The sequence below is a fragment of the Sceloporus occidentalis genome, unplaced genomic scaffold (assembly GCF_023333645.1).
Source record: "Sceloporus occidentalis isolate IW3139 unplaced genomic scaffold, rSceOcc1.0.p SCAF_10, whole genome shotgun sequence".
NCBI classification, from domain to species: Eukaryota; Metazoa; Chordata; class Lepidosauria; order Squamata; family Phrynosomatidae; genus Sceloporus; species Sceloporus occidentalis.
In genome coordinates this window covers 4,730,279-4,874,457 of record NW_028316990.1, presented here as the reverse complement: position 1 = coordinate 4,874,457, position 144,179 = coordinate 4,730,279, and the positions used below count along the sequence as shown (strand labels likewise).

At 41.4% G+C, this 144,179-nt stretch overlaps 3 protein-coding genes across 3 annotated transcripts; all 3 read right to left on the bottom strand.

Annotated features, from left to right (window-relative positions):
* Positions 1 to 30,524: 30,524 nt before the first annotated feature.
* LOC149305758 (sodium-dependent noradrenaline transporter-like) lies at positions 30,525 to 105,075 on the bottom strand. The gene is made up of 15 exons (XM_089540780.1): positions 104,877 to 105,075; positions 83,080 to 83,415; positions 67,213 to 67,344; positions 64,351 to 64,585; positions 60,350 to 60,488; positions 57,032 to 57,166; positions 53,212 to 53,315; positions 50,917 to 51,041; positions 48,917 to 49,029; positions 45,598 to 45,726; positions 43,188 to 43,287; positions 35,827 to 35,927; positions 33,363 to 33,530; positions 31,593 to 31,664; positions 30,525 to 30,584 (listed from the first exon to the last, which is right to left on the bottom strand). Exons 1-15 carry the CDS (start codon positions 105,073 to 105,075, stop codon positions 30,561 to 30,563), a joined length of 2,112 nt encoding a protein of 703 aa, XP_089396906.1. The 3' UTR covers positions 30,525 to 30,560.
* LOC149305756 (lysophosphatidylcholine acyltransferase 2-like) lies at positions 102,284 to 141,871 on the bottom strand. Its single transcript, XM_089539690.1, has 15 exons — positions 141,757 to 141,871; positions 130,750 to 130,889; positions 128,607 to 128,824; positions 127,597 to 127,709; positions 126,035 to 126,095; positions 124,583 to 124,641; positions 123,470 to 123,504; positions 118,886 to 118,940; positions 116,538 to 116,620; positions 116,049 to 116,174; positions 114,898 to 115,051; positions 108,751 to 108,849; positions 107,014 to 107,155; positions 106,083 to 106,343; positions 102,284 to 105,261 (listed from the first exon to the last, which is right to left on the bottom strand). Exons 1-14 carry the CDS (start codon positions 141,859 to 141,861, stop codon positions 106,123 to 106,125), a joined length of 1,611 nt encoding a protein of 536 aa, XP_089395816.1. The 5' UTR covers positions 141,862 to 141,871; the 3' UTR covers positions 102,284 to 105,261; positions 106,083 to 106,122.
* Positions 111,056 to 114,484, bottom strand: LOC149305757 (calpain small subunit 2-like). The gene has a single exon (XM_089539691.1). The coding sequence runs from the start codon at positions 114,434 to 114,436 to the stop codon at positions 113,531 to 113,533; it is 906 nt and encodes a 301-aa protein (XP_089395817.1). The 5' UTR covers positions 114,437 to 114,484; the 3' UTR covers positions 111,056 to 113,530.
* Positions 141,872 to 144,179: the final 2,308 nt, after the last annotated feature.

Sequence of the window (144,179 nt, the reverse complement as noted above, 5' to 3'; positions counted from 1 at the left end):
ATGAGCATTCTTGAGTTTCTATTCTACTAGATTTGTATCACTCCTATGTTGCAGCTGACGTATCTCCCTTTTCTCTGTCTCCACAGATACGCACCTTCAGGGATACTGGCGCAGCAATGTGTTCCTAAATGGAAGGGGAAAAGCCATAAATAATGAAGAAAGGCTAACTGGCCAAAAAGAAGCCTTGTTTGAGAACAATTTGATTAGCTGCTTTTGAGCAGGGCTTCCTGATGGACACTGCGATACCTGCAGGCTCTGTCAGTAACTTATGTAGCTCTCCTTTTTCTGTGAAAAGATTAGGAGAATCATCATTGGGATGGTGATCTGATCTCAGGTGACTGGAGAAGATTCGGCCTTGCAGAACAATATTCTGGGATTTGGGCATCTGTTCCCTTCGCTTCCTAGAAAACCATGCCTGGCACCATGATACATTTACAATTAGTTGTAGGGCACTGTTTCGGCCCACTGCAAGAGTTTTGCAAAGCTGACCTTTCCAATCAAATTTTTGGGGCCATAATAATATTCGCAGGTGGCTTGGCAAAGTGCTGATGCAAAGCAAGAAAAAATAAAGAGCTGTGTTCCAAGGTCAGGATAAAGACAAGCAGAGGAAAGCAGGGTGGCGGAGAAGGGGGAGAGATAAGAATAGAGGAAGAACCTTGTTGGATCCATTCTTGTCCAACATTCAGTTCACAACTTGGTCGGACATTTACCTCTGGGAAGTCAACCAGGAGGATATGAATGAAATTCAAGGGTGTAGCTATGTGGGGGGTGGAAAAGTGAAGGCATTTCCTCCTCCCAATAAGAAGTTGTTGTTGTTATTGTTGTTGCAGTTGTTGTGTGCCTTCAAGTCATTTCCAACTTATGGCAACCCTAAGGCAACCCTATTATGAGTTTTTCTAGACAAGAGTTGTTCAGAGGAGGTTTGCTATTGCTTTCCCCTGAAGCTAAGAGCGCATGACATGCCCAAGCTCACCCAGCGGGTTTCCATGGCCAGAGAGGAGAATAATAATAATAATAATAATAATAATAATAATAATAATAATAATAAATTTATTTGTATCCCACCTCTTTGTGCAGCAAAACTGGGGTGGCTTACACGTTAAAACAATACAGACCCATATTCCAATATCCCACCCCTGCTAAAATACAATTAAATAATTAGCAATTTAAAACATACCCTAAAATAACAGACAAGTAAAAAAACAAAACAAATAAGACAATGGCTGTGGTGGAAGTCAGGGATATAGTAGGTTCAAATTCTTGGTGGCAGGTTATCTATTCAGGAACTGAATCCTGGTCTCCAGAATAGTAGTCCAAATTCATTTCCTCTAATATTCCCTTCCCCTTGCATCTCAGTACAACATGGAGACTGCATTACAAGGACTCACTTCCCTCCTTCCTCAAGTTTTTGTAACAACTTGTTTGATGAAGGAACTTGAAGATCTTGAAAGTCTACATGGATTTCTATGTGCTTGGACCTGGCCTAGTAAAGGTATTACCACAATATGGATTTTGGAAGTGGTCTGCTGCCCAACACATTTGCCCTTGCAGTTTAAAAGACTATTATGGCATCATCCTAAAGAGAAGGTTTAGAGGTGATATGATAGCCCTGTTTAAATATTTGTAGGGATATCATATTGAGGAGGGAGCAAGCTTGTTTTCTGCTGCTCCAGAGATTAGGACCCAGAGCAATGGATGCAAACTGCAGGAAAAGAGATTCCAGCTCAACATTAGGAGGAACTTCCTGAGAGTAAGGGCTGTTCAACAGTGGAACAAACTCCCTTGGAGTGTAGTGGTGTCTCCTTCTTTGGAGGTCTTTAAGCAGAGGCTGGATGGCCATCTGTCGGGGATGCTTTGATTTGGATTTCCTGCATGGCAGAATGGGGTTGGACTGGATGGCCCTTCCAACTCTATGATTCTATGAATAAGACCTGAATCCTGTTGGTTCATCCCAGTTGGAATAGATCTATTAAATCAATTATTTAATGGTCAATTAACATGTAAGTAAATTTCATTAACTGAGTGAGTCTACTCTTGTAAGGAATAATAATAGGCTTCATCCTAAAAAGTGAATTACATTTCTGTTAAGTACATTCTATCAAGTTGTACTTAACCTTCTGTTAAACTGCATAGAAATTAAGCTTTAAATATGTTTTCAGTGTTTTAAACTGCTTGAATCATGTTTTTAAAATAACATTGTTTAGTTATTTTTTTAACTTCTGTAAACTAATGTTTTTTGTTAAAATTGTTGTAAGCCACCTTGAATCCCATCTTGGGAGAAAGGCGGGGTAGAAATTAAATCAATCAATCAATCAAAAAACCAATCGAACAATCAATCTCTGCTACACCACACAGTCCTATCTAGTGAGAGTGGCTATTGGCTCTGCTATTGTTGTTGCAATTGCCCATAAATTAAGAGCTGGCTCATCTAATAACATTAAGAGGAACTGTTTCATTGAGGAGCAAACCAAAGATCTGGTGTGTATCACAGCAGCATCATTCACTTTCCCAGCAATCTAGCTCCACACAGCAGTACAGGCCTCTTGTAAACCTTATAATACCCCTTTATTATATTTGGTAATACAGTTTTAAGATTTCAGCTTTTTAAAATAAGGATCCTAATTAGATTTTGGGGGAAAGCATCTATTTCTTCTGCCTGAGAGTAAAGCCAAAAGAAAAAGAAAAAGAAAAAAGGTTTGTTCGTTTTTTGTAAGTGCACCTTAAAGAAGTCTTATCTACTAACAAGAGTGCTGCGCATCACAGTAGTGCATAAATGGAAGGTTAGCTGAAGTTTACAAAAAACTGGGCTTTAGGTTTAAATCTGATTCCAGATTTGGCTAAGACTTAGGTAATGGAGACAAGACTTAGGTAATAGATTCAAGGCCTTCTCCAAACAAGGCTACGGAGTCCCTCAAATGAAATAAAAATACACTGGGGCTATGCAAAGGGATCACATAGCACCATTGAGACTAACTGTGCAAAAGGAGTTATAGCATAAGCTTTCATAGACTTGGTCTACTGCATCTGAAGAAGAAGACCAAGGGCCCGAACAGACAGGCCAAAATAAAGCTGCTTTGGGTCACTTTAGAGGTATGCTGTTTAAATGACACACACATCAAAAGAGGCTATCTTAAGACTTGGGCCCATCAAGAACATGATGGAAGCCGCTAGCATTCCATATGGAAAGCCAACTAAGGCCCTCTTCTTATCTGCTTTCTTCACTGTCCAGCTCCTACATTTGTACATGATGATGGGGAATACAGTGGCTTGGATGAGTCTAACTTTAGTGCTCAGTTTTATATCTTTACTCTTTAGGATCTTGTCTAGTCCTTTCATCGCTGCCCTTCGCATTCCTAGTCTTCTTATTCCTTGACTGAAGTCCCCATTCTGATCCATGTTTGATCCAAGGTAGAGAAACTCTTTGACTGTTTCGATTACCTCATTATTTATGTTGAACTTACATAGATCCCCTGTGGTCATTATTTTTGTTTTCTTTGTGTTCAGCAATGAGCCTGCCTTTGCAATTTCTTCATTGATCTTCCTGATAGCTCCTCTAAAATGCTCTTCTAATACCCAAAATGGCTCCCATAAAACTGAGCTATGTTCAGTGAACTGAGTTCACTGTCCCAAAATAATAGGGCCACTGACCATCACTGGACCATTCTGAGCCCAAGAACTTCCCTGTATTTGTACATCAAATTGGTTTAATGTAATTTTATAGTTCTCTCTCTCTCTTTCTCTCTCTGTTTGTTTTTGAAAAGGGGACATCTGCTGGTCAGTTGTGACTATTATGGAGTTAATGTCCTTGCAGAATGGTGTGATTTGAGGGGGTGTCTGAATAATGAATTCAACAGCAGGAAAGAGCTGATAAGATGAAAGCATGCTCTCTCTGTGTAAACAGCCAGTTTAGTGAGCCATAGCACTGGCAAACAAAAAAGCACCACTGAGGTCGGAAAAGTTGGATTGGTCTTGGGTTAGTAAAATAGTCCATATTTTAACATTTATCTGCAGGGCTGCAAGAGGCTTTTGAAGGCTTGTTTTGGAGAGGTTGTGGGAACATTTCGCTCTCCCAAGTCCCGTTTGGCCTAACCGAGTGGCTGCTACAACTTTGTTGGAAGTCAGCTTCTTATTGACCCAAACACCCCTGTTCAGCCCAAACACAAAAGATAAGCTTATCGGACTGAGAGAGCGCGGCAAAAACTCAGGAAAGCAAATTCAGCGCTGTTAAGTTCTGTGGATTCAACAATGGGCCTTGACAATGTTGGTGCCAAATCCATCCTTGGTGTTCACTAGCAATTGTTTATCAGTGAGACAGATTGATGGGGAACTTAGTTTCCCCACATCTCATGCCCCATTATGCCATTGTCATCTTGGCTAGGCTTGCTTCAATAGGACCTGCCACTCTGGTCAGCAGTAAGTGACAGGGTCTCTGTGGTGACTTTTCCAGAGATGGGTGATGTATTTCTATGCAAACACATTGCATGTGTCATTCGCAAGTTGAGCGTTCTGCCTAAACTTGTGATATATTTGGATATTTTATTTTTAAAAAATCAATTTCATTCTGTTTACCTCCTTTCATCTCTTTCTTACTAGAACCTGACCAGTTAAGAATATAAGAAAGAACCTTTTTCTATGTTGCACTTAGTAGAGTTTTAGGCTGGGTCCATATAGGCCAGAATACTCCAAAGTGTTAGGGTTAGGGTTGGGGGGGGTTGGGGTTAGGGTTAGGGATTAGGTTTAGGGTTTAGGGTTAGGGTTTGGGTTTGGGTTAGGGTTAGGGCTTGGGTTTGGGTTAGCATTAGGGTTAGAGTTAAGGTTAGGGTTAGGCTGCCTTTATGTGACCTCATTACCTCTACACTTCATTGTAATGCCAGGCAGCCATTTGCATACATATCCAGCTCTGCCACCTGGTGCCACCTCTGCTGCTCTGAGTCATTTGTTCTGAGGTCAGAACAAGGTACTCAACATCATTCATATGGCTGGGCACCTTGTTCTGACCTCAGAAGAAGTTTCTCACACCAGTGATGGTGGCACTGGGTGGTACAGCAAGATGTGTTGTAAACAGCTGCCTAGGATTACAACAGAGGGCTCTGGAAGAATCAGAACAAAAGATAACTTTTTAAAAAATGGTTTGAAGAGGTATATGGTGGGTTTGATACTGAACCAGCCAGACATCATCTGAACAATGCACACCAGAACCAGGGATTGGGTCATGTCTTGTCCAGACTCCTTGCCAAGTGGGCCATGGAAGACTATTTTTTTATCCCATGCAGAACACCTTTTAGTCTGAATTGTGTCAAGATCAACAACCTGCCTGGCTGAATTACAGTGATGATAACGTATGCCATCATTACCAACTGTAGCATAAGAATTTTTAAGACTTGGTCTGCTTCCTCAAATGCAGTAGACCAAGACTATGAAAGCTTCTGCTACAACTTCTTTTGCATAGTTAGGTGCTACGAGATCTCTTTAACCCAAAATAATATGGCTTTGTCTCTGAATTCTAGCCTCAGTGTAGTTTTGTTTCATTTCAGGGACTCCGTAGCCTTGTTTTTAAGAAGGCCTTGAATGCAATGGGACACAGTTGGAGGCTTCTGATGACCGTTAGAAAAGCAAACATGAGGGAGTACTAGCCTTCAAATAGTCTAGCTCAAAATCATTTAGAGTAGGGTGGGCAACTTTGAAACCCATGGTTTCAGCTACTCTAAATGAAATGAAATGGGCCATGTATGGGTTCTTTCCTCACCCAAACATTGCATTAAAATATAGCCAAAAATAGGGCTGTCAAACTTTGATGGAAAAGTAAGAAAAGCCATTAAAGCAACCCAAGATGCCTAGGAATCGAAGGTTACATGGTTAGGAGCTATATGCTCTGTGATATAGGTTTTCATAATATCCTTGTTGTCACAGCACAGGTACTTATGTGAACAAGTAGTGTGACTGAAAATGAGTTATGATAATGTGTGCAGAAAAAGCGATTTGTGTTGGGTTGGTCAGGTCTAACAAGATTGTGCATCGGCAACCCATCAGTTATCCTTTGAAATACCTTTGACTAAACAAGGACAACAAGGCTCTCTTTTTCAAAACTGAAACCAGTAAATGCCACAGAATAAAGTTCAGTGCAAAGTCCAGCTGCAATTATTTATAATCGGGAATGATAATGTTATTTTCATAAGCTGCGAAAGTTATTAGTGGTTGCTAAGTACCTCAATGGCTGAGATGTTGTTGTTTTTTTACTGTTCCTTTAGTTCTGTCATTTTTAAGGTCTCCTTTTTATTTCTGCTATATACTAAATTAAAATATATGTTTCTTAGATTGTGGTGGCCGACTTGAAATGTGCAGGATTTACTCCTTTTACAAAACCTAGAAACTTAAGTTCTATTGACTGAGGCTTTTTCCCACTTCACAATTATACTACTATGGTACTGTACAGACCGGCAAAAGCGCCGGCCTGCATATGTACTAGAGTTGCCTCAGGGCGCAGCTTATATACGCCCTGCAACCGTAGTACGTAATCTGTACGTCAAAATGGCGGCGCCCAGTACACATGGGTGCCACCATTTTGACATGGCAGACGCTTAGCGTCCACACTTCCTGGCACCATTGTGTTGCCGCAAGTGCGCCATTGGCGTATTGCAGTGTCACAAGAACCCAATTTTTAAGGCTTCTTTTTGCTCTGCGGGGAAGCCCTGCAGTCTGGAGGCTGCGGCTTCCCCGCAGAGCAAACTAGGACAGCAGGAGACCACCCGCTTTGGGCGGTCTGTATCCCGCCTATGATTCCACTTTAACTACCATGACAATAGCCTACAGAATCCTGAGATTTACAGACACTAACTTACTGGCTGAGAATTTTAGATACACTTTCCTAAACTGTTAATCCTAGGATTCCATAGGATGTAAATTTCATCAAATTGTATTAAAGTAGTGCAGCCCTAAATAATCTTCAAAATGGGTGATTGAAGCAGGCTTGTGAAAAATTACAAAACCTATTTATTTTTCTATGGAGCATTTTTGTTCTGAAACGTGAACTATAGGGAGACATATTTTTACACCTATAAAATTTCCTGGCATGTCTTGCAAATCCAAACCTCAGAGATGTTGCATTTGAAAAACTTTCCAAAGTTCAAAAGGCATCTCATCTTAATTTGGGAAGCAGAGGTTTCAATGAGAGAACAACTGTGCCATGCTTTGCATGTGTAAATCAGAAGTCATCCTAATTGAATTTAGTGGAAGCAAGACCTTCAATATGCCAAAGAATCAGCAAAATGATTTGGGAAAGAATGATTTGGAGAGGTGCCATTTTGTGAAGACTTTCCACCTACATGCAATTCAGTATCTCTTATCCAAAAGTCCCAAATCCTTAATACTTGAAAATCCACAATTGTCCACACAGGTGGCTGAGATAGTGACACCTTTGCTTTCTGATGGTTCTGTGTACACAAATTTTGTTTCATGCACAAAATTGTTAAAAACATTGTGCATAAAATTACCTTCAGGCTGAGCGTAGAAGGTGTATATGAAACATAAATGAATTTTCGGTTTAGAGCTGGGTCCTGTCTCCAAGATATCCCAGTATGTCTATGCAAATATACATACGCTTGGCTACAAAAACCCACTGAGAGACCTTGGGCAAGTCACACTCTCTCAGCTTCAGAGGATGGCAATGGTAAAAACCCCTCTGAAGAAACCTGCCAAGAAAACCCTGTGGTAGGTTTGCCATAGGGTCACTGTAAGTCAGAAAGGACTTGAGGATACACAACCTATGCAAGCATTCCAAAATATGAAATCCAAAACACTTCTGATCCCAACCATTTTGGATAAGGGAGACTCAATCTGTACATAGACTCAGTCTGAGAATAGATTGCATATAGAGTTTGACTGGCTTCCCAATGAGTCTGACTTTAGCAATGGCAATGGGATAGATAACACCTCCTTGCTGCACATTTCATGGCAGCAAGCTAGATTTTAGGCAACGTTGAGAATAGAGTTGCCAGAACGAAAACTGGAGAGGGATCCTATAACTTTAAAGGCTGGTAGGAGAGGAAATTTCAAGCAGGCATGTTTCCTACCTGGTTGCAAACAAACAGCACCTGCTGAAATGCCGTCTTCTAGGTAACCTTTAAAGGAAAAGGTTCTCTTTCCAGTTTTCAGCAGGGCAACTTTAAGTCTAGGGCAGTTCAGAAAGGTTTTTTGCGTGTTCACAAATTCTACACTTCTCTATATATAGGCAAAATTTCAGGAGAATCTATCTTTAACACAAGCAAACAAGTAAGCAAACTGGGAAATGCCAGCCATTTCAATGAGAAGGGTGTGTGTGTGTGGCAGGAGAGTTTCTATATTAAATACTAAATATTATGTGTAAATAAATAAGAATTTATTTTTAAAAAGAGGGGAGTTTCTGAGAAACTAGTCTTGGATGCCATCCACTGAGAGCCTCTCCTGTTCGAGTACATTAAAAATAAATCACTACAAAAGTCTGAATCAAAGAACATTTCCTCCCTTCACATTCCAAAACCATGTCCATCTTTTCGGATTCATTATATTAATGTTACTGACTTTGGGTTTTGTTCAGTTTTGGTTGGTTATTTTTTTTCTATTTGCTTCCCTTGAAATTCTTAATATGATTCACTCTGAGCAAAAATTGTAATTAGGGTTAGAAAAATGTATTTGAGGGAGGGACTCTACTTTTGTAGTTCTTTACAATGTGGGTTTTATTACAGTCCCAAACGTCTTGCATAAGTTGCTGTAAATATAATAAACGTATCCAAAGGGAGCTGTGTTGGCCATATAGCAAAGCACAGTAACGTTCAAAATACACAAAATAGTGAGACCTTTATTGGACCGACAAAAATGCACAAAATACATGTTGCAAGCTTTCGAAGCCACACTGGCTGCTGCTTCTTTGCCTAATGGAGCCAGTGGAGCATCTTGCAACATATATTGTGCATTTTGCTTGGTCCAATACAGGTATTAGAGTGTAGTGGTTTGAGTGTTGGATTCTGACTCTGGAGACCAGGGTTCAAATCTCCGCTCGGCCGTGAAACCCACTGGGTGACATTGGGCAAGTCACACACTCTCAGCCTCAGGGGAAGGCAATGGCAAACCTCCTCTGAACAAATCTTGCCAAGAAAACCTCCCAATAGGTTCGCTTTAGGGTTGCCATAAGTCAGAAATGACTTGAAGTCACCGCCAACAGCAACAATAAAGATATCACTGTTTCGTGGAATTTGGATGTTATTGTGCTTTGTACATCAAATATTACCTTCCCTTTGAAGATCTCAAAAGATTGGCCCTTGGTTTTAATCAAACTCCCAAAGTACATAAGAAACTTGTTTCTTGAAAGTGCACATTTGAGGCAAGGGCCATCTTCTCCGCAAAGGTGCCCTTTGCCGACTTGTTTTTTTATATACTCTTAAAATATTCAGATTGGATTATATTGCAGGGTTCTCTTTGACAATGGTAGCTTTTAGCCCAGGAACCAGACGGATTAACATCTTGCCAATTAGATTAGCCTCGGTATTGTCTGAATGAGTTAGTGATACAAGCTGGTGCTCCAAACACTCCTTTCTCCGCTCCAATTGGATTAAGTTCTTTCAAAGCCACAACAATTATGCTGAGGTTTGCGATCACTTTGCTGACTTTTATTGTTTAACCAAATTTGAAAGAATTTCATGAGCTTGACCTTTCTTAGCATCTGATAACAACAGGAGGGGATGGGGAAAGCTGAACTGGATGGAGAGAGCAAAATGCCAGGTCTTCTCATGCCTCTTTTTCTTTTTTGTCATCTGTAAAGACAAATTATTTTCAAATTCCAGAAAGTCTAAGCAAACTGTTGCGTTATCTTTGTTATTGGCTTTTCTTCCCTGGTTGTTTAACGACAATGTTAAGCAGAAGAAAACAAGTTTCCCTCCTTTCCTTGTTTGAACAGCCATGGATATAAGCACTGAGCTTCGAAATTATTTTTCAGTGATTCATAAAATGTGTTGGGATGGAATGAAACAGCCTACAAAAGAATGTCCTGGAGGGATGGATTTTCTTCCTTCATTCTTTGCCTATTATTATTATTATTATTATTATTATTATTATTATTATTATTATTATCCATCATCATCATCACCACCACGACCATCTTCATTATCATTATCATTATCTTGTTTTTTTCTTGTTTTCTTTTGCAAAACTGGGACTCAAAGCGGCTCACAATTTAAAAGAACAACGCAATTAAAACATACAAAAAGTGAATATTAAAGTAGAACCACACTATTTGCAGTATGTAAATATTCACAATATGTATGTATCGTCAGTACAGGGTTATTTCACATTATGTGGCAGTCTGTTCTCCAACATTTCACAGGGGAAAAGTGTGGCCAAACACAATATCAGAGTGTCGTCGAAGTGGAAAAGGAACAAACAAGCAAAGAGAGGCTGCAGCAGTTTGCTTTTGCCTGATCCTACTGGGAAAGGCGACACACTTTCTCCTCTTCTTCTCCCTGCCGCCTCTGATTTAATTGAAAGCAAACTACTTTTCCACTTTGAATTCAGTTTGCAGAAGCTGTAATAAGATGAGGACAAAGGGGGAAAGTGGGAGGAGGAGGAGATTTTAAAATCCACCCTTTAAAATTTACAGTTTAACAATCATCTGGATAGACCTCTTGGAAAAGACTAGTCTTTATGCTGTAATATCACTGTCTTAGGTCAAGTAGGTATCCAGTCTGAAGGTTATAATTCAATAACCAAAAAGCCTAAATTGTATTCACATTTGGAGGGACGCTGCCATGATGCCACCATTCATATGGACTAGGGTTGTGGAGCATGCAGTTGCTCTGTGGTCTGGAACCCTAGTTTCAGTGCTGGCACGACTCTTTTGGCCGGTGTGTCTTGGGCCTAAAGTTGCTTCCACACTGCAGGATTAATCCAGTTTGACACTGCTTTAACTGTCATGGCTCCATCCTATGGATTTGTAGTTTGTTGTGGCACCATTGCTCTCTGACAGAGAAGGCTAAATAGCTCAGAAAAACTGCTTGGGATCCATCTCCAAGATATCTCATTATGTATATGAAGATATTCCAATAGCCAAAAAACTCTGAAATCCGAAACACTTCTGGTCCCAAGCATTTCAGATAAGGGAAACTCAACAGAGAAAAGCAGTGGAGAGGGAGAGCTCAATCTCAGCAAACAAGAGTCTTCAATTGTTCTAGAAGAGAAGTTCCATAAAAGAGAGGAAGAATAAGTAATGGGTAATTCATATTGCAAGAACACTTGCTGGTGATCCGACAGGGCTCTCCCTCCCTAGCAACTCTTTCCCTGGTGCTCAGCTGCTACTAAAGGTAATGCCAACGTGTTTTGTTTGTGTCCTTTATTATTATTAAACCTCGCCTGACATTCACCTCCTTTGAAGCCACAGAGGCCACGTAATAAAACCAACATTTACATTGTATCCATAATGCCTGGTTAAATAAGAGAAATAAACCGGTGGAGGGAAAGGTTGCATGTTTCGCGGGAGCAGCTGGCTGAAATGTGCAGCCCTTGTTCGACGGTGCAGACTTGCATGTTGAGAGGCCAAAAAACATGATGGATTGGGCCCCCTCTGGAGGTTGTGGGATTGCAACTTGCATCAGCCCCAGGCAGCATAGAAATGGTGAGATGTGGTGATAAGTCCAGCAGGACCTGGAGGACTAGGGGCTCATTCCCACCATGATTTAATGCAGTGAGGCAAGTATTTGCAAAACCACTGAATCAAATCTTCTATCATTATATATATATATATATATCCCAAGCCAGGCTACTCGGACTTCCGCTTATGTCACTGATGACGCATAGATGATTGACATGCATTTTGAAGTGGCGCAAGCTGGTAGGGATGACAATCATGCCAAAAAAGAAGCGATTACAAGGTGATAATGAAAAGATCCGCTTTCACAGTGGGAATGACAGACCTTTTGGAATCGATTTACCAACACAGAGCGAAGGCGAATTGGAAACTGGTTTAAATGTAAGTGGGAATGAGCCCTAAGAGTGTCCCTCTGTTATTATTGTTTCTGATTTATGACAACCCTAACACAAACCCATTTCAGGGTTTTCTTAGAAATTTTTTTCTGAGAGGATTTTTCATTGCCATCCTTTGAAGCTGAGAGAGTGTGACTTGCCTGCGGTCACCCAGTGAATTGCCATGGCTGGATTTAAATCCTAGTCTCCCAGTCCTAATCCAACGCTCAAACCATGCTGGCTCTCTAGTGTTATAAACTACTGATATTATTTATGAGTTATTTTTATCTGCATGCATTGAATAGTGCTATATTTGACATTTACTGACTCGGTGCTTGTCAATAGACAAAGGCTGGAAAGGTTACTTTTTGGACTGCAGTACCCAGAATCCCGAGGCACCATGGCCACTGATCATGCTGGATGGGGAATCCTGGGAGCTGAAATCCTCCACCTCCTCTCTCCACAAAAAAACATGTTTCAACTTCTGCTAATAAGTCTAATTCCAAAGGTATAGCTTGAGAAGATAAGATCTGACTTTATATCAAGCAAGCAGGATGTAACAGTTTACTACATAGTTCCATGTTAATATATTATTATTATTATTATTATTATTATTATTATTATTATTATTTGGGTTTCAAGGGGTGTCCTCTAGTTCTCTGCAACCTGCCCCAAGTCAGACCAGCTTTCCCAACCATACGTTGTTGTTGTTGTTGTTGTTCAAGTTATTTCCAACTTATGGCAACTCTAAGGTGAACCTATCATGGAGTTTTCTTGGAAAGATTTGTTCAGAGGATATTGATACAATGATGTGGGCAACCCTAACTTTAGTATTCAATGATATATCTTTACACTTGAGGATCTTGTCTAGTTCCTTCATAGCTGCCCTTCCAAGTCTTAGTTTTAGCAAGGCCCTTTTGACTGTTGAAGATTTTATAGCAACCTTTTTATGAAATCTTTAATTGTGGCTCAGACAACTTAACCGCAGATGCTTTGCAAGCCTGAGTTCATGGAAAACATGTTTCCAGCTTAAGATTTAGCCTGGGACAAGACCCATTAAAAAGTTATAAATTTCCTGTTAGCAAAAGCTAGCTACTGTGACCTGCTTACAGTCTGGTCACAGCGCTTGGCCAGAATCGTCTATTAGTCTACATTACATAACTGTAAAGTTAGTTAGCTACATAGCAGATAAGCTAAGAATCCCTGTTAGCGAATCACAAAGGTGCATAACATTATTCCAGCAAGAATATTCTAATGCACATTGGGCTGTACTGATGTGCATCAATAGTCCCTTGACAGTGTCTCGATGCACAATGGAACCAATGAGCATTGATCTGCTTGTGCACCAATCTTTTTGTTGTGTAGTAATGTGACAGTAGGCCCTCGCTGGATACAGACATTACAGTGTAGTTGTGTGGCTATCATAGGGTTGTCTTGGCAAATTTCTTCAAAGGGGCTTTGCCATTGTCATCCATTGAGGCTGAGAAAATGTGACCCAGTGAGTTTTTTATGCTGCAGCAGGGAATCGAACCCTGATCTCTAGAGTCATAATGCAGTGCTCAAACTTCCCAATTCTAGTTCCTGCAGATAAATCCTACTTAGGAAGATATAATTATTCAACAGAATTCCAACCCTTATTTTAAAACTGTTGAATTCTGATAATTTCAAACCACTTTCACATTGTGAAGAATGCTCTTTCTGGGTTTTGCTTCTATGGTGTTTATTTTAATGTTTTAAGCTGCCATAAGTCCCAGCTCTGGAGTATAAATGCATACATATATGCATACATACATACATTTAGCTCCTTATTTATAGCTAATTATTTCCAAACTCTGAAAGGAATCTTGCATATCTGGTGGATGCTCACAAAGGAAATTGCAATTAGGAAACATATGTTTATGCCTTTCCCATCCCGCAGTCATAAAAAGTATGTGTGCACACAGTCAAAGCATCCAAGTATGTGTTACAGATACTGTAACGTATCATTAGATTTTGAAACCACAGACAAAATTCTGGCAGAAATCCATGCTGTTACTCAATCAAAGCAACTTGATTTTCAAGCTATAAAATTGTGAAAAGCATGTGCTGTGATAGTCAGATGTCTTTCAGCATTGATGGAAGAGTATGCAATCTGAAACAGGAATCTTTAACCACAGAAAGAAGTTTCTGAGCACCTCATTTCATAGCTTTTCTCCACCTCTGCTCAGTGTAACACAGTTATTTTCAAACTAGACAAAATGAGGTTGTGTTTCCCTTGGCTGAACCACCGAGGATAAGCAACTTCATGTACAGCTGAGCTAAATGCCAAGCCATTCTTGGGCATCAGTGTACTAAATTGGAGTATGAGGTGAATGTCAAAGCACACAAGGAAAATTAACATGGAGTGGAGGCTGGGCGTTCAAGTATAAAGTGATCACGTTGCAAGAAAGTTGAGCCCAAACTCCACCAGAGGAAGACACGATCAAGATGAAACACGCAGAAGACAAAGAAATGGTTTACAACATTGCTATTCAAATTGGTGGTCCCTGAAATGGTATTGGTCCTGCTGGTCCCTGGCAAGTTTCTAGGAAAAGAAAGAAAGAAATGTACCCAATGGATACAAATATGGTGCCAGTCTCTTAATGGCTTTGGTTGGGGATTGTCAAGTTGTGGATTTCTTGCATCAAACAGGAATTTGGAGCAGACAGCCTACAAGTATCCCTCTGACCCTCTGTTTCTAGAACCCTTTGAATGGAGTATATAGCCCCATATGTTCACTCTTGTCTCATCCTGTAGATTAAAAAGATATCTCCATACATTGCACTGTGAAAAAAATTCTTCCATAGGCTACGTTGGGTCCTTTCCAGTTGTACACTTTTATTTAGAAAATTGCCGTTTACAAACTCCACGCATTCTGCAAAGTGCTAACTGGAAGCACATGTGCAGAAACAGCCTCAACTTTGGGATTTTTGGAAATGAACCCTGGCAGGGAGTCAATGGCATGACAGCCTGCTAGCCATGCATGAAACTTCTGTTCAGTGTGTTCTATTGCTCTTGCCTGAAGACTTTTTCTCATTAAAATGCCAAATGGTTCACATTAACATTACCAAAAGTAACAACGCATACCAGACATGCAACAGGGAGGATAAAAGCATGGCTCTTTGAGATTTTGCAGGTTTATTTGATACTAGCAAACAAGAATGTCTAAAGCAGCATAGTTTTTTTAAATAATAATAATAATAAAAAGATTTGCCACTACAACTAACATCATCATCATGTAGAATTTGTGTCCTGGTTTGGCTGGGAAAGTTTATTAGAGTGGCTTACAATGATATGTAATTAGACAGTCACTGTGCTCATGTGCATGTATGTGTGCATGTGCCTGCAAGTCTCCTGTGGGCTTATGGCAACCCCATGGATTTCAAAGTGTTTTCTTAAGCAAGAAATACTTTTTTTGCCAGTTCCTTCCTGTGGAAATACAGCCTACAGCACTTGGTATTCATTGGCAGCCTCCCATCAAAGTACAAACCAAGGCTGACCCTTCTTAGTTTCCAAAAACAGCCAGGATCTGGTACCTTTAGAACAGTGGTTCTCAACCTTTCTAATGCTGCAACCCTTTAATACAGTTCTTCATGTTGTGGTGACCCCTCCATCGATGATCTCGGTTCCTAAGACCATTGGAAATATGGTTTTAGGCAACCCCTGTGAAAGGGTCATTTGACCCCTCCCAAAGGGGTCACGACCCACAGGTTGAGAACCGCTGCTTTAGATTATTTAAGGGAGCCCTGGTGGCACAGTGGTTAAATGCCTATACTGCAGCCACTCACTCACAAACCACAAGGTTGTGAGTTCAGTACCAACCAGGGGCTCAGGGTCAACCCAGCCTGGCATCCTTTGGTTGGTCGCTAAAATGAGTACCAAGCTTGTTGGGGGCAATTAGCTTACACATTGTTAACCCCTTAGGGAGTCCCTAAGTGTACTGATAAGTGGTATAGAAATGTACTTGCTATTGTTATTGTTATTTATACCTCTAATTTAAAGGACATCTAGGGGTAGCCGTGTTGGCCATATAGCAAATCCAATAACATCCAAACAATGATACCTTTATTGGGCCAGCCAAAATGCACAATTATATGTTGCAAGCTTTCAGAATCACACTGGCTTCTTCATCAGGCAAACAGGAGAAAAAACATTACAGGCTGGCACCTCCCACTTTGGCCATTTTCTGTTTCTGCTCTTAGTTCAGATGGTAGGGGGGGGGGCTATCTACAGGCTGGCACCAGTCACTAGTAGATTTTCAACGTCAAGGAAATGTAATGTCCATTTGCAGTTCAAGGAAGATGTTTCCTTGGATTCCAGCATGTCTCCTTCTTTTGTGAAGCCACAGGCTCCTATGTAGGTAGAGAACACTGAATGTCTCAAGAAGTCTTCATGTTTTGCATCAGGAAACCTTTAGGTGGTGCAGAGGCAAAGCATGCCAGTCAGTCCCAATATAAGAGATCATTGTTTTACCTTTGTTGGAGACAGAAGCCTCAGATGACAAGATCCCAGTACACTGGCTCTCTCTTTAGGATTGGCAGGGAGGGAAGTGGGAAAAGCTTTGGTGCTTGCCAGTAGCATCACTAGGGGTTGTGGAGGTGTGGACCATACTGGATGACACCTCAGAGGAGGGTGTCACCCAGTAGGGTAGTACACCGCAGGGGGGAGGCGAGCAGCTGCCTTCTGGGTCTCATGCGCCCATGGCCACACGAGACTCAGAAGGCTGTGGGAAGGTTGCTGAGAGGGCATGGTCCAAATCTTGCTGCCGCAGCACCATTCTAAGCACCACAGCAGCGAAGTGGGGGGAGTGCCCCTACCTGGCTTCTCCCTTAGCTCTCTGTAGCTATTCATCTTCTAGAAGTCAAGAAATAACTGGCTCCCCATCAAGACTTTCATTAGACGGCTAATAAGAAGGTCCCACATATGCTATTAAACTATTAAACCACACTAAAATGATTTATGATTGCAGCACATTTGCTACAAAGCTATTTATTATGTCATGGTGGAACAGATGGGTTGGTTTATCAAATATTTCCCACTGGGTCAATTGGTAGTTGCATTTCAGAATATGGCCTAATTTTTAACTCACTTTTTTTGGTAACGACAGTATTATCAAGCAGTGCCTTCACTGAAATGTGGATATTTGCAAATGTGTGTTTGTAAATGGTTTTTCATAATTTAATTGTCATAAAAGTGAATGCTGCTCTTTCCCTTTGTACCCGATAGTTGCTGTAGGCAACCAGTAGATATTTGATCCTGTCAACCAAAGTGAAATACATTCATCCCTCCATATTTGTGGCTTTGATATTTGCAGATTTGATTATTCACAGATTGGGTTAATATGTTCTCTCTAGGAATATCCATGTCCTCCAGCACAACTCTATGGTCAACTTTAACTAAAAGTTGCATTGAAAGACCTAGAGATTCCTATAGAAAAAGACCTAAAGATTCCTAGAGAGAATATTCTACTAGGCATTTGTAGTTCTATGGTCAGTGTCTGTCGGATGTTGAGTTGCACTGGAGGACCTAGAGATTCCGAGAAAGGTGTCCTCTCAGGTAAAAATATGGTGTTTTTGTTATTTGCAGTTTTTCCATATTCACAGGGGTCTTGTGCCCTGATCCAAGTGAATATGGAGGGACAAGTGTACACTACTAAAGGTAACAGTGGCACTTTGCAGACCGCCCAAAAGGGTGGTCTGCCAGTGTGCTCATTTGCTGCGCGGAGGAGCCTCAGCGGCCAAACCGCGTGAATCCTTGGTGCAGCAAAACGAAGCCACAAAAGTGGCTTCTTTTTGCGGCACCATTATGATGCCCCAAAGTGCCAAGACGTGCGGACGTTAAGCGTCCACTACATCAAAATGACAGCGCCCATGTAGAATGGGCGCCACCATTTTGTACGTGCTCTAGTACATGCCAAGCACGTACTTTTGGCACATGTAGAACGCGCCAGTGTCGATTAAACTGCATGTTCATCAAAACTGGTAGGACACAGGGCAATGGATTCAGACTTCAGGAAAAGATATTCCACCTCAGTATTAGGAAGATCTGCAAGTTGATTCCATGTTGATGTCAATCTTCTTGGCTAGATTTATTCAGAGGTTTGCCATTGTCTCTTTGAAAGGCCAAGAGAGTGACTTTCTCAAAGTCACCCGGTTTGTTTCATTGGCTGAGCAGGGATCTGAGTTCTGCCAGGGTACTGATCCAGCACTCCAACCACTATACCAGGTTGGCTGTCAGGTAAATGCATATATTACGGAGAATTAGTACAAATCCCATGTAGGAATGTGGGGAAAAATGAAGTTGTATAAATTTACATGAAGGAAGGGTGCAATGGAAATGCAGGTTAGATTCAGAGAAAAGCCATGAAGTTGAGCCCCCCCCCCCCCCCCCACATGGTATAGTGGCTGTTGGACTCTGAAAACTAGGGTCTGATTCTCAGCTTGGGCATGAAACCCACTGAATGGGTAAGTCACATTTTCTCAGCCTCAGAGGAAGGCAAACCTCCACTGAACAAATCTTGCCAAGAAAACCCCATGATAGGTTTGACTTGGGTCGCCATAAGTCAGAAATGACTTGAAGGTGCACAATAACAATTATAAAATAGAACATTCCCTATTCCCAAATGGTCCATACCACAGATCCTGATTAATCTCTGCATTGAAAGCACAGGCAACTCAGCTGGTATCCTAGAGCTCACACGGATTTTTGAATTAGGCCAATATTGGAATTCATCTACTGGCTTTGATTAGTCCTTGGAATAAACATAAGCCAAGGGCTTGATCTAGGGAGGAAACATGTGTGAAGAAAGCACAATCTTTACCATAAACAGGGAGGGATGAGAAACAGCCGCCCGCCCTTGAAATGTGTAAATTGAGAAAGAAAACACATCTGCTATGGACACGATACAAAACAAAACAAAACCTGGCACTGACGAATGGTACCCCAAAGCACTTGTTCCTATCACACGTTTGGTGCATGCATCTGCTTCCAGTTGGTCTTCTCCGGTATTCACTAAAACCAGCTGTGAAGATATTGCTTGGACTTGGAATAAATATTTGTTGATTTCATGCAATGCTTGCCACAACAATGCGATTTCTCCTTTTTGTTTTTTCAGCTGCCATTTCCCTTCTTAGTAGTGTTTTCCTTCCATATCATTTTATACGGAGGGTTGTTCTCAAGCCAGCAGTCTTGGCTGCTTGCTACAGCACTGGAATAAAAGATCCCCATGACTTATGCTGATGGAAAACACAGTTGTGGTATGCAAGAGCCTTGGGGGTGATGAGAATAAGGAGAACCCTTGGTACAAATGGGCCTTGAAATGATTTGGGTATTTCCTTACACCTTCCTCTGGGTTGGACCTCGCATCTGCCTTCCAATGAGACAAGGATTTCATTGCAGAAGGTACACTCACCTGCTCATCTTGGAACAATAGACTTCATGTGGTCGCAGTGCTCAAAAGAGGTTGATTTTTGGAATAAGGTAACTGATTTTCTGAAGAAAATAACTTTTTAAGAATTATATTGCAGAGGGACTCTATTATTATTATTATTACCTATATGTGACGAAGACATAAAGAAGTTATTGCTATTTTGCTGGGGACTGCATTTTTGGAAATTACAAGGACATGGGAAACCCTAGAACATCTGTCATTTTGGTGTTGGTGTGTGAACACCTGCAGAATTAGAAGGGCCAATGGGAAATTTTGACATTTGCTACAGACCAGGCTTTTTTGTTGCTTTATGAAGTGCTCCACCATCACATAAGTGATTCTGAAGGCTTTCATTGCTGGCACCATTGTGTTTTGGGGTTTTTTTGAGCTATGTGGCCAAGTTCTAGAAGAGTTTATTCCTGATGTTTTACCAGCATCTGTGGCTGGCATCTTCAGAGAATACTGTAAAGCATTACAACACACTGGCTGTCTATGATCCTGTGTGTCTTGACAGAAAAGGAAATCCCACTGTGTTCAGTTATACCCAGGTGTGTGTCAGACTTGAGTAAATTCAGAACCAATGTGCACCAATCAGTCCAGGTTTTTGAAACCAGAAAAACTTTATTGAATACACACAGTCAGTAATTCACCAACCAGCATCTAGATTGAAATGACCCCCAATAGCCAAGCAGTACAGTGGTCCCTTCCCTTACGCAGGGGATCCGTTCCGGACCCACCCACCCACCCACCCCATCTTCTTTATGCCAACTAGCTACCCACTGTCCCATATGCCAGAGCAACTATCAAAGTACCCATCAGCCCCACTAAAACCACGCATATAATTTTATTGTCTGGACACCAAACCTCCTCCCTTCATTACCTCCCTCACATATTCAGAACCCCGACAGAAACCATGATTTCATGGTTCTGACAGTATGTATGCTCAGTAGATTTCTATAACTTGGTGCCCTCGTTTTAAACCATCTTCTCAAGCCAGGACAACAATGCTGGCTGATGGGAGTTGTAGTCTAATGGATCTGGAGGGATGCAGAATGGGCAAGGTTGATGGTGCATAGACTTAGCAGTCTCAGCTACAGGCTACTGAAGTATTATGGCATACAGCTCAAAAGAGCGGAGTAAGAGGAATTGTGTCAAAAAGTGTAGTAAATATGATGCGTATCCTTGGGGAGCATGTAACAAGTAAATCCTTACTCCAGCATAGATATTGGTGTTCTCCTTCACAGATGAACGCAGGAACAGGACAGTCATAATTTATTTAAAAAGAAAAGAGAAAGAGAGCAAAGACGAACTGTGATACAATATATATCGGTACAGAAGATACTCTTTATTGTATATACTTCTTTGTAGTGCATATTTCTATGTCATCGTAAGACTTTGTAACACATTATTCGTATAGACCTCATACATTTACAGTGCACAGCTTTTTTTTTCCTCTTCAAAATGAAAAAAAATTGACTCTTATTTACAATGTTTTACATAAAGGACAGGAAAAGAAGAGGACAGATACTCAACATTCAATGATCTGACCAACATCTTGAATATAGTCAACCAGTGCATACATCACACTTAAGTCCGTAATTGTACAAAACACAGCTATTCCCGGTTCCATATGTAGGGATGTAGAACTGTTCCCATAGTCATGGGGTTGGGAAATCCATAAGGTGAAACAAAATGTAACTTTCAGATATCTAAACAAGGCCAAATATATTGGCTGAATTTGCCTTTTTTTTAATGGCAAGGAGACTGCCAAGAATGTGTTCTTTGGTGGAGAGTGGGTTCATAGCCACCCTTGAATGAAAACAAGTGTTATTCTGTCTTGCTTGAAGAACCCAAACCAAGTCAAAAATGACCTCTCAACTTCCTTCAGGTGCCACCATCTTGCTTATCCTGATCTTGTCTGTTTTTAACACATTTGAACCCTGCAGGTCCTCCACAGATCTGAGAATAACTTTCATGTTTTATTCTCACAACAATGAGACCGGCTGAGAGTCACAGGATTGATTTCGGATTGACCCAATTTGCTTCATGGATGATCAGAGACTTACAACATGGCCCTATGTCCCATTGTTAGTCCCAACAAGAACAGACCCATTGACCAAATTGGATTTACCTATGGGTTGCCGAATGCATTCAACAACTGATTCAATGGTTCTATTGGTTTATTAAAATATTTGTATCCTGCCCTATATTTGAAGGTGTCCAGGCAGTATACATTCAAATCAGTTTAAAACAATATATAACAATAATTTTAAAGGACTTGTTGTTGTTGTTAACTGTTCTTGAGTAGACCTCGACTCATGGTGGCCCTAATAATGAGACATCTCCCTATGTTCAACTGCTGTGATTAGGTCATGAAGGTTCAGGCTTATGGCCTCCCTTATTGAGTTTACTCATCTGGCACACGGTCCTCCTCTCTTTCTGTTTTGCTCTACCTTGCCTAGCATTATAGTCTTTTCTACTGTCATGGCTTCTCATGATGTCACCAAAGTATGACAGCCTCAATTTTGTCACCCTTGCTTCCAGGGAGAGTTTGGGTTTGATCTGTTCTAGTATCCATTTATTTGTCTTTTGGGTCATGATTTACCACTTCAAACCAGACCATTTAAAACTACCTTAAACCATTTAAAATAATGGCAACTATAGGACACAATCAAATTGGAGAAAATTGGTTCCATAATTTTTTAAAAAGTCATCTTTTGAATTGGTGCTGAAATTACTCTGGCATTAGTGCCACTTGGACCTCTGAGGGGGAGGTTATTCCATAACTGGGGTGCCACAGCACAGAAGACCCTCTTCCATGTCCTTCAACAACATAGGTGTGAAAATGACAAGGGTCCATCTGACAAACTACTCTATTTGGGACTAACCAATAGGATCCCAACCATGGTGTCTCCTAGTTCCATGACCAACATTCTGTATTCATTATGATGATAGTCTTTCGTCAATTCAAGGGTTACTTAAGGTGGCTTCCATGTTAATTTGAATTGAAGGAACTCATCCAATGCAGTACAATAAATGGAAGCCTCAGCCCTACAAGAAATTGGAATGCGTTTTGTCAACGACGGTTACTTGTTGCAAGCTGATGGGTTGTGTTCCTCCATCCATTCCATACCATTTTGGCTACATATAACTTTCCACAACAAACATACACATAAAAATACTCTCTGCTTTCTTGAGAATATAGACTACATACACACAGGACTTCCTCTATCAGGTTAAGGCAGCTTTGGAGAATGTGACACCGCAGAACACAGTTACTGTCAATGCAATTGTGTTATTCTCCTTTCTAAGCACATGACATTTGAGTATCCAAAGGCAAACCATCTTGCCAGACTAGATCAAGTTTGGCTGATCAGACGGACTGCAGGACGGGGTCTGTTGAGAGCTTTCCATGTAAAAGCTTACAAACATTTTCATTTTACAGTATACATTTTTTTTTCATTCTGTGAAAAGTAAAAACAGATAAAATATCGATATACACAGATGTACCCTTATTGAACCTTTTGTTATAAAAAGGCATTACAAGTTAAGCAAAGCAACCAAAACATTGGTTGACATTAACCAAGTAAATCCTAGCTTTAAAGCTCTTCCCAGTAAGGCAGACTTGAAAAAGATGATACTGGATATGGGAAAGGCTGTTAATGAAACAAGCAACTGATAAATTCCCCCAATGAATAAGGTATTCATGGGTAAGGATTCAAAGAACAGCACAGCTAGTCCTCAGTCGGGTAGGATTTTGGATCCTTCCCTTCCAATTCATGGTTGACAGCTCTTGAAACTGGAGCATGAGAGGAGGAGTTTTTAAAAGCAGTTGGGAGCCCATTCACACTAGAGAGTTATAGCACTACTATTCCATCCTATGGAATCCTGGGATTTTGCAGTTCAGTGAGGTACTAGAGCCCTCAGGCTGAAAATACTAAATGCCACTCTAAACTGCAAAACTCAGGAATCCATAGGATAGGACTATGGCAGTTAAAGTGAAATGATACCATTATAATTGCCTAGCATGGATAAACCCCCCCAGTGATAAGCTACAAACACTGGTTTGACCTGAGCTAAGAAAAAGAACAGGGGCACATCTTTGTGAACATTATCGGTGCACAGAAAACCAAGCCCATCTTGAAGGCAATGGTTGGCAACTCTTGTTGACAGCACATATCCATAGAGTCCTGATGGTTCAGACTAAAGGGTTCATCTAACCCCAATATCCTGCCAGCCAGGTACCTTCCGAAAGCACACAAACCAAATTATAGAGCAAATGAGCTTTTCTTCCTTTCTACTTTTCAGAAAATGGTACTCAGTGACATGCTTTTATCTTGGCAGGGGTGGTGGTGTCTTCACTGAACTCTACAGGACCTTCTGTACATTTGCCACTCTTAGAAACTTTGTTTAAAAATGTAAACTTTTCCTCCATTTCCCCCCCAACCAAAAACACCCCTCATATCCCATTTGGGATGTTAGAGACAATTCTGCCATATGTTTGGTCCCCCTTTGCATGTCTTAGGCCAACATAAGACCTTTATACAACCAAGATGTAAGCTAGAAGTAAAGAGACTTCCTAGGTGGAGAGAATATGAGAAGCATGTCCTCTAACCCTTAAGGGTGGCATTTTAAGTAAAAAAAATGTCATTGGGGGACCCTAAATATGGATTTGGACACCACTTGCAGCCTACAGCCTGCACTTTCTTCACCCCAGCTATATCTGAACATGGATGTTTCATACAAGTCCTCATGGCTAATCCTCTTGGGGACTGCATCTCTCAGAATCACCTAGTCAGGGGAGTCATGGTTCCAAAAAGTAACTTTGTTTTTAAGATGAAGCTGGGAGGTGTTGCTGACTTCTTTATTTTGTAGCCCATTTTTGCCCTTGCCAAGGTATCTGACTTTAAAGGGGAGATTCACCTTTCTACGAGCAATACGTAGCAGAAGAAGGACAATGGGATTGGGATGGATGTATTCAGAAAATGGATGAACGAAGAGGTCACCCTCTTCACCCTTTATGTGGGATGGGCATTTGGTTGTACAACTGAGTGGATGCCAGGCACGGCCAACCTGTCACACCAGCAAATGCCCTTTCCCCCCTCCTCTTCCTGCAAATAGAGGTGGATGGCACTGGTGGCACTGGGGCTATGGTGACTACAAACCAGAGCTTTGAAAGATTACTTTTAGGTACTGCAACTCTCAGAATCCCATGGTCGTCGGTTTTGGGTTTCCAAGAATGGTAGCCCAAAGTAGTAATGGTTCACATCTTCAAAGGCACATGTGCAACTTATCCCTAAGTAACACACTTCTTTTTTTAAAATATATGAGAGAGATCAGAATTCTCTATCTACCATAAACAACCCAAGTCTTCTCCCCAAACCCACCATTTAAGCTGCTGTGACCTCCCAATATGTCTGTTTGCTGTCTGGTGGAGACAGCAGAGGTAAGTTAAAGAAGCCTCTAGTTATGTCCTCATGGGTAGGTGGACAGCAATAATATCGGGTCCTGGAGGATGCCTCTTGCTGTGCATTCTGCAATAAGAATAAAGTTATATCCTGCTCCGCTGGAAATCATCATGTTGGGGGGCTGAATCAGCTTAAAAGGTGGATTTGGGGAGTAGTGAGAGTGGTAGAAGTGTCACAATACTGCACCTGCAGAACTGTGCGATATCTCTCTTCATCTAAGAACCCAGCCACCATTTCCAAGGTTTGCTGCAAACAGAATAAAATAACAAATCATTCTTATGTTCTTGGGGGTGGTGGGGGACCATGACTTTCAAATGATAGCATTCATAGTGTGGGTCAACCATTGTGAAATATCTATTTCCTGCTATATAAAGGAATGAAAGCTAAAATAAAAATTCTACTGGATACACAAGCCCTTAGGCATGGCTAAAACAGCCTTTTGGATCCTAGCTGTCAGGTGCTATATACAGATACATGAAATCAGATTGTTTATAATGTTTTAGGTGATCACAGGTCAATAAAATCCTGCCACTTGATGGGCTCCAGCTGTGGTCATGCTTATTTTCCCCTAGTACTAAACTAGCCTTCCACTACATACTCATTCAAAGATTAATTTAGGTATGACATCAAAATCTGTGCTGATGACTTGAGTAACTAGTCCATCCACAGAACAGCAGCAAAACCAAAACAAATACAAAGCAAGCGATTTCATATAGACACTCACAGGGATATCCCTTTATGTCCCTGGGCCATGTAAAGATGTTGGTCCTTATTCTGCTGAAACATTCAAAACTGAATTATTGCCTAGTGCAGACGAAAGGAACCATCTTGAAGAGAGAAGGGAAACAGAACAGATGAGGAATCGTCTGCAGCTCAGTGACAGAGTTGCCCAATCTTTGTCATCTTCAAGTAGGACTGCAGGGAGAAAAATCCTGCCTAGAACTCTGGAGACTTACTGCCATGCTGTGTTGACAATACTGAGCTAGATGGGACAAGAACCAATATGGAAACCTCCATTGTTGCTCTAAATCTCATCATGCATGTTGCAGTTGCAGATGCATATAACTCAATAGATTTGGATCTTTTCCACCTTAAGCCATTGTTTCTTGGCCTCTACACAGCACCATGTCATTGCTAGTTTTCTTTTATGAGGTCAAATCCAGACAAAAGGGCAGCATGTGACCATTATGGAATCAGGGATTATATATGGCACCCTGTATGGGCAGAACCCAACCATAACATCCAGGGGCTAGAAATCCCATTGTGGGAGAAAGGTAGAAGATAAATCCTGGAAATAAATAAAATAAATAAACCAGATTTATGCAGGTACAACTGGGATGGTGGAAGAAGACATCCCCACTCACTCTTTCCTATTGTAGCTCCTCCAGCCCCATGAAAACATTACAGTTAGGGGATTCTAGTGAATAACAGGAGCTGTAGTGGTGATGGGGAATGGAGTTGGGCAGAGGTACTGGGGAACACATTGCTTGCTTAAAGCCTCCTCTGCTATTTTTACACATACACAACTGTGTTTGCTGCCATAGTGACAGCGGAGGTAAAGAGTGTTTCAAACAAGGCTTGCATTTCCCACATGTCATGCTCACAATACAAGAGCCATGCTTTCAGTAGCCTCCTGGAATCTTCTGTTTGTAAAGAAGATGTAAGGTGTGTGTATCTTTTTTCAAAGGAGGAAAACCACTTAAGGCTGTGGCATTGGGGGTTGCACTAGTAGATCTGGGGGGATACCAAGAAGGCCGATATACTTCCTAAAATTGCTCACTACTGCGTTAGTGGAAGAAAGATCATAGATAATATCTCCAGTCAGATTACTGATACATTCTCTTTTCATGCACAGTATTAATAGAAGAATAGATAAAGTGTATTGAGACAGTTAGAAGGATTGATAGTTCTATATGTTAAGCCCATCTAAAGTAATGGTTTTCAACATTCCAGAATTATAGATCCCTGCGGCTGGATTTTTTGGTCTCAGTCGCGGCAATTAATGAAATGTTTCGGCAACACTTAACAGATGTGCTTGGCAATTTTTAATTTTATTATACAGCGTCAGCCTGAAGAGGATAACCTGTAGAATGATGTCCTGCCTAATGGAGAGAGATATGAAGGAGAAGAGAAGCTAAATGTTGAGGTTGGGTGAGGATGTCCTCTTGGGTTCATCCACCGACTGAACCTATTAGAGCAAGTTGGAGCAGAGATATCATGGGGAAAGCCATGATTCCTTACACAAGTCTTGGCAGTAGGAGCTGAAGAGAAAGACTGTGAAGGTGTGCAAAACCAAAACGATAAAGGCGTTTTCCCCCAAAAAGATAGTTCAATTTGAAAAAACAGTTCAATAAAGAGAAAAGAGATCTGTTGAAGCAATAGCAGACACTAGTCCTCCTTTACATATTCTCCCACCCTGAGGCCCTGCCTTCAACAACAGAACAATATACAGATTGACATGGAATTTTCTTCCTACCCAGGTCACACTGTGTGTGTGTGTGTGTGTGTGTGTACAGCTATCTTCTATGCCAGCATTCTCTGAAGATGCCAGCCACAGATGCTGGCGAAACGTCAGGAATAAAGTCTTCTAGAACGTGGCCACATAGCCCAAAAAACCCACAAAAAACTAACAGGAAACACTGTTAAGAAAAAGGAAATTATTCAGAGTAATTTCCTAAGAAAGACCATTGAAAAGATGTATCAAATAGTGGTTCCCTTGTAAACTGTTTCTTAGCTGCTTGACCCAATAGCATGATTCTCCAGGGCACTGGAGAAAAGGAGAGAATAACCTGTCTTCAAGACTTGTTTCAAGCCAAACATGGAAATGGATATTAAAAACTGAATTATCCATGTATAACTTGCACCGTGAAAAAGGTGCTCATGTGAAAATAATAATAATAATAATAATAATAATAATAATAATAATAATGGGGTGGGGGACTCTCCACTGCATATATTTGCAAGAAAAGCTTTAGAGTAAGTGGCTCTGGATTATTTAAAATTGCCCATGCACATGAGAATCAATACTTACTTATACTGGTAGACCACTTAACTCAGTTGACAGGGGGAACATTTGGAAGAATGTATTTCAAAGATGACAGCTAAGCCTTTCTTACACATACACACAAAGACACCTTTAGATAGCAAAAGAAAAAGTCTCTAACAAACAGAATCCCATTTATTGATGGCTCTGTGTCAATTATTTGGAATGAAGAAAGTGCGTGTTACTACCAAGTTACTACCCCCAGGGAACTGGAATGGGTGAAAGAATGAATCAACTGATATTAAGTTTGCTAAGAAGATTAACTGAGAAGGAAAGAAAGCACTGGGCAGAATATCTGTCTAAAATAATGTTTCTTTATAATAATACGATTCAAATTTCCACTGGGTTTCCACCTGCTTATTTGATCTTTGGAAGAAGGAGAAGTTACAAGGCAAGTGATATTATCTCCTTCTGGAAAGAAGGCAATCAATGAGTAAGTTCCTGTTAGTGACTTGGATGAAATCTCATCATAGAAACATGACCAAGTTTTTGTAGACAAAGAACAACAGAAACAGTCATTGAAATACAACGAAGGATAGATGTAGGATAGAGCAAGAGGGACCTATTTTTGGAATGTGTTTCTGAAGTTGTGTTGGGCAACATTCAACCTTTGGCAGAAGAGGAGATGGAAGAAGGTTTGCATTGCTTTTTTCTATGCAGGTATCCAAGGATGGGCTAAAGAAATCAGTGTGTATAACATATGGCATATCGTCTTTCTTTTATGCTTTCATATAACGCAAACAGTTTATTAATTTGTTGCATTGTACGTTCAGTTTAACCGAGAAAAAAAATGCAAGGTAGGAAAGCAGGAAGAGGCTATGGATGGCTTTGGGGAAAAAATGGAAGAATCTGGACACTTGGAGAAGGAAAAGAGAAAGAAGGGAGACAATGAAGTGTAGGAAGCAAAGTTCTGGAGAAAAATGTGTGAAGTGCATCTAAAGGGACATTGATGATAAATTATTAAAGCAAAGCAAAATCTAGAGGCAGGAAGGGACAGATGAGAGAACAGTGAGGAGCAGAAAGGCTGTGAAGATCAATGGAACTATTAATATATTGTCCATGAGGATGTCAGTACAGCAACAGAATTAATACTTTAATTTTTTTAATTAAAATATTTTGTCCAACCATATGTGTTTGTATGGATTTCAAAGACTTTCTTCCCACAATAACACTGGACGTGCCTTTGTATCCGCAACAACCAATCTACGCAAGCAAGTTACCAATTGAATGAATATTAAGAGAAACTTCTTGACAGTAAGAGCAGTTTAGCAGTAGGGCCAATTAACTAGCGCAGGAGTTCCCAACCCTTTTTGACTCAGGGAGCCCTTATTTTTATGGCAGAGCCCCTAAGAGGCCTACACTATGCCTTACAAGTTAATAGTGTTTAGGAGTAGAGTCGCCCCTCCAAGTCTACAGACTTGAAATCAGCAGACTTGACGATCCACGGAGGGGTAACTGTTTCTGTGTCAGGAAAAACACAGTTGGAAAATACTGCTGGGTTCAGGAATGTTTTAAGTGTCAATTAAATGAATGGGGCGCACTCCCATGGCGCATGCTCTATGCTCATGCACAGGAGCGCACCCCATTCATTTAAATGGGGCTTGATTATCTGCGAGTCTCCATATATATATATATATATATATATATATATATATATATATGAATATATTCTTGCTCTTTTATTTCATTCAATTTTTATTTCTTTCCTTTACCTTGAGCTGCTGCAGAGCACCTGGGAAGTGCACATGAAGCCCTAAGGGCTCCTCGGAGCATAGGTTGGGAACCCCTGACCTAGAAGGATGAGTAAACTCTCCTTGGTAGCGGTGAGGATTCAAGTAGGAACCAGGTTGCCCACCTATTGGGGATTGTCTATTTTAGGATTTCCTGTATAGTGTAGGATGGTGGGTTAGATTAGATTGCCTAGAATGCCCCCTGCAGATCAGTTATTATTGGATTCTCTATGACTCTATGACTCCATGATCGCATTGGTGTACAGGGGTTAGGCAGTCATTTATTGGAAAGTGCTGTAGCTTTGGATTTCCAGCATTGGATTAGATGACCTACATGGTCTTCATCAACTCTATGATTTCACAATCAGATATTGACAATGCACATGTGAACCTGCTGATGGGCATCTGACTCTTTCAGAACTAGCTAATGCCTACAGAATTTTCTCCCAGCCAAACCAAGTCTTTATTAAAAGAATATAAAATATTCTCTTCATCGCTTTGCCCTAGATTTAAAAAAAAATTCCTCCAACTAAAAGTTGATTATTATCCTCCCGTCTTTGCTTCTGTCACCAGCAAAGACAACTCTTTTTTGGTCAGGATCAAAGTCAGCACATGCTGATCACCACATTCAAATAAATTAAAAAATAAATAAATAAAAAAGAACAGTACAAGCCATTTGAGAAACTCATTTGAGGAAAATTTAGATGGCCAGGACCCAGAGAGTGGAAGGTGAATTGTCACCTACAGTAATCTGGAGATGATCTTCCTTGCCTGCCAGCCAGCCAGCCAACTAGGACCAGACATGGTTGAGAACGTTGATGGTGATTTCTCAGGTATTCCCAATACAGCTTTATAATATACTGACTTTTCTTTGGATATTTCTGTCATCATATAGATAGCCAGTGTTGGAGCTGCAAGGGAGAAAAAGAATTGGTTGAAAAAAACCATTAAATTATACTGGCGTTCTCAAAATGAATACCTCTGGTATAGTGACAAGCATGCAGGGTACAATTGAAAATGATGGTGATGGTTATGATGTTGGTGGCCAGTATTCTCTATCAGCTACTTAGTAATCTTTCCTGGTCCAATGTCCCCTGAAAACATGAGAGAAATATCATTCACTTGTGCTCTGATCACCAGCAGAACGGACCTCCTTTCTCAGAGCATGGGTGAATGACATTTTCATCAAGTTTGGGGAGGTCTGTTGGATACTGATGTAGAAAACTGGCCCATAACAACAATAACCACCTCTACTCTTACTCCATTTGTAAAAATAGGCACAGAATTTGGACATCAAATGAATGTTGAATACTATGAATAGAGTCACCCCTCCTAACTTGCCGATCTTAGATCCGTGACCTGAAAATCTGCAGAACAGCGACCTCCACTGTTTGTAATGGGGGAACCCCATTCAAGCCTATGGGGCTTGAATATGCACGAGCCTCTGTTTGTTTGGTTTTTTTTGGGGGGGGGGTGTTTCCAGAATGGCTCCCCCACAAAAACGGAGGGCCAATTGTACTATGAATGCTCGTCTTTCAGGCAATGAATAAATCCATTCTTAAATGCCATGATTGTCACTGACCTGGATGGCTTTAAATGGGGATTAGACAAATTCACAGAATGACAAAGCTGTCAACAGTTTTCTTCCATGATAGCTATATATTTCTTCCATTTTTAAAGGGGAGCAGGTTTTTCAGTGCCCACAGCAGGGAGACACAAGCACGGCCTGCCTATGGGCTTCTCATTAGGATGGTCATTTTGAGAACAATATGTTGGGCTAGATAGGTATTTGTTTTGATCCAGTGCAACTCGTTTTCTATGCTTCCTTCAAAATAAAACCCTCACAACATGGCTGAAAACTGAATGGTTACACAAATCTCTTTATAGGTTTGTAAGCAAGGAATGAAAAGAATAATCACCTTAAACTGTCTCACGTTCCCTTGTGCTACAAGATGGTGTTCATTCTCAGGTGTGATGCAGTAGGCTAGTTTCTAAAGACAACATGGGGAGAAGACAAAGTCATTTTTTATGGAAATCTTTATTTGTGCATGAATGAAGGAAGGAACTCTTTGGCCAATATCTGTTTGTGGATCAACTTTATTGCAGTATTTGAAACTTTTGGCATATGTGTAATTCTCCATTGGGTTGAGTTAAATCATTAGGTAAAGCTTATCCTCTGGAATTTCCTTCTTTGAAAGACTCATCCCTTTCCTATAAAGATGGGAAGCAAAAGGCCTCAAAACTAGGCTGCAGATCCATTTTTGGAAAAGATGTTTCAGGAATGAACTCGGGGAAGCTCTGGGCCATTATGAGCAGATGCTGAAACATTATTTTAAAAACAAAAGCCCAAGATGTTGCTGTTAGTCATTGCTGCTGTGTGCTTTCAAGTCTTTTCAGACTTATGGTGACCTTAGGCAACCCTATCACAATCTTTCCTTGGCATGATTTGTTCAGAGGGGGTTTGCCTTTGCTTTCCTCTGCAGCAGGGAAAGTCTGACTTGCCCAAGGTTTCCATAGCCCAGTAGGGATTTGATCACATTGTGATCTTCGAGAGAGTGATACATGCCAGCAAGGGCACAGTGGCTCTACCAAATGGCACAGTGGGATGCATGTATAAACAGCCAACCAATATTGCTTCAAAAATGCATTGCTAATAGTGATTTTTTAAAAACCAATTTAAGGGAGAGATGGCACAGCTTCTATGCATAATCGGCCTTCTTTCATGTAGACCTGTCCACAGTCAAATCAGGGTTTTGGCTCTGTATTGTGTGGATAAAGCAAGGTGAGGGCAGAGGGAAACTGATGTGAATGACCCATGTAGACATGCCCAGAGAGTGACCATTTCATGTCATCATTGCAGCTGCTCTACCAAAGGATGCAATCATGGATAGTCAGTTTGGTGGCAAGTGGCAGCTCATTCTGATCCTGTTTACCAGTGTTAGATGTTCAGTGTGGAAAACCAAAAGCCATGCCTGCATGCTATGTTAGCGAAAGGCTGAGGACACATCGAAAAGGGAGACAATTTTGTCTTAACTCATCATACTGTGGATTTCTTGACAGTGCAGAGAACAAGCCTTCCAATAGCAAGTGACAGGAAAATTAATATGATCACAAAACTTAAACCTGCACAGTTTGGAGATGGTAATTGGAAGGAGAGCACAGCACAATTGTAATGCAGAATAATGGGGTGGGCTTTTTCACCATAGAAACCAAGGTTCTCTAAAATGGGAGAACAGGGTGGCTTCTCTGCGCTTGTCTTTCTGAAAGTATTTCAAAACCCAATATGATAAGCATTTGGCATTGTAATGGCAGATCAGTCAATCTGTGGGGCAGATGATCCCATGCCACTTCTTGAATTCAGAGTAGGATGAAAGCAGCTGCCACAGCTGCTCTGAACTAAAGACAAAGATACTGGAGTGGGAAAACCAATGGTAGGTCTTCTGCTTCTATCTAGGTTGTGCCATAATAGATCAGATTCTGGGGTGCTTTAGCTTCAAATGTCCAGGACAGGAAGCAAAGAAGAGTTCTAAATCCTCCCTGGAAACGGCAAATTACTTAAAAGCTGTTTCCAAAAGGTCACCTCTCCGTAAAGCATTTGTGGAATTAAGGAAAGCAAACTCGTAGCTTAACACCGGCGATTTTCATTTCACAAAGAACATTTCCATGACATTTCATTGTTTTAAACTCACTTGTTTAAAGGTCCCCTGTGCTTTCAGTAATTTATAGAGGATGCATACAGGCACAAGGATCATTGAAGATGATGCTATACCCCATCCAACAGAATTGGCCCAAAGTGGGAAGACATACTCATCGTAGGTCAGAGGTTTGAAAGTTGTAACACTGACTATCACCACAAACTACGGGGGAAAGAAGGAGAAGAAGATACATTTCAGTTTTTGTTGAAATATAAATCTCTTCCAAACTGGAAAGAAAGAAAAAACTTTTCATATCAAAATTGGCTGTTGCATGCAAACCATTTCGAGATGTTTATGGGCCTTACATTTAACTTACCACAAAGTATTTTTGGATCAGTGGTATGAATCATGCATCCCTCCAGATGTTGTTGGACGTAACTCCCGGGATGTCTCATATTGAGTTATGCTGGCTAAGACTGCTGGGAGCTAAAGTCCTACAACATTTGAAGGGCCACATGCTTCCCATCTCTGCTTTAACCAACCTCCAACTTTTAGATTTAGTTTTCAGATTGTTGGCCATGATTCAGAACTCTGCTTGATTTCCATCTACATATTGGAGGAGCAATATGCAGACAACTATGTAAAGAGTTAGACTATTTTTTTGCATTGTATTTTGGGATCTGTATCAAATCCTAAAATTCTGATCAATTCTCTTATTCCAAAATTCGAGTAGCTTCTGTTAACTGCACTGCACATTTGTGCTTTAGCCATGGAATCCTTGGCTATTAAAAAGCAAAGCACGAGCGCAAATAGCTATGTGTCAGACAAGGGATCAAGCTGAATAAGCACCTAGTTGTTTAATACTGAGTGTCAAGTTAAATCTTGCCACAAAGAAAGGCCCCAAACAGTTTTGATTTGCCTATAATGTCAGCTATTACTCCTGCCACTCAGATATTGAATTAAAGGTATTAGATGTTAAAGACAAGGCTTCAGCAAGAAGTGACAGTTTCCCCCCGGCAGCGCTCTGAATTTGGAACAACACCCCTCCCGAGTCTTAGCATGATAAAAAGTGAAGCTAGTGATCAGCTTATACTACAGCAAGTGACTTCATTTGCAGAGGACTGTTCTGAAGGAGACATAAGGATAGCCATTTACACTTTGCCCCCAAACTGAAATGCACCACCAAAATAGGTTAGCATAAAATGTGCATATTCTAATTTAAAACATACCAGTCATGGTGGGCAACTGAAAGGAGCATAGGAACAATGTCTGCCACCAGAAAAAAAGGAAAAACAATGGGCCATACCCAAACATCTGAGTGCACTGGACACTATGTTATGTTGTCATAATTTTCAGCTGATCTTGGCCATTACGCGCACACACGCACGCACACACACACACACACACACACACAAAGAGAGGGACTTCTATATCTCACAACAGCCCCTTTATGAGACCTGGCTAATACATTTTGGACCAAATGCATCTGAGGAAGTAGACTGAAGTCTAGGGAAGCTCCTGCTGCCAATTTCCCTCTTTCAGTTAGTCTCAAAGGTGCTATAAGATCTCTCCACATACATTTTGGAGATGTGAGCTCAGCCATCAACAACATGTTCTTCAGAAACTAACATAAAACATAATTCAGTCACAGAATCATAGATACAGAAGTCCCTCTTTTTGTGCACAACGCCCCCCCCCCCCAAGCAGCGTTACTTTTTGAATGATGCCTTCCTGATTCCATTTACCAGAGACTGTTAAGCATACTTAACTAAGGAGCATCTTCTGGCATAATCTTCCCCAACTCCAGTTCTGACTTACTGGGCAGCAGTCAGTGCTAGTGATGGGGGTTTGTTCTCCTGTAGATATGGGTTTTTGATTTCTTGTGCTGTCAAGAACTTTCATCTAATGTTCCATAAAGACTGTGGCTAAACGAAAACTTCAGCATCTTGACTATTGCAGTGGGGGAGATATCTATTACATATTTTTTTAAAAACGAAATACTCAGGCACTGAATGTATGAAACCCTTTTAAATCTCTTAGTAGCAATTAAACATTTTGACATATGGAAAATGTTTCTGCTTGGAACTGTTTTTTAAAAGCCACTTTACCCCCCCCCCCCACTCAAAATCCAAAGGCATTTCTTGCCAGTTCTAATCATGTGGTATTGTTAGACCATTTAGACCATAGAAAACAAAACCAGCTGTGGTCCACCTTTCTGGATTCCTAGTTCCCATCAGATGTGCCAAAGGAAAACTGGTAAATTGTAGTGATGAACAACACATGAAGTAAAACAATAAAGGAGCAAAACTAAAGTAAAACGTCCTGGTAATTTTCTCCAGACATCCAGTACAGCAAGTATGAGTGCAGAAAAGACTGGAACAGATCTATGTGAACTGAATCCAAAGATGTGGATTAGTTCCATGGCTTTGGGCTGTACCCCAAAAGGCAGGGAAGCATAAGCTACCAGAAACAGATATTCAAGTTCTAACTTTTCTACTGAAACAACAGAAGTGCTTACCAACAAAAAGGCTGGACTCACAAATTTCCAACACAATCTCCAGTAGAGGCCTGGCCTGAAACCCATCATTCGTTGGATATCGTCACTGAATCTGTCCACACCTGAAGATTGACCAGAAATATTTAAAAAGCATATTGCAAAACATGCAGCTCAATTTGACAACATTGGATATTATTATACTTTTGGCATATACCAAGAAATAGTGGTAAATTGGTTGTCAACGGTAGTCACACTTGGTGGAAACATCAGCAAGACGGTTGTTCTTTTTGGAGACATGAAATACTGTCGATGCCCAGTTTGCTACCATCTTAAAACCATTCACAATTGTCTTTTTCACACCAGTTCTCCTAAGTGCAGCTCAATGGTGATTAACAAATATATTTTAGTATAAAGAAATTGTTTTGGTTGATGCTAAAATGTCAAGTGAGCCTTTGAGCTAAACAGTAATTCCCGAGGGTCACTAAAGCAACTGGAGGGAGGGAATGGGAGGCCGGGGAGGGAAAGAGTTAGATTAACTCAGAAGACGATAGGTGCCATGCCAGATTTAACTAGTGATCAGTTGGAACATTACCTGCAGCCATAACAAAATCATGTTTTATAGAGCAATGGGTCACAATGTGGCCATGAAAAGGAACATGGTTAACTGCTGAGACAGGTGAGTTGGAAATCCTCTCTTCTTTTATTCATTCATGGAAAGAGGTAGGAATGTGAGCGCAGAGGGAAAAGAAAAAGAACTGGTGGCAGTTAAGCCAGAGGAAATTCTAAGAAGCAAATAAAACACAGATAACTGCAGAGAGAGTCAGTTATGCGTCCCAAACCCAGAATAAAACTATGCTAAAGAGCCTGTTAAATCCTAGCAGGACAGAATCCCTTGCATTAAGAAATGGACACACACACACACACACACACACACATATATTCCTGGACCTGCAAACTCAAAGAGAAATGGTGTAGTCTCATTTGATACCAATATTTACACTCATGTAATAATATAGATAGAGCCAGCATGGTGTAGTGGCTTGAGCTTTGAGATATAACTCTGGAGACCAGGATTCAAATCCTGGATTGGCCATATAAAACCACTAGGTGACCTTGGGAAAGTCATACTGCCTCAGCCTAAGAAGATGGCAATGGGAAGCACCCTCTGAAGAAACTTGCCAAGGAAATACCATGATAGGTTCACCTTAGGGCCATCATAAGTCCAAAATGACTTGCAGGCACACAACACACACAATGATATAAAACAGGGGTGCAAAAAGTATGACCCATGTGCCACATGTGGCCCTTGAGTCCAACTACTGCTTCTCAAATGTCCCTTCAGATACCTCCAAATCTTCCACCCCCAAATTATTTTTTCAGGCTCTTTGGGGAATTATTTTACCCCCAAATAGCTCAAAACATGCCAAATCTGCCCACAAATTCAGGATAACAGAATCAAAGAACTGTAGCACTAGATGGGGCCTCAAGGGCCACACAACTAAAGCACTCCTGAAGGATGCACATCCAACTTCTGTTTAAAGACCTTCAAAGATGGAAAGTCCACCACTATGAGGCAATTGATTCCTTTGTTGAACAGCTTTTACAGTCAAGCTCTTCCTAATGTTTAGGTGGAATCTCTTTTCTTGTAATTTGAATCCATTGGTTTGCGTTCTGTTACCTGGAGCAGCAGAAAACATGCTCACTCCATCTACAGTGTAGTGGTTGAAGTGTTGGACTAGGATTTTGGAAGGCCAAGGGTCAATCCTGCTTAGCCATGGAAACCTACTGAGTGGCCTTGGGCAAATCTCTTAGCCTCAGAGGAAGGCAACAACACCTGAATAAACCTTGCCAAGAAAACCCTATGTTAGGGTCATCATAAGTCAGAATCAACTTGAATGTACATAACAAGAGGAAGTAAAGATCGCTTTGTGATGTTAGGCTTAAGGTTTTTCCAAGATCGCACAGCACACCCTTGGAATCAGAATGGTCCTCCTTTGGGTAGGGAGGATGAACAAAAATGTGATAACCTGCTGATTAAATGGAAAGTATAAGTTGACCTTATTTTGACTCTGGGGGAAATGCGGCCTTATGTAGCCTAAGCATAGTGATGACAAGAGATGGATGAAGTAAAGGGAAAGAACATCTGGAGAATGCATGAGTAAATGAAAAACGTGAAGAAGAAAAGCAGTTTTTACAAAAGTTATTGATTAATGTTGACTTCCTCAGGGATGCACTAGCCAGTTTGAAATTATGCACTCCAAGCAGAATTAATTTCACGAGTCCAAACAGTTCACAAGCTGCGTGTCTATTCTTTTCTCTGGAGAGGGAAAGAAAGAAAGAGCGTTTCAATTGGCTTCATACTGTTTGCATAATGGTATCCTCAATGTTCCTTCTAAGTTGCCAAAGTACCTAAGAAGTCCTTGGCAATAGAATTGAAAGGTCACTGAAGAAGCCTTGTGACCAAAACAAGGCATGCGATGGAGAAACAGGATTGTAGTATCAAATGGAGAAATGGTCACGTCGAACCATTGAAGAAAAGACCTGACCAAAATTTTGAGAAAGGGGATTTGGAAAAGTTATTTTGGATTAGAACTTGCAGAATCCTCATCAGCATTCTGGCAGGTGTAGTCCCCAAAAAGTAATCTTCCCAAGCTAGGAAGGCCTTCACACTGTAATACTAAGGAACATTTTCACTTTTGATGCTATTGGTTCTACAAGGGCACCAGAAAGCTAGAGAGAATTCTAGTCAGAGCTATGAAGATAAGAGACCAAATAGAAACAGCTGGAATGGCTGTCGTCAAAGTATTTCATGGAGCACCTTCACCAGTAATTCTCTCATGCATTAAAATGATCTGGTTGAAGCCTAGTCTTGGACACCTGAGATTAAGAGATTCGTTAAAAAGAGGCTTTCTCTGTTGCAAAACATTCTTCTCTATGAGTCTTGCTATTTCTTTCCTTGGTTTCATAAAAAGACCCTTTGACTTCAGACTCTTAGAAATTGGGAAATTGGGTTCTCTGCATGGTTATCTTAGAATAGGAGTGGGTAAAGTATGGCCTGTGGACCATGTGTAGCTCCCCAGGACTGTTTTGCTCTGTGTGTGTGTGATATAGTTGTTGTTTGCCTTCCAGTTTCTTCTAACCCAGTGGTTCTCAACCTTCCTAATGCTGCAACCCTATAATACAGTTCCTCATGTTGTGGTGACCCCCAACCATAACATTGCGGTGTCTCGGTTCCTAAGACCATAGGAAATATGTGTTTTCCTATGGTCTTAGGCGGCTCCTGTGAAAGAGTTGTTCAACCCCCAAAGGGGTCATGACCCACAGGTTGAGAACCGCTGTTCTAACCCTATATGGGGTTTTCTTAGAAAGATCTGTTCAGAGATGGTTTGCCATTGCCTTCCCCTGAGGCTGAGAGCTTGTCACTTGCCCAAGTCAAAACTGGTAAAAATGCACCCAAATCTGGGCATTTGGGCACAAAAAAGTACGTGTGTGTGTGTGTGTGTGTGTGTGTGTACACACATACATACATATATATATGGCTACCTTTTTCCAGCAACAAATGTCCTCTAGGAGATTTGGGGACATTTTTGCCAATTTGAACTCTCCTTTGTTGTTGATCCTGATGTTCAAAAAGGCCTATCCTCAGCCTCATGAGAAACATGGCAAAAAATTATGTCCCCATGCTCTGAGAAGATGTTTGGGGGCATTTGGGGAAAAATGATTCCTTCTCGCCCCCAAAAAATAATTAAGTAATTTCCCCCCTTTTGACTTGAACCTGGGCCTTTCATTTTACACAATTATATCACAATGAATCCACTTCAGCTGATGAAATCTGGGTTTTGTAGCTTGGGCAGGCACTAGAGTTCTCTGGCTGTGAATTCTAAATGCCTTTCCCTAAACTGCCAATCCCAGGATTTTATAGGATAGTGCCATGGCAGTTAAAGTGGAATCATAGCCCTATAATTGCAGAATGAGAAAAGACCCCGGGTCATTTGGATCCTTTGCTCCAGCGCAACAGAAAACATATTTTTATGTGACAGGCCCTTCCAATACTTGAAGATGGCAATCCTACATTCTCGTAATGATTTCTTCTCTGGGCCAAGCATGTGGATCTGCTTATATTCCTTTCAAACTTTTTGGCAGCTGTTGTCAGAGCATCAGCCAAAAAGCAACTAACAAGTGTCTTTTAAAACAAGCAAACAAGCAAAATAAATGGACGTCAACATGTTACTCAACAAAAGCGAGTTATTCAGTTTAATGAGAAAATGATGAATGGCTGTGGATCCCGTCATGGAACTTGCTTTTGCTTAAAGAGCTTCTTGGGTTCATGGATGCAGTTCGACTTCAGTGGTTGCTGTCAGAGATGTGGTGGCAAAATCTGAACTTTCAGTGCTGATCATGACAGTCCTCAGAATAGCTAGCCATACTCCAAAAGTCTCGGGAGTTGGATTGATCCACATCAATAAAGCAATTCTTGCTCCCTTTGCTTCTCTCAAGAGCGCCTTTGACAGTGCACAATTATTTTGCTATGATTCCACTTTGACCATCATGGCTGCATCCTACAGCATCCTGGTATTTGTAGGTTGGGGAGGCACTATAACTCTCCAGCTGAGACTTCTAAGTAACCCTCCTAAAACTGAAAATCCCAGGGCACCACAGAGTGGAACTATGCCAGCTAAAGTGGAATCGTAGCATTATAATAGTGTAGTGTGAGAGTGTGCCTCAGGAGCTGGTCATTTCTAAAATAAATGGTTCTTAAATTATTTCATTTCTTTGCCTATTTCTAGCCCCCATTCCTTCCAGCAATGGATCCCCCGAATTATCCACTAGGGATGTAAAGTACACTCAGAGATGTTTTTGCCCTCTGTGAGAAAAGCTATTTCAATACACTGACACTCTCAAGGAAAAGATAGCACCCACTGCAAAACTGGTAAACTGCTAGACCAATTGCATATGGACACCTCTTAAAATGAAAACAAAATTGTTTGCAAGAACTTTGTTATTAATTTTCCTGCCAATAGCTGTTTGTGCAAAATAACATTTTGCACCCCCCCCAAAAAAAAAAACTCTTGCATGTACAAAATACACTTTTCTTGTCTTATGCCTTAGGTGCTTATCTTGAATAGGTTTACAGCCGTAAACTCCAGCACTCTGACCTTGTGGTCTTTAGCCTCACCACAGATCACAGATCTGTGTTGTAGTGCAGATGGCACTTTCAGGTCCCTCTGAAACAGATAAAGCTTATTGTTGCAGTGGTGCGCCTTAAAGTCGTCTCCTAAGGTAGACTCCATCATGGGGCTTTCTTGGCAAGATTTGTTCAGAAGAGGTTTGCCATTGCCTTCTCCTGAGGCTGAGAGCATGGGACTTGCTCAAGGTCACCCCATGGGTTTCATGGTCCAGCAAGGAATTGAAGCCTGGTCTCCAGAGTTGTAGTTCAACACTCAAACCACTATGCAGCACATGCCTATCAGAATAGGAAGGAGGAGGTCATTTGAGCCTCTCTAGAAAGTGAGAAAGTGTGACTTGCTCAAGGTCACCAAGGTTTCATGGTCTAGCAGAGAACTGAACCCTGGTCTTCAGTCATAGTCCAGCACTCAGTCCACTATGCCACGCTGGCTCTCTATTATAAAGCTTATAAAAGTGGGTCGTATAAGGTGCAGAATTCTGGGAGTCGCAATGTATCATGGGGTATTCTTGGCAAGATTTGTTCAGGGGAGGTTTGCTGCTGCCTTCCCTTGAGACTGAGAGTGTGCGACTTGCCCAGTGGGTTTTATGGTCCAGGGGGGAATCCAACCCTACTCTCCAGAGTCGTAGTCCAACATGTCCAACAATCCAAACAGTCCAATGACTAATGTGAAGTCGAAAGCTTTCGTGGCCGGCATCCATAGCTTTTTGTGGGTTTTTTGGGCTATGTGGCCATGTTTCGCCAGCATCTGTGGCTGGCATCTTCAGAGAAATGACTACATTCAAGCCACTATGCCACACTGGCTCTCTGTACAGCTGATAAAAGTGCTCATATAAGCTAGAGAATTCTGGAAATCATCATAACTTTTTCGAATTAGGATTTAGGAAAGCCATCTAGAACGGAAGAGTTAACCTTTTTTTAAAGACTTCATTCTGTTTGTGTCCTGTTTGAAGGATGGCTTCGGCGCAGAGGAGGAGTGGAAATTACCTGCCCCAGCCCAAGCATGCAATGCCCTGCAATCACCAGCATGTATACAAGAAGACGGGAAAACTGTAATTGAGGGCATAATTAATACTATGCGCCCAGCCTTCAAGGGAGCAGGTCGGAAGCTTCCTCGCTCCTTTCTTGGCAGGAGCATGTGTGATTAAGAACCCATTTCCCCCAGGTTGCCCTGCTGTGTTTGGCTCTTATAATAAATACAGCACAAGCTTTTCCAGCCCAGGTTATCTGAGTGCATTTATTTTCATTTGCAAGGAGGAAAAGAGGCACTTGGCTGCCTGCCTAGCAGTGTTATGACTGTGGCGAGGAAGAGGGGGAAAGCAACATTCATCTCACTGTCTCCTTTACATGGCCAGTCTGTGGCTATGTCTGCCGGCTATTGACATATGGAGAGCATGGGGGGCAAAAGGGTGCCTTAAGATGTCGAATCACAACTAATCGCAAGAGCTGAGCTGATTTTTCCAGTTAAGGTGAAGCTTCGTGCTGGTTGCCTAAGGGCAGGAAGGCTTTTGTTTTGCAGGGAAGGAAAAAAAACACATTTGCCTTTACAGGGTGCATCTGCACTACAAAAATAATCCAGGTTGACACCATTTTAATTGCCACAGCAATTAAGTTTAAGTAACCACTGAACACTTGGAAATGTGTCTTCCTTTTTTCCAGTCAGGTACAATTAATATAAAGATAGAAAGGTTACAAGAACGCATATTTTAATTGCATATTTTCCTACATTGTAGCTCATGAGTGGTTCAAAAGAAGAACCAATCTTTTCCCATTCAGAAACCCATATATGTCACCCTGCCTTGGGCAAGTCATACTCTCTCAGCCTCAGAGGATGGTCATGGCAAACCACCTCTGAAGAAACCTGCCAAGAAAACCCCAAGATAGGTTCGCCTTAGGGTCGCCATAAGTCAGAAATGGGCTTCAAGGTACACATCAACAACAATATGCCACATCGATGTTTTTCTTTAATTGCCATGTTGGCATTTGTTCAAGAGAAAAGGAAAACCAGAATAATTAGAAATGCAGGAGGCCAACAGAGTGTCTATTGACAATCCTGGGCACTTATAATTGTAACTTAAACCAGAGATTAAGTTCCTTTCCCGCAGTGCTATTGCAATGTTATTTTCAGTTATGGCTTTGGATCCGTTTCCAATCACAAACCAATGGAGATATTCTTCTTTTCCATCTGCCAACTCACCATAAAACCAAGAAACGCCAATGGCTTCCACTAGGACAGCAAACAAGATGGACGTTCCTGCGGCGAAAGTGTCGAGCAGAGTAAGGACATAGATTCCACTCTAAGCAACAATAAAGAAACATCCAATAAGATGCAGGACCCAACATTTCCAGACTGCCATCAAATACCAAAAGCTCTCAGTAAATGAATGTTAATTTGCGTAATTCCCTATGCACCTAAACGACTAGTTTTTGCACAAGGAGGGCTTGATCCAACACTAAGGAGAACAGTAATACTTTTGGCTAATGACTCTTTTGTTTAATACTTTTGATTGTCCTGGCCTACAATCAAATATCTTGCAATGAGGAGGAAGATATAAATTATACTCATACATAATTCTTTATAATCAACAAATTAAAAAAATGGAAGGTTAAAGAAATGGTATAGTGGTTCAAGCATTGGACTATATCTCTGGAGACTATGGCCTGTTACAGACGGGCATAAAGTATGTCCCTAGGACGTACTAGGGTTAGGAAAGGGCATCCATTCCGGATGCCCTAACCCTAGTACGTCCTGGGGACGTACAAAATGGCGGCGCCCATTCTACATGGACGCCGCCATGGAGACGTCACCACCGCGCTGCCTCCAAATGGGGCGGCGTGGAAGTGACATCCCGGCGCCGCGCAAGGGCGCCTGGGGCGCCCTTTCTGCGTAGCAGGAAGGAGCTCCATTTTGGAGCTCCTTCCAGCTTTGCGTCGCTGGCACAGCCTTCAGACGACTGCGGCAGCGACACAAAGCAGAAAGGGGCCAAGCGGCAGGAGCGTGTGTTCTCAGCATCCCCGCTGCATGAAGCCCCAAGGACAACCCTTTCCTGGCCACGGGGAAGCAGCCTTTTGCCGCTTCCCCGCGGCCTGGAAAGCGGCGGATTGGGGCCTCAGAGGCTGCCGTTGTGGCAGCTGAGGCCCCGATCCGGCGGGGAAAGGGCCGGGTACATGCTGACCCAAAAAGGTGGTCTGTAACGCACCTATATCTCTTCCAGCAGGCCTTTCCTGAATAGATGCCTGGCCACCAAAAGAAAACATAAATCATTGACCCCTTGATTTGTCCACAGTCACTGTTTATTTGTTATTATTGTTATAGAATTAATTATGTTTTAAATTATAAATGGTTTAATTGTATTTAAAGGGGGGGTTGGGTTATGTTACGGAATGTACTTTTAATGTTGTAAGCCGCAACTTGCGTTGCACAGAGGGGCGGAATAATAATAATAATAATAATAATAGTAATAATAATAATAATTGGAGACCAGGGATTGGATCCCTGGTCAGCCATGGAAACCCTCTAGGTGACCTTGAGCAAGTCACACACTCTCAGCCTCACAAACCTCTATGATAGGTTTGTCTTAGGGTTGCCATAAGGCATTAACGACTTGAAGGCACACAACAACAACAACAAAAGAAAGGGACACAAGGCAGCTCCAGATGGCTAAACAGTTTTTACACCTGTCCAGCCTGTTCGATGCCAATAGAAAACATATGACTATTGTGTGGTTATTTTAAAACAAAATAAAATATGGAAATATAAGGCACTGCTTTCTGTTTTGTACATAATTGACGTCAGTTTGTTATGTGTCATCATGCATTTGCAGATGGAGCAAGGATGGAATTGAACAAATCAGTTCAAACAAGAATTAAATACAGGTGTTCTTTCTGTTCAAAAGCTATAGGCTAAAGATCATGACTGGTGAGTGTCAATAAAAAGCCACAGATATTGCAAAGATACTCTTTTCCTGCTAATTTTCTTTGTTTTTAAATATCATAACACTATTTAAATAAACAAAATAGTCTGCAAAACAACAATTAAATATTGTAGGCAAGTGAACTAAGGCCCTGTCTGCACTGGAGCAGGAGAAGTCTGGAATATCCTGCCTCTGGATGAATGAATATTTTCACCATTTTTCTAATCCCTGCAAGAAAGGTGTTGCAAGCTCTACAGTTTTTGAAATCTAATTCTACTTTAGGATTTAACTCTGTGCAGCAGAATGGGTCTGGGGTTGTGTGTGTGTATATGGTCAGTCACGACTTGACAACCTTGTTGTTAGGGACATGGACAAGATATGACTATCACACTGTTTAGAGTGATCTATCTGTTCAGAGTGACCTATTTACCAGACTGATCTTTCCAGAAAAGTTTTTTAAAAGTTGGATGTGGGGAAAGAAATGCTTCTGCTGTTATGACCACTTTACTTTTGGGGTAACTGAGATAGTCCTCCAGCATTTCTGTTTTTTGCTTGCTGCTCTCTCCAAATATTTCAGAAATTTCCTCTCACTTTTTTGTCAACTGCAAAGGGGCCTAAAAACAACAACAGGTGGACATTTCTGCTACAATGCTACTACTGTACATGCAATGTTTTTCCAAAGGTTATACTTACACTTGTGATGCAGAAGAGAGCAAGAAGGAACGTGCCAAAAGAGACACAGAATGTGAAAAGTTTCCGGCGCCTTTTTATGATCTGGAAGTCATCTGCTAAGCCTGTGATGACAGCTTCCATGCCCCCCATCTAAGAAGGAAGAAAAGAAACAAACTCAAAGCCATCCATTACCAACATCAACAACAAGAACTCTTCTGGAATCATTTAAGAATTGGCTGGCTGGAACAGACCAAGGCCCTTCTAGTAGATCATTTTCTCTCCACCTCTGACCATTGCAAGAGCTAAGGTGACTTGGGGAAATTCAAAAGCAAGAAGAGGTGGAGAATGCAGTCTTCTCTTGTAAGACACCTCAGGGTCTGATAGTGAAAGAAATCCTTTCCCTGGAGTTGGGAAGTTCTATTAAAAGCTATAGACAGGGTTATAGCTTCTGGGAAGGGGGACAAAAATGAAGGTATTGCCTCCAAATAAGAATTCTGTCCCCTCACCACTCAATGACATTTGCCTTCAGTTCCCAGATTTCTAGCACTGCAGTAACTGAGGCCATGTCCACATGGACCAAATAAATCATCCTTCCTCCATTTTTACAGCGATGAGACAGGACAATGTGGGGACAAACCCCTGCGTCTGGTGACAACTGTCCAGACAACCTCCAGACAACACAGGGAGACCAGATGTTATAACAGCAAAGGAGGACAAGGCACCGCAAAATGTATGTCATTCAAGAAAAACGTAGGACATTACGAAATAAAAGCTTAAAACACTTACAGAAATATAAATTCATGTTTCTTAGCCATGCCCAAATTGGAGGACATTTTGGAATTCCTCCTGGACAGAAGGGTTAAATGTAGGACATGTCCTGGAAAAGGGGAATGTCTGGTCACCCTAAGACAACATCCACCCAGTTCAGTGCCGAACCCTCCATATACCTCCATTAAAACATTTTTAAAACCTCACTTTTTGATCCAGATCTTCCCAGAAGATCCACAGCCCTCTGTTGTAAAACCAGATGGCTGTTTGCAACATATCCCAGTGTGCCACTGGCAAACCTCTGAGATCCGAATGAGGTACCCAGACTGTGATGGATGCTGGGTCCTTCGTTCTGACCTCAGGGCAAGTGATTCTCCAAACAGCTGCCCAGAGGGCCTTGACAATGGCAGGAATTGGAGCAGCTCTGGTGCCAGAATACTTCAGGCCATTCCTGGAGTATTCTGACCAGTGCAGACACAACCATAAAGTGTCAGTCAGGCATTTACAGATACAGTTTAGGCATTGGAAGCAAAAGGGCAGACAAGTGTAGCTTGGGAATGCAAACACAGCAAGTAGAAGAGTCCTAGGTGTGAACAATTTTCAGTGTCTCACTATCTGCAATGCTAGAAAGAAATCTTTTTAGGGGAGAATTCTTATTTTGAAGGGGCAATGCCCTCATCCTTCACCTACTGATCAGAGTGTGATTAATGTGATTAATACAGAGACTCTTAACCTGGGGCCTGTGGATCAATTTCTGCAAACTTAGATGGGTGAAAAATTAAATCACTTCAGTTCCTTTCCAATGTTATGTATTCTGCTGTATGCATTTAAAAACATTTTTCTGAGAAGGGATCCATACATTTGACTAGACTGCCAAAGGAGTTGGGTTCATGACACTAAAACATCTGAGAACCTCTGGTTTAATACTTAAAGAAAACCATATTAAGCTAATGAACAGAGCCCACATCCTGTTGCAGTGGATTTCATCAGTTTAATTGTGCATTTTGCAAGTTTTTTTAAGTTTCTTTGTCTTGAATTAATTATAAGTGATTTTCATCATGGTTCAAGATGTAGTATTATAAGAACACTCATACACCCACGGAGTCTCTCTATCTACTCTTGCCACAATGTGTATTTAATCAATAACAAACATTTTCCTCCATTGTCTTTAATAAAAGCAAGAAAGCCTGGGAGGGGAGTTTATGCAAAGGGATCCTGTAGCACCTTTGAGACTAAGGAAAAGAAAGAAGTTGGTAGCATGAGCTTTCATAGACTTGAGCCTAGTTCCTCAGATGCATGCATGAGGAAGTAGGCCCAAGTCTACCAGCTTTATCACACTTGTGGGCAAACAGGATTTAAATGAGGGTTAAACTAGAGAAAACCAGGAAATGCCTGATGTTTATCACATGACATTTCCTGGGTTTTCTCTGGTTTAACTCTTGTTTAAATCCCGTTTGCTCGCTAGTGTGATAAAGCTCTATGAAAGTTCATGTGACCAACTTCTTTCTTTCAGTTAGTCTCAAAGGTGCTACAGGATCCCTTTGCATAGTGATTTTCCAAACATGGCTATGCCTTTGATTTGTGAGTGTGCCCCTAGAGCAGCAGTTCTCAACCTGTGGGTCGGGACCCCTTTGGGGGTTGAGTGACCCTTTCACAGGGGTCGCCCAAGACCATCAGAAAACACATATTTCCGATGGTCTTAGGAACTGAAACACCGCAATTTTATGGTTGGGGGTCACCACAACATGAGGAACTGTATTAAAGGGTCACGGCATTAGGAAGGTTGAGAACCACTGGGTTAGAGGAAGTACTTCAACCTCTTGATGAAGTTGGTTTATGGTAACCATGGCTGGAATCCTTTTGATGACAACCAATGTGCACACATAGTTCCAGGTCACATGCAACTGATAAGTGAGAATAGGGATGGAAAGAACGTTCAATGTCCTCATTTCCCCCTATATCTACACTCTTACCCACTGGTCATGGACAGGTTAAAGATGCTGGTATATTAAAGATATTTTGTTTCCACCAAGGGGGAAAAGACTGAGTGCCTTCAAGAGCTTTTCTACTCGTTGAGAATTCTTACTATGGAACAGCAAGAGTGACCCTAAGCATCACAATCACTTGGCATACTTTTGTTTAGAACCTCTCAATGCTTTCCCAAGAATTGAATGGGCTTTTGATTTAAATATAGACAGGATACAAACTTTGGCGCCACTTCAGAGTTGAGATGGAGAGGCTTTGAGTGTTGTTACAGTACTCCATGTTTAGGTCAGGTCTACAGTCGCAGCCAAGTTCTTAATTATCAAATAAATGTGAAAAATACATTCAAAATTTTCCTCATTTTGCTCCCCTGGGATCTTAAAAGAATTGGCTGTGAAATTATGTTTAGGCCAATAATTTATGATATCATCATCATCATCATTATCATCATGTCCTTTGGGATAATGGGACTCAAGGTGGCTTACAAAATTTAACATACTAAGAACAAACACAACGATTGTACCTGTTTCGATCCAAGAACAAAAGAAATGACCAAAACGTAATAGTTCAGAAAAAGAGGAATACTCACAGAACTGTCAATGCCCAGTGTAAGCAACATGATGAAAAACACAATTGCCCAAAAAGTTGATCCTTTCAGTGTTGAAATTGCCTCTGGATAAAGGATGAAAACTAATCCAGGTCCTGATGAAGAAAAAAAGAAAAGACTTGTCTCCTAATTTTATAAATATAAGATAAGTGCTCTTAACTAATCTAGATCTACATTTCTGTCTGTCTGTCTGTCTGTCTGTCTATCTATCTATTATTGGTGGTGGTGGTGTTATTTCTTCAGATTGGATAGATTAGCTATGTTCACTCTAGTTCAGGATATTATCATCCAGTGCACTCTGCATTATTGGATTTACCGTGTTGCAATGCTTGTAATTTGTCAGTAGGTGTCACTGTACTCTACCTGCACACCAATAGCAATACTTGGTGATAAAATAAAACACTTTTGGCTAGTGGGAAAGAAAGAACACGCTTTGGAAATAGTCAATCTATTCTCAGTTCTTCGTGACAACAGGAAAAGAAAACTTAATGGTTCAGGATGACTAGGCGACACACATTTTTCAATGGAAGGGATGACTAAGAAAAGAAACTGGATTAGAAGACAAAGCCAGCGACAGACTTCATGGAGGCCACTTCATGCTCATCTCCTCCACTTTACTCTTTTCATCAAAAAGATTTATATGGCAGGCAATTGTGATTTTGAATCAGAGCCTGTAGCCAGTGTTTGGCTCTGTTTTGTATTTAATGCCCACCATCTTATATTAGCTCAAATGCAGTCCCTAAAATGTATAGCTTTGTTCTCTTTCCATGCTCCAGGGAAACTATACAGAGCAGTGAGTAACTAAATGGATGCTGTGGGGGCAACGGTTTGAGCTGGACTTCAGTTGCTGCTTCATTCCACTTTATATCTACCATCATCCATCATCCATTTTAGAGGCTGACATAGGAATGGACCCATCTTGAACCTATAGAATCTTGTAAACTGAACTGCCATGCTAATCCCTGATGCTTTGAAAGGGGAAAATCTAACATGGGCCTCATTCCCACTACCTTTTAGATCAGATCATGAATTGGTTTGAACCGGTTCAAATAACCCTGGTTCCCACTTAATCCGAATCATTGAAGTGATTCCAAGGGGGGGGGGGCATGTGCTTGATGCATTTAACCTGCGTCTTTTTCACACTGATTTTCCCCGCTTCTTTTTCAATAAATTGAATCTGCACAAATGTGAACCACATGCGGATTGGAATCGATTCAAATTTCCCCTTTGGCCTGCTGGAACTGAATCATTTTGAATCAATTCATTTGTGAATGGGAACCACAAGTGGATTATATTGGAAGGAAAAAATGCAATCAGGGCAAACGTAGTGGGAACCACGCTCCGCTGTCAAATCGATTCATGGATTCGGATCGCACACCGATTTATCTGTAAGTGGGAATGGGGCCATGGATAGCTTGTACCCCACAAATGTTTCAGTACAAATACAAGCCTATATTTTATAAAAGGAGGGAGGAGATTTTCAAGTAGGTCCTGCCAAGTGAAATAAGGGATAAAGCTCCTGCCTCTTTAATGATTGTGTAGAAGAAGGGATTTTTGTAAGTATTGCTTTTAGTGAAAGTAATGCCTGCTGAGTTTTCCTTCTACAAAATTATTAAAGGGACAGGTGACCTGTCTCTTATTCCACCTGATAACCTTTACTTGAAGGGAACAAACAAGTGCAATCCATTCAGTTAGACCTCCAAGTGCAAACAAGGCTTCCCAGATCTTGGAAAAGTTCCTATTTTGGATTGCAATCCCAAGAAGTGTGCCATTTCTGGAATTTATACTCAACCCACCCACCTTTTCCCATGCTCTCTGTGTTCTGCATGTTCCCTATCTATCTGTCTATCCATCCGTAAATGGTGTATTTAACCAGAAACAAAGAATCTGGTACAACTCTTTGCTAAACAAAGGGAGGCAAGTGTCTCATGAGGTTTGAAAGAGATGTTTCCATTCTAACCAGGAGGGAGAAGACATCCTACCTTCAGTGGCCACATCTTGAATGTCAACTTTGTATTCATGTGCCATATAGCCCAAGATAGAAAAAATGGCAAACCCCGAGATGAAGCTGGTGACACAGTTGATAGTACTGGTCATCAGGGCATCCCTAAAGGAGAACAAGAAATAGCAACAGAAAGAAAGAAAGAAAGAAAGAAAGAAAGAAAGAAAGAAAGAGTCACCCATTTGTGCCATGGTAAATATACTCAAATTACAGGATAAGAGCAATTATGCAGGGAATTGTTCCATTTTCCCCCCTTCTTTCTGTCTCCTTTTAAAGGCACGCTTCCAAGTGATTGGTTCTGACTAACAGTAATCTGATTGTGAAAGACAGATGTTTGCCATTTGGAGAGCCAGGGGTGATTACAGGTGTCACTTCTACTACAAACTAATGGTCATTAATTATCACCAAGGAAATCTTGCATGCAGCCCTAAAGCCATTGAATGGCAAATTCAAATCAAAAGCAGACAAAATAGTAAGTTGTTGAAACCAAAGCATGGTTCTCTGACTTCATTACAGAAAGATCTCAAGCTGGTTTGTTGTTATTACATAGGGACCTTCATATTAACGCTAATTTATGGCAATCCTATCATAGAGTTTTCTTGTATAATTGTAGAATCATTAAATCTGAAGAGCTGGAAGGGGTCATAAGCATCTCCTAATCCAATCCCATCATGCAGGAATACACAACCAAAGCAATCCTGAAAGATACCCATCCAACCTCTGGTTGGAGTTCCCCAGAGACAGCTAATCCACTATGCTCCCAGGCAATCTATTCCACTGCTGAACATAGTAAAGAACTTCTTTCTAATGTTTAGGTGGAATCTCTTCTCGTAATTTGAAGACTTGTGTACCAGTTTTTGCAACAGCAGAAAACAAGCTCACTGTCCTCTACATGACATCCCTTCAGATATTTAAAGATAGCAATCCTGTCGCCTCTCAGTCTTCTCCAAGCTAAACACCCCCAGCTCCCTAAATTGTTCTTGGTAGAGCTTGGTTTCCAGAACTTTGATCAACTTGGTCACTCTTTTCTGTACATGTTCCAGCTTGTCAATATCTTTTCTGAATTGTGGTGCCAAGAACTAGAACTATTCCAGAACAAGGTGGCTCTGCTACTTCCCTTGATCTGTACTCATACTTCTGTTGATGCTGCCTATAAACCTAAACATCTCATTGATTTTTTTTGACATTTTGGCAAAATTGATTCAGAATAGGTTCACCATGAAAAGATTATCCAGTGGATTTCCACAGCTGAAATCATGTCTCCCAGGGTCTTAGCCCAATACATGAACTACTACACTACATAAGTTGGTATCCAATTCTGATGGATACAGCTGTGCTGTATTTGTTTCTAGCTTGCAGAAGAGAACTTGCATATGCATTGCCACAGTGCATGGTTACATACTGTATGTGGTTGTGCATTGCACACAATCGCTCATTGTGTACACACCATGACAACTGCACACTGTATATGGTTGTGTCTTGCACATGGCTGTACATGGATATACATGTGCATAGGACATGATGGTGTATAGATGAATACACACATTGTACATGTATATGTGCACACCTTTTCGGTTATGCATTCAGTTGCTCGGTGTCGCAATTCACCATTGAGGGAACCTGGTATAACTGCTTCATAAAACTCATTGAGCATACAGTTATGTTCCATGTCCCTGATGTAGGATCTCGACCACTGTTTTAAGAAGCGTGAAAACCTGAATACTTCTATGCAGGAACACCCTAAAATCATCCAGTTATGGGTAGAGATAGCTTAGCCCAAATAGTTGTGATGCTTCCATTTTGAAATGCTCTTCTCTAGGAAACTCTCCTGATGCCAAATTTAATTACTTTCTGATATCAGTCAAAGATCTTGATATTTACCCAGGACGTCTAATCTTTTTATTTCTTAACTCCAATAACGTGGTTCCGTGCTGTTCTTATTGTTTTCACCTCTCCGGCTGGCTTAGTGCTATTTCAAAATTTTAACTTGATTTAATGCTGCATTTTCCTTTTTGTTGAATTGCAAGAGACTTTGGAAATTATAAAATTAAAAAGTTCTGCGTCTCTTCATATATAAGAGGAGAACAACACCCTTGGGAATGAACGCTGTCTTTCTGGAATAATATTATCCCATTATCCATCCCCCGTCTATATGTAGGAATAGAAACATTTTTAAGAGAATAAAATGTTCTAATTAATTTATCCAAACAAACAAACAAATAAATAAACAAGACAGATTGCAATTGTCTAAGCATTTCAATGGTATCTGTCTTACCTGTAACAATTGTTGTTAAATTCATTGTAGCTGGCAAAAGCAATTAAGACCCCGAACCCAGCTCCTAAAGAGTAAAATATCTGTGTAGCTGCATCAATCCATACCTGCATAAAGGAAACAGAGCACTGTCATCTTAACCATCTTCTCTCTCCTTGTTTTAACGATAACATGAGATAAAAGGAAACAAGCAAACCAAAAACAAAAGAGAAAAAAGATGACCTTCTTAGACGGATGAACAAGAAAACTCAGAATGGCCTCTAGATTTGACTACCGTAGTGGTTTATATATTGGGCTATCCTTGAACAGCTTATCTGGCTGTTAAGCAGGATCACTGAATCATAGAATTGGAACAGACCACAAGGACCATCCAGTCCAACTCTCTGCCATGCAGGAATACACTATCAAAGCATCTATGGAGATAACATTTCATCAATTCTTAAAGTATGCCATTGCTTGTTAGTCCATTTGGACTATAGTGTAGTGTATGTTCCTGGTGCTTCCCTTAAAAACTTTGAACAACTTCAGTCCTGGCAAGGTGAAGGATTGACTTCTTGAGTGTGAAAATGCCCAAATATTATCTTAGCCATTCCCTCAGACTTCCCAGCTTCCAAAATGAGATACTGGTGAACAAACAGAGGGACTCTTCTGTAGTGATATCCCTACATATATCATATTTAATGTCATATTTGATGTTCTTCCAGCCACAGATCTTTACATTTGTCCAGACCATCCAGCTTTGTCAACTGAATTTTCTGAATTCTTTTTTCCCCACTGCCTTTTCATACACTTTATTTACACTGCTGCGGTTGCTTATTTATGAACATAGCTCTGTTTAATGAATTAGATCAGCGGTTCTCAACCTGCGGGACCACTTTCACAGGTATTGCCTAAGACCATCAGAAAGACGATCAGTTGGGGGTCACCACAACATGAGGAACTGTATTAAAGGGTCATGGCATTAGGAAGGCTAAGAACCACTGAGCTAGACTGACACTGATATAGGTGCCTGCAAATAGGTTGGTATAATGACCTTTAGTGAATGAAGATGAGAGGTAGATACATCAAAACATTGGTTGGAGAGGTCTTCCATGAATGGAGAGTCCAACCTTTCAGAACAGTTTTTTTTGGAGAGAGCTAGAGGAGATACAAATCAAGAAAGATCACCTCCTTCCCTTTTAATAGGAAAAGGAATTCTCTGAATGGTAGGCTTACTGAAGATGGAAGGAACCTTTCTATCCATGGAAGGATGAGTGAAACCTTGCCTGTTTGAAGGACTATGTGCCTACAAGGGGCAACAGAATTAGAGACAGATAGTCAGTTCCAAATTTGTCTAGACGAGGTCTTCTTCACTTCTACTCTGAGGCCTCCATCTTTCCCAGACATGTAAGCCAGCACAGCATCCTAACATTATCTACCTATCTGTAGATGGAGTACTCCCCACCTACCCCAGTTAGTCTTTCCAACAGATTTAACCCAAGAACGTTCTCTGAAACTGTTGGATGTTCCTACTGAGTACAGTGATGCTTGTGGGATGGTGGATCCTATGACTAGGTCCCTAAAGATGTCCAACATTGCTAATCTCTGGAATTGGCCTATATCCTCCTGATGTTATCAGAATTGAACAATGAGCAGTGAATCATCTCTAAAATGCTTATAACAGGAAGCTGTAACCTCATTGATTACAAGCAATGAATGAATTGTTGTGAAACACAAGTCTATAGCATTTGAAATTATATATCTGTTCCACAAAAGGAGCCGCAAGAATGACTCAATTAAATCTGAGATGTCAGGAAGAGTGTGTGTCTCTTCTCCATTGTTCTCCATCAGGAGCTTCCTGAACATGTTTCAGTGTCTGTGGATTCCCTCACTGTTTTCTCTTCCCTACACTATAAATCTGCCATTTATTATGTGTAAGCAAGAATTAGACACTAGCAAAATACCATAGTAACATTTGCAGCAATGTCGTCACTAAAGATTAGAGGGAGAGACTGGCTGGCACCTCTTGGAAAAATATTTGGCAAACTAGAAATAGTTTGAGAAAGCAGTACAGCTCAATAATAGTGTTGTTGAAGTCAATACATAGCAGTTCTGCAGAGTCAACATTTCAAGGTCTGTAGCTTGGGCATATTTGATCGCTGACAGCATTTCCTCACAGAGAGACTTTCAGAGAGATAGCTGCATTGGTCTTTTTCAATATATATATAAAAGGTAGGCTTGTAGCACCACAAAGGCTATCTGATTTATTTCAGCAGAAGTCTTCATTTTTCACATGCATCTGAAGGTGGACCAACAACGATAAATTGGTTGTTGTGCAAAGGGACCTTGTAGCACCTCTGGGACTGTAGCATAAGTGTTCATAGACTTTGTCTATGATGCATCTGAGGAAGTAGACTAAAGATGCATCTACATGGTAGAAATAATGCAGTTTGACACTCCTTTAAGTGCTGTAGCTCCATTCTATGGAGTCCTGGGACCTGCAGATTTACAAGGTCTTTAGCCTTCTCTGACAAAGAGTGCTGGTGCCTCAGAAAACTACAATCCCAGGATTTTGTAAGATGGAGTAATGACAGTTAAGTGAAGTCAAACTGCATTATTTCTACATTGTATAGATGCTCTCTAAGTATACGAAAAGGTATATATAATGTCTTTGGCTCCGTAAGCTTTAAAAGTGCTACAAGATCCCTTCGCAGATTGATATTCCAGACGATCATGGTTATATCTCTAAATGAATTGGTTTGTCTTTAAGGTGCCAGAAGGTTCCTTTTTAGACTCAAAGAAGAGAGTTAGCTTTAGTTCAAAGTGCACACGTCATGTATGAAGGATGAGAAAGAAAATGGTAGACTAGAACAGCCAAGAAACTTAAATTGTCAGAAAGGAGGTGGGAGGACAGGGATCCATTATACTAGTGGTGGTGGGGAATTAACTAGAACTGGATATGGACTGGTGGTGGGATCCAAAATATTCACTAGGAGAGGAACTCCAACTTAGAAAGTCTCATCTGTCTGATTCTTGGGTTTCTTCCCCTGCTCCCCCATTCAGCAGGTTTCCCAGACACCTTATGTATCATTTTTAGGAGGCTGAAGAAGATGCTGAGTGAAGGAGGAGATAGGCGAATCTACTTCTGTCATCCCAGTTGCACATATGGTATATACTTGACTATAAGTCAATCTCATGTATAAGTCAAGGGTAGGTTTTGGGGCCAAAATTATGGATTTTGATATGACCCATGGATAAGTCGAGGGTAAAATTTAGGGCCATAAAGGATGAAGCAAAGGAAAACAATGCCAAAGAACGTACAAAATTCCAGGAACCATAACTGTTTATGCCCTTATTAAAAGCTGGATTGATGGGAGAACAGAGAGAAGTCAGTGCCTCCAGGACAGATTGCTCTCTTACTTTTCAACAGGGGATGGTCCATGAGTTAAAGTACAATACTTACATTGACCCAAGGATAAGTCGACTCAGGTTTTTGGGGTCACTTTTTTGACTAAAATTTAAAGTCTTATACATGAGTATATACTGTAATTGGGTTCATTTCGATATTTGCACACTTGAATCATGATCAAACATATTAGCTTTTTCAAAACCAGCCAAGATTACTTCCTAAACATGCACTTTAAAGAAAAACAAGCATCCTATCTCATATTTGTAACAAAAAAATTGAAATAATTGGATGGATAAACTTTTTATTATGATTTCTCTTTAATTGTCTTTTCAATTATAATCTCTCTCTCTCTCTCTCTCTCTCTCTCACACACACACACACACACACACACCATCCACCTATAAACAAAAACTAGTGTCCAAACAGATTACTTACTGTGGCTTCTTTTAATCTTCTCAAATCTATGCTGAGGTATGCTTTGATTCCATCAAATGCACCAGGCAAAGTCAGTCCACGGATTAACAGTACAGATATCACAACGTAAGGCAATGTGGCTGTAATCCATACAACCTGCAAGATGAGACCAACACAATTTTGATCCTTATTTTGGTAGCTATTACTACAATGGGCTTCAATCTGATGGTTGATTCCCTTTGGGGAAGCAATGCTCATCAGTAAGAACATGCTAAGTCTATACCCATGGAAGCCATATTTATGCAACATTTCTACTTGACATGGGAAGAAGAACTAGATTAAGGTCATGTTTTCTTTGGTCCTTTGTTTTAAAAATGCAGATCCAAGATTATATCGTATCTTCCCCTTTCATTATGTGGGCTCTCTAAGGATGTTATCTGGGACACCGATACTAATGGGACTGGAGAAATCATCTAAACAGGACATTTTTCTGTCTTCATTACTGTTCAGTTTCTCATGCTCTTCTTCAAGGAAAGTTGAAGAAGAAGAAGAAACGATCAGTACACACTCTTTCTAAATGCCATTCACAAACTACACTTATTTACACACTACTCTCTTATATAATGACACAACAAACTGGCTTATAGTGATGAGAATAAGAGTGCATAACCTTTGGGCTTTCACACTACCCTCCTCCTCCTTTTCATTCCTTCTCATTCCAGACTAACCAGATTTCCCCATAATTCTAATTTTCCTGTGGCCTTGGGAAATTGGAAAGTTAATATTCTACTATATGCGGATGATATGGTCCTTTTGGCACAAAATTTAATAGGTATGAGTTGAGAAGATTATTAACTGCTCAACTGGTCAGATAAAGTTGTGTTACACTACTTTAATTCTGCAATGCAGATACAGCCAGAGTCATGTTTTGTCTTCACACAGAACTATATCTACTCTAGGATATTTTCATCTGCACAGCTATAAACAGCATCAGGAAACTACAGCCACTTGCTACATACTGCTCCCTCCAACACAAATTGCCTCCTGACACAAAATTTAATCCAAACAAATGCACAGATTTTTGTCGTTGGGGTATTTTTGGTTCCAGCCAATCTAACATACTGGGAGGGAGGAAAATGCCCTGTGCCAATTTTTGTTGAACCACAATGTAGCAAAGCAGTTCATTTGGAGAAAATCATCCCCCCCCCCCCCACTGGGGGAGAACTGAAACTATTGGAGTCAGGAAATATCTTACAATACCTTGCATGTTCTGTTTTAGAATGGTTTCGCTTATTTTATTTTTATGACATGATGTGTTTTCTGGCTTTAGATGTTTGGGTGGAACCTGCTTGATTCTTCTCATACAAATGATCCTTTGGATACGGGGCATTTGTATGCCTCGCAGAATATTGTTATTCTCCTTGGAATCTCTAAAAACATTACCGTTCACACAATGCAAGTTTATTTTCTTTAAAATAAAAACCCTAGAGCAGAAGTGGGCAACTATGGTGGGTCTAGGGGCAGGTTTCCTGTTCCTAAGGCCCTTTGAGAGCTGGGTGGACTTGCAAAAATGCCCTCAGAAGAAAAAAAAGAACAGAAGTGGGCAAAAGCCCAATTGTGCTTTGGGGTAAAAAAAAAATAAGTATTTTTATATTAAAATAATGTTTTTTAAAAGATGAATTCCCACTCTAGAAGGCTTTTAGTGAGTATTTTGGTGGATCATACCAAAAGATCACTCTAAAGATTCTTTAGGGTTGAGGACCACAAAAATAGCCTTGAATGACCACATGTTGCCCCAGGTCTGCACTTTGGCTGTCCCTAGAGGATGAGACATAATCCCAGATCAGTTGCAAGCAAGCCTACAATTGAAAATCCTGGATGCAATTAAAGCTTCTGCAAGAGCACCCAGATCTATCTTGTCCAAAAAAAGGGAGTAGCTGACTCATGAGCTAAACACTTGCAAGCAGACTTCACAATGTGGTCATGAACTGCTATTTCAAGATCCTATCCTGCATTGAGCAGGAGCCCCTTCCAACTCTAATTCTTTGATTCTATGAGTAGAGCATAGTCCAGAAGTCATATTGAGGAGGGAGCAAGCTTGTTTTCTATAGCTCCAGAGAACAGGACCCGGAGCAATGGATGCAAGCTTCAGGAAAAGAGATTCCACCTCAACATTAGGAGGAACTTCCTGACAGTAAGGGCTGTTCGACAGTGGAACAAACTCCTTCCTCAGAGTGTAGTGGAGTCTCCTTCTTTGGAGGTCTTTAAGCAGAGGCTGGATGGCCATCTGTCGGGTATGCTTTGATTGGGATTTCCTGCATGTCAGGGGGTTGGACTGGATGGCCCTTGTGGTTTCTTCCAACTCTACAATTCTATGATTCTATGATTCTAAGTACTCCCAAAATATAATCTTTCCCTATGTAAACAGTAGGGATGCAGAGACAGTAGGGATCCTTGATGAGAAAGGATTTTCTGATATGTTGAGACATCCACTCCTAAAAGTAGTCAGCCTCTGTTTCTGTACAAGAATGGAAGAACAAACAAAAGTGCTTTCCTCCCTTTTATGCTGTTTGTTGCTCAAAATGTATTTTGCACACGCTATGTGTTGTGCAAAATATATTGCACAAAAATATATATGTTTTGTGCAATATATTTTACAAAAAAAAAGGTGTCCTCCTCCCTCCAATCATCCAAATATATACAAATGATATCTCACCATTTCATCCATAGTGGAAGAAACCTTGAAATTTTTCAGTCTCATGTGTAAGAATTAAATAAGTGAAGATATCTGGACTGAGTACAAAAGGGGATGGTTTTGTATATGTGTTCATATACTTGTTAGAACGATATCTGTGCAAAGTTAATATTATTTGACTGCCTACAGGTGTATATAGGAAACCAAGGCAACTTGTCAAACCATAGTTCACAGTTAGACACAAAGCCAGGATGTAAAATTGGGTGCAACCTATAGAGTATGTGCAGCCCCTCAATGCCCCTCAGACCAAAAACTATGCAACCAAATTTTGGGAACAACTGCTGCAACATTTCAGCAAGAAACAGGGGAATTGTCATTAAAGCAAACATTTTGTTAGGTTGAAATGGTATATGCTGAAATTTTGTTTCAAGCAAGGCTTCTGGCTTGAGGCGGGTCCTATGTGGAAACTGGCCTTATACTTGCTGGAGTTGTCCACCCTTGATTTGCAATTGTAGTTTGAAGCTAGTTCATAAACTATAGTCTGGACTTATAGTGCTTGACGCTGCACTTAAGATGACAAACCATGGTTTCCCTGCTCTTCATGATCATTGCACGGGACTCTCAACCAATAAGCAGTGCCATACCTTTCCTGAAGTCTTCACACCTTTCCACAGGCTAAAGAAAAGGACAATCACGACCACAAAGAGGCACAGTACGAGCTGCCATCGCGGCAAGCCAATGTCCTGAATGCCACTGCTTTCATTAAGCTGCAAAACGTGCCGCCTAACCAAGAGAAAGAGAAGATCAATGGAGTGAGGTCATTTTGCTCCAAAGAGCACTTAGTTTGCATGTACACTGCAGAATGAATGCAGTTTGACACTGCTTTAAATGCCATGGATGAAAGCTCTGGAATTCTGGGTTTTGTCATTTTGTGAGACATTTAGCCTTCACTATTAGAGAGCTCTGGTGCCACAACAAACTACAAATTCCAGGATTCCATAGGATTGAACCTAAGTGGTGTCAAACTGCAATATTTCTGCAGTGTGGTAGCAGCCTAAATCATCTCCCCAACACACACACACACACACACACACAGAGTCTGATATGACATAATCCAGTCTTGGCAAAGAATGAATTGTATAGCTAGAAGAGGTCTTGAAAATCATGCAAAAGTCTAAGAAACAGGGAATAAAATAACAGGAAGCAAAACTCAGCTTTGTTGAGCATCTCCCCTTAGGCACATAGAAAGGGCATCAATAAAACAGACATGTATCACTGAAGAGGCATCAGTCAACTTCTAATGTTGGTGTGGAGAACATTTAGTGATCCAGATGTTTTGGCTTAAAACCGTCCTTGATGTCTCACCACTGACCATGATAGATAGGGCAGTTGGGAATGGTCAACTAAAATCTGTAGAAGGCCAAATGCCTCCCAATACTGGTTGAAGAGATCTGGTAGCCTTTAACATTTATGAATCCATCCTACAGAATCCCGGGATTTGTAATTTGATGAGAGGTTTAGCTTTCTGTGCTAAAGAGGGCCCAATCCCTTGAACTACATGCAAACATTTTATTTGTTTGTTTGTTTGTTTTCTATGCTGCCTTTCTCCCAAATAGGGGCCCAAGGCAGCTTACAATATACATACATACATACATACATACATACATATATATACTCTTGTTTGTATTTCTGAGCTGAGAAATTCATCACAAAAAGTGGAGAAGAACACCATCTGAAAAAGACAACCTTGGTAAGACATATCCATGCATTAACCCAGGAAATTCCAACCTAGTTACTTTTCCTTAGAATGAAGACCTAAGTCTTTAAGCCAAGAAGTGACTGAATGGGCCTTGCACCTGCTCTGGGTTTTCATCTGAAAATTTAAGGAGCTAGCCAAAGTACTCAGGCTATTTTAAGGGTAGGATTCAAAAAATCTTCTAAATCGTGACTAAAATCTGAAGTGAGCTCTCTGCCCTACTGACATAGGGTGCATCTACATGGTAGAAATAATGCAGTTCCATCTCACTTTAAGTGCTTCAACTCCATCCTATGGGATTCCTGGGATTTGTAGGTTTACAAGCTCTTTCATCTTCTCTGCCAAAGAATGCTGGTGCCTCACAAAATTAAAGATCTCAGGATTCTGGAGGATGCAGACATGGTTGCTGAAATGCGGTCTAACTGCATAGAAGATCCTCTGATAGGAAGACCCAAATTACTATATCTCATTATAAGCCTCCACCTTGGTACCCTTACAAGACTCTTGGAAGGGCAGTTGAAAACATGTGCACAGAAATATGCTGAGATTAAGATATCTCTGCAATATGATTGTTATTGGGGTTACAAACACACTATAAGAAAGACAGACCCTTAGATTACTCTTCATTGTGTATTCCATTTCTCCTTTGTGAGCGGTACTGAAAGTGTGGCCTTTATGGCGCTGTTAAAAGGATATGAAGCCTAAACAGGAAAGAGAATGTAAAAGAACATGACGTGCCTCTATGAGATGTGCCGGCTTTGTTTTTCAGTCCTGGTCTTTAAGACGGAGCCAGGAAAAACAAACCTAAACCCCCTATTCCCAAATACAAGGCAGAGAAGCCAAAGCTCCATTGAAGTCAGTCATCTAGATGAAAATGGAGCACACTGTAAGACCACTACCTTAAGAATGTTTGCCTTCCAGATGTTTTGGATTACATCTCACATAATTCTTATCTTTATAGGGGAGATGATAGGAGTTGAAGGCCAAAACATCTAGAGATCCAAGAGTTTTCCATTCTTCCCTTAGGGAAACTTAGGAGCTTGACAGATGGGCAGCTAAAAGCTGCCGTCTTTGCCCCTGGTCAGTGGCGCAGCAGCCATACACTGAAGTACCAACCCGCTCCCTCAAAAGAAGCTGCTCTAGGCAGCTTCTTTTTAGAGGCGTCACAGGCGCACTCGTGTGCCATGGTGACGCCCCTTGAGAGGAGTGCCGTTTGGGCGCTCCAATGCCCGTGCATCATGATGGTGCACCCCACATAAATGGGGGCACGCCAATATGGCGCACGGGCACTGATAGTAGGCCTGGGCATATGTGGATGCCCAGCCCTACCAAGCACTATATTCAGGCCCAGGCTGGCACAAAGTGCCCATCTATACTGGCCCTTAGTCATCCAAATGCCACTACAGCCCAAAGGAGATCTTGAAAGAGTTCCACTTCGGACTACAGCTCCAGTGGGCCTCGCTCCCACTACCTTTTAAATTGGATTGTGAATCGGTTTGAATTGGTTCAAACGACTCTGGTTCCCACTTTATCCAAATCACTGAAATGATTCCGAGATGGCGGCCATGCTCTAGACCCATTTAACCCATGTCTTTCTGATGCTGATTTTTTTCTGCTTTTTTTCTGATAAATTGATTCCGTGCAAGTGTGAACCACATGTGGATCAGAATCTATTCAAATTTCTGATGGTCCGAAAACCAGTCCATCTTTCTGTAGTGCTGCCAACTTAAACATGAAGGGCCATTCTTTGGACATCTCTCCTATGTTATCATTTAGTTTCGTAATTATACAGGAAATAAGAGGAAGCACTCCAGTTCTATCTTCACCTCTACTGGCATAATTACTGTGTAGAGAAAATAACAGAGACCTAGTTAGGCTTCTCCTCCCCTTCCCCTTACAGTTAATGGCCATCTATTATTTTTCACTTACAAGCCTGGGCTTGTAAGAATTGCACATCTCTCCACCTGGGAAGGATCCAGACATTATAGCTGAGATGCTACGTCAGCTTAGTAGAGTGTAAAGCTCAGCCAAGGGTAACTCTGCCTCCTCCTCCTCCTCACTCTCTGCATACAAATAGCTTACTAGCAGCTTCTGGTGCTTTTCTTATGTTGGAAGGTGGGGGGGGGGCAGCCAAGGTGTGTCTGGCTATGTTCTGCAGCCAAGTGCACAAAGTTGAAAACATTCTCCTTGACTTCCCAGACGTCCTCCAGATCTCCAGAAGACCTATGTTTTCCCTGTGTGTCCAGCTACAGAAACAAAACTGGACATTGACGGGATATCCCCCTCCCCTGGTCACTAAATGGCGATGAGACACACTGGCAGCTGCCAGATAGGATTCATGCACAGGCCATTGTTGCATGAAGGAGGTACTGGATACCTCCTTCCACAACTACTGTAAAAAAAATGACATACACAGATGTAATGCCAGGATATATAATAAGGATGGAAAGAATATTCAGTAGCAAAATGGGCTTCCCAAGGGTTGGGAAATTCTTATGAGGAGAAGCCTTGAGAGATGAGAATTTTCACAATTTGGGATTCTTTACATGAAAAAATCCCATGATACCGTGACCATAAGTCAAAAATTACTCAAAGGCATACCACCACCACAACATGTGTGTGTGTGTGTGTGTGTGTGTGTGTGTACACACACACATACATACATGGAATTTTTGCACAAAAATGCATTTTCTGAGCAGAAAGCAAGTTTCCATTCCTATATTCTGAAGGTGGAGACATCTTGTATCCATAGTTGAGAAAGGAATTTATACTGTCCTCCTGAAAAAACACAGTTTCCATACTGAAGAAGACACAGGGAAATCCTGGGCCAAGTGCAAAATGTTCAAAGAAGCAGAACCCATGAGGATTGATGCACACTTGTGCACTTACTCATAAAATTCAGCTGCAGGCGTAATCTTGTACTTGGAATAAGAGGTCCCAGGGACAAATGCTGAGGCGTTTCTGGGGTCCGTGCAATTTGGGCTATTCCAAGGATTGCCACATTTCGTCCAAGGCAGCTCCCCCAATGTGAATGATGAAAACAGGTAATATAGAGACCAGGCGATGATAACGTTGTAGTAGAAGCCCACATAGAGCGCTATGAGTATCACTGCATAGCCCACGCCTGGAGGCAAAGGAAAACCAGGTGACACATGCAGTTTTACATTTCATTCCACTCAGTCATTTTCATAGGGAAGGTTAATTCAATGGTTCATGCTTATAGCTCAAGAATATATGGGATTGTTCTGTGCAAAAATGGGGTCAATTTAGTGAAATTAAAGTCAGAGTAAAGAAAAGTTGAAAGGGCACTTTTTTAAAAAAATCATTAAAGCCAAGAAAGATAAAACATGCTATACATAATGGAATATGTCACAACATTTAACAATATGTCACACGTGAAAACTGGGATATAGGTGGCCAAGCAACATCAGAACGCAGTCATGATAGCAAATGGTAAGAACACACAAGTTAGGAAAGGCTGCAGCAGTTTGCTTTTGCCTAAATGCACTGGGAAGAGCAAGATTCTGCCCTCTCTTCTCTTCTCCTGCTGAGTTAACTGAGTGCAAACTACTTTTGCACTTTGAGCTTGGTTTGCTGCAACTAAAGTAAGCGGAGAAGAAAGGAGGAAAGTGGAAGATGGAGAGAAACTGGAACATTTTTAAAGTAGCTGAAAAAGTGGGTTCATGGAGGAGTCATTGGGATTTTCCCTGCCAAATCTAGACAATAGGAGGGCACAATGTGGTCCATTGATCATATTTGACTCCAAAGTTTGGTAATAAAACTTTCTGAATTACACGTATCCCTCCATATTCTCCAGGGTTAGTGGCACAAGACCCCCGTGAATATGGAAAAACCACAAATAACAAAAACATCATGTTTTTACTGGAGAGGACACCTCTCTAGAAATCTCTAGGTCCTCTGGTGCAATTCTATGGTCAACATCTGACAGACACTGACCATAGAACTGCACTGGAGGAGCTACAAAGGGCTAGTAGAGTGTTCTCTCTAGGAATCTCTAGGTCTTTCAGTGCAACCTTTAGTTAAAGTTGACCACAGAGTTGCACTGAAGAACCTAGATATTCCTAGAGAGAACATATTAATCAAATTGGTGAATAATCAAATCCACAAATATCAAATCCACAAATACAGAGGGATGAGTGTGTAATTCACATAATTCCTTAACCAGCATCATGACTGCGAGTGATGAGATTTCTATTCCAAAAAATCCCTCTTCTAAGCTCTTTCTCTTCCCAATTGTTTGACCAGGAGGTCAGTCTAGAAGTATGTGTATATAACTAGCACAAACACAAAGGAAAAATCTAGAATAGTACCCTGGGTGTAAATTATTCAGAGATGTCATTGGAGGTTGTTTCAGAAATAAATTGTGGGCTATTTGCTCAAGACACAAGCTGCTATTAAGAACAGCTGGAAGCTCAAGTGTCTAAACTCAGCCCTTGGATCCTATCATTTGAATGAACACTACCAGGGTGATCACATGATACAAACCCGTGTCAAATATGATGGGACTATGTCATTACTACCATGGCACACATATCACAAAATTTATAACTAATATTAGTCTGATGTGCAGTAGTTAGCTGACTAATAAATGAGACTGAACTGGTGGGAAAATCTCTTTTTTCCTTCTTTCTCTTTTTGGTTTTGCTTAGAGACACACTTTTAATCCTCCTCCTGCAATTGTTAGAGAGAAATGCTCATTTATTGGGGACACACTGAGCCATGGAGATATGAAATCTGGTGCATTATGTTCCATTTCAATTCAACCTAGATTTTGAAGCTAGCTAAACACTGGTCCATCTAGCTAGGAGTAAGCCAAAATTCCCATTGAACTTCCATCTAAAAATTTAAATATATTGGCCATAGTAGGAAATGCTAGTAGACATGGCTCAGTGCTATAGTAATCTGAGAACTGTAGTTTTGTGAGGGATTCAGTTTTCTTTGTCAGAGGCCTCTGGTGCCACAACAAACTACAGTTCCAAAAATTCCATAGCACTGTGTCATGGCAGCTAAAGTGGTATCAAACTGGATTATTTCTACAGTACGGATGCCACCCATTATGCATCAGTAAGCAACGCTACATGCCCAAATGAAAAAACAACAAACCTCTATTTCTAGATTTCTAGAAACATTTTTGGTAGTAAAACAAGCTGGCAGGACTGAACCTCAATTTCAAGGAGAAGCTTCTAGGAGTGACAATGTCTCCCTTTTGAGCTGACTCCTATTTATGTGTTGGTTGGTTGGTGGTAATGGTAGTCTGGACATGGGGTTCAGAAAGTAGAAGAGTGCATGTGACACCAAGCTGCCCTTGTGACGGTTCACAACAATTTTCCCTTCGTTGTTTTACAGGACATATTGTGAAATATAGGTGGAGAAGTAGGGGCCCTCCAAATGTGGTTGGAATGTAACACCACAATCCTGCACCATGATGAAAACTGTAGTCCAAGAATATCTGGAGGTCTGTCTTATCAAACAATCTAATTCCTTAAGCAATTAAACTAATGTGTATATGGGCATGCACAGATAGACATGAAATTAGCGTAAATATTGAGTTTGCTGATCAATACTGATTTGACCAATATTGGATAGAATGCAAGGAAGTTAGTCAAAAGTTATTCTCTAGCATAAGCAAGTTGGTTATCCTTGTAGCTTCCCTTGATGCAAAGCACTGGAAATTTCTATAGTATCAAGGACCACATTGCAAACATCTTCAGCAGAAAACCTAGAATTTACCTTTAAAAAGCGGACAGATTTTCCATACCGTGGCAGCTCCTTCTCTGTTATACTGACCCAGCGCTAGTTCCATATAGAATAAAGGCATCCCGGCAATGACAAGGAAGAGGATATAAGGAATGAGGAAAGCACCTGGAAACAGAACCACCAGACACTAACATTAGTTGCATGCAAGTTTCCTTTTTGGTTCTTATTTGCATCAGTTCACTGATGTATGGGAATTACGGTATACAAGTAACTAGTGCAAAAACATCACCAAGGATCCTGTATGGTGTGATATGGGATGAAATCAATAAGGAGGTGATAGTTTTAGATATTATTTTTACCACACTGGATGACACTAACCCTAGTGACACAGTGAGAAAGAGAGAGAAACCTTTTCCATACCTTGCATAAAGATATGCTCTTCTGCTATGCTCCCCCATTTATTTGCCATTTTTCTAAGCCAAAAAGCCCCTTGTGTTGTAACCTTTCCTCATATTGCAGTTACTCTTCCATGTCAGCTATACTCCAAGGTGGAAGGTTACAAGCTTATGGAACACTGAATAAATCCATTTTTAAAATGTGTTCATTCTTGACTGTGGGAATGAACCAAGTGAGAGGTTGCAACCTTGCTCATGGCACCAAAGCAAAGGGACTTCATTCATCTTCATTGCATTGCCTTTTTAAAAAGGGACTGCATTGCAGCCTCACTACCAAGAGATGTAAGTCAATAACTTATTGCAGGTAACTCAGTTACATGTAACTCATTACCTCCAAGTTCTGCTTTGTTTTCCACAACAGGTATAGAAAATGTGTAGCCTTTTCCTGGGTTGATGCTCTATGTTTCTTGGGCTACTCACAGAAAGAAAGAGGTCAATTAACTGAATGGTATTTTCAGATGCACAATGTCAACATAATGTTCTATAGCATAATGGCTTTGCAAATCTTTCTTTGTGTGAGTGGAGTTGGGAGGAGAGAGGTGGGGAGCAGAATTATACAGCTGGATGGCAGTGATAGCTATTATGTTTGACTGTGTAAATCCACTTCGGTAATACAAGTCTCCCTGGGAAAACAGACACTTGCTCCTATCTGGACATGGCTAATTTCAATATCAAAGCGTAACTAGAGTTAATGGGGGATGTTCAAGTCCAAAGGAAATCAATTCAGGCAGATCCTGTGCATTTATCTGGGAAGTTTATAGGCACCACAGCACCAATACCACTCTAAAGTTGAGATATTCAAAGGACTGGTAGCACAATTTATTTACTTATTTTCAAATGGCTATCTCCCTAAACTGTTTTCTGTTATACTAGTGACATAGAGAGAGCATCCAGAGAGAGGGGATGCACTCCAATTCCAGGGATGTATTCAAGTTTTTTACTCCAGGTATCAAGTTAGGTCTCAAGATTCTGTCTTCAAGTCTCAAAACCTTGCAAGATATTTTCAAGTCAAGTCTCAAGTCTGGGAGCCAACTTTTAATAGGGGGGGGGGGGAAGAGACGATGGTGTGAGGTGGGGAGTGGGATTTTCAACAATTAGAAAATAAAGTAGACATGCACCAAGTTAGGTTTTAAAAAATGCATTTTGGTCCAAGGGGTGCAGACTGTCCTTGTACAATATGTGCAACAGAACTTGTGTTCAACACGTATTTTCATGGAGTACCAACAACCCATTTGGGAACTCAGCAAAACTGCAGGCATACTGAACCCAAACATGAATTCTAAGACAGTTTAGTTCTTTGAGGAGTTGCTACGATGGTGTGTGTGTGTGTGTGTGTGTGTGTGTGTGTGTGTGTGTGAGAGAGAGAGAGAGAGAGAGAGAGAGAGAGAGAGAGAGTGCGCACTCGCGCGTCTTTAAGAGATGAAGGTATTGCACAAACCATTGTATTTCAAGCTTCTGGAGCTTTTGTGGAGGTCTGGGGAAATTATGATGACGAAGGAACAAGGCAATGGCTGTGATCCTTACAAATATTTCGTGCAACCTGGAACTTTCGCCTGGTTGATTCCACTTCCATCAGCTAGTATGGAAAATCATCCAAAATGGTAGGAACTGCAATCTAAAATATCAGTGGGGCAAAAGGCTGAGGAAGGATGATCTATTCTATTCCAAGCAAGGTTTAGGGTCAAACTACATACATCTTTGCATTTTATATTCAAATAGTAACATCTTGTTCTTAGGTTAGAAAACAAAAGTGCTGCTGTTCTTATCACCCCCATAACATGACAATTTGGTTGATATCACAGAAATCCAAAGCTTCTGACAACATCTCCTAGCCCAGTGCATCTCAAGTTATCTGATATAGAGGACCAGCAGTTTCTCTTGTATTAGGGACCAGTACCATATTTGTACCCATTGGCTACAGTTACCCTTCCTTCCTTCCTTCCTTCCTTCCTTCCTTCCTTCCTTCCTTCCTTTAAACTTGGCAGGGTTCAGTTTATGGACCAACTTTTAAAGCAACATTGCTCTAGCCCTCAGATTCTCACAAACTGAGTGAAGTGTTGCCCCTTCCCCAAAAGAAAACAACACACACACAACATTTGAGGCAAATTTGCTCCTGTGATACCAGACTTGACTATCGGTGGCTTAAAACGGCATGGAAGTGATGTTGTGTCACTTTCAAGTTGGCTGAGATGTATCCCTCTGACTCACTGGAGGATGTAGGTACAAAAATTAGACCTCCACCTTGGCATGGTTGCCCACCCTGACATAAAAGATGGGTCCCAATACTTGGCTATCTCACTTTTTAGCTTCAGAGCCAACGCTGAAGGTTGGGTTTCCAAAAGTGTTGTGCTGCTGTTGGGTTTACTTACCCATATCAGCCAGGCCATCTTAATACCTTCTCCCTTTTTCCAACCCCCCCCGCCCCCCCCCCCCCCAAAAAAAAAACCAACAACCAAGAAGCTTGTCTCTATTTGGTTTTCATTATGATGGTGATAAACTAACCACCATACATAAGTTTTAAAAGGAGCATTTCTGGAGAGGGAAAGGGAGCGGGGAAAACATTAGAAAGGAAACACACACACAAGTAGTTGGGATCACTGAGACTCATTGTATGTCAAGGAGGGGGGGGAAGTGCTTAAAAACAGCTAAAATTAGCTCGTTGTGTCTTTCAAGCGGATTAAAGTGCCGGCGATAGGAGGTAGATGAGTGAAAGTTGTACCAGGCGCTGGATCAAATACAAATGAAAACATCTCGAGATAACACTTAAGGCTTGTCTTACTGTGCTATAATCAGCAGCCTTTTTAACTATGCAAGTGGCATTTTTTTCTTTCTTCTTTTACTTGAGCCATTGAAGTGGAAATTTCCTTTCTCTCCTCAAAATGTAACTACAACCATCAAAGATGGCTGGTGGCTTTTACGTTATTGGGGAGGGCTGTGCAAATCCGTTCCACATTTTAGTCTGAATTTTAAAGGAACTATCCAAGAAGATGAACCTATTTTGGGCCTAGAGTTCCACACCTTTAAAGTTTGGATTAAAATCCAGAGTGAGTTCACAGACCTATTAACCTGGAAGCCAATAGTCTCTTTTGGTTAGGAGTGACGCCAGAGATAGACACACCATTATTTTGTTCCTTACTCACACTGGTCGAAATGTTGCCATGCAGATTTCAAAGCAAAAAGTACATATAAACTCAGATTTATTGAGGGGAACTGTCACAAAAAGTGGATGTTTGTCTTGAAAAATGAAACAACGTGAAAATAAATGTTGCAAAACAAAAATTTGTGCATTTGTAAACCAAAATGGGTTAGGGACAAAGGATCCCCATGAAATTGGGAAAACTGCAAATAAAAAAAAAATCACTGCTTGTTTGTTTTATCCTTATCTAGGAATCTCTAGGTCCTCCATCACAACTCCATGGTCAACATCAGCTGGAAGCACAAGTCCTCCAGCAAAACTCTATAGTCAACATCAACTGGAAGCACAGGTCTTCCAGAACTACTCTATGTGGTTCAACATCAACTGGAAGCACAGATCCTCCAGCACAATCTATGGTCAACATCAACTGGAAGTACAGGTCCTCCAGCACAACTCTATGGTCAACATCAACTGGAAGCACAGGTCCTCCAGCACAACTCTATGGTCAACATCAGCTGACCAGAGATTCATGTACAAATGCCTTAGAGCAGTGGTTTTCAGCCTGTGGGTCACGATTCCTTTGGGGTCAAATGACCCTTTCACAGGGGTTGCATAAGACCATTGGAAAACACATATTTCCGATGGTCTTAGGAACCGAGACACCATAATTGTATGGTTGGGGGTCACCACAACATGAGGAACTTTATTAAAGGGTCGTACCTTAGAGAAATGTTTTCTATAGGAATCTCTAAGTCCTCCAATGTGACTCCATGGTCAAATTTCAGTAGAGACACACTGTAACATCTAGAGATTCTTAGAAAGAACATATCAAGTAATTCTGCAAATAAACAAACATGCAAAAGCCAAAGCTGCCAATGTGGAAGGCCAACTGTATCACAGCTCCAAAGTATCTTCCACCTCTGAAACTTTTAATCCAGCTCTTTGGATCAAGCTTTTGATAAACCTCTTCTGACATCCATTTCAACATACCCAGAGGAAGGGTTCTATGGAGGTGCAATTAATGATCAAACTGTCATATTCCAGTGCCATAAACCACCTTTGACCCATGTTCCCCTGTGAAGAGCTGTGATTCTGTGCATCAGCAAAAAGTCCCGCAGAAATGCAAATCACATCCAGCTGCTTGTCTTTGATCCCACAATCTCTTTCTAATGCTTTGCCGGAGCACTTCCTACCCTTGTTATTCCAAACCATGTGACTGTTATTTGACATCAAAGTGTTCATTTATAAGTCTTATCCTGAAAGGCTAAAATGTGCAAAGAGGAGACCATTTAAAGGAGAAAGTAAGTGTGTGTGTGTGTGTGTGTTCGTTCTCACACACACTTTTAATTTCTCTCCACTTTTTACAAGAGTGCTCTGGGACCTCATAAAAGAACAACAAAAATCAGATAGCTTCTTTTGCAAATTAAATACATATTTTCGAGGCAAAAAAGGCAGCTTTCAAGATTTCACAGCCTCTTTTCAAGAGAATAGTCTCTGTGTTGTCATTTTTTCCCCAAGAAATGAAAAACATCAGTAGTTGCCTTAAGCATCGCCACACCGTCATATGATACAAACATTACGTAAATTGAGTTTTCCCAAACTAAAAAGCTTAATAGCCAAACTCTGCATTGCACAAAAATTAGTCATCCAGCAAAAGCTGCATGCTCTTTTTGTAAAAATAAACTAAAATAATGAAGTATTCTGCATAACCTAAAACTTTGCAGATATCTACCTCAAAAAGAATTTAGGGCTGGTATTATTATTATTATTATTATTATTATTATTATTATTATTATTTTACAGAGCAAACATGCTGTAGTGGTTTGAGTGTTGGACCATAACTCTGGAGACCAGGGTTTGAATCCTGGCTCAGCTATGGTAACCCACTGAGTGACACAGGGCAGGTCACACTCTCTCATCCTCAGAGGATGGCAATAGCAATCCCTCTCTGAACAAACCTGCCAAGAAAACTCCATGATAGGGTCACCTTAGGGTTTCCAAAAGTCAGAAATGACTTGAAAGCATGCAACATGTTTTTTTTTTAATCATTTAACTGTACAACAGCCCTTTACTGAAGATGTAAGAAATCTGTGATCCTAACCTCTGTCTGTGGCTAATGGGAATACAGATACATTTGAAACTGCCTGATAATGACCCAGACTATACATCCATCTTCTCCCATATAAAAAAACCATGGCTGTCAACAGGTCTCCAGGGTTTCAGGCAGGATTGTTTTCCTAGACATACCTGAAGACCTACAATATTCCCTGGGAGTCGCTCATCCAAGTATCAACCAGGTCTAGCCCTACGTGGTTTCCAAAATCAGACAAGACGATGTGGACTATTGGAGCTGGAGATAACATTTGAATAGCCATAGATTCCCCAAACTTGCTTACTGTTTGTTGTTGTTGTTGTTATTATTATTGCACCCCCCAAATGCAAACTTTTGTTCAAAGGTCTTTTTGTGCAAAAACAAGGTTTTGGGGGTGCAAACAAGCTTTTTGCAGAAGAACGCAAACTGGAAAAAATCTCATTGCAGTTGATCATTTTATTGATGTCTTGGTGTGTCAAGATAGCCTTCCTTGTTGAAGATGAGAAAGTTGGTATGTGTGCTTTGCATTGTGTGTGTGTGTTTATATGTGTATGTTTTTGTATGTATGTATGCATTCATATACTCTTTACATATTATTGCAAAGTTTCATTGCTCCACCTTGTGGTCTACAAGATAAAAAATTTTCAAATGTACAAAGCTCCCTTGAGTTTCTATAGAATAAAGGGGGACAAAAGCATGAGAAACAGATGATGACCCTTCCCCATTTCATTGTCACATCATTAATGTTTGGCCTTTTCAGCCAAAACACACTTTGCTTTATAGATACCCATTTTCAACTTTTATCACTCAGTTCATTGACATCACATTTCCAGCCACTTATCCTATATATTGTTATAAGTCCACCCAAGCTACTTTGTTCACTGATATTGGACACCTGATACCTTTTCCTCGCTCATCCAAAGGAGGAAGCCAAAATATGAGCAGTAGGAAAGACATTAGGCTGCAGAGGAGGTGGAAAGGACAGCATGGATCCAAAATGCAGGAAATAACTTTTTAAAAGAGAATGATCCTCCATGTAAAACTTCCTACCAGTAGGAAAGTAACATTAGAAAGAAAGGTGCCATGTCACCCACTTCCTGAACACTAGATTTCTGCCTCATAGGAGGTTGATTTTTAAAAATACACACTTGCAACATGTACAATAAATATAGAACAATATTGAAATATAATCCGCCTAGTTAAAAACCTTAAGTGATGCAAGCCAGTGGCAGATGAAAGTGTCCATGTCAGCAGAGTGATAAATCCATCCCAGCTATTTTATCAGATAAATCTCCCTTGAAGCAGAAATCTTGTTGTGTGCCTTCAAGTGGCTTCCAACTTATGGCCACCCTAAAAGGACCCTATTGGCCCCATACAGACAGGCCAAAATAAAGCTGCTTCAGGTCACTTTGGAGGTATGTTGTTTAAATGATGCATGCATACTAAGAGTCCGGAAGCCGCACTAAAGCCACGATCCAGTCCTAAGGCCTTGAGCGTAGCTTTGGCGCAGGTTCCAGACTCTTAAGACGCATGGGGATTTTGCATGTTTTACTCCATAAAAAATAAATCTTCTTCAAGTTCTGCACCTAACAGATGAGATTTGAACTTCGGTAACTTTTTGCAATATCAATCTTTCACTTCAGGGATGGTAGAAATCATTTTGCTACTAGAAGAAAAGGTAAAATGATGCCACCACCATCCCATTCCCCACTCAGAAGCCAATCTGACTGAGAGCTAGAATCCCACCCCCCAAAAAACTCCACTATCAATGGGATACTTTTTTGCACAACATTGGAGCAGGGTAACTTAGAGGACACCAGGGCACACAGTGCTCTGCCTTCCAACATAATATCGAGGTTGGGTCAAGCTTGTTTTCTGCTGCTCCAAAGAATAGGACATGGAGCAATGGATTCACACTCCAGGGAAAGAGATGCCACCTAAACATTAGGAAGAACTTCCTGGTGGCAAGATCTGTCCAGCAGTGGGACATGCTACCTTGGACAGTGGTGGAGTCACCCTTTTTGGAGGTTTTTAAACAGAGGCTGGGTGGCCATCTGTCAGGGGTACTTTGACTGTATATTCTTGCATGGCAGAATGGGTTTAGACTGGATAGCCCTTGGGGTCTCTTCCAACTGTAGGATTCTATTATTCTACTTTGATGGCACTCCTTCACCATCAGGATCTCAGGTAGTCACCTCAGTCTACCTCATGGTAGGACCAGTCATGTTTCAGTCAATACCTCTGTGAAATCCAGATCTTTCAGGTTATTTCCTAGATATTAATGTATGGGCCCCGTAACCATGCTTGTCTGTCCGTGTGTGTGTGTGTGTGTGTGTTGAAGGGAAACAAAGAAGTTGTTAAATTCACAAGGAAATACTTTTGCCCAATGACTCAAAAATCTGTTTGTGCTTCGACAAAGCACATGGCAGGAAGAAAACAAACCTAACAAGGGCAGCCAACCATTCCGTAAAGCAGTGCTACTCAAAGTGGTGATCCTTGGACCAGTGTCGGTTCCTGGCTCATTTCCAGGAAAGAAACAAACAGTTATACCCCATGGAAGTGGTTCTCAACCTATGGGTTGCAACCCCTTTCAGGGTCGAACAACCCTTTCACCTAAGACCATCAGAAAACACGTATTTCATATTATATAAAACAAATAATGTTATGGTAGGGGGGGTCACACAACATGAGGAACTGTATTAAAGGGTCGTGGCATTAGGAAGGTTGAGAACCACTGCTCTATGGGCACAAAGTTAGTCCTGGCACACTGGAAAACAATTAATTGCTAGTCAACCACATCCATTCACTTGAGAAGCCCCACTGGAAACCTTCCATCGCAGAATACTACTGGTCTTTCAAGATAGGCTTTATACCTCTAAGCTCTAGAAGGAGATCCCGCAGTTTTGTGATAGAAACCCAAACTGATTTCAAAGGGTTCATGCTAAACCCAGAGCTTTGAAAAGCTACTTTTGGACTATAGCTCTCAGAATCCACCAACTAGCCTTGGGGAATGATGGGTGTTGTAATCAAAAAGTATCCAACTAAACTTGCATGAATTTCAGAGCAGGAAAGATTCTCTTATCTCTAAGCTCACTGTCTCAGTGAATACTGTAGGCTCTATTTCAGAGGAACCCTATGAAATTCATGGGGTCACTATAAGTCACCAAGCAACATGAAGGTACATAGAAAGCCAGCATTCTTCATGGGAGGCTGAACTGGGCTGCTGGGCTGTATTTTCTGGCTTGATACCACAACTAGGGTTTGCTGGTGACTAAATGCACCCAGATTTATTTTGTACCCAGTAGGAGAGCACTCAGATTTATATTGGCCACCTAATATTTATTTTGGCCTTCTTTCTTCAGTGCCAAAGGTAGACAAATAGAGTCCTGCAGACTGTCAGTGGCAAGAGAGAAAGAGGGATGGGTCTGGCAGTCCACCTAGCTATTATTCTGCCCCAGGATGAGAGGTTTGTGGAAGGAGGTACCAGATACCTTCTTCTTCAAGATCTCAAAAGTATAGCAACACAAGTACCCCTAAATATGTCACCAACAGGATGTGAGCCCATATAATCTGGCCAGCCAGGCTTCAACCACATTCCCCCAATGTGCATTTCAACACTCAGATGGCCAAGAAACAGTTTTGACCCACTCTCAACTGATGCCTTCCTCCTTCTGCCCCATCACATGAACCCACTCCCTTTCTCAGGTTAGAGGCTTAAAATCTCAGGGAATGAGATGCTAATAGCCTGCTGACCTTAAATAGAAAGAGTAAAACTAAGCATCAGGACCAAAGTCTGAAGGTCCTTCAGGGAATACAGTCCCTGTGGTAGGCTTCCCAAATCTCAGAGACTGGATCCTCCTGTTTGGTTCTCAGATCAAGAAGGAGGAATCTCAGGGTGAGAGCAGTGCCAGGCAAAGAATGTGTCATCATGAAACCAGCAGAATATGTCTCCTGCAACAGCATCGCTAGGTTTCAGTTTGAGCCATGAAATCTTAGGGTCTGGGATGTTCCTGAGCTGGCAACCATGTCTTGTGGGTTTCCCTCTCTGAGCTGACCTATCTTCTTGCCTCTATTAACACTACCACCTCATGTTCCTATCTCTTGCTATCTCTGCAAGTCTAACTCTGCTAGGAAAAGGGAGAGGGCAACACAGGTGGTGACTATACATTGCCAGCTCAAGAGCATCCCAGGCATTAGCCCTGAGCAGACCAGACCATGCAAAAGGTTTACCTCTTTCTTTGCCAATAAAGGGCAGTTTCATTTTAACCTATAATGGAGAAGAGGGACAATGTGGTAACTTGCAAGACTGTATTGAGATTAGCACAGTGTGTCCAGCATGCAGGCTTCTTAAGATCTCATCCGTGACCTTAAAAGTGCAAAGGATAAATAAATAACAAAGAACACACACACACAAAAGTAGTACCAATATGTAGGAAATGTTCTATTTTATGGTTTTTAGGTCACTCACGAGGAAAGAAAGCCCAGATCTTTCTAATGCAGTTTTTGAGCGCTGCAAGAGGACCATGTTTTTAAATGTGATATGTAGCAAACCCAGAATGGAAATCAACCAGGATCTGGTTCAGTGTGCTGCTCTTAAAGAGAATTGCGAGAAAATTAAGAGAATAACAGAGCAAAAATCCAGGGTAGTAAAGTTGGACTTTACTTAGAGCCAGGTTCTAATCCTCAGTTTTCCTTGAAACTCAAAAAGACTGTATCTACACTGCAGAACTAATGCAGTTTGACACTGTCATGGCTCAATGCTATAGAATCCTGGGATTTGTCATTTTGTGAGCTTTTTGGCCTGCTCTGACACTGTCTGAGCTGTCCTCTGGTGCCACAACAAACTACAAATCCCAGGACTCCATAGGATAGAGCCATGGCAGTTAAAAAGCTTTATCAAACTGCACTAATTCTACAGTGCAGATGCAACCCCAGATTCATTTGGCATTCATTTTCCATGCTGAATGTGTTCTAGTCTCCCTCATCTCCTTTATCACCAAGAAAGTGAGTGAGCCAGGCACCGATTTCTCGACTTCTTCCACGGTCCTGCCAAGAGCTCTCCATCTGTTAGCCATACCCTCTGTTCCTCCACTATGGGACTGGCTGGGTCCCAGTGAGGATTACAGATGGAATTACTCCAGCAAAACATGCAAAGAAATAGCATGTCTCTTGACAGAAAGAAACTAGGAAGGGAAGGCTTGAGCTGTATGTGTTTTGCGTTAGACAAGAAGGAACTTAGGATTCTGCTTGAAAAAGAATCCTGGACCATCTAGTTCGGGGTTGTCTTTGTGGACTCACAGTGGTTCTTCTGGGTTTCACTGGGGATCAAACCTTGGACTTTTTGCATGCAAAGCATGCACACTACTACTGAACTACAGCCTTAAATTATACACACACACACACACACACACACACACACACACAGAGTATATATCTGTGTCTAAAAGTCTCCTGTTGATTTATGAAGACCCCATGGATTTCATAGGGTTTTCATAGGTAAGGAAAACTCAGCAGTTTTGCCAGCTCCTTCCTCTGAAATATAATAGACTACAACACTTTGTATTTATTGACTTCCTCCCATCCAAGGACTAACCTACATCTAACATCTGATGGGATCAGGTGCCTTTCGGGTATTTAGGCCCTAGTATAAAGCCTTTGCCTTTACCTTTATGAAGCGATGAGGGAAGTCCAAGCATAGTAGGCTCAAGTCCTCATGGTTCTAAGAACTTCTTCAAAAACCAGTTCATAGGAAGTTGTTTTATAGCATCTCAGTACCTAAAGTCAACCAAAGCTCTTTGGGAACATATAGCAAAAAAACCAGCACCATTTCTTCTTTAGTAGTAGAACCAGAAATTTTAAGTAACAGACCATCTACTGTACTCTCATGATATCCATCATTTGCTGTCTCTTTCTGGCCGCATGCAGTCCAAAGTCTGCATTGCAATATCTGATGAACATAGTGCATTTTTGTGAGTAAACACACTGAGAATTGATCCTGGTGCAATACCCCATGCTTAACTGTGCTGCAAAAGAACTCATGGGGCATACATTCTTCTCCTTAACTCTCTCTTCCCCTTAAAAAGCTACAAAGGCGTAAGATTAATGAGTCACTTTTCGTGCAAAATTGAGCACTGAGGTAGAATCTGCACTGCAGAATTAATCCAGTTTGACACTGCTTTAACTGTCATGGTTCCATCCTAGAATAGCTTAGGGGTTTATAGTTTGTTGCAATCAAGAAACAGAGTTATCTGACCAAGAAAGCTAAATATCTCACAAAACTACAAACCTCAAAATTCCATAGCCTTGAACCATGGCAGTTAAAAGTGGTGTCAAACTGCATTATTTCTGCAGTGCAGATTCAGCCTGGGATACAGAAACATTATCGTTTAGATTTATATACCACTTTTCATCCAGTGAGTTCCAGGTGGCACACACAGTTCTCTTATACTTCCCTTTATCCTCAAAAATTTCCTGTGAGATTAAGAGTATGTGACTGTTCCAAGTTGGCTCAGTTTCAAGGAAAACTTAGAACTCGAACCTGGATCTGCCAAGTCCTAATCCAATGCACAAACTGCTCTACAACTCTGATTCTTTGCTCTGTTTTTATTTTAGGTCCTTTCATGAATCTCTTTGAGAACAATACACCTAACCAAATCCTGGCTGATTGCCATACTGAGGTTGCTGAATATCAGGTTTTTAAAATCCTGCAGGGAAAGTCAGGTAGAGAATATGACTGAGGAAATAAAGCAGTTTGACATCACTTTAACTCCATGTGTCAATGCAATGTGTTTAACTCCATGTGTCAATGCAATTTCAATCAATCAATGCAATTCTAGGATCTGTAGTTTTGTGAAATATTTAGTCTTCCCTATTAGGGAGCTCTGATGTCCCACCAAATTACAAATCCCAGAACTTCATAGCATTGAGCCATGGCAGTTAAAGCAGCATCAAACCGCATTAATTCTGCAATGTAGCAGCAGCCTCAGTGTCCCCCAGAGAGTTTCATGGCTTGATAGGGACTAGCACCAAGATTGCATAAATCCCAGTTTGATGCTATCATCCAGGTGTGGGAATCTGGGGCATTTTTGCTCCAACAACCCACTGCTGGCCACATCTTCTCTTCCCAGTGCATCAGAAGTGACTTTGGGCCCCTTCACACTATACAAATATAGTGCTACAATCCACTTTAACTGCCCTGGGGGGTGCATCCTATGGAATTCTGGGACTTGTAGTTTGGTGAGCCACCGGAGCACTCCGCCTCCACAAACTGCTAATCCCATAAACTGCCAATCCATAGAAAGTTGCCAAGGAGGTTAAAGTAAAAAACAGCACTAGAATTGCATGGTGTAAATGGGTCCATTGGGCCACTTCCATTCACCATTTAAGATTGGTTTTCAGTGGGAAAGAGAGGGTTTTTTTGTTTGGTGGTGTGATGCAAAATTGATGATGGCATATTTTGAAATTTTGATCATGCCGTTTTGTTTAAATCGGGGGCTTTGGAGCATCAGGGAGGTGGCAGAAGGTTTGGGGACTGCAAAAATGGAGTTTGGGGTCCCAAATAGGGTTCTGCTCTAACCACTACACCACAACAATGCTCTCTTCTGCCCCCCTAGTCTTCTGATGACCTTCCATTAAGAACTACACATCCAACCAAACTCTGGTTGATATTAATTTCAAAGCCATGAGATACAACATTAAAATGTACTGCTACTCAGCCCAAGAAATAGGTTCTTCATTGCCATGCACAAATAATTTAATTTTACTCAAACAATATTTTTGGTTTTCTTTCTTAGTAGTAGCCTAAGAATCATGAAATAACACCTTTCCTGCATACCGGTGCTTTTTTCATTTTGTGGTTGGTTATTTGGCTATTTATTTATCGCTGCAACAATCCTGCAAGGTAGACCAGACAGAGAGTGTGACCGGTTTACAGTCATCCTAGTTTCATCCAGCTCACTAAGACTAAAACCCAGATCTGCCAAGTCTCAGTCCAATACTCTAACCATAACATCACACTGTCTCTCATATCTAATTCTTCTCTCTATAGAAAATGATTATCTATTTCCTCAGATGCATGGAGTATTCAGATGCATTGATGCACCACCACTCTTTGGCAGAGGAGGCTAACGACGTTGTAAAACTACAAATCCCTGCTTTCCATAGGATGGAGATGCAGCACTTAAAGTGGTATCAAACTGCATTATTTCTACAGTGCAGATGCATCCCCAGTTGGGCTTTTAATGCTGCACAATGGTCAATTGCAATGTTACTGATGCTCTCAAATTTTATTGCATGGTAGCAGCAGGAGAGGCTGGATGGGGAATTATTTATTGCTCCAGTATTTTATTTATTTAATTAACTGTTATCCCGCCTTTCTCTCAGCAAGTGATCTAAGGCACCGTGCAACATTTTAAAAGCACAATGCAATCTGAAAAACCTCTTAGTACAAATGTACTCCTGAATGTCTTCCTGTCTCTTGACTTTTAAATTTCAAAATAATATTTATGCATACAATTCTGTGCCTAGAATATAGACATGTGATTTCATAAATACAGGGCTCGGTTACATGTTTTCCCCCTCTAGGGCAGACCCAGCCAAATCAATGGAATGGAAAGTCATGGTGACCTCTTCATTTCAGTAAACTTGTTACAGACTACTAGATTGAACCCTAATTTATTTATTTAAAATATAATAGAGACTGGAATTTGCACAAGACCACTGAAAGCATAATTTCAGCATTTGAACCCAGAGCCCCTGCCTTTCCAATCAGAAGCCAACACATTCAAAGTCTTCAGATACATTCAAAATCTAACTATGGTATTCCTCTCCTCTGTTCATTTATACCCAGCCATATCTGAACAATATCTGGATGAAGAGATTGAGAAAGGAAAGAAGAGAGTGGGTATCTAGAGACAGAGTGTGCATCTACACTATAATGCTCTTTCAAAGTGGCATCAGTTTGATATCACTTTAACCATCAGGGTTTCCTTCTGTGGAATCCTAGAGTCTTTCCTTAGGTGAACAACTCATAGCTGCTTGCTAGTGCTGTAATTCTGGGGAATAGTCCACCAGAAAAGTGTTCTAAAGAGACAGCCTAGTGCAGTAGTTTGGGCATCGAACTATGAGTCTGAAGACCTGGATTCAAATTCCTTTTAGGGCATGGAAACACACTGGGTGACCTTAGGCAAGTCACACAATGTTGGCCTCAGGAGCAGGCAATGGCAAGCCTCCTCTGAACAAACCTTGCCAAGAAAACCCCATGCTAGGTTTACCCAGGTATCACTATCATAAGTCAAAACTGACTTGAAGGCACACCGCATGCAGATTTAGAAAGACCCAGTGTGTTGTAGTTGTTTGAGCATGGAACTAGAACTCTACAGCCCAGGGTTTGAATCCTTTCTCATGCATGGAAACCCAGTGGGTGACTTTAGGAAAGTCACACTCTCTCTGCCTCAAAGAAAAGCAAAGACAAAGCCTCCTCTGAACAAATCTGCAAAAATGCCCACCAATACAACTAAATGCACCTCAAAGTGTTTGCCAACTGTGGAATGCAGTCACCACAACAGTGAGAAGGAGGGAGATTTCAGGGAAAGGAGGAATGTAGTCACCCAAAGAGTGAGAAAAAAGGAGATGCCAGGGAAAGGAGGAATGATAGATAGATAGATAGATAGATAGATGATAGATAGATAGATAGATAGATAGATAGATATTGTTTATTACAGTCATAGACCAGCAAAATTTGCACCAGAGACATCTAATTATGAGTTACAAATATTTACAAAAATGCAAAAACATAAGTATACAAATATGTAATAGCATAAAAAAAATTGGTCAGAGAAACAATGTTTCTGAGTGATGACAGACTCACAGGGATTACACCTATGTGTATAGCGTTTATTCTCTATCCAGAGACACCTGAATATAAGTTACAAATAGTTGCAAATATACATAAAACACAAATATAAAAGTACTGTATAAAATGGCATATTAAAATTAGCCAGAGCTGCCATGTTTTTAAGCAGGAATGAAGTCACCCCAAGAGTGAGAAAAAAGGAGATGTCAGGGAAAGGAGGAATGTAGTCTCACCTAAAGAGTGATTAAAAAAGGAGAGGTTGGGAAAGGAGGAATGTAGTCACCAGAGTGAGAAAAAAAGGAGATTCCAGGGAAAGGATGAGAGTGAGAAAAGAAAGGATCGGTCAAGGAAAGCTGTGCCTTACCGCCTCCGTTCTTGTAGCAGAGGTAAGGGAACCGCCAGACATTGGCCAGATCCACCGAGAAGCCAATCACCGAAAGCAAGAAGTCGATCTTCTTGGCCCAGGTCTCCCGATCGGGCAGGGCAGCCTCTGGAGAGCTGTAGGGGATGGTGTTGTTGGCAGGGCTGCCCCTCTCCAAGAGGCTGGTGCTGGTGTACTGGACGCCGTTCTGCTCCTTGACCAAGATGAGCTCCACATCCTTCTTGTCCAAAGGGCACGGGGCTGGAGGGATGGCAGGGCCACCGTCCCGGAGGGGCATCCCTGCTGAGCCCCTGGCATCCAAGGGCTTGATCATACTCCCTGGGAGGAGAAAAAGAAGAAAAAAAGAGGCAAAGGAGAAGAAGAGCTGAGGCTGAGAAGGAAAAAAAAGAAAGAAAGAAGCCAGGAGGCGCAGCGCTCCAAAGCTCTCCAAGAGCGCAGCGCAAAAACGCACAGAGGAGAGAGCAAAGGAAGAGGAAGAAGAGGAGGAGGAAGAGTCAGAGGAGGAAGGCCAAGGGAGCAGAGGGGTGAGGAGAGCCCAGAGGCACCGCCCTGGCCCCAACCTAGCAGAAAAGCCTTCCTCTTGGGCTCCTCTTCCTCCTCCTCTTTGGACAGAAAGCCTGCCAACAAAGTGGCACACACCTCTCTTGCGCTCTGTCCTTTTTTCCCTGCTCCTTCTCCTCCTGCTCCTTCTCCTCTTCTTTCCAACACTGGTTAGGGTCTATCTTATCTCTCCTCTTTTCTCTGAGCCATCACACAAACATACAGCAAACACACAAAAACGCTGCAAATGCCAGGGTACCCAACCTGGGTTTGCAATTGCACGTCTCCTTTGAAGAGAGTTTCACTTTGGAGTCTTTTGAGGTTTTTTCCTGTGCCAAATCCCTCTACTTTTCTTCTCGTTGTGTACCTTCAAGTCGTTTTAGGGGAGCATTTCCCCGGACCTGTCCTCCATTTCTGCCCAGGAGGCAATCCAGAAGGTCCTACCTTCTAAGCATGGTGAAGAAGCAAGAGTTTCTATTTCTGCGCGCGTTTTCTGCTTTTACTTCATGCCCTGCACTGGCTTTACTTGCCTTTGGCAGTGCCTTCTCCTCCTTTGTGGTGAAGGTACAAAGTCACCCTGGAAATATGGCAGCCTGAAGGGGAATCTAGTATTTTCTTGGCAAGGTTTGTTCAGAGGGGGGTTGCCCTTGCATTCCTCTGAGGCTGAGAGAGTGTGACTTGCCCAAGGTCACCCAGTGGGTTTTATGGCTAAGTGGAGAATTGAATCCTGGTCTCCAGGGGCAAAATCCAATGTTCAAACTACTATGCCACACTGGCTACTTCTTTAGGTGGGGATTCTATCTATCTATCTATCTATCTATCTATCTATCTATCTATCTATCATCCCCTTCCTTGCCACACTTTTTAGGAGATGGGCAGAAATCCTGAGGTCATTGGTCCAAAACACACTTTAACTGCCCTGGCTCATGCCCAGGAAATTCAGGGAACTGTAGTTTTGGGAGACATTGAGCCTTCTCTATCAGAGAGCTCTAGTACCACAACAGATACAGTTCCCAGGATTCCTTAGCACTGAACCAAGGCAGTTAAAGAGGTCTCAGACACCAATGAAAGCAGTCTCAAACTGGATTATTTCCACAGTGTGTTTTGGACCACTGATTTCATGATGGTCCTCCAAATGTTTTGGACTGCAGCTCCCATTATTCCTGACAGTTGGCCAAGCTGTCTGGGGCTTCTGGGAGATGAAGTCCAAAACACCCGGAGGACCAGTGTTTCGGAATTACCAGTTTAGAGTATACATCCCATCATCCCCAAGCAGCATGGTTGAGGTGGTGGGGAATTGTAGTTTAGTCCATCTGTTGGGATGAGAGTGGCTGCACACATGCCGTTTTTTTAAAAAATACAGCCTACAGAATTTTTTATAAAACAAGTTGTGAAAATCTGTCAATTGTAATTTTTACCATTATCTTAGAAGGAGAAGAAATCATCATCATCATCACATTATTTGAGGTTCTGGATGTGAAGTTAGCAAAGTCTACTATAACTTTTTTTTAAAGGGAAAAACAAGTTCTGGATGTGCAGTTAATAAATCAGGATAAATTCTTTAAAAATGAAGTGACATTTCCTCCAATCTGAATTGGTCAAATTCAACAGGTGAGTCTATTCATAGCATCAAGTGGACGGTGTTGTGCCTGCCAGTCAACCATACTCATGTGAAAGACAAGGAACCTCTCAGAAGGAGAAGTGGCACTGCCAACTCTGAGTACTAAAAACATGGCTGAATAGGTGCACCAATACTATGCAATGAGTTTAATACCTCTTTGACTGCCATAGCTCCAGCCTATGGAGTTTATCACATGGAGGCAAATCCCATGCAGAAACAGGATTTTAAAATCTGCTAAACATCCACAAATGTAGGTTGTTTTCCAGACTCATTTGCGTAAAAGAGAAATAATGCAAAAATAACCCAAATGGAAAACCGACAAAACTACTTCTTTCTACTTTTGGAACAAGTTTTGTCTGCTTTCCGGTTGGGCTATTTTCATGTTATTTCTCTTTCATGCAAATGTCATCTGAAAAACAACCCACATTTGCAGTTTTTTTCTACTTTCTGTTCAGGTTAACCCCAAATGTCATGTGAAAAACAAACCGCAAAAGTGGGTTGTTTTCACTTTAAATCTAGTTTCTGCACAAGATCCGTCCTGTGTGATAAACTCCTATGTAATTTTGGGGTTACACTCCCCATTAAATGAACTGGCATGGTGGTGTGGTTTGAACATTGCATCATGACTCTGGAGACCAAGGTTCGAATCCCCACTCAGCTATGGTTTCCATCTTATGGCGACCCTAAATCACAGGAGTTTCTTGGCAAAATTTCTCCAGAGGAAGTTTGCCCTTGCCTTCCTCTGAGGTTGATAGTGTGATTTGTGCAAGGTCACCCAGTGGGTTTCCATAGCCGAGCGGGAATTTGAACCCAGGTCTCCAGAGTCATAGTCCAACACTCAAAGCACTATGCCATGCTGGCTCTCTAAAGATAAAGAAACATGGTTAATAGTGCAGTGCCAGATATGTCCACTGAGAAGGAGGAAGCCCCACTGAATGAACAGGACTTGTTTCCAGGTTGGTGTGTGTGGGATTGCAGTCTAAATCATCATCCAGATTCAGAGAGAAGGGCTTTTAATCCATCTGATTCTGGAATAAAGAAGCCAGTTTGGCCCCAAGAAAGTCTTTGTTCTATTTCCTCTTTTTCCTAATTCCAATGGACTATATGGTGATTGCACATGATCTGAGGATCCATTTTCCCATGGAGTGTACCCACTCTGGTAATCCACAAGAAGCCCAAACAATAACAAAACAAAACTCAAATACTCAAACAAAAACACTAAAGGTATTTGGAAAACCACTTTTGGTTTCAGTTTAAAAAGATTAAGCGTTGGGGGACCCTTTGTAACACACAATGCCTCAATGGTTGTTCATGGTTGCATCTACAAGCAGAAACTCCAAATTTGGTCTCTGGTAACTCACACCACAACTGCTACAATTTAGCCACATAATGGTAACAAAAGACCAAAATAAATTAAGCCAAATTAAGTTGTGGTTCAGGAAGCAAGACATAATGGAGTCTAATCAGTTCCGAATTATGCTGCATTTCGCTGTCTTTGAAAAAAAGGAAAATCATGCCTAAATATTTCTTCCATCAAGACAATGATTAACAATGGCACAATACCAGAAACAAATTAGCTAATGTTAAAACAGAGAGAGGGGAAGAGATTTTAACTCTCTTACTCTGGTTTGGACCATTTCTCTTTTCCCCTTGCCCTCTCTCTCCCTTCCCATGGCTCCTCTTATCTCTTAGTCTGCATACACATTGCAGAAATAATCCAGTTTGACACCACTTTAATGGCCATGGCTACATTATATGGAATCCCAAAAATAAAAAGGTGCCTTTTTTGTCCACTTTCCGTTCACTTTATTTTCACATTATTGCTGTTTGGAAGAAACGTTGTCTGAAAAACCTCCCACATTTGTGGTTTTTTTCTACTTTTAAAATCCCGTTTCTGAGCAGGATTTGTCTAGTGTGATAAGGTCCTTAGAGAAATCAGAGTGAAGTATCATAAATCTCCCTTGCCTCCCCTCCAGCTATGGATCAATCAGGTTTGCAACAATCCTTCCAGATTTGATTTAGTAGCCTAATGCTGGATGATGCTCTTTGAGGAACATTGTCCCATTTGCCCCTAGTGTTTTCCTGCTGTGAGGACCATGATGGGAAGATGGCTTCCTCTAGCGGAAGCCACCTTAGAAATCTTTAAAATAGCTCAGAAATACAAAGATGACATCCCACATGGCAGATTATTTTGTTCATCTAGATTGCGATTGTGTTCATTAATATCTTCCAAGACTAGGGAGTTTATCACACGATGGAGATCAGGAGTTTATCCTGTGAATATCCCAGAACAATTGTGTAATTACACAAAACAATTTCACACGATGTCACACAAAATCCTCCATTAGAGTGGTCACAAAGAAACATGAATGCACATCTTTTTACTTCTTAGATTTCAGCGACAATGCATTTCCAATATCGTTTATTTGTGCAATTGCGTGTGATAATCATTCATGCAATTACTCGCCATTTCCGTTTTATTTGCAGGATGCTTTAAATGTGCTTTAATCTCTCTTTAATGCCAAAATAGCCCAAGTGTGATAAACTCCTATTTGGCAGAAAACCTCTAGCGTTTCTGGAGATTCCTTCATTTATTGAAATTTCCAGTTAATTGACTCACCATTTGGCAATTCATTCAATGAGTTCAGTAGTTGAATCTATTCCTGGAGATGTCAGATCTGGCTATGGCGACACATGCCTTGCTTATACCTCATTTGGGTTACTGTATCACACTCCTTAAAAGGTTGCCTTTGGAAACAGTTTGGAAACCTCAGCAGATCCAAAATGTGGGAGCCAGAATGCTGACTGGGGCTAGTTACGGGAAACACGTAACTCCCTTATTGCAACAGCTGCACTGGTTATGAGTTCATTTTCAGGATCAATTCAAAGTGTTGACCTATGAAGTACTAAAAGGCTTAGGTCCAGACTTTTAAAAAAGACTGCACCACACTATAAGACCCTGCCAAAGTCTTAACATCCTCAAGGGAGGACTTTTTCTCAGTCCGATAACCATCACAGGTTCATCTGGTGAAGACATAGGAGAGGGCCTTCACATCTTATTTCCTTCAGCTGCATCCGCTTTGCAGAAATAATCCAGTTTGTCACCACCTTAACTCAATGCTGTGGGATTCTGGGAGATGTAGTTTTGTGAATAATTAATAATTAATAATAATAATAATAATAATAATAGTTTTTGTTTTTATTTTTACCCCTCCTCTCCCTTGGGATCTAGGCGGTTTACAATATGATAAAACAATATAAAATACATCATACATAATAAAATACCCCCCTCCCAACACAACACCTTAATAAAATACCCTTAAAAATAAAGAATAAATAATGCAGTGTGAGACACTTAGCCTTCTCTGTCAGAGAGCTCTTGTACCACAACAAACTACAGTTCCTAGAATTCCATAGTATTGAGCCATGGCATTAAAGTGGTATCAAACCAGCTTATTTCTGCAGTGCAGATGTACCCTTCATCAAAATTTCCTTTAACAACAGGGTAGGCTGGCTCCCTTAGCTCTCCTTTTGCCAGCAAGTAAAAACACTGGCATTTGATGATAAATTGGATGTGCAGAAACATCTTTGTATACGATATTTTTACCTTTACTGTTATCATTTGAAATGATTTTATACTTAATAATAATAATAATAATTGTGGTGGTTTAATATGATAGCATATTTAATTGAATTTTAACCTTTTTTATTATCAGCCTGCTGATAATATTATTATCATCTCATTGTAGCCTCATTGTTAACCCCCTCAAGTCATGAGCAAGGTAGGCTATACATTTAACACAACAACAACAAGTCCTCTATTTAAAACTGACCAAGAAAATTTGGCTCAGTATCATAATAACAATAATAACAACAACTCCTGTATTTAAATCTGACCAAGAAGATTTGGCCCAGTATCATAATAAAAATGTAATCATAGAAAAATGACTAGAAACCTGTCTAAGCTAAAGTAGACCCACTGCATCAATTGTTGAATTGCTGAAGTGTGAGCTGCCTTGGGTCCCTTTGTGGGAGAAATGCGGCACAGAAATTAAACATATAAATACATAAATAAGCAAATAGAATGGCGAATTAGCACATGGGTAAGTGGTGTGAGCATTGGATGATGACTCTGGGTTCAAATCCCCACATGGTCATGGAAACCTGCTGTGCGAACCTTAGGAAAATTGGTCTCCTAAGAGGAAGGCAATTGCAAACCTGCACTGCACAAATCTTGCCAAGAAAACCCTATGATAGGATCACCTTCTGGTTGCCATAAGTCAGAAATGACTTGAAGGCACACCGACACCATCACAACAAATCCACTCGATTCAATAGATTTACTCGAGTGGATTCACAATTGGATTATTTTACTGAATTCCTACCTGTTTACACATAAACACACAGAAGGGGAGAAATATGGAAGGAAGGATAGACCATGCCCTCTTCTTTCCAAGCCTATCACACACCTGACTTCAGCAACCCACCCTCTCCATATTCTTGAACCGAGCCCTTAGGCCAACTCACCAACAGGTGAAGTCTCTGTGCAGAAGATGACTCTGGATCAAGATGGGTGTCCCATTCCCTGGGGGGGGGGGGCAAAGATGGTATGGAAGAGGAGACTGGGTCACCCACCACCTCTCCACCCTTCTCTCCTTGGAGAAAGGAAGACAAGCTCTAGGCAAGCCAGTGGTGAGCTTTTTAAAAACCCATCCGCTTCCTGTGATTGAATTACTGTATTAATCAAAACCTCACAGATGTCCTACCCTGGAGCATCCTGAGAGCCAGCCTTTTGCTTCCCTGTACTGGAGAGAAACTAGGTTTAGCTTGCAGCAGTTCTGGAAGACTCCACTGCTCCCCCCAAGTCCAAAATATTTGCAGTGAGGAAAGAATTTAGAGAAGTTTTAAGAAGGTGGATAAACCAGGAATCCTCGTCCCCCGAGTTTCTTTAATTCTTCGCCTCCCTGGAGAATGTGAGCTCTGCCTTTGTGCCTCTTGTCCGCTAGCTGCAGAGCCTTTTTGAGCTGAAAAGTGTGGGCAGGCTGGTTAATGTAATCTCAGCTGGCCCTCAAGGTAAGAAAAATCCTCAATTGGATTTTGCAAGGGTGAAAAAAAATAGGGCTTAATCTAGAATCAGTCTGGTCCACATTCTGCTTAATGGGGCTTGACAGCAGTTTTAAGCACTTACAGGCCAAAGGATGGGGAGGGAAGATGTAAAATGTTCCAGCTGTGTTTGCTTTTGGCAGGTTGGGAGGTGACTCAAAGACCTGTAAAAAGCATTCAGCTGGGTGACATTGGCCATGCTGAGAAGGGGGATGCTGTAAACATTAATATTAGGTGATCCTAAGGAAAAGTGATGTTTAGAAATGTCCCATTTGGGGTGCATCTGCACTTAGAAATAATGCAGTTTGACATCACTTTTAACAGCTGTAGCTCTATCCTATGGACTCTCATGGTTTGTAATTTTGCAAGTTTTCTCTGCCAAAGATTGCTAGTTCCTTACGAAAGTGCAAATACCTGGATTCTATAGGATGGAGCCATGGCAGAACAAATGGTGTCAAACTGCATTGTCTCCATTGCAGATGTACACTAGGGCTGTGAAATTGAGCTTCTTTCCTTTTTAAAGCTGTTTTGAGGGTTTTTAAAATAAAACTTTTTGTTTTAAGCCCGCTGCCTAACTCATTCTTTCTTTCACACTGCTGCTCAGATGAGCTGTTTCTCGGGTAAACAATTCATTTGTTATTCTGACCTTATCCGGACCATTTTTAACATCACATTATGACTTTTGTTGTTGAATGTCTTCAAGTCGTTTCCGACTTATGGTGATCCTAAGATAAACCTATCATGGGGTTCCCTTGGCACGTTTCTTCAAAAGAGGTTTGCCATTGCCATCCTCTGTGACTGAGAGAGTGTGACTTGCCCAAAATCACCTTGTGGGTTTCCATGACCAAGCTGGGATTCAAACCCTATGACTCTCCAGAGTCATAGCCCAATGCTCAAACAATTAAACCACATTGGCTCTCCAAATGATAACTATCCCATCAGACTAATATCCATGTGGGTATTGCAAAAACATAATCTTATGGGATAGACATAATTTGACTACTCCATCAAATTATGACTATCACATAAGATTATGTTTCTTTAATACCATTAAAGAATGGTATTCTTGGGTGGCTAGGGGATTCTGGAAGTAAAGGAGCTATCCAGGGTGATTAAACAATATGTGGGACATTGTTTTGTAGTTTGGAAACATTTGAACCCTGATATTAGTCAGAATTGATTAAAATGAGCCCAAAATGGACTCAACAATTTTATATATAGTGTTGACTGTGGGACTGGAAATAGATGATAGATAGGTAGATAGATAGATAGATAGATAGATAGATAGATAGATAGATAGATGTTGTTGTGTACCTTCAAGTTGCTTCCAACATATGGCGACCCTAAGATGAACCTTTCATGGGGTTTTCTTGGCAAGTTTCTTCAGAAGGGGTTTGCCATTGCCATCCTCTGAGGCTGAGAGAGTGTGACTTGCTCAAAATCACCCAGGTCTCCAGAGTCATAGTGCAGCACTCAAACTACTCTCTCTCTCAAGAGAGAGAGAAAGAGAGAGAGAGAGAAATAGAAAGACAGATAAATATATCTGTTGTTGTTGTGTGGCTTCAAGACATTTCTGACTTATGGCAACCTTAAGGTGAACCTATCATTCTTGATAAGATTTGTTCAGAGGAGGTATGCCATTGGCTTCCCCTGAGGCTGAGAGCATGTGATGTGCCCAAAGTCACCCAGTCAAAATAGGAAATTGAACCCAGATAGATAGATAGATAGATAGATAGATAGATAGAGATAAAAGTGCCATCCAATGGGGACAGCTGGTATTTACTGTTTCGGCAATTTGTTTTCAAGTGTTTCCTCTGAAATGAAGTCATTTTTCACAGGACTTGAATTCCAGATCACCTGTCCCACGTGAGTTTTCTTCCAATGGAAAGCTGCTGCTCTCTGGGGGTGAAAAAATGATCTTAAGGGAGGAAATCGCTTAAGACAAGTGTTGTTGAAAAGCATGGATTTCTGCTCGGCATCCGTCACATATGTGAGTCCATGGGCAGAGTAGCAAGAGTTGTTGCTGTACCCCTGGACTACTGCCTGACATGATTATGATGTCATTGGTCTGTTTCCTCCAGAGTCCTGCTACTACTCAGGATTGGTGTTTATGGGCCTATACAGACAAGCCAAAATAAAGCTGCTTCGGGTCACTTTGGAGGTATGCTGTTTAAATTCCATCCTATGGAATTCTGGGGCTGCTTTCCCACTATGATTTAAAGCAAATTGTTGATCGGGTTAAATTACCATTGTTCCCATTTGAAACTGGTTCCACTCCTACTGTGATCAGTTGCAATTGTGATGAAGCAAGGCAAATGCAAAAAAAACCCCTCTCTTTTCTGACACTGAAAAAAATTGATTCTGAAGCATGTTCAAAAAATGGGAACGACGGATCTGAATCGCATCATGCTGGAAGGGAGGGATGACTGGCAGAGGGGTGTTTACCATCTCTCTTCAGTTTTATGGTATATCCATCATCCCCTCCCAAGCACTGCCTTTGTGTTTTGGGTGTGACCTATGGGCAATGATTGATAGAAGATTCGATTCATTGATTCTTTTGATTTAAGGCAACCCAACAGTGGTGGCCTGTAAATGTGGAAGATGAAGGCCATGTCACTGTCTTACATTTATCTTAAAAGGATGTAATTGTTGGTAATGCAGAGGAAGTGCAGTGAGGCAAGTAGCTGCAAAACCAATGAATCAAATCTTCTATCAATTTTTTAAAAAATATATAATTCCCAAGCCAGGCTGGCACTTACATCACCAATGATCCACAGATGATTGGCATGCATTTTGAAGTGTCACAAACTAGTGGGGATGACCATTGTGTCAAAAAAGAAGTGATTACAAGAGGACAATGAAAAGATACTCTTTCATAGTGGGAATGACGGACCTTTTGGAATCGACTCACCAACACGGAACGAAGGCAAATCGGTTTAAATATTAGTGGGAATGGCACCTGGGTTTTGTAGATTGTTGTAGTACTAGAGCTGTCTGACAGAGAAGTCTAAATATCTCACAAAACTCCAAGTCCAAGAATTCCACAGCATTGTACCATGACCGTTAAGGCGGTGTCAAACTGCATTACAATTGGCCTTCCACATTTGCAGATTTGACTTTTACCAATTTGATTACTTGCAGATTAGATTACTATTGCATCTCTAAGAATCTCTAGGTCCTCCAGCAAAATTCTGTTGGAGGCTGAGCATAGAATTGAGCAGGAGGACCTAAATATTCCTAGCAAAAACACTTCTCTGGGCATTTGCAGCATGATTCTATGGTCAAATTTTGGCAGACATTGACCATAGAGTTCTGCTAGAAGACCTGGAGATTCATAGAGAGGTGTCCGCTCAGGTTAAAAAAAGCACTGTTTTTTTCTTTGTGTTTTTTCCATTTTCCTGGGGGGTGGGTGGTGGTCCTGTTCTTTTTCTCTGAAGATGCCAAACAGATGCAGGCAAAAAGTCAGGAATAAACTCTTCTTGAACATGGGCACATAGCGCCAAAACCCCACAAAAAAGCATGATACCTTTATTGGGCCAACCCAAATACACATTACACATGTTGCAAGCTTTCCAAACCCCACTGGCTTCTTCATCAGGCAAAGGTGTTTCAAATGATACAGGAGAAGTAAATTTACTGTTTTGGTCATAACTCTGCATTTTGTCAAGATGTTGTAGTGGTAATCTTCAGTTCAGATGTGTTGATAAAAGGTGGTCCTCTCCTCTTTCTGGCTGTGGAGATGCTGGGAGATTCAGTCCACGAAATAAACTTTAAATTTAAATTTGTATGGTAAAAGGCTACTACCTTTGAGATCCAGTCTGTCTCAAGTTTGGATGAGGCTGTACTTTGCTATATGACCAACACGGCTACCTCTGGATATATATTTTTTCAGAATACAGGAGTAATGGCACTTTTGTAAAGTTTGTTCCGTTATGTATGTAAGCAGCACCCCAGCAGTTACATCAGTCTCCCAAACCGAATTACCCAGAAAGAGTAGGAGAATAGGAGAAACAGAATATTCCCCCAAACCCTAAAGGCAGATAGCAATCTGGTTTTCTCTCCTTCTCTCCCTGACTCTCCTTCTCCCCCTAGTGTTGTTCTAACTGACTGAGAACTTTGGCTGGTTGTGCATGTTTCAAACGTGAACACCGTCTTTTGTTGATATTGTCAGCCACAGGATGGAAAGATGTTACAAGCTTTGGGGTTTTTGAAATCACAGGAAAGGTGAACCTGAGAGATTTGTCCCTTCCTAATACACAAATAAGTGCAAACTGGTGTCAACCTCTTGACAGTGCAGAAATATCTTGAGTTTTAATGTACATTTGCTTTGTCTAGCTCAGTGCTTCCCAAACTTTGGTCCTCCAGCTCTTTTGGAGTAAGGTATTCTGAAGTCCAAAACATCTAGAGGATCAAGGTTTGGGAACCACTGGTCAAGATAATACTTTTTTGCTTTGGGGCAACATTTTTTTTCTCCCAGCAAAGAATGGCAAGGGACAGCACCCCAATAGTGGAAAAGGCTCCAGCACTATTTGATGCTGCAAAACTGAAATACCAAGTGAACATCATGGCAGAGAATGAGAGCCAGAAGTTACAGCAGCCCAGCAAGACCCGCTGTATTGCTTTATAAACATTAACTGACATTGGTAATAAATTCAATGAGCTCTGTGGCCAGGAAGGTTGGCAGCTGTTTAAACACAAATATAGAGAGTTAGAAGAGCCAGCATGGCATAGCAGTTCAAGTGCTGGACTATGGAGACCAGGATTCGATTCCCAGCTTGGCCATGAAAGCCACTAGGTGACCTTGGGCAAGTCACACTCTCTCAGCCTCAGGGGAAGGCAATGAATGGCCAACCTCCTAGAAAAAATCTTGCCAAGAAAAACCCATGATAAGCCTTAGGGTCACCATAAGTCAGGAATGACTTGAAGGCACACAACAACAAACAACAAACAAACAGAGAGTTAGAAGAAGCCTTGAAACTAATATTGCCTATTCTCCTAGTCCACTCCCCCTTATAAATGATGTTACTTTGGGATGAACACTTTGCCAGGGGTATATGCTGTCTTCTAGTTGAGGTTATTTAGGTCTTTTTAAGAGTTGTTTCAGCGTTGGACTATGACTCTGGAGACCAGGGTTTGAATCCTGGCTTGGCCATGGAAACCCATTGGGTGACATTGGATAAGTCATACAGTGCGCCCTTTTTTTACATGGGGGATCCGTTCTGGACCCCCGCGTAAAAAACCCGCATATGCTCGAGCACCATTGAAAGTAATGGGGCTCATGCATGGCGCCATGGGCCCGCACCCCAATAAATCTTAATGGGACGCACCACACGGGCTCCCTTGCAGCTTTCAGCATATGCTAAAAGCCGTGTATAGTGCGCCCACATATGACGCGGGCACATTGTACTTGTTCAGCCTCAGAGGATGCCAATGGCAAACCCTCTCTGAAGAAACTTGCTAAGAAAACCCCATGATTTGTTTGCCTTAAGACAGAAATGAATTGATGACACACAACAACAACAACAACAACAACAACAACAAGAGTGCTATAGGGACCATACAACTCCCCTGCTTCAGCAGCTCCGTTGGGGAGTATGGGGGATATGGATTTCAGCTGGTGACAGCCTAAGGGTAGGCTCCCCAAATATCTAACTTTTGGCAGAAACAAGCCTCTAGCTCAAAGTAGGGGATGTTGGGGGTTGTAGCCCCCAAATCCCTGGAGGACCACACATTGCTTAACCATGATTTTTAAATTCTGAATTCTATATGACAACACAAAGCCGGTTTCCAAAGAAATGGTACACATATGTTTGCAAAGGGATTTGAACTTTTCTGACACTAAGAAGACATTTGTGCATAGCACTGGTTCCTGCAGAGGTTAATACTGGGGAGTACTGGTAGGGGAGGCATTTTAGCTGCTGCGGCTCTTGTGTAAAATTGTTGTGATTGGAAACACATGGCAGTCAGGTTTTTTCTTTAAAAAATTATTTTTAATCGAAGCTTTTGAGTCAGCTTGTGGGAGGATGTGCATAACCCACAACATTTCCCTTTATGACGAGAACTGTGGTTGAGGACGTTTGGTGTCACCCAGTTTTGATGTGTTAGCTGTGTGATGTGGTTCTTGCCAAAGGGAGGAGAGAGACACTGAGAACATGAGATAAAAGATACAAAAATAAACAAGCAAATTGAAAATTACAAGTTACACATGCAGATGCACTTTGCAAATTTGGCTGCACGTTCAATAGCTATGAAGGTAGCTAGAATGTCAATGATGATAAATAAAATGCCTGAAGTAACCACCTCACTTTGATTAAATGCTAGGGTCAGATCTACTCAGAGCTCATCATGAATGTATCCTAAAACTCAATGGCTGAGTCTCCTTTGTCTCAAATGCCTGGGACCAGAGGTCTTTTCAATTTCAGATTTTAAAAAAATAAAATTGAATTTTGGGATAGCTGTATTTGCCTATATGTACATTATGAAATATCTTGGAGATGGGACCCACGTCTAAACACAAAATTCATTCATGTTTCCTAGATACCTTGTACACATAACCTGAAGGTCATTTTATATGATACCTTAAATAATTTTGTGCATCAAAGTTTGTGTCCACTAAACCATCAGAAAGCAAAAACAGTTTTTTGTGGGTTTTTTGGGCTCTGTGGCCATGTTCTAGAAGAGTTTATTCCTGATGTTTCACCAGCATCTATGGCTGACATCTTCAGACAATGCATCCTCCAAAGATGCCAGCCACAGATGCTGGTGAAACGTCAGGAATAAACTCTTCTAGAACATGGCCACAGAGCCCCAAAAACCCACAAAAATCTATGGATGCTGGCCATGACAACCTTTGACTTCACATTAGAAAGCAAAGATGTCACTATCTCAGACACCCATGAAAAAGTACTGAATTTTTTTGGGTATGTTTTAGATTTTGGCATTCTGGACAAGGGAGACTCAACCGGTAATGCTTGTCATGGAGACAACTTTAAGTAAAGTGTGCCTCTTAAGCCAAGTATCTGAGAATTAAGTTTGTCTGTGTTGGGCAAAACATCTAGAATCCCATCTTTCAAGGTCAGAAGAAGTCAGTCATTTGGCAACTCTGGAGAGCATGACCCATATTCTGAACATGAACTTTTCAATTATTGCTAAAGAGGCTTCTTGGCCCTAACAGAATTATGCTCATGGGTTGGGGCTGTGGCAAAAGAAAGAAAGAAAAAGAAGGAGATACAATTGAATTAAAGGCTGGAGCTGCTTTATAGGATTCATCTGGACAAGTTTGTCCCCGAGGCTGACAAGTCACAGAGATATTAAGCTTGCAGAATTACCCAGAAGAGTTGCGGGATGCGGCAAGAGGGAGGAATAATTGATCCAAAGAATCCTTAGTAGTTTATATTAGATAAAGTTGGAAAGATAAGCAGAAATGTTAGAAGAAGGGACCTTAATTGAAGAATGGTTGGTCTGGGAAATGAGAAGTTTCAGTACAAAGAGTACAAAGGACAATACAAAGGGAGACGTCTTGCAACATTGTACAATTAAATGTTCAGCCATATTTGCAAAGCATATCCGCGTGTGCAATTCTGTATCCACAACCTTGAACTAAAGACAGGTGGATTAAAATGTCCCACTACCTTTGCATACATTTGTAAAGTACCACTAGAATTCCAAACCCTGTGTGTATCCTATACGTAAAAGGCCTCTAGCCTCTCTCACAGCATTCATATACTTGACACATCACCTGAAAAAAAGAATCTACACTACGGCCACAAATAAAAGGCTACTGAATGTTCAGGAAGTTATTTCACGAGACTGAAGTGTACTTTGCAACACAGGAAACTGTTAAATGAGACTGAGCTGTGCTTTGCAAAGTGGAAAGGTGTTAAATGAAAGGGAACTCTCTTTTGCAGCCTAGCAAGCTGCTTCACAAAAACAAGTTTGCTTTGGAATGTATTGCATGACTGCAGACTGAGAAGCTTTTGCATGGAAAATAAACTGTGCTTTGCAGTCTGGCAACCTGTTGCATGGAAGTGATCAGCAAAATGGGGGGCTCACTTCTTAGAAGACTAAATATTATTCCCCCCTCCCCCCCGTACATTAGATGTTTGATGGAGAAATACCCAAGTTGATAAGAAATCAATGGAGCCTCTTATTTTGGCACTGTCTTATGCTCTTAGCCCTAACACTAATCTCAAATTGGAATATAGCTCCTTCCTCGCCTCCATATTTTATTGCCTTAGATGGCAATGAACACCCTCCTCATACAATCATCAGCTTATAAACAAAAGAGAAGTAGTAGAATTTATAGATACCGGTAGGCCACTTTAAGAAGTTGGAGCAGCATCCGATATTGTTTCTACCTTGTTCCTATGTGTCTTTAAGTCATTTTTGATTTATTTATGGGGACCTATCATGAGGCTTTCCTGGCAAGATTTGTGCAGAGGAGCTTTGCCATCCTTTGAGGCCAAGAGAGTGTGATTTGCCCAAGGTCACCCAGTGGGTTTCCATGGCTGAGTGGGGATTCAAACCCTGGTCTTTAGGGTCATATTCCAATGCTTGGTTCACTGCATCATGCTGGCTCTCATTGTTCCAGCTTATGCTCCTGGGTATTCAGGAAAAAAGCTGTATTGATAATTCTTCTCCTTGGGAAAAGTACTATTTTCAGTACAGTCTGTGGACCAGAAGGGGGTGCCCTTGCACTACACTTCCAGATCAATTGTTAGGTCATCAGAAATACCCAGATTTGAAAACCAATGAAGGGATAATAAAAACGATACTCAGAAGTACATGCAATAGTGGTCTTCTCTCCCCACTGAATAAATCCTAACCTATATTCACACAATTGGGAATAAAGGAAACATGGGGGAAATGTTCCAGGTGACAAAATATTAACAAGTTAGTTTCTATTGGGTCTCATTTACCTGTGCAATGCAGAGAAGCTTGCCATGGTTTTCTTGAGCAAAGAGGCCACCAAAGTCTCATGGAACCTTTGTGAAAAATCAACTTGTTCGCAAGTAGAGCAAGCAAGAATGGAATCGGTGAAGATCGGAACAGAATTTGGTGAGATTGAAGGCAGAATCTGAAACTTTGTTTTTGCTTTTTAAGTTACATAGGTGGAATAGTCTTATATACATTCAAGAGGTCCATAGGAAGCTGCTTTGGAGTTAGGCCAGCTGTCCATCTGTCTAGCTTGGTCAATATTTGTCTGGCTGAAGTTCTCAAGAGTTCCAAGCAGGACATTTCCCCAGCCTTATTTGGTGATAGGGATGGAAACAATATTCCTAAATATGTGAGACTTAAATGAAAAAGTATGGGGAAAGTCAGATGAGAAGAATCTGGAATGGATGCCAATTGTTTTAGGTTGGGACTTATTCTGCACACACACAAAATGTGCTTCCTTACACAGAAAACAGCACTTCCTGAGCATAAATGTTGTCTTCTGCTCAGAATGCATGCATTGTGCCCAGGATTTTCTGCACAATGAAAAGAAAGCTGAAGAGAAAGAGGTGTTTGCAGTGCCCCTCATGTGAACAAATTTTCGCAGAATAAATCCCAAACTATAAATAGTCCACTTTTCTATGCGTCTCTTCACTGGCAAATAACAAACCAAACAAAAACAATGAGTCACCCTTGCTGTGGGTCTTGGTTCAATTGCAGATGTAGATGTATGTCTCAAGTGCTGCTGAACACAGTGGAACCATCTTCTGAATAAACTTAGACAAGTCCGGCTTTTAAAGCCCACCTCCATCAGATAGAATGTCTGTGTTTGTATTTTGGCTTAATAAAATGCCAGACTAATTCACATCCTAATGAAACGTCCACATTTGCAAACAGAAAGCAAACCTGCCTTCTTCTGCTGGGAGAGATTTAGTTTCTTTCCAATTTTCAATTATGACCTAACCAAAATTGGAGAGACAATATTATTACCGTTGTTGATTCCTTCTTTGGATAATAATAGCATAAGAGTTATCATCTCAACTTTCTTCCGGTACTGAAACCCAAGACAGATGACAAAAGGCTGATATCTTCCATCAGAAAACATAGCTAGGTTGATGGAGCACCATCATCACAGCAGAGTACATCTGTTAATGTGATCTCCCTAAACCCACTTTAGAAGAGGGCACTGGGTAACCTTGGGCAAGTCACACTCTCAGCCTGAGGATGGCAAAGGCAAAGCCCCTCTGAAGAATTTGCTGCAATACATTTGCCTTAGGGTTGCCCTAAATTGGAGATTTGGAAACACACAACCCAATGAGGGTGGGATAAAGTGTTTCCACCTGCATGTAAACATGCACACACATCTCTGTAGTCAACAAATTGCCCAATACCTGCCAGAATAAAAATACAGTAACTTCCTTGCTAATAGACACTACTGGAAAAGATGCCACACAACTTTGAGACATTTGAAAATGATGAAATCATCTAGTTTCTCTATTTCGGTGGCCACTCAATACAGCTGTGGTCACGAATCTCATAAGCTTTCTTTTAAAATCTCAAGGTTTGGAATATGCAATGTATTTTCAATTGTGCATTAGTATCCTGAGAATACATCACCCAAGAGATGACACTGTAGAAGCAGCACAGTGCTATCATTATCTATTTCTTTTAACAAGTTCTTTCCTTTTTTGGTTTATGTATTTAGGATACAACAAAATTCTGGGGGAACTTGTGGATGGATCACTGAGAAATGGACTCTATGGCCGCGTTCCCACTATGATTTAAAGTGAATTGCTGATCTGGTTATACAGTGGACCCTTGTTATACGCTGGGGTTTGGTTCCAAGATCCCCCATGTATAACAAAATCCATATATGCTTAGGTCTGATTAAATATAATGCCATAGCAAAATGGTGTCCCTTATAAAAAATTGAAAATCAAGGTTTGATATTTGAAAGTGTTACTTTTTTTTAATATTTTCAAACTGTGGATGCTTGAATCCGTGTACAGGAAGGGTCGACTGTATGACCATTGCTCCGATTTGAAATTGGTTCCGATCCTACTGTGATTGGTTTCAATTCCAATGAAGTGAGGCAACTGCAAAAAACACCTGCTTTTTCCTGGCACTAGCTCTTTGACGGTTCTTTTGAAAAGAATCGATTCCGGTGTGTTTTAATAAGTGTGAACAACGGATCTGAATCACATCATTCTGGAGGGGAGAGACTATGGGAGAGGGGTGTTTACCATCCCTACTCAGTTTTTGGTAGATACACCATTCCCCGTCCCCCTCTTAATGCTGCCTTTGTGCTTGTGGTGTGACCTATGGGCACATGATTTTTTAAAAAAATAACATTGATAGAAGATTCAATTCACTGGTTTTGCAACTATGTGCAATTACCTGGGTGATCTGACAGCAGCCCATAGTGAGGGAAGTAGTTGCAAAACCAATGAATCAAATCTTCTATCAATATATATATATATAGATAGATAGAGAGAGAGAGAGAGAGAGAGAGAGAGAGAGAGAGTGAGTGAGTTCCCAAGCTGGGCTGCCCAGGCTGCTATTTATATCACTGCTGACACACATGATTGATGTGCATTTTGAAGTGGCACAAACTAGTGGGGATGACAGTCATGCCAAAACATAAGTGATTACAAAGGGATAATGGAAAGATCCACTTTCATAGTGGGAATGACAGACCTTTTGGAATCGATTTGCCAACACAGAGCGAAGGCGAATCCCAAACCGGTTTAAATGTAAGTGGGAATGGGCCCTATGTTGCTTGTTTGCATGAACTTCAATAGGAGACCAAACGTTGGGTTCACAAACCCAAATTTAGGTTTTCTGTATCTCACCTCAGCTAATCTGGTCATAGAAGCATCCTGTACAAACCTAGGCTTCATTTATATTTTTAGTACTTTTTCTTCCTAGAAATAAAAACATATGCCATCCAGTTTATCAACTGACAACAAAATGCTTTCAGGTTTTAAATATTTATTTCAAAGCACAGACATAAAAAACCCACAGACTTTGGAGAGAAAATGTTTTGATATACATGGCACAGTAAGACACAATAAACAATATTGCACAACTATCTGTTAACTTGGATGGCAAAATCCTACCCATGACTTATGGGTTATAGTTACTACTGTGTGAAACTTGGTGTGCTTCCAGATGGAAGGTCCCCAGGAATACAGATTAGAAGATTAGTAGAGATTAGTACTCCCAGGAGTAGAGATCTATTCCATCTTTTTACTCTTTAACAGACTTTCTGCATTACAAAAGACGATTATAGAAGTAATGGGGAAACATGGCTGGTTATTACAAGTGGATGTCAAGGGTCTGAATTCTAATAGTTATCTTCAACTAGAGCAAACAAAGTGAATCAATTATTAAACAGGGAATCAACAAGTAGGATCTATTCCATTAATTTATCAGATTTACTCCAGATTAAACAAATACGATTCAGGGTGATATTGACTGAACTCCCCCTATGAGGTAGGACAGAAGTCTTGTTTGGAAGCACCCAAAGGCTTAGATCCAGCTCTGAATGTACAAAGGATCCTAGATCACTTGAAAGGTTAGCATTCATTATAGCCACAGATTTACAGGCTGTGTAAATTTACAGCACTTTATAAATAAAGGTGAATAATAATAATAATAATAATAATATCTAATTATGGGGGTGAAATAAGAATTCTATCCCCCATCCAAAATTTTCCTTCAGTCCCCAAATTTCTGGCATTGCAGTAACATGAAAGTTCAGTTGAACATTTGGAGAGTTTTTGTATGCAAACAAAAAGGGCAGGCAAAGCTAACAAGGAAATTCAAACAAAAATAAAACTGTTCTAGGTATAAATGATTTTAAAAGTCTCACTCCGCAATGCTAGATATTTGGAGACTGAAAGAAAATTACTTACTTTCAGCAGGAATGCAACTATTAAGTGCAAAGCCATCCTTTATTTTATTTTATATTTGCATATTAAAATATTTACATCTTTCTTTTCAATCCCAAACAGACCATCTCAAGGTGGCCAGGTGAGTGAAATATCCGAGAGGCACAACTATAGCCATTATTTCCGTTCTGAAAAGTGGAGGGGAAAGTGCAAAATTTTGTACAACGGCTTTTCAGTGTGGTGTCAAGATCAAAATCTCCTGAGTAAGTTATCATTGTACAAAGATATTGTACAACAGCTTTTCAGTGTGGTGACAAGATCAAAGTCTCCCCGGCTGTAGGTTCTCTCCCTTCTCTAAATCGGAGCTTGAAAACATGGAGTGTTAAGAGTTAATGGGTTAACATTGAACAATGAAAGGGAAAAGTCATTTATTGATGCTAAAACGGTTGAAGATTCTGTAACGTTCATTCTTTAATTTCTATTAAACCATGGCTATAGTTTGTAATAGCAAATACCAGCTAGTGGCAGATAAAAATTACAAGAACATGTAAATGGTAGTCAGAAATGATATTGATGGGAATTCATGATTGTAGTTAGGAATGCTGCTTACCCTACAGTGATCCCTATGAGTCCCTATATTGGGAGAAAGGCAGGATGTAAGAAAATAAAATTAAAACAAATAAACACATATTCAATAACGTAAGAAATATGTAGGGATTGCAAAAGTCCCATTGTTCTACTTTATCAAGCATCAGCTGCTGTGAGCAATGGAGGTCTGTTCTCCTATCAACTGGAACACAGTAGACTGATGTTTCCAGCCTACTCTCAGTAGTAATCTTTGGCATGAGTATCAGAAGCAGGATCCCTGTTACAATTCCTCCTCATACCAGAGAAAGCTGCTGGGAAAAGTCAGTCTGATGTATCTCAATTGACAGGAAAAGAGATCTCCATTGCTTGCAGTGGCTGCAGTCCTGTAAGACAGGATGGGGGAGGTTCAATCCAGGAGGCATGACTTAATTAAAGATACAGTTTCCCCCTTTGGCAAGGTTGTCCAGTCATGTCCTACTGTAGGGGCCTGTACTCATCTCCATTACTAAGCTGAAGAGCCAGTGTTGTCAAAAACGACACTGTGGTTGTGTGGCCAGCATGACTGCACAGAACACTGTTACCTTCCCACTGAAGTGGTGCTTATTTATTTACCTGCATTTTTACGTGCTTTTGAACTGCTAGGTTGTCAGAAGCTGGGACTAGTGATGGAAATTCACTCTGTCACACAGTGCTTGGGTCTCGAACTGCCAACCTTGCCATCGTCAGAGTCAGAATCTAAACCACTGAGCCACTGCGTCCTTAGCAATGTATATTGCTTAAGCTTTATCTGCACTGGTCAAGATATTCCAGGAGCAGCCCAGAGTATCCTGGCCCTGCAACTGGCCCAACTGGCCTCTGTTTCTGCACTATGGTGGCTGTCTGCATGGATGTCCTGCTGGGCTGCCCAGTATTTTCACAGCTGCTGTGGCTCACTCACCTCCGAGGTCAGAATGAGGTGACTGGCCATCTCTCGGGGATGCTTTGATTTAGATTTCCTGCATGGCAGGGGGTTGGACTGGATAGCCCTTGTGGTCTCTTCCAACTCTATGATTCTTTGATATGCTGGGTGCTTCCCTTTGACTTTAGGATGAGTGACTTACAGCAGCAGCAGTGGCCCAGTGGGATGCCTGTGCAGACAGCAGCCATGGTGCAGAAATGGATGGTTGCAGATCTTCCCAGAAGACCTGGAGGTAACACGTAAGGATTTTCTTTTTTGTTCATATAAACCTTGTTATGCCCCATTTCTGGGGTAGGATCATCTGGATGGTCCACACCAGAACCGGTGGTTGAGTCTTGCATTGTCCAAACACGGAAATGACAGAATGGGGGGAAATGGGCCTTTAGGTTCATGCAGACAAGACCTGTGCATACCTAATGTGATCCTCCAGATTCTGTTGTATTACTCCCATCACTCATGGTCTCCATTGTCACTGGTGAGGAATGCTTTGAGCTGCAGTCCAACAGCATCTGAAGAGCTACACGAACCTGTTAAATAACGTCTTAGCTGGTTGAATTCTGCTTCATTAGAGATAGGGAAATATGGAGCAAGACTACAGTGCTACAAACGTTTGGTAAGCTCTCTGGTTGAGAACTGTACATATACCTCCCTAAGCTAAATACCCCAGGATCCCACAAGATGCAACCACAGCAGTTCAAGTGGAATCGCAAGTGCTACAAATGTGTGGCACAAAAGGATTTCTGAAGCTTTTGAGCAGATTTATGATGGAAATTATTTATTGCTTGATATCTTGAAGGCTTCCTCCTAAGTAACTGTGGTATATAGTCACATTATGACCAATGGAAAGAAGGAGGATTGAAATGATAGGGGAAATGAGTCTATGCAGGTGGCCCCTGCATAGACTGTGAGACAGTGAAGTGGACCAAGAAGCTGGAGCAGATAGTGAGTTTGTCCCATTGTGAAGAAAACAGCCATCTGCAAAGCTTCAGCCCTCTTCATTTTTTATCTCAAGATTTCAAGTCCTTTGCTTAAAACCCAAGGTTCCCCAAAGTTGAAAGGAAAAAGTCCTGTTCCCTAGAAAAAGTCCTTAATAGTGAGAAAACTTCTGCCACACAGAAAGAAGAAACTTTCTGCTCCAAAAATCTTTACTTATCCAAGAAAACAGTTCATATGTTGCATTTCGGCTCTGTATTAGTAGCCTGGGGCAAAAAGTGCAAATCCAGTCTCAAATAGGATAATTAATAAATTAAAAAGAGCTTTGAAATGTATGGTGTTTTTCTTTAAAAAATGTTATCATCTTCTGTGAAAAAAGAACAAATAATGTTGAACTTTTAAAAAGAATACTTACACACATTAAAAATTGCATAGATATTTTAGGCCTTTCTGATTCAGTCTTCTTTTTTATCGGAGACACTTGAGTGATCATCTTCAGTGGTCTGAGGACAGACTTTATTTCTGGGCACAGAGGTCTTTTCGGAAACTGGAGTTTTTGGTGTGGGCACTGGTTCAAATTCAGTCTCTGTGAATAGCTGAGAGCGCTGCAGCTCCAGATATGTTGTAAATAGCTTGGCGTATTCAGGATGCTTCAGAGCAAAATCCTTGAACTCTTCTGAAAATGCAGAAACACAATGTTATATCTAAACAATGAGAAAATGTGGATGTTTTGCTCAATCACAGTTTAGCAGGGATGGGGAACTTCTGGCCCTGGATTCAGTCCTTGTGAAATCTCAATCCAGCCTACTAGACCTCGCCAGATGGTCCCTTTGGATAAGGGAGACTCAATCTGTACCTCTCTTAATATTTTGTTACTGTTATTTATTCATTGGTCCCATTCAGCTGCGCCTTTGGCTCTATCCTCCACTGGAGTTCATCCCTCATCTTTTCATGTTGATGATGGTTTGTTTGAAAGAAGATAACTTCAAACAGCTGGATATGAAGCTGGCTTGCTTAATGAAAACATGGCTACCATTAAATAGCGCTCAAGGTTTGCACAAACCCTCCTGCTTTACATTCTCAACACACTCAACTCTTACCTAGCATAATATGGTAACATGATATGTAAAACAATGAAGGGAGCATGAAACAAGAAGCAACCTATAGGCAATACCTGTGCTTGCTTGGTTGCTATCTATCTAACTAGCTGAATTGTCATGTTTGCTCCACAGAAGCATAGGAATTGTAATCTTATAAGGGAAAAACTAGGGACTCGCAAACAGACTTTACAACATCTCCAAAAACAAGCTACAATCCCCAGGAAAACCATGACAGTTCAAACTTACCATAGGAGAGTTTGTTTGTCTTATCAGCATCTATTTCCTTGAAAAGGTCAGAAATGTCAAGATCAGGAAGACCAAGTGATGAACGGATAATTAAAGCAAATTCATCTTCTGTTATGATGCCATCTTCATCAATGTCAAAGAGCTGAGGAGAGAGATCAGAGGTGAGAAAGAGTGTTGCAATGTAGACCATGGCAACTTCAGCACTTCTTCATTGCTATGGAGAGCTGGACTCAAATCAGTATTTCGTGCACAGCTGTTCCTAGCTTTCCAAAGCCTTTTGGTGCCTGGCATTTGGTGCCTCTAGAAATGAGAAACTTATCATCAGATAATCTGAAGCACAAAAGCAAGATCAATCAAATACATATTTATTTCCTTTCACAACCATTGTGAAAGCCTGGAACAACCTTTTGGCAGGAGAAGAAATAAGTGTCTCATTGACCACTATCTGCCCATCTTCAAAAAGCTAGGAAGCTAGAAAGTAGAGCAAGAGGCCTTATCCATAGTGGTCCCCAAACCATGGAATATTGTTTTCCCTGTACACAATTTAGTATTCTGTATTCTGCCTCCACGTAGTTCTACTGTGCCACCTCATCATGATGTAAAAGTGACCTTAGGCTCTTTCAAGGCTATTCCAGGAGAATCTAAGTTGGGAAAACTGAATATGGCCCATCAATGGGAGGTTGGCCATCAGGGGATGTGAATGGTGTGAGAAAATGGCTGTCTGCATCTATGGAGGGACTATCCATGCCAGTGAGGTGATAGATCTTAAAGGCATTTAAGATACATTCTGGTTTCCTCCAAGGAGATCAAATGGGAATCACTGGTTCTCCTTCCCATTTTATCCTCATATCAATGGGATGATCAGTGGGGTGGAGAATAGAAAAGTCCAAACTTCAGCCAGCCTGTAGGACTGGATGTGACAATTGCTCTATCATGGAATCTCTACACCACCAGAAAAAGGGACCTTTTCACACTACAGTTCTAGCACTTTCATACAGCTTGAGTCTCCCAGACGTGTTTTGCACTTTGGAGTTTTTCACACTTTGGAATATTTGCATATACATAAACAGATACCTTGGAACTGGGACCCAGGTCTACACATGAAATTCATTTGTTTCATATATACCTTTTACTCATGGCCTGGAGGTAATTTTATACTCTGTATACAAAATTTGTGTCTATTAACCGATCAGAGCACAAAGGTGTCATTATCTCAACCACCCATGTGGACGATTTTGGAATTCTGGATAAGGGAGACTCCACCTGTGCTACTTTAACTTTCATGGCTGCATTCTGTGGAATCCTGAGATTTGGAATTTGGTGAGGCACTAGAGCTCTCTGGATGAGAAATCTAGATATCCCTCCCTAAAATGCCAATCCCCAAATACTGCTGCTATGACAGTTAAAAATCAAATTATAGATCCTTGGGCCCTTGTTATCCACTGGGGTTTGGTCCCAGGAACCCCTGTGGATAACAAAATCCCTGGATGCCCTAGTCCCATTAAGTATAATGGCACAGCAAAATGGTGTCCCTTATGTAAAATGGAAAATCAAAGTTTGCTATTTGGAATTTATATTTTTTGGGAATATTTTCAAGCCGTGGATGCTTGAATCCATGGATTAAAAAATCAGAGGATAAGGAGGGCCAACTGTATAATTATATGTCAAAGGACCGATGGTTACTCTGCCCTTATTAGCAGAATAGTTTTATCATAGGCACTAAATCTGAGGACTTACTTGAAATGCCATTTGAATGGTCTGTTCTGTATTTGCAGGATTACAGAGAACAGACAAGCCGATCACATATTCTCTGAAGTCTATAGAACCATCTCCATTCTGTAAGAAAGACAAGGCAACAGTTATTTAATTGGAGATCATGACAGACATGTTCTCAGTCCATCCTTCTGATATGTTAGGTCTATTTATGAACTGGGGGGGGGGAAACCAGTGAAAACATGCAAACCTCACCTGCATTTTCTTCCCACCTTTGTTTCGCAGTGTCTTGCAAGGTTTTGCTTCCTGCCCCTCCTCCATGACAATTATTGCATTTTACACATATTTTTCTCCTCATGTTTGCATTTATTTGCTCACTTTATACATGCCTAGCTAAGATGGAAGTTAGAACAAATCAAACCTGAACTTTCACTAGAAGTGACTTGCAATTGGAGACTGTTTAGTTTAGGAATATTAAAAGAAGACAACACCGCTGGGAAAGATGATAATGCTTGGTAAAGTGGATGGCAGTGAAAGAAACGGAAATAGCACTACAGGTGGAATGATTTAATCAGGAAAGCCATGGCCTAGAGCTCATAAGATCTAAGCAGGACACTTGTCAACTAGAGATCTTGGACATCTCTTCTTCATAAGGTCACCCTAAGTTAAAGTAGACTTGATAGCAACTTCCCTTTAAAAGGGGAAAGCGACCGCCACATTTGCAGCTTATTTGGGGTGCTTTTGCCTGTGCTTTGGGTGAAAATGACCCCCAAATAAGCACAATTGCTTAGAAAAATGGGTCTGGGGAACTTTGGGGAGTTTCAGGAAGCCTTATTTGGCTTGTATCTATGGCCCATGGGCTAGAGATTGCCCATCCTTGTGTTAGGGTGGGGTCTTATCCACATAAATACATTGTTTACTCAGATCTTCACAGACACAGCTGCAGCCACTGAAGTCAAGCCGTTCCAAAAGAGATATGAAAAGCAACAAAAAGCCAGGGTGTTCCCATGCTGGGTGTGTAAAGATGAGTAATAAAAGGAGAGAAAGAGATGTCTCAATGAAAAAAGGAAAAAAAAGAGTGAGAGAGGGCTTAACTTTGTGTACCTTGCCAAGATAGTACAAAATTATTCATGCACATTCCATCTAGCGAAACCCTCCAACCCCTTTGTCTAGGGCAGTAAAAGCAAACAGGTAAGCCTGGATTTAAATAGAACACAGAGTTGACAATGTTGCTGTTGTTGTTGTATGCTTTCAAGGTGTTTCTGAACTATGGCGACTTTAAGGCGAGATTGTCATTGGGTTTTCTTGGCAAGTTGCTTCTAAGTGGGTTTGTTACTTCCCGCCTCTGAGGCTGAGAGAGTGTGACATGTCCAAGGTCATCCAGTGGGGTTTGTGACTGAAGGGCTGTGCAGACTACCTCAAAGAGGTGGCCTGCAGCCACCCCTTTTACAGCCAGATTGGGGCCACAGCAACCACATTCCGCAGCCCCAATCTGGCCTTTGCAGGGTGCAATAGCCGCAGGTTTATAGAGCTCCTCTGGCACTGCGTCATGCAGATGCAGAGCTAGAGGACAGCTGTGATGCCGCGTGTAGCACCGTGTAGCATCATATGGATGCTACGCCCCAACTCTGTCCCCAACCCAGCCTTTCCCGCTGCTGTGCACACTCCCTGAGCTGGAATTCGAACACTGGTCTCCAGTCACAGCCCAGTGTTCAAACCATTTACACCATGCTCAAAGCTGACAATACAGCTCTCCTGGGAGGCTAAATGCAGTCACCTAATATTCATTAGTTTCCCATGCCTATAAGTAGGGGTTTCATTCACTATCGATTACCCCAGTACCCTCCATTTATCGACACCTAATGCTCTCTTTGTTAGAGTCACACACAGCAGAAGTAGACAAACAAATGGATGGCACCAATCTGAGCTATAGGAGGAGATGAAATGTTTGAGTGTTCCTCAGTACCAAATCCAGACCCCCAAAAAGTAACTTTTTGGGAGTAGGATTTCAGCTTCTCCCAGCCAGCAGGGGTGTTGTAATCCAAGCACTATGTATGTGCAAATCCAAAATTCAGAGGGCAGAAAGAGAGGAGATGTCCCAGTCTGCTGTGCTAGTTCTTTTTTTAGCTGCAAGGAGTATTAATTTAAGCTTGTGGAAGGAGTACATTATCCCTCAGGGCTCTAACAGAGTTCAGTTTACCCCTTCTGTATGCAGGATTTATTTTGCAAACACTTCAGCCGTTTTCAAGTTGATCAATGCAAAATATGTTTCTCCTTCCCCCACAGCCAACCATGCCAAGCTACAACCTGATCAAAGAAATGACAGCAATTTCAATTTGTTAGGATCTGAGTTTATTTTCCCCTCCTTTGCACATTCACGCTTTGAAACAAAGAGAAGATCAATTTTTATTTTAATTTTTTTGCTCGGGCTTGCTTGAAATTCAAACATGCCCTGAGGTTAAAACAGAATGTTGTTTAATACCAAAGAAAAAGGCAGAATATCTCTTATTCAGTTTGTACAGGGGTGGGCAAAGTGTGTTTCCCAAGCCATTTTAGGCCCAGAAGAAGCACACAGCCTTTGGGAATCCCTAAGCGCAACCATGAAGACTCCCAAAGTCCCTAGACCACATTTATTTTCTTTATTCAGACTGCTTTGGGGATAATTTTTTTGGCAAAAAGAGCTGAAAACCACTGAAACCTTCTGAACATTTGGGATTTTGCTTCTCCTAATGCCCCAGAGAGACCCTAATTGTCCCCCTAAAAAGCCCCAAATTGCACAGATCAGTGGCTGAAAGTGATGTTGAAAACATTTCATTGCATATGTTGTTTAATTATGCATGTCTTAGCCATGCACATTTCAAGATATGTGCATTGATTGGTGTGCACCTTATTTCTTGAAAAAGAAATGTGCCAATAGTATTGCAAATGTTGGAGATGCTGTGCACATTTTCCTGCAACAAATCTCAAGAGGTGTGAAATTGGACCTGTTGTCAAGACTGGCTAGTCCAGGAAAATTTCTTTCCATACCTAAGTGAAACAGAGGCACTCTAAAATAAAGGATCCCTATATACACAAGTATACAAACTTGAAATCTGATACAAAACATTTAGGAAACAGAACACCCCGAAAAAGGATCTGTGAGTTTGCAGGACTTACAAAATGCACGGCTGGCAAACTGAGGAGACGGGGGAGGATTGATAAGAAGAAGAGACAACTAGCTGTTCTGCTCAAGCTCTTAAAAAACCTGGACCAAGTATCTGGAAAGGGACAAAGTAAGTGCGAAAGTGCCAAGAAATCTCATCCCTCATTGTCAAGCAAGGGTGGGGAATTTCTGCCATCAGAAGAGCTGAATTTAATATCAGAGAAGTTCTCAGGGCTGCATTCCAGTGATGGGTGAGGCCCACAGCCAAAGAATGCAACCAAAAAATGCCAGCATAGTTTTTGCTCTACCCACCCTTGGAAAGGCAGCTTAATTTTTTAGGATGGGAAGGGGGGGAAAACACATACAAAAATTGGGAAAACAGAAGATTAGGAATAACTCCAGTGGGCCCAACTGGGTGCTTGGAAAGACCCAAGTGGGCTCTAGGAGCTGAGGTTTCAACCACATGGTTGTTGGGTGGTGGTTTTTTTGCAAAAAAACCCAGCATTTTCTGTGCGGGAAATAATATTTCTGCCTTGGAATTTTATTTCCAGCACAAGATGCTGTTTTCTAGATGGAAAGTGTTGCTATTTTCTATGCAAAACAACCACATGTGAATTTTGCGCACAATAAGCCCTGAACTGCAAATAGGCTTTGTAAACGGTATGGTTTTTCAAAGAGCTTCTTGAAGTGGGAAGAAGACTGTTAAAATTACTTCTTGAATCCTTCAAGATGAAATTTGGAGTGCTGCCACACTGCAGAAAAAGATGTCAGATACCACTTTAACTGCCATAACTGCTATGGAAATCTGGGATTTGTAGCGTGGTGGAGGCACCAGAGCAATCTGACAGGGAAGGCTGAATATCTCACAGAACTACAAATCCCAGTATCCCACAGCACTGAGTCATGGCAGCTAAGGTAGTGTCAAACTGCTTTATTTCTGGAGTGCACCAGCTGCCTTAGTGAAGAATAACATCCTTAGTCAGGGACTCCTGGCATGGTCCCAGGGCCTCACAGTCTGCCAAAATAACAACAGATCCCATAAATGGACATCAAATCCACTTCTGTCTTGTTATATTTTTTAAATAAATGGATCTTTTTTATTTTAAGCAGTGTAATAATGCCTGCAAGCTGCAAGCCGGCAACTGATATAAAAGATGAATGGTCAAGACAGCTTTGGGGGAGTAGGCAATCCAGGAAGTTGTAAAGGGTCTGAGACGTCCTTTGACTGCATTTTGCCCATGCGCTCAACAAATTTCAACATGGCTTTGACAATTCTAATATATATACTTAATTGTACACAATTGCATAGGCCAGGCATGCACACAAAATCATAAATATGTCCCTGAAATGATAAAGAGATGTAACTACAAAATATATACATGCTAACTTTCCCCTGGTTCCATACTCCAAGGAAGGAATATCCAGCTATTGGGCACATACTGCAGAGAGAAAGCTCCAAGAAGAAATGCTAAGCAGTGCTAAAACAGTTTTACAACTCCCTGCCTCCCGAGCAAAGCAATCTAAAAATGTAGCAAAAGCCAGGGAGTTGGCCTTGCGTCTTGAAAGAAGCATTTAGCTAAAACAATATCACTTGCAACAATCCTCAAAGTGAAATAAGCAGCATGGCCTTCTATTCATTCTTCCCTCTCCATTAAATTCAGTTCAGGAGTACATAGTTAGTTGAAGCCAGTCTTGGAGATTCATCTGGACTTTCCCATCTCCATCTCTGTCCAGGGCTTTGAAGGCGCGGAACATGCCATCCATACGTACGAGGCAGCTGATGAAGTTGTTGAAATCCATGGTGCCATCTTCATTGGCATACCGGCGGATCATCAATACGTAGAGCTGCTCATGCAGGTTGAAACCTGCGGCCTTGAAAGCAGCGGGAAGCCGTGCCATCTCGATGGTCCCTGAGGATTGCGAGACATGCTGTTTGTAGACGCTCTGCCATTTCTTGATGTTGTTCCACAAGTAATGGAACTGGTAGAAATCCAGCCTGCCCGTGGTGTCACTGTCCATGACCGACACCATGCTCCGACAAGTGTCCAGGCTGAAACCTTCTGACTTCAGGTCTTGGTGGCGGGCCATCACCTTGTTCAGGATGTTCATCAGTTCGGTGGGACACACTGCCATGTCATCACCGGCCAGTTGGGCGAAGAGCCGCCGGAACTGGCGAAGCTCTTCGCTCTCATTGGCCTCCACGTTGGCAAAATGGCTTCGGGATGGTGGGGGCGGCTGAGGGGTGTACTGAGCTGCTGCTTCACTGATGATGTTCACAAGGCCTCCAATGAGCCCCATGACATTTCCTGCTTTCCCACCACCGCCACCTCCGCCTCCTGACAAGAGTCCTCCAAGGCCTTTCATCAAGGCCCCGCTGGCCCCACCACCACCACCAGCCCCTCCAATGCTTTTAAGGAGGGCACCACCTGCACTCTTGCCGCCTCCGCTGCCCCCACCAAGGCTTCTCATGAGAGCCCCCCCAGCAGCAGCTATAGCACTGCCCCCGCTTCCAGAAGACCCAGACCCACCACCAGTGGCAGCATCCAGCAGAGCCTGAGCTAGGAACATGGTGAAGGTTCAGAGAGACTCAAATGTCTTCCACCGGCTCCGATGCCTTCTGAAAAGAGCAGAGCTGCTGGGTGTGTGCTGCAAAAACAACGCAGCTGCCAAAGGCAATTGCAAACCACTGTGCCCAGACACGTCATCGGCACAGCTGGAAACTATTGTGGAGGCAGGATGGGCTCCACCCTCTTGGCTGCAGGCGAGCCAAGATGGAAACTTCCCTCTGCAACATTAAAGTCACAAAGCCTTTTCTGAGCAGCCCCAAGCATATCTTTTTTTCGTTTTCAATGCTTGACATTCCTCATCCCCTCTTCCTCATTCCCCAACCTACAATCTCTCCTCTTGTCCATTTCATGATCAATGAGAAAGCCTGTGTTTTGTTTTCATGTGATTCAAGTCACAAGCTTTCGCTTCTGGAAACAATTATAATGGCGCTTTCATTTCAAGCAGGGAAAGGGGGCACTTACTCTGTCGAAAAGGGCAAACAGCTCATGGAGAAGGTCAGAGACTGGCAGCTTCAAGTAGTTGGCAAACTCCTCGATTCCAATCCTGCCGCCTTTAGAGGCATTGGCAATGGCAGCAAACTGATCCAACTGCTCTCTGATATTGTCCCATTTCAGACTATTAAAAAAGGATAGGGTAAACAGTCACAACCATTTTAATCCCATTTGATATAGAATCATAGAGTCTTGAGTTGGAAGGGACCATAAATACCATCTAGTCTAACCCCCTTACGTTCAGGAACACATAATTAAAGCACTCCTACAAATGCCTAGCCAACCAGTTTTTAAAGACCTCCAAAGAGTCTACGTCCCCCCCTCCAACTCTAATGTTTAGACAGAATCCTTTTCCTCCCCTTCCATTCCCTCAAATCACATTTTCCTAGGCCATAACCATCTGAATTAACTTAGCTGCTGCTTTCAACAGTGTGTTTCAGATTTTGCCATGTCTGTATATTTCAAAATCTGTTTTCATTTTGTTTCAAAATCTGTTTTGTTGAATTTTGAAATTTTGTAAGCCGTCCTAACACACTTGCAAGATGAGGACAGCACAGAATAATGTTAACAGACCAAAGCCATCACAGATCTAATGGAGAATACAGACATACACTGCATTACTTTTTTTTACACTTGCAAAGGATCTCAGGTCCCCCACCCAGCATACTCTTTAAGTGAACTGGACTGCAGTTCCCACCATCTCTAGCCCAGTACTGGACAGTCTGGGAATGATGGGAGATGCATCCACTCAGAGTGTACATCAGGATGGAGAAACCTGCCAGATACCCCTGGTCCATTAAGCTCAATATTGCATGCTCCATACAGAGCCTAAAAGCAAATAATTACAAGTAATGGAGTTATGTGTAACTTTTTACTTTTCAAAGTAACCAGCCTGTGCTCACATTTCATTGGAAAAGTAACTTGTGTGGTGTTGGTGATGTTTACCCTCAAGTTGTTTCTGACATACAGCGACCTCCTTCTGGTCAGTGTTTCTACTGTGATTGAAAGCATTTGTGCATTTACTTGGAAACTATCCCCTACTCAGATACGTCATTAGAAGGAGAAACATTCGGCATATGACCATCATCACATCTGCCATCACAGCAAGGCAAGCCACTTACTTCAGCTTCTTGCTGATTTTCGTGAATTCTACCAAGCCGGCTTCCATAGGCAATGTCAACCGCCCTGCAGAGATCATCAACCTGCAGTCTTCATACGTATGGTCTGTAACAGGTACACCCAAAGCACTGCAGTTTCAAAGACATACAGAGACATATGCTGCTAGTGAAAGAAAAGACAGGCTTATTTTTTGGATGCTTTCAAAGAAACAGCCATGTTAGTCCCTTGCACATAACAAGAAGGAAGGGGAGGTGGAAAAAAAGAAATGTAACAGCCTCTTTAAGACCGGCTGGTTTTTATCTTAGTGTGAGCTTTAGAGGCTCTACAAATGGGTGGTGATGGAAGTCTGTGTGGTACCCACTGGCCACCACACATTTGACAGAGATGCCATGGGAATGCTGAAGCAGATTGTGCCCAATGTATTTTAAGTCCCACAAATAATTTTACAAACGCGTGGGCCCACTCCCACCCAAACAAGTGCCAACCCTCACCTTGCCATTTTGCTACGGACTCTGTTGGCAAATAGTATCGGATCTTTCTTCTCTTCCTCGGTTGGAACGTGGACAGGGAGAAACTGGAGAGGAAAACGACAAATGTTTTTAGCGAGCTGGAGCAACCCAGAGACATTCAAGAACAGAGTATTTGGACACACTGTGGACAGGATGAAAGCTTGTTGCTGTTTGTTAAACATGCAGGATTTTGGGCTATCTCGGCTCAAGTATTTATGAACTCTGGCCTTTGGCACCTGCTTGACTAAGGTGTGACAATTTGCAGTCACTTCATTTGCAAAAGAAGAAATGAGGCAAGATCTTCAGTGAGAAATTCGATGCTGAGTGCATTTTTGTTTTGCTTAAATAATAAAAGTAACAGTGCCTCAGCCATTCAGTTTAGCTGCGTGATTCTCAGTTAAGGCAATTTGAATTATTCCTCTAGGCTATGGAGGGTATCTTTGTTCTAGAGATAAACAGAGGCCATAAAATATTAGTTTTATAGTTCACATCACTAACTGCAAGAAGAGGTAGGGAGAGAAAGCCAGCTGTTATATAGCCCTTCGTCTTTGGGAATTGGTCAGGACTGGTTTGCTTGTCTGTCAGGGGCAACCAAGTTGAACTATTTCACTCAAAAGTCCTATAAGGTCCCTTTGCATACTGATTTTCCAGACTAATAGGGCTATATCTTTGAATTCTCTAAAGAAGAGCAAAAATAACAACATTTCCAACCCCCCCCCCCTTCCTTTTTCAGGGATGAGAAGAATAAAAAGATACAATTCCATCTCTTCTGGTTAGCAACCACTTGGTGTGTTATCTCAATGGTACTCCAGTGGCAGCAGCAGAAAAATGCAGCACCAGATACAGTGGCTGTTAAACTTATCAGCCAGGGATGTTCAACATTTTAGCCACTTGATGGCACCACATGCTTAAAAGTAAAGGAAACCTTTTGAAAAGGATTTCTAAGAGAAAGGCTATCCTCTACATCTGAAAAAATGGATTGAAATCCATGACAGCTCAGGCTAAAACAACATCAGTTAATCCTAACGCTGCTACTAGATTCCTCCCCTCCGTTTATTTATCTCAGAAGAGTAATATTAATGTGTTTCACTTGTGGAGCAAGGACTCTTTATGAACAATATAAGGATGAGAACAAGCACACAAAGAAAAACAAAATTATGACAGAATGTGTATTGAGTTATTGATTTCTACACAGAGAAAGATCTTCATGAGGACTTAAAATCAGGGAGTTTTTTAAAGCATGCAAACAGAAAGGTAATGTTAGAACCATGTAGACCTTGAGATGCCATGGAAGAGGGAAGGGTTAATGTTGTGGTGGTGATTTGCCATCAAGTTGGCTTTAACGTATGGTGATCTTATGAGAGACCCGCAAGAATTCGAGTCACCAACAGCCCTGCTCGGGTCTTAAAAACTCAGGGCCATGGCTTCCTTGCTTGAATCAACCCATCCGCAATGTTGTCTTCTGCTTTCCCACTTCCTAAATTGAGCATTAGTGTTAAGTTTTGTCTTGTGTAGGTCCTAGGCTTACTCAGAATGGGAAAAAACTATGAAACTCCACTTCCAACTCAGAATGGCCTCCATCCTGTGTCAAATACACAGGCTCCTTTGCAAGTGGAGGACAGGATGTAACCGGTTAGTTTACTGATAATGTTAAAGATAATATTAGATGATGATTTTTTTTAGTTTTTGAAAAATGAAACCAATAGAAGTCAAACTGGGTAGCTTACTTAGTGTTTGGAGCAGCTGAACTTTCAATTAATTCTTGATAGTCTTTTGTTTTTGTAATGGATTGACTACCACTCTCACCTTCTTACAGGATTGGCACTTGTTGGAGTGCACTTTTTCTTGTTAAATACCTTCAAGTCAACCACAGACCATGACAATCCTATTCTAGGGTTTTCTTCGCAGGGTTTCTGCAGGAGGTGTGCCACTGACTCCCTCTAAGTCTGAGAGAGTGTGACTTGCCAATGGCTGAAAGGGGATGAATAAGGAGTTCAACCTTGGTCTTCTGAAGTCCTAGACCAACACTCAAACCACTACACTTTATTCTCTCTCAATCCACAACGAGATTGGGCTTTGCAATTGAGACTCTATTCTCAACTACAGTACACATTTTGAAGAATGAATTCATTATATAAACTATATCACTCTTCTTGATCTAATGGGTGTACTTCAATCTACTGTAATTTGGATTACCAACAGGATTCAGACCTAAATCAGCATATACTAAAACATTTCTAAAGTAAGTCAGGTTAAGTCAGTTTACTACTACTGTACGTCAGTTTAATAGTCAGTTTAAGGTTTAACAGCATGATTTCTCAGGTACCTACCTCCACTTCAACCTTTGTAACAAGCTGGGAGAGAGTAAGGACTAATGCCTCTGTGCTGGAAAAGATTTTTAATAAGGTTGGTATTAAGCAAATGTTTATTAAAATCAACCAGTTGGGTTGCATCTAAGTATCCTGTCTCACACATCAATCTAAATTTTAAGGGTTACATGTAATAATAACCATTTCTTACCCTGATGCCTTTTACATCCATCTCTTAAGCAACCTTTACAACAACCTTGCAAAGTAGGCTCTTTACTATTTTCTCCAATCAACAGATGGGTGCGTGTGTGTGCATGCGGGCTAAAAGAGAAGTGTTAGGTTTAAAATCACTTCAAATCATGGCTGTGAAGTGAAAACAGAGCCATCTCCAAGTAATACTCATTGTCACCCATAAAAAGGAGGAAGGGGGGGGGGAAAGGAAGAGGAAGGAAACATGGCAGCACTTTTAAGACTGTTTTTTATTTTTGTATGAACTTTCGTGGATATAAACACACTTCTTTAGATGCATCCAAAAAAGAAGATTCGGATCCACAAAAGCTCATGTGAAAATAAAAACCAGTTAGCCTTAAAGGTGCTGCCACATTTCCTTTTCTCTGCTCTCCCTTCCTTCCTCCTTTTTTATGCTGAAAGAGCAACCTACTGATATGTAGAACGTTAGTTTGGGGCTCTATTTCCTCCCTGTTTCTTCTTCAAGTGGCTGTTGCCCCTCACTTTGTCTAGAAACATGCAAAGGTTCATAATGCTAGGCATGCAATTCTTTATTGATTTCATTCTTGAAGGAAGCTGTGACTCATGAGGGTGTAGCCACGCTGCAGAATTAAAACACATACTTTAAGTGCCATGACTCTGCCCTACAAAATTGTAGGATTTGTAGTTTGGTGATTCACACGATCTCTCTGACAGACCAGACTGGATAAATCACCAAACTAAAAATCCCAGGATTTGTGGCAGTTGGGGGTCAAACTGTTTTTATTTCTGCAGTGTGACTACACCCACATTTTAAGCAATTTTCTTCTTGTTGCAAGAAATTCGCAGTTTGAGTTATTCTGTGCAAATTTCACTTTTTTAAAACAACAACAACAACAACAACATTTTCTGTGTATGAAACAGCATTTTCTATATAGAAAAAAGATATTTACCTCATGTAAAGCACTATTTTCTGTGCATAAAATGCTGGTTTCTATGCCAAAAAGATGTGAATTTTGTGCAGAATATGTCCAGAATTGCAAAGTGTCTTGCCAATCTAGTAAACTCATCGGGGCTTACTAATATTTGAGGAACACATTCTTTAATATATATGTTCAAATATTCTTCCTATTCTTACTTCTAGCATACAACCATAATCACTGAATGCAGCTCTAGGTACTTTGTCACCTAAGTTATGATTTCTCTGCTGACCTATCTCTGTATAAACATCCAGAAACCATTATATGTAAAAGGTTCTTCTTGTGTAACTAGCAAGTCCCAACATATTTATTTTACTTCAATAGACATATGCTCAGGGCCAATATTTATTCCGCCAATATAAATAACCAAATACTTTCCTACAGTGTCATCACACACCTCCCTAACATTTTCGACATATTGGGGAAATTATCTTCTGCAGTGGGAACCCTTCCATATATATTCATGGAGATGTCCTGTGAGATTTACAACATTGACCTTCCAAGCTTCTAAAATGACACAGGGAGACTCCTAAAGTAGACAATGCTCCTCTGTCAGCCAACTTTCCTGCGAAGTTCACCTTCACCAACCAGCAAAAAGGTGATGTGAAAGGCTGCGGAGTTAACTTTTCACTGTAATCTTTTGACCTAATATTACTGGAAAGAGGGGAACCACACCTGAACATGGAAGGGCCAGACGTGGTCCACCAACCACATGATTCCCACCCGTACCTTGTGCAATCGTAGTCCAAAGAACAGAGAGCACAGAATTGGCTTAAACTGAGACTGCACAATGTTCACATTGGTTACTGGATAAAATGAGCTTCAAGAGTGGTTTTGAACAAACACTGGCCCTATACATAGGCCCTATACAGACAGGTCAAAATAAAGCTGCTTTCAGTCACTTTGGAGGTATGCTGTTTAAATGATACATGCGTCCTAAGAGTCCAAAAGCCATGCCAAAGCCACGATCCAGTCCTAAGGGCTGGAGGACAGCTTTGGCACAGCTTCCGGACTCTTAGGATGCATGCATCATTTAAACAGCATACCTCCAAAGTGACCCAAAGCAGCTTTATTTTGGCAGTCTGTATGGAGCCACTACGAACCTTCAATGAGACTTAAGCAACTTTGATCTGCTTTGTTTTCTGCTCCCACCGCAACCACCACCACCACTACAAAAGCTTCACAAAGAAATTCTTATATTGCTACCAAATCTTCTGCTACTTCCTACTCCATAACACTTACTCAACAAAGACTGGAGAAACAGAATTGGCTAAAGGCATAGGTATATTCTTATCTGGAAGGGCAATGGTAAAAAAGGTGAGTGCATCCTCCTTCAGCTTAGGTGAATCAGCCCAATTTTAAAGTGACTATCCCTAAGAGTTTTCCAGAGAGGGAGGAAGATGTTATACATCTGAAATTGGGCCTGATGTACCAAGTGTGAATAAGGATGCACTTACATTTGTGAGCCCTCTTCTTTCCAAATAACCTAGCTGTGTCCTCTGGATAGGTCCTGAATCTAGGCTACACTCATCCCAAAGAGTGAAGGGACACTAAATGTAGCAGTGTTGACTGACCACATTTTGAAGCCAGACCAGTTGTATAAGTCACCATTTTAAGTAGCATCTAAAGTCAAGAAGCCCATTTTCTGCTCCTGAGAACTTTGGGGGTGGGGAGACATATGGACTACTAAGGAACCCCAAAAGAAAAACCAAGATAGGAAATGAATATGAGGCCTAGAGCCCGAAGTGACTTTACTATAGTGTGATGGTAAAGGGTAGTCCCTTGCCATGAATGTCTAGTCATAAGTGAATGTAGGAGATGATACTCATCTCTGCTTCTAAGCCGAAGAGCCAGCATTGTCCAAGGACTGCTCTGGCATGACTGCACCAAATGCTCTTACCTTTCCACTGAGAAGTGGTACCTATTTATCTACTTGCATTTGCATGCTTTCAAACTGCTAGGTTGGCAGAAGCTGGGACTAGTGATAGTTGCTCACCCCATCATGCAGCACTCCAGCCTCAAACTGCCAACATTCCAATCTTCCGATCATCAGAACTGGCGTCTTAACCACTAAGCCACCACTTATTGTAGAAATGCTTATTTTGTGGCTGTATGAGCTATTTTCTTGCGTAGTGAGCAAAAGAAGAAGTATACTTCTACACTTCTCCATTCTGCTTCATACTGGCTTATTTTGGCAAATGTGTCCCAGGAGGGGAGTAAGGTTTTTTCAAAGTCTATTTGCCGTTTGGGATTTACTTTTGCAAAAATTTTGTGCAAAAATATTTTTCGTGCAAAAAAAGTTGTGCAAATTGTGTACACAGACATGAACTGTGAAGATTATCGTGAGTTCAAAATCCTCCTCTTCAGTGTTATTTGACACTCAAAAAACAGATCTGACTGCCTTAGCTGTTTTTAGAAAAGACACCACAAAGAGGAAGGAATCAGAAAGTCATGCAAAAGGATCAAAAATCTATGGCGGAAGTTTTGTAAACTCACCGTGAACTGACAAGAGACGATGCTGTTTCTACATTGTGTTTTCCTAACACAATAGACTCCCCTGCCCCACATTCCATTTATGGTACAGAAAAGCTTTTTTTGTCATGTAATTTCTTAGTACAACACCTACAGCTTTTCGGGAAATGGCTTTTTGCATCTTCAGAGAGATTACAAAACATTTTCATCTGCCTGTAACTCAAAGTGATAGTTGTAGAAATGGATACCTCTACCAGCTGATAAAATTCCCCCAGGACCCATAGAAAGTAAAACAGAATTTGGGGCGGCCTGTAGGCGCTCCTTTCCCCGCTGGATCGGGGCCTCAGCTGCCAGAACGGCAGCCTCTGGGGCCCTGATCCGCCGCTTTCCAGGAGACGGGGAAGCGGCAAAAGGCTGCTTCCCCGCGGCCTGGAAAGGGGTGTCCTTGGGGCTTCATGCCCCAAGGACACCCGCCAGTGGTGGGGAGGAGGAGAAAGGGGCCACTCAGCCCCTTCCTGCCTTGCGTCGCTGGTGCAGCCATCTAAAGGCTGCACCAGCGACGCAAATCATGGAAGGAGCTCGGTTTTGGAGCTCCTTCTAGCACCGCGGAAAGGGCGCTCTATGTGCCCTCGCATGGCGCAAAGACGTCACATCCACGCCACCCTGTTTGGAGGCAGTGCGTTTGTGACGTCGTAATGGTGGCCCCCATGTGGAACGGGCACCACCATTTTGTACGTCCTGGGGACGTATTAGGGTTAGGTGCATGTGTAAGGCACGCACTTTCCCTAAGCCTAGTATGTCCCCAGGATGTACTTTACGCCTGTCTGTAACAGGCTTAAGAGTGCAAACTAGAAGGTGCTTGGAATAAAACAGTCCAACCTAACAACTAATGATATTAACAGCTACCTGTGAAAAATAAATCGGTCATGATGGTGGTGGCACTTACAAGCTGTAGCCTTGCCAAGTCCATGTGACTGTGTCCTGAATTGTAAAAAGAAAAAAGCAAGTATTTGCTACAGTAAAAAATACACAATTACAACTAGCTGAGGCAGAGAAGTGGATGGTCAATAATTAGCAAAACGTCTGTTACTGGCAGGCTCTGTGTGGCTACAGAGGTTGGCTGTTGCAAAGATACTATAAGGTGCAATGCAGAGGCTACACAATCTCCATCTGAGGAGGTTCAGCTGTGAAGTAGCTACTGCAGAAGGAGTATACAGGGATTTCCCGTATTTTGATGGCTTGCTTTCCAATGATCCACTCTTTCAACACTGTTAAATTATTACCAGAATCCATTTACTGACATGTGGCTCACTCCTTCTATAAATATTAGCACAAATATAAGTATGAATACCCATACAGTGCTGTACTATATGTATAAGAGAACATCACAAACTATTTCTACCATGTATACATTACAGATTCAGTGAAAAGATGGTGGCACTTTGCAAGATGCTTTTCTGACCACACACAGCATTTTTTCCCCAACTTGATACCAGATTTTCCTTCACTCAGTGTACTGTAGGCTGTAGAGGTCATTTGTGGTGTTGCCATGTGCTTATAATACCTGTGGCTGTTGTATACTTTCAAGTCATTTCCGACTTACGGCAACCCCAAGGCACACCTATCATGGAGTTTCCTTGGCAAGATTTGTCAGAGGATGTTTGCCATTCCCTTTCCCTAAGGCTGAGAGAATGTGACTTGCCCAAGGTCACCCAGTGGGTTTCATGGCTGAGTGGGGAATTGAACCCTGGTCTCCAGAGTCACAGTCCAACACTCAAACCACTATGCACACTGGCTCTTACATATAATATACCATCCTGTATTCCCATTTTTATTTGTGTTTATACAGTAATATAATATAATGCAAAACAATGCAGATGCCACATCTCAACAATTTCTGCTTTTTGCTCTGGTCCCTAACCTTATTGAAAGGCACAATGCTTTTCAGCTCTATTGAGTGAAACAGACAAGGCCAGAGATGGGGTAAAGTGGGGAGATGAATGTTAAAACAAAGGCTTGATTGATTTTTAAAGAGGGAGGAAACAAAATACCAACTTACCAGTTTGTTTGGGTACCGAATAAGCACAGGCTGAACAGAAACGCCAGGAATAAATGCCCCTGGAAAGACAACGTATGTGGTAATGCAGTGTAGAAAATGACTGTAGTAGGTATGCAAAGAATACAAATGTTCTCATCCTCAATGGGAAGGGGTGTCTCAACACATCAGGACACCCCAAATAGACATTGGTCACCTGCCATGAAGATTGTTCTTTTGCTAAAGTGGGGGGGGGGGGGAGGGGGTTCTGAACAAGAGACTCCACTGTATTGTGCAGAAACCAGTGGGGTTTTTTTTACATTTTTCTGTGCAAATATGTTTCCTTTTGCATAGACAAAATTGTCTCAACAAGTTCCAAAGTGTGAAAAATCATAGCAAAACCCCCCACTCCTCTTGGAATCACTTCTGCCAAAGAGAAAACTTTTGAAATCCTTTATCTTTGCATGGGAGAACAAAATAACTAGCCCACATTGCAGACAGAGGTTTTATGGGGTGCGTGGGTTGAACTAAGGATGATTAAGAATAATTATATAGAACATCCTGACCTAGGCACCCTGAAGGCACCAGATTCCATCTGGTCTTGGAAGCTAAGCAGGGTCTGGCCTGAGTAGTACTTGGATAGTACAGCCAACAAATACTAGGTGTCCCTGGCTATACTTGAGAGGAAGGAACTGGCAAAACCACCTCTGAGTATTCCTTCACTTAAAAAATCTTATGAAATTAATGGGGTTATCCTAAGTTTACAGCTGAAATGATGGCACATACATACACAAATATTACTCTGAGGGTGTCATTTGGTGCACATTAAGAGAAAACACATCAACTTGGCTTATCCAAGTGAGATTTGTCCAGTTAGTCCAGACACCACTATTTTGGAAGGGTATCTCCAGGTGGAAGGAACTTAAAATTGGAAATGTGAAGGATTGAATCTGGACCTTTTGCAGTCAAAGTATGTGCCCAGCCGCTGAGCTACGTTAAAACATGAGTAACAGAGAGAAGGCTGGGACACAACACTTATCCCTGATGTACTAAGTCTTCCATACATTTTGTTGTTCATATCTAAGCCCTCAACAGCAGTCTCAAGTGGACAATCCAACAGACCGGGATTATCATCTTAATACAAACTAGGCTTAAATGAGCAATATCATTGGGACACAAATGAGCAATATCATTGGGACATTTTGTACTTGCATAAATGTTATCTCCCTGCTGGGCAAGATTGAGGAATGTTCTTTGCACCATTCTCTCTTCTTTTTCATATTCCAGGACTTTTTTTTTTTTACTAAGCGTATGTGATATAGAGGGCTTTATGGCATGTTTTTCTATCTACAAAAATCTTTTTGTGATTTTTTTTTGTGAGCAAGTTTATCACATTATATACACAACCACATGCACCCACCTCCACCCCATCTCTCACTTTTTCAGCAGCAAGTCACCTGTCAAAGCCTTCCTCACCTTGTTTAAAAGTGATCAGACACGAACGGTTTGTACATGTACCTTCTGGAAAAATCAGTATCTGGTAGACAAGGAAAAAAAAAGCAAGAAATGCACATGTAGGTTATATAGTCAATTTCATTGTTCCACAGATTTGACAATACAGTGAGCCTACGTCATACGTGTGCACACTATAAGCAGCTTTCATCTTATGCTGAAAGCTACTCACCATAAAAGGCAGTGGTGCGCGCCAGGTGTACAAGCCCCATTGTTTTAAATGAGGGTTGAGCATTCATGGAATTTCCCTTACATGTGTGTGTGTGTGTGTGTATGTGTGTCCAGAACGGATCTCCTGCATAAAGGAAGGGTGCCCTGTACTTTCCAAAACACTAGATAGATTGAGTCCAGGCTACCAGAAAGACCGTATGTCTTCCCGATTGCCTGCACTCTGAAATCTTTGTACAGTCGGACCTTCTTATACATGGATTTTTTTATACACGGATTCAAGCATCCACGGTTTGAAAATGTTCAAAGTATAAATTTCAAATATCAAACCTTGATTTTCCAAACGGGGAGGGCCAACCATACTGTTCTTAAGTTATGCTTTTGAATTAATGCTTTACATCGTTTTAATTCTACAGGCAGTTTAGCATTATTTTAATCCTAACAACTGCAAGTTTTTCACTGTATGCAGTTTTACTTGTCTTTCTTATTATTCTGTAAACTGCCTTGGGTCCCACTCTTGGGGAAAAGGAAGGTGATAAGTAAAATGACTGATTGACGAAGCTTCAGAAAAATTATCTTTCTGTACAGTGTCTGAGAGAGAAACTCAAAGGAACAGCGGATGTGAAGACAGACATTGTAAGAATAAAGCAGTTTGACATTACAGTACTTTCATTTCCGTGGCTCAATGATATGGAATGCTAGGATTAGTATTTTTTTTTTGGCACACCTCACTGACAAGAGGCTCAATAGTGAAAGGGGAAAAGGTCAACTTTACTTCCTCTTCTTCTCCAGACAAACCCCAAATTTCCCCATGTTTCTTGTTGTCATCAGCATTTTGCATGTTACTTGAGTAACTGGGTTAAAAATGCATGGGATCAGACTGTAAGTCTCACTGAAGCTGTAAGGCTCTACCCTTTGTGAACCCTTGGAGACTTACATGCTTCTCTCATTTGTACTCTGCATTTATTATTTATTTGTTCATTTACAGTCCCCCCCCTCCATATTCGCGGGGGTTAGGGGACCAGGACCTCCACGAACGTGGGGAAACCACGAAGACTTGCCCCCCCCCCCCGACGGCAGCTATTTCCAGGGGGGGGGCCAAGTCCCCAGCTGTGAGGGGCTGGGGAACAGGAGCGTTCCTTTTCTCCACCTGTCCCACTTCCAGAAGAGATCACAAATGTGCACCGAAGGAGCTCCCCGTTTTCAGAAATGCTCCAGAGCCCCAGTCTGCCTTGATCAGGCCTTGTTTGATTTGATTCTATTCATTGCAACACTGGACTAATGGGAGAAGGATCCAGGAAAGCATCAAACGTTGCAGATGTGAACAATGAGTTACGTACATATTGTACAGACTGTACCTGGGGCCACTGGCCTCCTGAAGTTGCTCGTCTAGTTATTTCAGTTATTGTGTTCTTCCGAGAATCAGGGTCGACGCGGGATACCACGACAGGCTGGAGCGAACTGAGGAACCCTGTTTAAGAACACATGCCTAAGTAATTAGATACAATGACAACGTATTCTGGCCATTGTCAGTTGATATTAATGATACACAACTTCACTTATTTTGCTCTTGCATGGAATAATGATTAATTACAGAAAGTAATCCTGTCTCCACACCAAAGGAGAGTACTGCACTGGAATTTCGGAGGACATCTTTTGTTACCCCTTTTTTTCATTCTGAAACTTTAAAAAACTCTTAAGAACTTTCTAGGGGGAAAAACCTTTTTTGTTTTGCACATTTTGTAATTTTGGCCTCCAAATCATGCAGAAAAGCCATCAGACCGACTGTTCAACAACTACCCCCCATCCCTACCACCACCCGCAGAATCTCCATTTTCCTCTGCAGTGCCTTCAAAATGGTGACAAGAAGAGATACAATGCCATTTACTGTTGCCATTTTGAGAAGGACTACAAAGGGAAATGTGAAGTACTGTGGGCCCTCCACATTTGCTGGGGTTAGGGGCACTAGATGACCGTGAAAGTGGAAAAATGCACATCAAAAACCACCAACTTTTTACCTGACGGAACACCCGTGGTCAACATCTATGGTCAACATCTTCCAGAAGATGACTCATGTTGGCGAGCCTACAAATGCCTAGAAAAGTGTTTTCTCTGGGAATCTTCAGGTCCTCCAGTGCAACTCTATGGTCAATTTCTGCAAGAGTTACACTGGAGGATCTAGAAATTCCTAGAAAGAACATAATAAATCTGCAAATAATCAAAGCCGCAAATGTGGAGGGCCTTTCCATGCAAGAATGTGCCCCTTAGTAGGGGCTCAGAGACATGGATCTCTGTGTCCCATGCAGTTACCATCCTGGGTCTTATAGATTCACCAACTTATCTTCCTTTTAGATATAGAGATACTTACTGCCAAGAAAGAGAGACGAAAGGTTCTCTTGCCTAGATACTATTGATGGCAAGCCTGCCGTGATGGAGACGATGCCATCGAAGAAACTTGAATGAGGTGCTGCAGCGAGGATCGGTGCCTCCTTAGGACTGGCCACTTTCCCCTTCACTTTGACCCGGAAGCCCATCACAAAGTAGAGGACATGGCCAAAGAAGGTGATGGCAGAATAGGACAGCTTCCTTGGAAAAGGAAAACAAACCAAACAAACCAAACAAAAACAATCACAAGACTAGAACGAGGTGGGGAACTGTGAAGTGGGGGACTGTTCCCTCACCCCATGAACACCACATGGGCCATACTATCATTCCCAGAAAGACTGGAAGGTATGTTACATCCCTTGTATCAAAAAATACGGTGTGTCCACACCATACTTGGACTTGCTGTATGTGGATTTAAACTTACACACACAGGAACACACCGCCATAGCAAATAAAGGGATTTAATCTTACGCGGTTTTTCCCATTCACGGGGGCGGAGGTTCCAGAATGGATCCCCCGTGTATAGGATTGGGCCACTGTATGGCATATTATTTTTGTGGTGGGATGTAGCAGGCTCAGCAAATAGAGGAGGATAGCGGGAGTTAACGTGTTTATGTGGGCATTTTGGGTGGTTTGTGACTGGAAAAAATGCTTTTTAAAAAATCTGAGAGTATCTGGGGACTTTGGAGCTCTCCTGTGGGGCTTTAAGAACTGCAAATTGGAGCCCCATGGACAACACATGGCCCACAAGCCAAGCTTTTGGGCTGAACTAAATGGGACTTGCTTGCTGGTACATGTATCTAAGATTGCAGCCTTAGGCCTGTAATACTATGAAGGGTTCTTATTCTATAGTTTGCAAAATGATAGCCTCCAAACACCAATGTGTAATTCCAAAAATAAGTATTGCTGAACATTACAGCATATGATGTCATATAATTGCAATCCAAATAACCATTAAAAGATTATTAAAATTATACATAAAACAACTACCTTCACTGCTGTTTTTAACAAGATAAATGGTTCATTTAAGACAAGGAACTTCTTTTCAACGTGAGAATCAAATTCAGTTGGGCCCTCAGGGTTTCCCAGGGACAGCATTCCAAAGACCAAAGGTAAAAAGAGTAGAACCCAAAATACCTGTATGTTTTAGCTTAATGCTCATACCGCCAGTAATAAAGCCTTTGGAGAGGAGCTGCAATTTTTTAGACTGGGAGGCAAGATGAGAAACCGCCATACCAAGCAATAAGACAAAAGAAAGTGGGGCCATTCACACCACATTGTTCTAGCACTATGATTCCACATTAACTGGCATAGTTCTATCCTGCAAAATTTTGGGATCTGCAGTTTAGGTAAGAGTGCTTGGAATTCTTAGACAAAGAAATCTAGTGTCCTACCAAACTAGTGGATTCCAAGGGCATGCCAATTAAACTGGTTTCCGCCCATCCTCACCACAACCTGTCTACACAATGCAAGGGCAAATTAAGTGTGGACTGTCTTCATGACACAAATCCAGTTCCACACTGAATCTGCCTTATCCCTCTCTTCTGCCGGTGTAAAAAATCCTCACCTTTTGCTCAGGATTTTGATGGAAAATCTGGGGCAATTCATAGCAATGCCAGACAGCTGTCTTCACACATATCCTATTGTGCTCACTGATGTGGCTACCACAAGTCAATAACTTTGAGATCACGAGGCACCCAGCAATGTGATCTATGCTTAGCACCTTATTTCTGATCTCAGAGGAAACAACTCGTGCCAGTGGCGGTGGCACCACACAATACATGTGTGTAGACAGCCACCTGGCATCACTATGGAGTGATGAAGTAATAGGGGGAAATCCAGGGCAGCTTTGGGGCCAGAATACTCCAGGAACAGCCCAGAATATTCTGGCAGGTGTAGACAAGACTCAGGATCCCATAAGATGTTACTATGGCAGTTAAAGTGAAACTATAATGCTATAATCATGTAGTGTGAATGGATCCAATGTGATGGAGTAAGAAGTATGGGCATCTGGGCAAATCTAGAGGACCAGATCAGGAATCCGGGAAGGCTAAGCATGTTTCTCACTCCTGTATTTAAAAAAAAATCAGTCTGTTATGTTTAAGCATTTTGAAAAGCTGTGTTACCTTTTCCATCCCAAAAGTGGCATTGTCCCCTTCTCTGGGATGTCGAAAGTTGCCAAAAATGCAAATGGCCAAGCCATTAGGAAAATTACGAACATGCATATGACCCGCAATGGGAGCAGAAAAAGTCCAAAGACGAAAGCCTAAAAGGGGGGGGGGGAGGAAAGGTAATGTTAAGAAGTCACTTGGGTTAATACTATAGTTCAATGGCACATTTCAGAAACATTTCAAATGAATCGTTTTTTGTGGGTTTTTCAGGCTATGTGGCCATGTTCTAGAAGAGTTTTGTCCTGACGTTTCGCCAGCATCTGTGGCTGGCATCTTCAGAGAATGCTGGCATGGAAAGAAACTCTTCTGTGCTGTGAACCGCTGTGATCTTTGGAATAGCGGTATATAAATAAAATATTATTATTATTATTATTATTATTATTATTATTATTATTATATTCTAGAACATGGCCACATAGCCCGAAAAAACCCACAAAAAACTATGGATGCCGGCCATGAAATAAAAGGCCAGAAGCATTACGACTGCATCATTCATGGCTTTTATCTTGTTGTCTTCCAGACATCTCTCATTTCCCAGAGATCCCAGCCAGCATAGTCAGGCTTTTGGAATTTAAAATACAAAATATCTAGGCAACTAGAGGTGCAAATCTACTTTCTTAACCATCTAGCAATCTCAAACCCTCCAGCTGTCCATATTTTGTAGTGACAGTCTTGATCAGGCCTCTGCCATCCCATTTTCCCAGGTGCTTTTAAAATATCCTGGGAAATATCATAGAATCATAGAGTTGGAAGAGACCACGCGGGTCATCCAGTCCAACCCCCTGCCATGCAGGAAATCCAAATCAAAGCATCCCCAACAGATGGCCATCCAGCCTCTGCTTAAAGACCTCCAAGGAAGGAGACTCCACTACACTCCGAGGAAAAAGTGTGTTCCACTGCTGGACAGCCCTTACTGTCAGAAAATTCCTCCTAATGTTGAGCTGGAATCTCTTTTCCTGGAGCTTGCATCCATTGTTCCGGGTCCTGTTCTCTGGAGCAGCAGAAAACAAGCTTGCTCCCTCCTCAATATGACATCCTTTCAAATATTTAAACAGGGCTATCATATCACCTCTTAACCTTCTCTTCTCCAAGCTAAACATCCCCAGCTCCCTGAGTCGTTCCTCATAGGGCAAGGTTTCCAGACCTTTCACCATTTTAGTCGCCCTATTTGTTCTCAGTTTATTTCAATTGCTCCAAAGTATAAAAGTAGTTTGCACTTGATTCACTCAACAGAGGAAAGAGAAGAGGAGGGTGGGATCTTTACCTCTTCAGCAGACTCAAACAAAAGCAAACTGCTACAACCTCTACTAACCTATGTGTGCTTCTTCATTAATATTTTCCCTTTTGACCATGCTCAGACCATTGCTTGGCCACACGTTTTCTGGTTTTCCTCTGTGAATTGCTGGTGGGTATGCAATATGCAATAGATTATTTTTATCATTATTATTATTTTAAAAAAACACCCTTTTCCCAGGCCAGGACTCAAAGCAACTTACAATAGTTAAAAAAAAAGATTTTAAAAAATTTATCATATAAAAGGTAATGGGAGGTAGGGCATTCCAGAGTCTGGGAACAGCCACGTCCAAATAAACAGAGATTCCCCAACTACTTCCACTGGCTTCTCCATAAGCAGACATTAAGCAACTATTCTCAGCTTTAAGAACCAGCAAAAGGAAGTGGTCAGATGGCTCTCATAATCTCTATCTGGTACACAGAGCCATGTCTTCACCCATGCTGTTTCAAGAGGAGCTACAATGACATACCCTCCAACTGTCCAAATTTGGCAGGGACAGTCCTGGTCAATTCTCTGCCATCCCAATTTTTCATTGCTTTTAAAATGTCCCAGCTTCTTTCCCCTCCTCTCACTTCCCCCTTGTCCTCAGCTTATTTCCACTGTTGCCAACTGAATTCAAAGTGCCGACATTGTTTACATTCAATTAATTCAGCAGGGGATGAGAGGAAAGGAGGTGAAATCTTCCCCTTCCCAATAGGCTTGGGCAAAAGCAAACTGCTGCATGTTCTCCTAGCTTGTGTGTGTCTTTCCTTTTTAATAACATTTTCTGTCTTTACCACACTCAGATGTTAATTGGCCACATTTGTCCCAATCTATGAAACTTTCATCCGTGAAATATTGGAAGGTATGAAATGAAGATCATGTCTATGGTTCTGCTATGCCTTATGCTAGAACTTGACCAAGTTACTTATTGGCCTATATTTCTTCTTACCATCATATTACCTCAAGATGCTATGACTCCCAATAGAGCCCAGTTACACATTCAATAGCACACAACAAATACTGAGTAACCAAATAACAAACATGTATTACCGTGTGAACTAGACTAAGATCCTGTGCAACCAAGTCCCAGTTTATAACAGCACTGCAGAATTTGCACTTTGGCTTTCCTTTCTATTCTGCCCATATCTCTTTATTCTAAGGGAAATAGCTTTCTGCTTATCTAATCTATTGATCTGCTGCCAAAAAACAGAGAAAGTTATTTCTTGGCCAGCAATATTTGACTAGATACCAGCCCCAGTGAAGGAGATGTGTTTAATATGAGGGAGTAGGAAGGTACATTTAGTGTAAATATTTGAATTATTCAAACTAACACAGTGACATGCTTTGTTGCATAACTGGTTTTGGAAACCACAACTGCTACAAGGAAAGAATTTATATTTAAGATTGTAAAAAAATTACGCTGATAGGCCTAGCTAGCATTGTGCAACAAAATACTGACTCTTCTTCATTTAGTACTCATTCCTTCAATTTATTATTTATTCAGTTATATCCCATCTAATACCAGGACTCAAGGCAGCTTGCAAAGGCTACAATAAACACAGTTAAAAATCAAAGGCGGCATCCACACTGCCGAAATAATCCAGTTTGACACTGCTTTAGCTGCCATGGCTCAATGCTATAGAATTTTGGGAACTGTAGTTTTGTGAGTCATTTAGCCTTCTCTGACAGGGAGCTCTGATGCCACAACAAACTACAGTTCCCAAAATTCCATAGCATTGAGCCACAGCAGTTAAAGTGGTGTCAAACTGGATTATTTCTGCAGCATGGATGCAGCCCCAGTCATCTATCCTTTCTCACACAAATGGGATTCATGGCAGCTTGCAACACAAAAATATTAACGCAACTGAAACATGACTCACAGCATTAAAAAAATTAAAGGATACCTTTAACATGGCACAGAGGAAAAAATGCAACAATGCACATGGAGGATAGAACCCTGCTGGTCCCCAACAGTTGACAGTTTAAGAAACATAGCCCTAGATGTTGTTGGATTGGACTTCCCAACAGCCAAACCAATATGGCCATCAGTGAGGGACTGTAGGAGATACAGCCCGACAGCATCTGGAGAGTCAAAAGTTTCCCTCCTCTCCTCTAAATGCTGTTCATCCCTGAGAAGACACTGTTAGCAAAAGGGGTGGTGGCATACTGTTGTTTGTTTGTTTCTGAAGAGATGGGTCTGGTTGCCATTGTAATCTTCCTACAATGTCCACAAAAATAGCACCACTCTGGAATGCTTGTGAGCACCTAGGACACAGAGTATTGCCAAGCGCTGTTGCAGCTGTCTCCAAGCACTGTCAATGGTTGTCATGTGCCAAGGAAGACCCACCATCTATAAGCACTTTGCCCAACTTCTTGAAGCCGGTGCTGGCCCTGTCCATGGTAAATTCAAATCACTTGGATACAAACTGACTTGGGAGAAGGAACAATGGTCTCAAACATCTCTAGGTAATGCTAGAAGAGACACCTTCCTGAAAATCCTGGAGAACCATTGCCAGTAAGTACAGACCAGAGGCAGAATACAACTGGTTCTCCAGATGTTTTGGGCAACAAACCTAAAAATTCCTTCCGGTTATGTTTCTCAACCTCTGCTCTTCTAGATGTTTTGGTCTTCAGCTCCCTATCAGCTCAGACAGCATGGCCAATAGTCAAGAGATTCTGGGAGTTGTAACCACAAACATCTGGAGAACCAAGCATCCCATTATCATTGGCCATGCTGGGTGGATTTCCTGGGTGCTGTAGGTCAAACATCTACAGCACCAAAAATTCTTCACCATTTGTGTAGACAACATTAAGCTAACGTTAGTCAGATTAGTGGTTTTAGCATAAGGCAGTTTACTGGTTTAACATCTAGGTTCTCAGGGCTGGGCAGGTCATGGTCCTTGTGATGTAGTTGGTCTCAAGTTCTTCCACCACCAGTCTTAACCACTGGCTATACTGGCTATGGATAATAGGAGTTGAAGTCCAACAATATCTGGATGGTCAACAGTTCCTCGCCCTTGATTTAAGCTACCAAATTCCCAATTAACTGAATCTCTGCTTTCTTTTGTTTCATGGGGCTGACACTTTGGTAACTGAAGCAAAACGCCAAGCAAAGTTAGGCGAAATGAAGAGACCATGTGGAAAAACTAGAAGAAAACGAAAGGATCTGCAAACAAGGGATTAAAGTATGCATGAACAAATTAATTTTCTGGACTATAGTTCCCAGAATCCCCCAGCCAACAATCCCAGTGATACAGCTGGCTGGACATTTCTGAGACCTGTAGTTCAAACCAGTCTCTATGTTCTGAGCTCCCATCAAAGGTGTGGGAGACACTGAAGCTTGGCTGCTAAATTTGCTTGCCTGAAAAAGCAGCAGCAAATATTTCTTAGAAAGCTGAAAATGTTGTCCGACTGTCAAAGAGGTGTAGAAGGGCAAGACCATGCACAGATGTGGCAGGCTGGATCTTGTACGCCAGATCAGATAACACACCAATTAGCATCCTCTTAAGTTGCAATTTTCATTGTAGGTTACCTGCAGGTAAAGCAGTAGCTTCCCATCGCCAAAGATGACTTTCCTCATTCTGATGTTTATGGAACAGAAGAAGCTTACTAGGGAAGTTATGTCCTTCCTCTGTGGTTTTTAAACAAAGAATTCAGCGGACACCCATAAAACAAGCTTCAAACATGCGGGGAGGGGGAGGAACAGAGGTCAAAAAAGTGGAGGCTACCCTCAAGTTGAGGTCATCTCTGGCAAAAAGCAAGGTCCATTTCCTCTCAGTACAAACCCCAACTTTTCAGTAGTATCACTTCACAAAGTTCAGCAAGAGTTAGCCACAACCTTTTTGGAACGGGAAGGGTAACTTCCTTCTTTGCTTGGCCGCTGTTGTGTCTTTTCATCATCATTACTTTGAGCAAGCATGGACTTCTCCCACTGCAAGGGCAACAGCATCCTCAGGTCAGGGTGCTCTAGTACTTCATTGTGTGCTGTATGCCTTCAAGTTGTTTCCAACTTATGGCAAACCTACCATAAGCATACCATGGAATCATGAGGTTTTCTTGACAACAATTGTTCAGAGGAGTTTGCCCCTGCCTTTCCCTGAGACTGAGAACATGCAGCTTGCCCAAAATCACCTAGTGGGTTTTATGACAAAGCGGGAACCAAACCCTGGTCTCCAGAGTCATATCAATATGCCACACTGGCTCTTACATCCTCGAACTACCAATCTCAGGTTTCCATAAGATGGTGCCAGACTATCCCTAGTCAGATTATTCTAGTCCTAAACAGGTGTCCTATAAAAATGGCGTTGGGTCTTTCCACTAGAGGCAGAGAACCTTGGGCCCCTGGACCAAATCTGATCCTCCTGGTATCCAAATTTGGCCCAATGGAGTTCCTTAGAAAAACATGCCCCCTTACGAATGAAGGGGTTCCCACTTCCACAGATTTCTCCCACCCACCCTGCACTATAAAAGATTGACACTCCTCTCTTATTAGTACTAAGAGTTCATTAGTACTTAGTTCATTATTAGTACTAAGAGCTTTTAGTCTAAATTATGCTGGTATTTTGTTGCCTTATCTTTCAGTTTTTAGCCCTAACCAACACTGGAATGTGGCTTCCAATAACAGAAGGGATTTGGCCCTAGAGTTGAAAGAGGTCTGCCACCATGGCCCTACAATAACCCAACTTGGTATTGAACTTAACTAGTCACCATAGGAGATCAGGAATTCCATGGCAGGAAGGGAATGCATTGGTCTGGAAGGATGAAACTCTGTCTACTAGTCCACCTTGTCTTTGTGTTACTGGAGAGGATTCATATGTCCTTTCTGTTGCCACTAGCCAAGAAACGCAAGGAACTTCTGAGAATCCTACAGCCACAGGCCATGCTGGTGGAAGGAATTAGAGTAACACACAAACACACTTACATACACTTTCGGATCAGCCTCTGTACAGCTGTGGTCTGAAACCATTTGCAGACTGTGCTAAATCTGGAGAAGAAAGAGGCAAGAAACTGTTGGCCTATTGCTCAGGAAAGGTTTTCTGGTTGCATTTTCATGCCATCAAACTGTCCCCATTTGGCAAGGGCAGTCTCCAGCAACCCTCCGTCTTCCTAGGTTTTCAGATACCTTTAAAATGTAATTGTTTCTCTCTCCTCCTCCCACTTTTACCCTAAATTCTCAGCTCACTTTTATTTCCTACAAACTGAGTTCAAAGTGCAAATGTAGTTTGCATGCAATTTACTTAGCAGGAGAGAGAGGGGAGGAATCTTACCCTTCCCAGTAGGCTTAGGCAAAAACAAACTGCTGCCACATCTCCTACTTTGTGTGTCCTTCCTCATTAATAACCTTTGCCATCTTGACTACAGTCTGATGTTGCTTGGCCACACGTGTCCCAGTTTTCATATGTGAAATGTTGGTGTCCTTTTTTAAACGGTTAAATCAGGGGTAACTAACTTTTTTCTCCCAAATGTGAAAGAATGGTATACGGTTTCTTGTGAGTTTAGAATATTATGGAATCAGCAACACAGAACTGCCTGGAAACAATAAATATTGATTTACTTCCTCAGAATTTCAGGTTATACCTGCTCCATGTCAAAATACAGTTAAGTAACCCTGGAGTCACAGAGAAAAACAAGACTGTAATCATTGGCTGAAAACCAAAGGCCACATAAAAGAAAAATAAACACTGGCACGTTGAATGGCCTTTTCGACTACTAGGTACAAGAACCAGGAACAACTGTAGCAGTCACCCAAATATCAGTGGTTCTGAATATGCTTTTCCCATTGAGAACTCCTTTCTTTGTGCTAAGGAATAAGATACATTGCTGCATGATTTGAAAGCACACTCAGAAGCAAGAACCTGAAGACTATGTTAATAGTCTACTTAGACGGTGAAAATATTATTCCAGTAGAAAGTGTGTTGAATCTTTGTCATTCACATGCATTTCGAATGCACCTGAAATGCTTCCAAAAAGACCACTTAACCCGGGATAATCTATCTTGGGTTTCCCCCTGAGTATTCCTAAAAGATTCGGATTCTTGGTTGTGTGAATAACCGATACAAACAGACCCGGGATAAAACTCTGCATGCCTTGAACGTGCTTCGAAAACATTCGCAGCATCTACTCCATCTTTATTCGCAGTGCTGACAAGTGTGAGCAACAGAATTTGCAGTGATGCGGTTCTGATTAATAAAACAGCATGAACAACAAAACTGGAATGTGTGACTGAGATTATCCACATAGTCATGCTAAAAGAAACAATGAATGAACAACCCCTTAAAGGGTTATTAGGGCTTTCACAATGTGAGAGCAAAAGGGTTGCCTGCACAGGCCAAATTTTCCCCTTTTCACTAATAAACAAACTGAAGCTCAGGGAAAACCTTGCATTCTGGGCAGGCAAGATTATTAGTAACAATCCTGGCATTGTTTTTCAAGGAGTGGAGGGCATTGATTATCATTATAAATTTTCCCAACTTGCAAATAGAGATTGTGTCTCCCTTATCTGAAATACTTGTTTTGTTTTGCAAATGCCATTCATATACATATACATGTGCATACGTAAACATTTGCAAAAACAGATACAGGTTGAATTTCCCTTATCCAAAACACATGGGACCAGAGGTGTTTCTGAATTCTGGATTATTATTATTATTATTATTATTATTATTATTATTGAAATTTCTGTATTTCCACGTACGTACATCATCTTGGAGGTGGAATTCAAGTCTCAACACCAAAATTGATTTATGTTTCATACACTGTGTCTGAAGGTAATTTTCAATCTCCAGTTTTCAGTCTGGCAATTCTGGAGATTATCACACAAGGGCCATTTCCATTACAACCGCGTTATTGGAAGGTAACAGAACAATAGCACTACAGCGACAGATATTTTCACACGTCACGCTATATTCACAATACAAAAACAGAAGAGAAACGCAATTGCATTCCACATACATCCATTCTTGCATCATTAATATACTGTTACTAAATGTATTGCGCATGCACCGTTTCAGCCGCTGCTGTGCATATGTGAAATTCATGATTCTGTCCCAAACAGAACAAAATAAAATTGATGTATTTTACAACCTTATTTTCATATAGGTTCAAACAAAATCGGGTCCTACACCTCAAAGTAAGAGAAAAAATCCACTCCAAAAAGGATCGTAGAGCAATGAGAATGAATTGCCTGTACCGAAATGCACTGTGAAAAGGTCCAAGATTGTTCTGTGATCATGCAAATGAAACGTTATTGACTTCCACTTCATTGGCAAGCTATTAATGGAAGTTTAGCATTAATAAGATCTTCCAGGAGCATTCCACTTTATTCACAGGAGAAGTACAGATTAAGGGAGAACATTAAGAGGAACTTCCTGACAGTAAGGGCTGTTCGACAGTGGAACAAACTTCCTCAGAGTGTAGTGGAATCTCCTTCTTTAGAGGTTTTTAAACAGAGGCTGGATTGCCATCTGTTGGGGATGCTTTGACTGAGAGTTCCTGGATGGCAGAATGGGGTTGGACTGGATGGCCCTTGGGGTCTCTTCCAACTCTAGGATTCTATGATTCTTGTGAAAATCTTTGCGTAACAATGGCGGGAGCATTCCGTTTCTCTCCCATTTCTTATCCCCATGTAATAATCTCCTCTATTTCAAGGAGAACCCAGAAGCCCCCATTCCAGGATCCATCCAAACTCTTTCATTCTGCCTACATATATACACGCAGCCACATACAAGAGGCGAGGAACAGAGAACAAGGGGTGCAAAGGTCTCAAACGCATTCCCCTCAAATGAACCTATTCTTAGGATGTTACATTTCCTGTGCCTACTTCACCTTCCAGGCAGTGGGAGCGGCAACCTGGCATGTGATCATGCAAGGAATGCTAACAGAATGAAATTCCTTGCCTTCCTCATTCAATATGTGAAACCAGATTCTTTCCATGTAACCTGGGTGGTTTAATTTGATTTGATTTTTCCTTAGGCAAAAGGCAAAGGGATGCCACTGGGTGTCAAAACATGGCAACATAGGGCCCTTAATCTGTAATCTTGTACTCATCTTTAACGAGTTTCGTTTTGCAAATGCAACTTGCATCTATATATTACACGTATACGTGTCTATACCATATAAATATGTATATGCATAATGTTTGTAACAATTGGTATAATGACTGAAGACAACAGGTAGGGACTTTAATCTGCAGTCTGAGCTCAGATTTAAACAGGAGGGTTTGTTTTTGGTTTGCAAATGTAGCTTATCAACACAGATGTATATGTTTGCAAAAAATTGTCGTAACGATCGAATACAACAGATAAGGTCTTTGAACTGCAATCTGAGGTCAGTTTTAAATCGGAGGGCTTGGTTTTGTTTTGCAAATATGATTTATACATAAAAATTGGTGTAGTGATAGAAGACAACAGGTAGGGTCTTAAATCTGAGCCCAGCTTTAAACAAGAGGTTTGATTTTGCAAAAGTACCTTGTGTGTGTGTGTGTGTGTGTGTATACATACATTATATATATATACACACACATATATATATATATATATACACACACACACACACACACACACACATATATATATACACACGTATATGTTTGCAAACATTAGTATAAAGACTGAAGAAAACAGATAGGGACTTCCACCAACAATCTGAGTTCAGCTTTAAATGAGAGGGATTTTGTCCCCCCCCCTCCCAAAAAAATGCAGTGTTGTTGTTGTGGTTGGATTTAACACAAACAAGCATGTGTTTGCAAAACTGACATAATGAATGCATTTCCCCTTCCTCCCCTTTGTCTCCCTGGCCTTCCAGAAGGTTATTTAGTTGCAAATTCAGTATTGTTGTTAGGTGAAAAAACAAAAACCCAAAACCATATTATTTGCAAAACAGGTATCAATATGCATCTCATAATTTGAGAGCATCTCACCTTCTTCTCCTCCCTTCATTTCCCACTTTCCCTGGACTTCCAGGTAGGTTATTTGCGAAGGCACTGTTGCTGGATTACAACAAAACCTTATCCTGTCATATTTGAGCTCATCTTCCCTCACAATATTGTCTCTGATGGATTATTTATTTGCAAATGTTGTTGCTGGGTCAAAACCAAACCCAAATGTGTGCAAAAAGTAGTGGCAAAATGCATTTCATAGCTGAGTCCATCTCACCTTCCCCTCCCTCACTTTCCCTGGACATCCAGCAGGTTATTTATTTGCAAATGCAAATGTTGTTGTTACAGTAAAAAAAAAAAAAAAAAAAAAAAAAAAAACAACTATGTGTTTGGAAAACAAGTGCCATTATCTATCTCAAATTTGAGTGCATCTCTTTCCCTGGACATCCAGTAGGTTATATATTTGCACATACAAATGTGGTTGTTACAGTAAAACTAAAAACTATGTGGTTAGAAAACAAGTGCCAATATCTATCTCAAACCTGAGTGCATCTAGCAGGTTATTTATCTGCAAATTGCAAATGTTGTTGCTGGGTCAAAACAAAACCATGCATTTTGCAAAAAAGAGTGCAAAGATGCATTTGATCTCTGAGTGCATCCCACCTTCCTCCCTGAGCTTCCCTGGCCCCTCTGGTTTTGCAAAGGGTGGCCCTGCTCGCCTTGACCCCTATTGCACCCCCCTCCAAGGGCTTGTTTACAGCCACTGGTCATACCCCCACCCCCCACCCCTATAACCCTTCCTCCCCTTTACCTTGCACTTGGCTTTTGCATCCAGCTGGGTCTCTTGCACAAAAGGGTTGAGCACCAAAGGAGAGGCGAGGGACTCCTGCCTGGGCAAAGGAAAGGTCCTCTGCATTGGTTGCAAAGAAGGCATCGCGGTGGAGAAAGGAGCAGGAGGAGGAAGAGGAGACTCGCCTGCAGCTGCTCCAGTGCAAAGAGGCATTGCTTGCAAAGCCAGAGAACTGTCCGGGCTCCTCCCTGCTGCCTCTAGGGCGCCTGCGCAGCAGCTGTCCACTCCCTGGGTGCTGGACCTGGGAGGGGTCACTCAGGGTGACCAGAGGCCATCATCCCTGCTGCAAAGGAAGACAGGGCTCCTCAGCATGTTAAGGCATGCAAGGGGAAGAACAAATGTACCAGGGCATCATTGCAAAAGCGAAAAGCTAAAGAACAACAAAGCCAAACTCACATGATTGTGAATTCATACTGCTTAGTCCTGCTGCAAATGGCATTCCTCCTGGACAGAAGGATGACGTGTAGGACGTGTCTTGGAAACTGATCATCACTCTGAGGATAAGGCACTGCAACATGTAGGACATGCAAGGGAAAACAATGTTGCAAAAGCTAAAAGCTAAAACCCACCCCCCCACACACAAACCAATACTCATATGAATGTGAATCCATACTACATTAGTCCTGGTACAAATGGCATTCCTCGTGGACATGCCTTGGAAACTGGTCACCCTGAGGACAAGGCACCTAATATGTAGGACATGCAAGGAGTGGGAAAATGTAGTAGGGCACTGCAAAAGCTAAAAGCACTCATATAAATGATGCATAATATTTAAAAATAATAATATAAGAAGCACTCATATAAATGCATGCTTCTCAGTTACTCTCCAAATGGAGGACTTTTTGAACTCCTCCTGGACAAGAGGTGGATATGTAGGACCTGTCCTGGGAAAGGAGGACGTCTGGGCACCCTGAGGACAAGGCACCTCAACATGTAGGACATGCAAGGGGAAAACAATGTAAAGCATTGCATAAGCTAAAAAACACCTTTTAAAAACCTCGTATGAATGTGAATTCATGGTACTTAGTTCTGCTCCAAATGGCATTCCTTCTGGACAGAAGGATGAAATGTAGGACATATCTTGGAAACTGGTCACCCTGAGGATAAGGGTGGCATGCAGGACATGCAGGGGGGGGGGGGGGAATTAGAGCATTGCAAAAGTTAAAAGTACTCATATAAAGGCATGCTTCTCAGTCATGTTCCAAAGAGAGGACTTTCTGGAACTCCTCCTGGATCGGAGATGGACATTTAGGACTTGTCCTGGAAAAGGAGGATGTCTGGTCACCCTGAGAGCAAAGCACTGCAAAATGTACGGCGTTCCAAGATATAAAAGCTAAAAACATGCCCTAGTCCTGCTCCCAATGGAGGACATTTTGAAATTCATGCTGGACAAAAGGCTGAAATGTGCAAATAAAGTGTAGATACACCCCTTGTTAGAAGACTGGTGATAGAGGAGAATTACAAGAGTCAGTGAGGAGTAGTGGTTTGAGTGTTGAACTTGGACATGAGGACACCAGAGTGTAGGGAGAGCCACTGTGGAGTAGTGGTTTCAGTGTTGGATTATGATTCTGGGAGACCAGGGTCCAGATCCATGGTCCCACTTAATGACTTTGAGCAAGTCCCACTGTCTTAGCCTAAAAGGATGGCAAGTGAAAACTAACTCTAATGAAATCTTGCCAAGAAAACCATAACTCACCTATTGAACAAAAGATTGGACGCACAATTTACAAATAAACACATTAGGTTTTTTTGCTCCACCTCCAGTGCCAAACTGTCTTGAGCCCTCAGTACACTGAATTCCAAAATCCACAGATGCTCAAGTCCCATTAAATACAATGGCAGGGTAAAATTGTGTCCCTTATATCAAATGGCAAAATCAAGCCATTTTCAAGCCATGGATGCTTGAATCTGTGGATAAAGATGCTTGAATCCATGGATGATGAATCTGTGACTGTAGAGGACTGATAGTACTTTGGTGGGTCTTGAGGTGTCTGGTCTTTTAAATACCCACCACTAGCCTCATATACCTGGGCTTCACATTTCTTATAATGAGGTCAATTTCTTGTAAGGTTGGAGAGTAGCACCCTTTGTAGAAGCAAAACCCACGGTGGCCTTTTGTGACTGATGTTATCATTGAGGTGCCAACCACAATGCTCAGATCCTTTTTTCATGATTTGTCATATCCACTCCTGCACACATCTTTAGGTGTGATATATTTAGATGCATGCAACAGATGTGAAGGCACAAACGCACAATAGGTTTACGTTACATACGTGATTCCTCAGTCTCAAGAAAGTACTCCAACCACCTGTCACCCATACATTCCTATTGCTGTCACTTACCAATGGAGAAGCAAGGAAGGGGAGAAGTGATTCAGACTATAT

Bases quoted from the DNA above. Each gene is read 5' to 3' on its own strand.
- LOC149305758 (XM_089540780.1), bottom strand. From the start codon at position 105,075: ATGCAAGACTCAACCACCGGTTCTGGTGTGGACCATCCAGATGATCCT. The intron at 53,316-57,031 runs GTAAGTAATCTG...TCCTTTATGCAG, and splicing joins GAAGATTAAAAGAAGCCACA to GTATGGATTGATGCAGCTAC. The intron at 51,042-53,211 runs GTAAGACAGATA...GTTCTCCTTTAG, and splicing joins TTTAACAACAATTGTTACAG to GGATGCCCTGATGACCAGTA.
- LOC149305757 (XM_089539691.1), bottom strand. From the start codon at position 114,436: ATGTTCCTAGCTCAGGCTCTGCTGGATGCTGCCACTGGTGGTGGGTCT.
- LOC149305756 (XM_089539690.1), bottom strand. From the start codon at position 141,861: ATGCAGAGGACCTTTCCTTTGCCCAGGCAGGAGTCCCTCGCCTCTCCT. The intron at 123,505-124,582 runs GTAAGTTGGTAT...TTTACAATTCAG, and splicing joins TTCGGTACCCAAACAAACTG to GACACAGTCACATGGACTTG. The intron at 116,175-116,537 runs GTGAGGGTTGGC...TTGAAACTGCAG, and splicing joins GTCCGTAGCAAAATGGCAAG to TGCTTTGGGTGTACCTGTTA.